The sequence below is a fragment of the Callorhinus ursinus genome, unplaced genomic scaffold (genome assembly GCF_003265705.2).
Source record: "Callorhinus ursinus isolate GAN/ISIS: 27379988/994484 unplaced genomic scaffold, GSC_fseal_2.0 scaffold44, whole genome shotgun sequence".
NCBI lineage: Eukaryota > Metazoa > Chordata > Mammalia > Carnivora > Otariidae > Callorhinus > Callorhinus ursinus.
This window is the reverse complement of record NW_027397106.1, coordinates 7,508,638-7,652,816: the sequence shown is the minus strand read 5'-3', so window position 1 is coordinate 7,652,816 and position 144,179 is coordinate 7,508,638. Positions and strand designations below refer to the sequence as shown.

General features: G+C 39.7%; 1 protein-coding gene and 1 long non-coding RNA gene across 6 annotated transcripts; one reads left to right on the top strand and one right to left on the bottom strand.

Annotated features, from left to right (window-relative positions):
- Positions 1-29,709: 29,709 nt before the first annotated feature.
- SLC38A4 (solute carrier family 38 member 4) lies at positions 29,710-98,952 on the bottom strand. Of its 4 annotated transcripts, none has more exons than XM_073882083.1 (16): positions 98,850-98,952; positions 59,212-59,441; positions 55,240-55,330; positions 54,622-54,737; positions 51,810-51,883; positions 51,242-51,334; positions 46,728-46,809; positions 46,364-46,446; positions 46,210-46,268; positions 45,080-45,355; positions 44,888-44,967; positions 43,188-43,288; positions 41,314-41,438; positions 35,890-36,034; positions 34,159-34,256; positions 29,710-32,629 (listed from the first exon to the last, which is right to left on the bottom strand). In XM_073882083.1, the coding sequence occupies exons 2-16, from the start codon at positions 59,328-59,330 to the stop codon at positions 32,528-32,530; spliced, it is 1,644 nt and encodes a 547-aa protein (XP_073738184.1). In that variant the 5' UTR covers positions 59,331-59,441; positions 98,850-98,952; the 3' UTR covers positions 29,710-32,527. The 4 variants fall into 4 exon arrangements, with proteins under 4 accessions (XP_073738184.1, XP_073738186.1, XP_025738903.1 ...); XM_073882085.1 differs by lacking the exon at positions 98,850-98,952 and adding an exon at positions 92,288-92,534; XM_025883118.2 differs by lacking the exon at positions 98,850-98,952 and adding an exon at positions 69,894-69,958.
- A 118-nt stretch (positions 98,953-99,070) lies between these two features.
- On the top strand, positions 99,071-123,962 carry LOC141370770 (uncharacterized). 2 transcript variants are annotated; one of them, XR_012375099.1, is made up of 4 exons: positions 99,071-99,175; positions 103,777-103,920; positions 121,874-122,092; positions 123,493-123,962. It is a non-coding gene; the product is annotated as an uncharacterized lncRNA (long non-coding RNA). The 2 variants fall into 2 exon arrangements; XR_012375100.1 differs by lacking the exons at positions 99,071-99,175; positions 103,777-103,920 and adding an exon at positions 113,418-113,580.
- Positions 123,963-144,179: the final 20,217 nt, after the last annotated feature.

Here is a 144,179-nt window from a genome sequence, read left to right as displayed (position 1 = left end):
TGGGTTCATAGGATTTTAAAATTATGTGATTTGATATCTTGGTCAGTTTTAGAAAATTCTCAAATATTTCTTCTGCCCCATTCTTTTTCTGGGTTCCAATTATATGTATGGTAGGCCCTTCCATCATATCCCATCTCTTATATATATATTTGTTTTGTTTTGTTTGTTTTCTGTTTGTTTAAACTTCTCTCTCTCTCTGTTTTAAATGCTGTGCTTCATCACTCACATTCCCCAGTTAGGATTGAGAGGCTTATTTTTCCAGCTGCTGGGTGCATTGGTGCTGAAAACTCTCAAGTGTTGGTCCTTTCCAGGAATTTAATTCAGCTGAAGCTAGCCACCTTCCTGAAGTTCATGCCCTCTTCCTGGGAATGGCCTGCATCAAATGGCTAATCAATGCAGAGGCATAAAAGCTGGGCCCTGGTGCCCCCCTCACCCCCCACCCTTGGTAAAAATCTAAAGGGCTCTTGCAGCTTGAGCATTTCCTGTGATGTTGGCTGAATGTATTGAGACCTGATTTTTCCTTCTGCCCAATTCTACTTCCTTCACTTTCTTTACTTCCCTCCAGATGTTTAACCCAAGAGCTCTCCTGCCCAAAATTCCTGAATTCTAATCTCTATCTTAGAGTCTGTTTCCTAAGGAATCTGACCTGTAATACTATCCTTCACTTTGTAATTTTTCTATTAACCTAGCTTACAGTTCAGTAATCCTGTCTATGGCTATGACTGGCTGTGGTTAACAAATTCTTGAGTTTTTAAGTTTAGTCATCTAATTTATAGTTCTATTTCCTTTAGGTTTTTGTTTAAAAACAAATTTCACTTATTTGGAGAAACTCTTCATCTTGTTAAAATCTAACTTGATAACCATAATATCTAGATCATCTGTGGGTTTGTTTCTGGATTTTTTTTTCTTGTTCCTTTCTGCTAACATTCTTGATAATTTTTTAGATTGAATCTTGAACAATATGAAAAACCATGAAGATTTGGGATGAGGTCTTTTTCCTCCCAAGAGAATTTAATTTTTTTCTGGCAGACAGAAGGTAGATTACCTCAGTGCAGTTAAGCATAGATCTAACTTGAAGGTGGATTTAAGCATTTGTAGAAACCTGTTTATTTCTGGCTCACCCTTACTCCTATGCTTAGCCCCGTAGGAGTCCTACCTAGAAACATGAGGTTTGTAACAGGCTCCTCTTACTTTTGTGAATCCAGAATTCTGTTTTTTCCCAGCAAGTAAGACTTCTGAAAGTTCTGTTTATCTTCTGAGGCTGTTATCTGATGCTTTCTGCTCAGTTCACGCTGCTTATATGAAACAAATGCTCCAAAGGAAAAAGTATAGACCTACTGGGCTCACATCAATGATGTTGTCTTTTCTCTGATATCTTGGTCTTCAAGCCTCAGCCTCCTAGATAGTTCTGCAATGCTTCAAAAGAAATCTAAAAAAGCTTTCAATTCTACTTTGCTTGTTTTTCTTGGTGAGATGATTGGTCCCCAACAACCTGCTTGCATTAACTTTTAATGTTTAGGTAATCAAGATAAGTTTCTTTCACATTTTGTTCTAATGTACAAAGGTAAATTTTTAAGGGAGAATTTTCTTTTTAAAGAGTTTTTGAGTAGAACTCTTGTACATGTATGCCAACATAATAAGCCAACTTATTGATAGTGTTTATATATGCATTTATTTCCAGTGCCTATTTTCCTTCCAAAAACTGACCACAGTTGGAAATATACTAACGTATAACAAAGAATTTTAAATCTCGAATGTAGAGGCCAATTTGACTCACTTCAGTAGAAAGTCATAACCTCTCCTGTAATTTCCAGATCTAGCTTTATGGTAGGGAAGGTCAAGTAAAATCTCCTGGAGCTCTTTGACCATAACAAATAGTAAAAATGAGGCCATTTAACTCACCTGTGTGACTATGAAGACCTAGATGTTGGAGAGTGACAGTAGAGTATCATAAGCTTAATCAAATGGTTGCTTTAATTGTAGTTGCTATTCCTGGCCTGTGGGTTGTGATTCTTCATCTGGTTTTCATCCCTTTTCCATTACTTTATGCTCTGTGCTATACTGATTCATTTTCACATCTCAAAGTATAGCCAGTAATTCACATTTAAGATAATCAACCAAGCAAAAAATTAAAATCACTTCTAGCTGTTCTAGCTAGTATATCAAACCTCAAATCTCTAAGTGTACCCATATCCTTACATTCAGCTGACATAATGATATCCCCACCCCCACCCCAACTTGGTCTACTCTAGTACCATCAGAATCCATTTCCTTATTTTTTTTTGCCAGCTTAGTTTTATTTATCATTACAAATATGTGGTAGGTTGAAAAAAGGGCTAAAATTATTTGCTCCATTTCCATTAAAAAGTGGAATCTATTTCTCTACTTCTTGGAAATGAGCAACCAACAGAACGTGGAGAAAGTGATGTTGCTCAAGTTCTGAATTTAGGCTTCAAGAGGTTTTGCAGCTTCTGCTCTCACAGTGGGAACCATTCCACTACCTTGTGAACAAACCCAAGCTAGCCTGTTGGTGAATTCGAGATCCTATGAATAGTCTGCTGCCATCCACTTAAGATCCTAGACGTGTGAGTGAACTCAGATGTGAATAATTGATCCCGACCCAGACCAGAAGGACCACCCAGGCTTTCTCAGCCCAAGTTGACAACCAGACTCATGAACTAGATAAAACTGTTATTGCTTTAAGCTGCTAAGTTTTGGGTTGATGTGTTATGTAGCAATATGGAAAATTAATTAGCAAAGTTTTGTAATTTTTTTGGCATGTGAGCATTTTCCTCCTGGATTTGACTTTCTAACTGGTCTCCTGGGGAGTGCTGGGATATAATTGAAAGTCTGAAGGCAATGAGAGGTGGGATGTGTGGAACCTGAGAACATTTTGAGGAAAAAGTGTCAGGCAGGCTGATTTGGTTCTCAAAAGATGATTAGTAGAGGGGCACCTGGGTGGCTCGGTTAAGCGACTGCCTTCAGCTCAGATCATGATCCTGGAGTCCTGCATCGGGCTCCCTGCTTGGCAGGGAGTCTGCTTCTCCCTCTGACCCTCCTCCCTACTCTCATGTGCTCTCTCTCTCAAATAAATAAATAAAATCTTTAAAAAAAAAAGATGATTAGTAGAGTTTGGGGAATTCAGAATCCTCTTATTCCTCCCAAATGTTACCTTTCTAATTCTCATGGTTCCACTCTTTCTCAGTCAGTGCTGTTTCACATAAAATACATTGTAAGACTTAATGCCCCAACCCACATGATGAAACTTTGCATCTGATTTTTATCTATTTTATCTATCTATCCATTTTATCTATCTCTGTTTTATGTCTCTGGCTAGCTATATCATTCTTAAGAGATTTTTTTTTTAGGGTAACCTGAGAAACGCCTGTGTCTTTGTCTAAACATTTACAACACTAAGCCTGAAATTTTCTTTAAGTTCTGAAGTGTAGTTAAAAGCCTTTAACACTCAGCACTCACATTTCATACTGTACTATGGAAGAGGCCCCCATATGCCCAAATCATTTCTTCAACAGGAACTTTCCCTATATGGCTGTAAATGATAGTTTAAGTAGCTCTTTTGCCACTGCTGGTTGTGAATTATAAGTATTCCTTTCTTCAGTGGCAAACAGATCCTCACTCCCTTGCCACTCAACCAAGTCAGATAACCAGTCCCAGTTAGTCAAGGTACCTCAGTGAAAGGTCAGGGGTAGATAACAGAATCCATTCAAGCTAGTTCAAGGAGAGACTGAGTTAGGGAAGTAGGTGCTTATAAAACTTTGAAAGGTGAAGACAGTCTTTTAGTTGAGCTTCTAGGAATGGCTCCCAAAATGTTACTGGACAACTGGTCTACCAAGTGAGGAAGCTTGTGCCTTTGCCACTACTAGGAAGCTGGGGAAATAGGAAGCTGCCTCCATAACTGCTTGTTCTAGAAACCCTCTCACTCCCCGACCTCTGCCATGATATGGACCAGGTAAACAGATCTTCTGCTCCTTACCTCTCAACACCCATAAACCTAGGGGTGGTGCAGAGAACCAGCTTCTTCTATGTCTGACACAGAAATGCCCTTACGGCACTGTTTCCCAGAGCAATAGAGTTGTGCTCTATTTTTCTAGATACCCTGGAATTTGAATCTTCCAAATTTCATGCAGGTGTATCTGCTTAGCCTAAGCTATGTGACTGGCTGAACTATAAAGGAATCTGGGAAATACAGTTTTTCACTTTTCATCCTGTCTCCTGACTATGCAGAGGGTATCTGTTGCCTGATGACATCAGCATCTTCTGGAAAGGAATAGAGATGAGTGGGCTTATCTGTAGCCTGTGACACAAGGGCTAAAATGCACACGATATGCTTTGTGCGAGTGCCAGTAACATGGGTAATGCTCAATTCATGCTGTTTTTTTTTTTTTTTTTTTTTAAGATTTCATTTATTAGAGAGCATGAGCTGGGGAGGGGAGCAGAGGGAGAGGGAGAAGCAAGCTTCCCACTGAGCAGGCAGCCCAACACAGAGCTCGATCCCCAGGATCCTGAGATCATGACCTAAGCATCAGGATCAGATGCTTAGGATTAAGCAGATTAAGGCAGATGTTTAACTGACTGAGCCATGCAGGTGCCCCCATGCTGTTTTTGTTGTTGCTGGCCTGGCATTGCTCAACAAGAGGGGAAAGACGGACTCCAAGGTAGGGGCAATCTGAAGAATCAGGCCAGAGTAGAAAAACGCCTTTTATATTTTCTTTTTGCCACCAGTGTTGTGCTCTTATGAAAGGCTTTCCCAAAATACCAATGCTGGAAGGGGATTCATTTTCAATGAGCAGCTTTTCACACTATCTCTCTCATCATTAACTCCCTTCAGCAATTACCTCAATTTCCCACTGAAAACAGTTCCACTTTCAGCCCTCATCTTTGTTTCTCGATTCCCTGGTTTCCTCTCTTTTCTCTTCCCTCTATCTCCATTCCTTCCTTAAAAATAAGGTTTTTACATTATTAGAAACACTTTGTATTCTTTTTTTTTAGAGTCTTTGACTTCACTATTAATGAGTTAATATTTGTAAAGCATTTAAAAACAATTCCAGTCACATAGTAAGCATTATTTGAAATATTCACTTTAATTTACTAACTTAACTAAGAAAGGACCTACCTTAGGCATACTCCAGGGCCCACCATGCTTCATAGTGACGTTCTTTTAAAACTTCAGGAATTAAACCACTTTGGCTGTGATCCAAGATGGGCCAATTGAAACCAAACCTTGCTCTTGAGAGAGGAACACTGGAGGGTGATTCAGTGTTAGTACAGCAAAGATCCTATCCCCCATAAATGCTGTTGAGAATAAGCTGATGCTGAACATCAGGTCTAACTGCATGTGGCTAAGCCAAACTATTATAAATAAAAACAATCCAGTTGTTGTAGATGCTCAGTTTTGCATTTCTTTTAACACCTGATTTCACACTATCTTGTACTTCTGCTTAACTAGACTGGATACCAGTTTTCCAGAAGAACCCAGGAATAATTGAAAGGGAACTACATGCCTATTCATCACACACATGTTTATATTTGGGACAATTTTAATTATATCCTAAATTTTTTAAATTAAAACATGCATTTATTTAGCTAATGAAAGATATGGTTGTATTCATCTGGGCAGCAATGTGAAAGGAGGGGTGTTCTACATGAGTTTCAGAAGGAGGCACATTCTGTTGTTAGATGAAATACTTTATAGATGTCAGTTAGATCTAGTTGACAATGTTGTTGAGTTCAATTATATTCTATAGATCTTCCGTCTGCTACATCTGTTCATTCCTGGTAGATGGAGGTTCAAGTCTCCACCTATAATAGTGCATCCATCTATTTCTCCTTGCAGTTCTATCAGTTTTTGCCTTAGGTATATTAATGCTCTTTTGTTAGGTGCATGCAGATTAAGGATTGTTATGTATTCTTGGAGAATTAACCCCTTTACCATTATATACTGCCCCCCTTTATCCCTGATAACTTTCCTTGCATTCAAGTTTGCTGTCTGAAATTAATATAGTAATTCCAGCTTTCTTTCAATTAGTGTTAATGTGGTACATCTTTCTCCATTCCTTTACTGTTAATCTATATATGTCTTTACATTTATTTTTTTAAATTAAATTTAATTTTATCATATTATGTTAGTCATCATATAATACATCATTAGTTTTTGATGTGGTGATCCACAATCCATTGTTTTCATATAACACCCAGTGCTCCATGCAGTACGTGCCCTCCTTAATACCCATCACCGGGCTAACCCATCCCCCCCACCCCCTCCCCTCTAGAACCCTCAATTTGTTTCTTGGAGTCCATAATCTCTCATTGTTCGTCTTCCCCTCCGATTTCCCCCCCTTCATTTTTCCCTTCCTTCTCCTACTGTCCTCCATGCCATTCCTTATGTTCCACAAATAAGTGAAACCCTATGATAATTGACTTTCTCTGCTTGACTTATTTCACTTAGCATAATCTCCTCCAGTCCCATCCATGTTGGTGTAAAAGTTGGGTATTCATCCTTTCTGATGGCTGAGTAATATTTCCACATCTTCTTTATCCATTCATCTGTTGAAGGGCGTCTCAGCTCTTTCCACAGTTTGGCTATTGTGGACATTGCTGCTATGAACATTGGGGTGCATATGGCTCTTTTCACTACGTCTGTGTCTTTGGGATAAATACCCAGGAGTGCAATGGCTGGGAACCTCCACACTGTTTTCCAAAGTGGCTGTACCAACTTGCATTCCCAACAACAGTGTAAGAGGGTTCCCCTTTCTCCACAACCTCTCCAACATTTATCGTTTCTTGCCTTGTCAATTTTTGCCATTCTAACTGGTGTAAGGTGGTATCTCAATGTGGTTTTGATTTGAATTTCCCTGATGGCTAATGACGATGAACATTTTTTCATGTGTTTGTTAGCCATTTGTATGTCGTCTTCGGAGAAGTGTCTGTTCATGTCTTCTGCCCATTTTTTGACTTGATTATTTGTTTTTTGGGTGTTGAGTTTGAGAAGTTCTTTATAGATCTTGGATACCAGCCCTTTGTCTGTAGTGTCATTTGCAAATACCTTCTCCCATTCTGTGGGTTCCCTCTTTGTTTTGTTGATTGTTTCCTTTGCTGTGCAGAAGCTTTTTATTTTGACAAACTCCCAAAAGTTCATTTTTGCTTTTTTTCCCCCTTGCCTTTGGAGACCTGTCTTGAGAGGTTGCTGTGACTGATGTCAAAGAGGTTACTGCCTATGTTATCCTCTAGGATTTTGATGGATTCCTGTCTCACATTGAGGTCTTTCATCCATTTTGAATTTATCTTTGTGTATGGTGTTAGAGAATGGTCGAGTTTCATTCTTCTGTATATAGCTGTCCTATTTTCCCAGCACCATTTATTGAAGAGACTGTCTTTTTTCCATTGCATATTTTTTCCTGCTTTGTCAAAGATTATTTGACCATAGAGTTGAGGGTCCATATCTGGGCTCTCTATTCGGTTCCATTGGTCTATCTGTCTGTTTTTGTGCCAGTACCATGCTGTGTTGGTGATCACTGCTTTGTAATATAGCTTGAAATTGGGCAACGTGATGCCCCCAGCTTTTTCTTTTTCAACATTTCCTTGGTGATTCGGGGTCTTTTCTGATTCCATACAAATTTTAGGATTGTTCCAGCACTTTGAAAAATGTCATTGGAATTTTGATCGGGATGGCATTGAAGGTATAGATTGCTCTGGGTAGCACAGATATTTTAACAACACTTATTCTTCCAATCCATGAGCATGGAATGTTTTTCCATCCTTTTGTGTCTTCTTCAATTTCTTTCATGACTGTTCTATAGTTCCTAGAGTATAGATCCTTCGCCTCTTTGGTTAGGTTTATTCTGAGGTATCTTATGGTTTTTGGTGGATAGTAAAGGGAATCGTTTCTCTAATTTCTCTTTCTACAGTTGCATTGTTAATGTATAAGAAAGCAACCGATTTCTGTGCATTGATTTTCTATCCTGCCACATTACTGAATTGCTGTATGAGATCTAGTAATTTGGGGGTGGAGTCTTTTGGGTTTTCCACATAAAGTATCATGTCATCTGCAGAAAGGGAGAGTTTGACTTCTTCTTTGCCAATTTGAATACCTTTTATTTCTTTTTGTTGTCTTATTTCTGTTGCTAGGACTTCTAGTACTATGTTGAACAACTGTGGCAAGAGTGGGCATCCTTGACATGTTCCTGATCTTAAGGGAAAGGCTCTCAGCTTTTCCCCATTGAGGATGATGTTTGCTGTGGGTTTTTCATAGATGGATTTTATGAACGTGAGGAATGTTCCCTCTATCCCTATACTCTGAAGAGTTTTAATCAGGAAAGGATGCTGTATTTTGTCAAATGCTTTTTCTGCATCCATTGAGAGGACCATATGGTTCTTCTCTCTCCTCTCACTAATGTGTTCTATCACACTGATTGATTTGCGAATGTTGAACCACCCTTGCATCGTGGGGATAAGTCCCACTTGGTCGTGGTGGATGACCCTTTTAATGTATTGTTGGATCCTATTAGCTAGGATTTTGGAATCCATATTCATCAGGGATATTGGTCTGAAATTCTCCTTTTTGATGGGGTCTTTGCTTGGTTTGAGGATTACGGTAATGCTGGCCTCATAGAATGAGTCTGGAAGCTTTCCTTCTGTTTCTAATTTTTGAAACAGCTTCAGGAGAATAGGTATTATTTCTTCTTTGAACGTTGGGTAGAATTCCCCGGGGAATCCATCAGGCCCTGGACTCTTGTTTTGGGGGATGTTTTTGATCACTGCTTCAATCTCGTTACTGGTTATTGGCCTATTCAGGTTGTCAGTTTCTTCCTGTTTCAGTCTTGGCAGTTTATAGGTTTCCAGGAAGGCACCTGTTTCTTCCAGGTTGCTTAATTTATTGGCATATAGTTTATAATAATTTTAGTATTTTTTCTGTTTCCTTGGTATTAGTTGTGATCTCTCCCCTTTCATTCATAATTTTATTAATCTGGGTCCTTTCTCTTTTCTTTTGGTTAAGTCTGGCCAGTGGTATTTCGGTCTTACTAATTCTTTCAAAGAACCAGCTTCTAGTTTCATTGATCTGATCTACTGTGTTTCTGGTTCTTAATTCATTGATCTCTGCTCTAATCTTAATTATTTCTCTTCTAATGTGTGGCTTAGGCATCGTTTCTTGCTTTTTCTCGAGTTCTTTACGGTGTAGAGTTAGTTGATGAATTCGGGATTTTTCTATTTGAGTGAGGCTTGGATGGCTATGTATTTCCCCCTTAGGACCACCTTTGCAGTATCCCATAGATTTTGGACTGATGTATTTTCGTTCTCATTGGTTTCCATGAATTGTTTAAGTTCTTCTTTGACTTGCTGATTGACCCAAACATTCTTGATCAGAGTGTTCTTTAGCTTCCAAGTGTTTGAATTTCTTCCAAGTTTTTTCTTGTGATTAAGTTTCAGGTTTAAAGCTTTATGGTCTGAGAATATGCAGGGAATAATCTCCATCCCTTCACTTTCAGTCTGGATGTATCTTTAGGTTCAAAATGAGTCTCTTGTAGACAGCATATGGATGGGTTCTGTCTTTTTATCCAATCTGCAACTCTGTGCCGTTTTATGGGAGCATTTAGGCCATTCACGTTGAGAGTGATTATTGAAAGATATGAATTAATTGTCATCATGTTGCCTGTGAAGACCTTGTTTCTATAGATTATCTTTGTAAATTTCTGTTCTATATCACTCTTAGGGTCTTTCTCCTTTTATAGAACCTCCCTCCCTTAATATTTCTTGCAGGGCCAGCTTAGTGGTCACATATTCTTTCAGTTTCTGCCGGTCTTGGAAGCTCTGCATCTCTCTATCCATTCTAAATGACAGCCTTGCTGGATAAAGTATTCTTGGCTGCATGTTCTTCTTTAGTACCCTGAATATGTCTTGCCAGGCCTTTCTGGCTTGCCAGGTCTCTGTGGATAGGTCTGGCGTTACTCTGATGTTCCTCCCTCTGTACATAAGGAATCTCCTCCCCCTAACTGCCCTTAAGATGGTTTCCTCGGTTCTAAGATTTGTGAGTTTTACTATTACATGCCGGGATGTGGGCCTATTTTCCTTGATCTTGGGAGGGGTCCTCTCTACCTCTAGGACACAAATGTTTGTTTCATTCCCCAGATTAGGGAAGTTCTCAGCTACGATTTGCTCAAATATATCTTCTAATCCTCTCTCTCTCTCCACCCACTCTGGGATTCCAATAATTCTAACACTGGAACGTTTCATGGTGTCACTTATTTCTGTTTCTATTTTCATGGATTCTGGGTTGTTTTTCCCTGGCCTCCTCTTTTCCCTTTTCAGCTATTACATGGTCTTCCAGGTCACTAATTCATTCTTCTGCCTCCCTTACCCTAGCTGTTAGATTATCTAGACTAGATTGGACCTCATTGATAGCATTTTTACATTCTGCCAATTCAGTTTTCATTTCTGCCCTTAGAGACTCTATGTTGCCATTAATTGATTTCTCCATTCTAACCATTGTCTTCACAATTGCTAGCCTGAATTCCATCTCCGACATCTTGGTTATATCTGCATCCATTTGTAAATCTGTGGCATAAGTCATAATCTCTGAGTGTTTCCTATTTTGGGAGTTCCTCCTCCTAGTCGTTCTGTTGAGGGGTGGTTGAGGGAATGTATAGAGTCCAAATTATTGACCACAACCCAAGCCAGATGCACCTGTTTTCTAGGCACCTTAGGGTTGCTGGCCTCTTGTTCTCCCAGCCTGTCTTCTGGGGGAGGGGCCTGCCGTGCTGTTACTCAGGCACCCCTGTTTGGGCAGAGTTGCCCTGCTCCCTGCGGCAGGGGATGGGCTCAGTGAAAACTGTTTTTGGGGGGCTTTTTTCCTCTGGAGACTTTCCCTGGTGGCTTTCCGTGTCTCTTCCAAGAGTCAGAGCAGAAGAGACCGTTTCCAACCCTCATAGCAGAGAGATCGCAGTCTGTTCTTCAGTGAGCTCTCCAGGCCACACTCTCCATTTCTGTCTGTGCTGCTATAAACTGCAGCATCCTGGGTTGTGTGCCCCCCCACAGTGCTCCCAGTCCTCGCCTCCAGGTCGGGGCATGTCTCTGCCCTTTATGCTTTTAAAACCACCAGCCACCCCCAGTTCTCATGCACAGCCCCGCCGCTCCATGTTTCTGACTGGGGGGCTGCCCTAAAGTCCTTTCCCTCCCGCTGCTACCGGTCTGCGAGTCTGTGCCCCGTCCCCAGTGCAGGAGGCTATTGCTCACCAGCGGTGTAGGATCCCCACGGCCGGGCTCCATCCCACTGCTGTTTATCCTCTGATATCTGCCTGTGGAATCACAGCTCCCTGCTTTGTACCTCGAAACCAACCGCCTGCGATACTGTTTGTTGAGATCCAGATCTATCTTCTTACATCTCAGGCTGATATCATGGGTGTTCAGAGTGGTCTGGTAGATATCCAGCTCAATTCTGGGGACTGGTTGGAATAGGGTCCCCTACTCCTCCACCATCTTTTTCTCCCAATGATATATCCTACATTTTTTTTTAAAGATTTTATTTATTTATTTGACAGAGAGAGAGACATAGCGAGAGAGGAAACACAAGCGGGGGGAGGTGGGAGACGGAGAAGCAGACTTCCCACAGAGCGGGGAGCCCGATGTGGGGCTCGATCCCATGACCCTGGGATCATGACCTGAGCCGAAGGCAGACACTTAATGACTGAGCCACCCAGGCGCCCCTATCCTACATTTTTTTAAAGGCCTTGAAGACAGTAAGAAAATAGGAATACACTGACACACAATAAACACTTTCAAGTCTGAGAGGATGTACTAGAACCTACATTCAGAGCCTGCATCCTGGGAAGCCCATATCTGGGAAAACCTTGCTGGTAAGGATGTCATTTAAGACTTACAGGATGCAGAGACAAGGGTCGTGGGTGGGAAAGCCAGACTCTGGCTCACCTGGGGCCCTTACAGCTACTAGCAGCTTTGTTTTCCTGCACTTCAAGCACAGTTGGATTTAATAAGGCTGTTTGATGGTCTTTTTGTCTACACCTGCTTCCTTATGTTTTCCTTAGCTGTGACCAGTGCATATGGAAACAGCTTGTGGAGCTCTCCACTTCTGAGATAGCAATATTATCTCTTAAGTCCCTTCAAAGGAGCGTTTTACAATCTCTGCCTCTCAGCTTTTGAATGTGAGGAAATGATCATTTTAAACAAGGGTTGCTACAGACCACAAATTTGGCACCTTCTTTGTTAGATGTACCAAGCGGTAAACAGGATGGCAGAGTGGGAGGCTCTCAACCAGAATAGCCATTAGCAGAGCTTGCTTCAAGAACAGATCCTGATGTTTGCAAACTGTCCCTTACATGGAAGTATGCACATTGGAATGAAAGTTCTTCAATAATGCTGATGAAAACCCATAAATGATTTATAGCTGAGCAAGGATCCAGCTGTTTTCTCCAACTCAAGTGTACAGTACCCAGCATCGTCAGTGTAACTGACTGATGACTACTTTATAGGCAGGATGACCACATATCTCCATTTTCCAGGACAGTCCTAGGTTTATGTATATTGTCCTGCATTCACCCAGTGAATTGTCCCTTTAGTCTCAAGCATGTCTAGATTTGGATGATAAACTTTATGGACAACTTATTTTTAAATAAGGGGTCAGGAAAAAGTTACACAGGGTAACAGAGCATCTGCTTTTGCCTTCTAGGGTTTCTGGAGTCCTGATAAATTGTTGGGATTCATGCTAGTTGAGTTGGGTCCTTAATGGAAACTTCAATGATGATGGGGGCCCCTCCTTCCCACAGATCCATACCCTTTTGACTGCTGTGCCCTCCCTCTGCCCTTCCCTTAAAACTGTACAAGAGCCTTGGCATCCATTAGCTCCTCTCCACCCTCCCTACTTCCTCTCCATCTCCTAGCTGCTGCGACAATTATTTTTAAATTACATTTTCTACTTTGGGATTCTTTGCTCAACAGCTTCAATACATATTACAGTTGTCCTATAGGAATTTTCTTGTCTTAATTATATGCTCTATTGGTGATTTGTTCATTTCTTCTATTCTTGTTCTATTTCTTGTGCCCTATCTCTTTCCCTTTCTTGGATTACATTTTTATGTTGAGTAATATTTTCAGAAGGTTATGTGGGTGGCAAAATTTCTAAATTGCTTGCATGTTCAAAATTATCTTCATTTTGCCTTCATACTTGAATGCTAATTTGGCTGGAAAAAGTTTCCAGATCCTTTTTCCTCGGAATATTTTGGCTATTCCTTTATGCCTTCCTAGCTTCTCCACTTGTTAGTCAGAAGTTTGGCAGCAGGTTCATTCTAACTCTTGGTAACTTTTCCTTTCCTTCCACCCTCTTTCTGTTTTTGAAAGTTTGTAACACTTTTTTAATCCTTTGAATTCATAAAAATCACAAAGGTGTTGTTTTTTAATATTTGCATAAAGCACATAGTGGGCCATTTCCATCTGAACACACAGGTCCCTATTTAGCATATGGAAATTTCTTCCATTATTTGATTTTTATTTTTCCCTCCATGCTCTGTTCGCACATCTTATTGGGTAAATATTAGATCTCTGGATATAGCTCCATGTTTATTAACTCCTTTCATAGTTTCATTCTTCTTTCTTTTTGAATTGTGTTCTTGGAAAAGTCCTTAGCTCAAGCTTCAGTTGCCCAGAACGCCTCTCATCCTCTCTTGTCTTCTGTTCAGTCCTTCTACTGAGTTCTCATTTCAGTAACCAGAATTTTAGCTTCCAAGAGTTATTTAGTATTCTCATGCTTAAATTTCATACTATTCCTTTCTCATTTAATGACTATGATTTTTCTTGAATTATCAGACCTTTCTGTAAGTTTTAAGATTTTAGTTTTTTTTCATTAATTGTGCTTTCCTTGAGCTTTCCTCTACTTATTCCATTTGTTGCCTTTTTTCTCCTCAAATACTGGGGCCCAGCTCTCTATTGGGTGGGTTTGTGTGATGGGTAGGCTTCTTCTGAAGGCCAGAGAAGCCCATCTTCGGGATATAGGGCTCCATGTCCACAGTGAGGCTGGAAGTGACCTGAAACCTTACCCTACTCCTCTCTCCACCTCCAGGTCTTGTGCTGGGCATTCCCTAGAAGTGAACTCAATTATTTTAAGAAGTATTCTTAGGATGGTAGAGTGGGGGTAAATGCTATTGGCAATGGCTTAGAAAGTGGATTCCTGCACAGTTAGGTTTTGCCAATATCCAAGTCCATTGGCTTTATACCATTCATACAGAAATTCCTTAATATTTTGGTATGCTGACAACTTAGCCTTTGGTTTTCTAGTGCTTCTATGGATTTTTGTTGCTGTTATTCCAGTGTTTTAGAGAGAGCATTAATTAGTCCATCCATTTTGAGCTTTAAGGAATACCAACTCACCAACTATTCTAATCCCATGGAAGGTTTGCCCAGTCTGAACTGTATGGACTTTATGATTGGTAAATTGACCATAAAGCACCTCTTATGTGCTTCCATGTATCACTTTCTAATGCTGTCTCTGATTTTATAATTTTTCTAATTTCTGATTCATATTGAAGGAAATCCTATCATATGCTATGACATGAATGAACCTTGAGGACCTTATGATAAGTGAAATAAGCCAGTCATAAAAAGACACATACTGCATAATTCGTCTTATATCTAAAGTAGCATCTTAAGTATGAAATGTTTAAAAACAAAGTAGAATGGCTGTTGCCAGGGACTGTGGGGAGGGGGGAAATAATTGTTCAATGGGTCCATCAGTTTTGCAAGATGAAGTTCTAGAGATCTATTTTACAACAAGGTGTTTATAGTTAAGGCTATCATTTTAAAAACTGGTTAAGATGGTAAATTTTATGTTACGTGTTTTTTACCATAATAATAAAAAAAATCAGAGCTTTAAGTCTGTTTGAGAGAAGAGTTGCATATAACTACTCCAGGAAGAAGGAAGCAATTGGCTGAAATATGGTCACAGCTGCAAGTGACTGGTATCAGACCTGCTCTAACAGCAGCTTTTACAGCAGGAAGGAGGGTGGAGAACTTGGATCTTTGGGGCTTCTGGAGGGGCAGGGTGGGCACGTGTGATGCCAAAAGGTCAGACAAATGCCAACTGTTACGCAGTAAAGTCCATGTTCTGATAGGGAGGGGGCACATTTAGAGATGCAGCAATACAAGTTTAATTGGTAGATCATAGGTGTCCCAAACTTTTGGGGAGTCAAAGAACACTGGGAAGATAAATTTCTTATGGAATCCTATATGTAGTTCATGAAGTGATGAGCGTGTTTTGAAGGTTATGTTGTATATGTGAATGTGCTGTGAAAAGCTAAAAATATACAAGGTAGGTATTAATCATAATGAAATCAGCAACAAGAAATTGTTTTGAATAGGTGTTGGTGAGAATGTGGAGAAAACAGAACCCTCCTGCACTGTTGGTGGGAATGCAAACTGGTGCAACTACTGTGGAAAACAGTATGGAGTTTCCTCAAGAAGTTAAGAATAGAACTACCCTACGATCCAGCAATTGCACTACTAGGTATCTACCCAAAGGATACAAAAATACTAATTAAAAGACATACATGCACCCCTATGTTTATCGCAGCATTATTTACAATAACTAAATTATGGAAGCAGCCCAAGTGTCTGTCGATTGATGAATGGATAATGACGAGGTGGTGTATATATACACAATGGAATATTCAGCCATAAAAATGAAATCTTGTCATTTGCAACAACATGGATGGAACTAGAGAGAATAATGCTAAGTGAAATAAGTCAGAGAAAGACAAATACCATAGGGTTTCACTCATATGTGGAATTTAAGAAATGAATGAGCAAAGGAAAAGAGAGAGACAAACCAAGGAACAGACTCTTAACCATAGAGAACAAACAGATGGAGGGTGGGGGGAGGAGGGGATGGCTGAAATGGGTGATGGGGAGGAAGGAGTGCACTTGTGATGAGCGCTGGGTGATGTATGAAAGTGTTGAATTACTATATTGTATGCCTGAAACTAATGCAACCCTGTATATTAACTAACTGGAATTAAAATTAAAACTTAAGCATAATAAAAATGAGTAGATGATTTGATCTTGCTATTTTTACACCTCCATTTTGACCCTGCTATCTTGACTCAGATACTTTACCTTGGAGAACTTGGATCACACACACACACAAAATTGTTTTGATTCTGTGCTTAATAAACACTGAAATCAGAAAAAAAAAAAAGAAATTGTTTTGACCTGCTTTTCTTTATATCCCCAGTTGCCTAATTTGCTAAAAGCTAAACTTAGAAAAGCTCCATACTGCAGGATAACTCTTCATGCTGCTGTTCTCTGTGCGTGCTTCCCATTTCATGGTAATAACACCACACTAAGCATTAAGGAGAAGTTATAAAATATCAAAATTCCAAATGAACTACTAATGGAGAAAAAAATTAGGAGATACTAAGTTATCACTTGATGGAAGATCATGAAAACAAAAATAATACACACATTTTTAAACTGTAACTTTATTTGGAGTGGGAGATTTTCCTTACATGATGGCTATTAAAACCTGTGGACAAACTATTTAAAAAGTAACCTTTTATTTCAGAAGGGTGTTGCTGACATGGTTTTCTGCCCTCCTATCTTCTCACGATGAATATTTTCTTTATAACTTATCCCCTGTAATCAAATCTGGTGACTAAATTACTACCTGTACTAAGATATCTGAGACTTTGTTCAGGTCATTTCTTTTAATTGTCAAAAAACACTCATTTTAGTTACAACAAAGAAAATAAAGATAGAATTGATGAAGCATTTTTAAATTAACAAAATCCTAGACTATATACATCATAATACAGATTCATTGCTCTGGGCTTCAGGAAATGTTTGTTATGCAGGTCTTTTTTTTTTTTTTTTTTCCTTTTCTCCCCATCCTCCATTCCAGCCATCTTCCTCCTTCCCTCCCCTCTGTAACCATCAGTTTGTTCTCTACAGTTAAGGGTCTGTTTCTTGGTTTGCCTCTTTCTCTTTGCTTATTTTGTCTCTTAAATCCCACATATGAGTGAAATCATATTGTATTTGTCTTTCTCTGATTTATTTCACTTAGCCTAATACTCTCTAGCTATACCCATGTCATTGCAAATGGCAATATTTCATTCTTTTTTATGGCTGAATAACATTCCATTGTATATAAACACCACCTCTTCTTTATCCATTCATCAGTCGATGGACGTTCGGGCTGTTTCCACAGTTTGGCAATTGTAGATAATGCTGCTATAAACATAGGGGTGCATGTAGCCCTTTGAATTAGTGTTTTTATATTCTTTGGGTAAATACCCAGTAGTGCGAATCCTGGATTGTAGGGTACTTCTATTTTTGCTTTTTTGAGGAAACTCCATACTGTTGTCCAGAGTGGCTGCACCAGTTTGCTTCCCCACCAACAGGGCAAGAGGGTTCCTTTTCTCCATATGCTTTTCAACACTTGTTGCTTGTGTTTTTTATCTTATAATTTCACACCTGTCAGAATGGCTATCCCACTGTGGCTTTGATTTGCATTTCTCTGATGAATGATGTTGAGCATCTTTTGATGTGTCTGTTGCTCATCTGTATGTCTTCTTCGGGTACATGCCTATTCATGTCTTCTGCCCATTTTTTACTTGGATTAATAGTTTCTCGGGTATTGAAATGATTCAGTTCATTATATATTTTGGATACCAACCCTTTATCAGATAAGGCATTTGCAAATACCTCTTCCCATTCGATAGGTTGCCTTTTAGTTTTGTTGATTGTTTCCTTTGCTGTGCAGAAGCTTTTTATTTTGATGTAGTCCCAATATTTTATTTTTGCTTTTATTTCTCTTGACTCAGACATATCTAGAAAAATGTTGCTAAAGTGGATGTCAGACAGATTACTGCCTGTGCTCTCTTCAAGGAGTTTTATGGTTTCAGGTCTCACATTTAGGTCTTTAATCCATTTTGAGCTTACTTTTGTGTATGGTGTAAGAAAGTGTCCAGTCTCATTCTTTTACATGTAGCTGTCCAGTTTTCCCAACACCAGTTGTTGAGGAGACTGTCTTTTGTCCACTGGATATTTATTCCTCCTTTGTCAAAGATTAATTGACCTTATAATTGTAGGTTTATTTCTGGGTTTTCTGTTCTATTCCATTGATCTGTGTGGTTTTATTTTTATGCCAGTCCCACATTGTTTTAAGTACTACCACTTTGTAATAAACTTGAAATCTGGAATTGTGACACATCCAGTTTTGTTTTTCTCTTTCAAGTTTGCTTTGACTATTTGAGGTCTTTTGCGGTTCCCTACGAATTTTAGGATTGTTTGTTCTAGTTCTGTATTGGTATCTTGATAGGGATTGCACTAAATCTGGAGATTGCTTTGGGTAGTATGGATATTTTAACAATATTTGTTCTTCATGAGCATGGAATATCTTTCCATTTCTTTGTTTTCTTCAATTTTTTTCATCAATGTTTTATAGTTTTCAAAATACAGGTCTTTCACTTCTTTGGTTAAATTTATTCCTAGATATTTTATTGTTTTTGGTGCATTTGTAAATGGGATTATTTTCTTAACTTCACTTTCTTCTGCTTCATTATTCAAATCCAACAGATTTCTGTACATTCGTTTTGTATCTTGTGACCATACTGAATTCATTGATCACTTCTAGTAGTTTTTTGGTGGAGTCTTTTAGGTCTTCTGTATATAGTATCAGGGTTTTACTACTGAGAGTTTTACTACTTCCTTGCCAGTCTGGTTGCCTTTTATTTCTTTATTTTGTCCAACTGCTGTACCTAGGACTTCCTGTAATATGTTGAATAAAAGTGGTAAGAATGGACATCCTTTTCTTGTTTCTGACCTTAGGGGATGAGTTCTCAGTTTTTCTCCATTGAGTAGGATGTTGGCTGTAGGTTTTTCATATAAGGCCTTTACTATGCTGAGGTATGTTCCCTCTAGAAGTACTTTGTAGGGGGTTTTCATCATGAATGGATGTTGTACTTTGTCAAATGCTTTTGCTGCATCTATTGAAATGATCATGTGATTTTTATCCTTTCTCATAGTGATGTGACTTATTATGTTGATTGTTTTGCAAATATTGAGCCATCTTTGCATCCTGGGAATAAATCCCACTTGATCATATGTCTGACTTATAATGAATTGTTGGATTTGGTTTGCTAATATTTTGTTGCAGATTTTTGCATCTATGTTCATCAGAGAGATTGGCCTGTAGTTCTCCTTTATTGTGATGTCTTTATCTGGTTTTGTTATCAGGGTGATACTGGCTTCATAGAATGAATTTGGAAATTTTCCTTCCTCTTGTATTTTTTGGAATGGTTTGAGAATAGGTATTAACTCTTTAAATGTTTGATAGAATCGCCTACGAAGCCATCTGGTCCTGAAATTTTGTTTTTTGGGAGTTTTTTTTTATTACTGATTTAATTTCATTGCTGGTAATTAGTCTGTTCAAATCTCCTATTCCTGTCTCAGTTTTGGTAGGTTATGTTCAAGTCATTTTAAATTCACATTAGCACAGTGTGTATAAAAAACTGTTAACACAGATTAATAGAAAAAAACAATTCTAATAGGAAAAAAATGGGTAAAGGATATAAACAAGCAACTTTCCAGTGATGGAACAGTGGTTATAGACATATTTCTAAAATGTATAAAATTTATGTAAATTAAAACAAAATGCTGTATTTCCCCCCTCATAAAGGCAACTATTAAATAATGACAATATTAAGGAGTTATCAAATTATAAGGAGATGAGTACTGTCTATATTATTACTACCATTGGGAGAATAAATTGATAGTTATTTTGGAGAATATTTGACAGTTTCTATTAAGGTTGCATGTGCTATTTGGCTCAGTTAGAAAAATACCTGCTTGGGGCACCTGGGTGGCTCAGTCATTAAGCGTCTGCCTTCGGCTCAGGTCATGATCCCTGGGTCCTGGGATCGAGCCCCGCATCGGGCTCCCTGCTCCGTGGGATGCCTGTTTCTCCCTCTCCCACTCACCCTGCTTGTGTTCCCTCTCTCGCTGCGTCTCTCTCTGTCAAATAAATAAATAAAATCTTTAAAAAAAAAAAAGAAAAATACCTGCTTATATATATAGGTAGATGTGAATTATGATCTGCAGGATTTTTGTAATAATGAAAAAATGACAACAAATAAGTGTGACTTGAGCAATAGTTAAAATGTGCTCTATTAAACAATGGAGTTATCAGAATTAAGGCAATAGACTCAATCTGCATGAATCAACAGAAATTTCAAAAAAATATAGTTATAAAAAGTTATAGAATAAAAATAGCATATAAACTTATGTTTAAAAATGATACAAAACAATTTCACATTTTTATCTATGACAAAGGTCTGGAAAGATACACAGCAAACTCTTAATACCAACTCCCCCCGAGAGTGTGAAAGTAGAAGCTTCCAGAACTCTTAAAGAACTGGCATAGGATCATTTCAACTACATGCTCTTGGTCAGAGCAAGTCTCAGGACCAGCCCAGATTCAAAGGCACTTCATTTCTTGATGGGACAAATGGCAAGCATATGGGCAGAGTTGGTGGTTGTGGGATTGATGGCCACCATCTTTGTAGACTGAACGCCATTTTCCTTCCCTTATTTCAGACAATTAACATCATCCAGCTTTTGGCTTCTTCGCCTGCTTCTATATCAAAGCTGGCTTTTAAGGGAAGATTTTATAGGATTCTTTTACTTTAATTGAGAATTTAAAACAGATACACCATTTTAACAGGACATTTATATTTTATATCTCTCTCTGATCATGGCAAGAAATAATTTATCTCTTAAGGCAAGTTCAGTCATTAATAAGTGGGAGAAGTGTTTTTCAGAGCCTTGCTTTTGAGTCACACTTTATAGTTTTCTAAGTGCTTCAGCTCTTCCACCCTCTTAAAAGCTGGCTGGGAATAAAAGGGTAATGTCACCCTGGAGGGACTGAGGTCTCCATTCACAGATACTGCCCAGAGCTTGGCTCGGAGCTTCTGAAGAGGTATTCATTGCCCGGAACAGAGGTGTCTTTAACCATGTTTTTCCTGGGCCACAGTTAGTTACTGGCCATGTCAGATACCAAATAGGAGGAGGGGGACAACAAGAAGCTATCCATTCAAAAATACTTGGTGAGGACAGTGTAGCTGGATACGACACAAGGTACTGGATGTACCAATAGTGAACAAGATGGGCTGAGTCTGCCCTTATAGAGCCTCTAGTCTAGTGGGTTCTATAGATAAGGAACCAGCAAATATAATATGTGTTAAGTATGATAGAGGGAAATGCTACTGGAAGACTGCAGAGGGATCTAAAAAGTGGGGTGCTCCTGTTTTCAACAACGGGCTTTACCAACAAAACAAAACTAAACCAAAAGGAAACCCCCTGATTTGCAGTATTTGTCAGTTTTCATGGTGTAAAGATTCCCCATTAATTTCATGCCACCAACATGATCTCACCGAATGGAGTTATAAAGAGATGCAGCTTTTGCAAGCCAGCACAAGCCAACTGTAGCACACCACTGGATCTAAACAAGTCGCCAAAATACTGTCATAAAGCTCTACTAAACAGTACTTCATTCCATAAGAGGATTTAAATAGAAAATGAACCATGTGATGAACTTCCTTCACAGGTAAATTATTTGATGAAACAGTCCATTTTCTTTTCATTTTTCTGTACAACAAGATACTGCCATGTTAGCAGTAGCTATACCCTTCTAGCAATGGCTGGCCAAGATGTACACCTTTAGGGAAAGAGCTAAATGCAAAATGGCAACTGGTTTTCGTCCTCCTTAAATTGCCGAGTTTGCAGAGGTTGAAAAAATGCTGATTACCCACCTGGGGAAAAAATTGGGGCTGCAGACCAGGTTTAGACAATCTCTTACCTAGTAAAACTTGGTGGTTTTCCAAAATTTTAAGTTCCAACGCTGGCAGTAATACAACAAGTATGTCCATCACTTTCTGGAGAGCAGACAACTTTTCCTTTGAGAAGAGAATACCAAGGACTGGATCATGAAATAGTCCATCTTGAGTAGCTTATTCACCAATGACCCCGGGAAAATGTTCTATGACCCAGCGCCAGGGAGGCTGTGCCATGATGAACAGGGAAGAATTGGGTTTCTGTCCTGCTCCCTGCACCTCCCAGGGCTGGTGGAAAAGCTTCAGCTTAGGGACACTTAAACTGAATGTCAAACTAAGTGTAAAGATTGTTGTCTAGGAGCCTTATTGCTAGAGCTACACACTGCCTGAGTCAGGCTTAGGACGTAGAGACCAGGAAGGCCAAGTGCAATGTGGAGGCCATTTTACTATTACCCTGTCGTTCCTGGAGCCTCAGTTTCCCTTTGGCAAAATAGATATATTTTCTTGTGAGTCCACTAAACTAGCCAGTTTGACCAAAATTACACTGATTTGGAATAATTCAGATTGCAGCGAGTTCATGTTTTCTTTGGTCATCTTTCGTAACCCTCCTTTGGTCTGGCCTGGACCTATCCAGACCACATGCATGCATGCATGCGTACACAAGCAACCATTCTAGAATTCAAGTGGCACACGGTGATGGTAACCATAACATTTTGTACTATGAACAGAAACTCTAAAAACAAAAACAAAAACAAAAAAACCCATATCCTTTGCACCAAAGTATGTTAATAAGGTTGTTTTTGTTTTTGTTTTTTGTTTTACAAAAAGTATATTTTATTAAATTTAAGAGTTCTTACATTTTTAAGATGCACCATTATTTCATGTATGACTAGAAGAGGAAAACTGCCAATTGAGACATAATGCATTCTTCTTTTTTTTTTTATTTTTCATCAGTCTTGCCAGAGGTTTATCAATTTGGGGTTTTCCAAAGAACCAGCTTTTGTTTCACTGATTTTTCTCTATTTTCCTGTTTTTGGTTTCACTGATACATGCTCTTATCTTTATTAACTTCCTTCTGCTTCCTTTTGGTTTATTTTGCTCTTTTTCTAGTTTTTTACTCTAGGAACTTAAATTATTGATTTGAGACCTTTCTTCATTTCTAATGTAATCACTGAGTGCTACAAATTTCTCTCAGCACCACATTAGATGCATCCTTTATATTCTGATATGTTGGTTTTTCATTTTTATTCAGTTCTAGGTACTTAATTTTCCTTTGATACCTTTTCTTTGACCCAAAAATTATGTAGAAGTGTATTACTTCATTTCCATACCTTTCTGCTCTTGGTTTCTAGTTGATTCCATCATGGCCAGCAAACACACTCTGTTTGATTTCAGTTCTCTAATTTGTTGAGGGTCATGCCACCCAAGGCATGATTTATCTTGGTAACTGTTCCCTGCATGCTTGAAAAATAAAAAACAAAACAAAACAAAACTGTACTGTGCCCCTGGTGGTGGAACATTCTCTATATATTAGTTAGAACCTTTTGGTTGATTGTATTGTTCAGATCTTCTGTATCTTTGCTGATTTTCTGTCTAATAATTCTATCAACTTCTGAGAGATGGGTGTAGAAGTCTGCAACTATAATTGTGGATTCATCTTTCTCCGCTTAGTTTTCGTTTCAAAAGACAAAAGGACTGGAGAAGGTAATGTCTTTTGAGGCTCTGCTATTTGGTGTGTGTGCAAATTTAGGATTAGTATGTCTTCCTGCTGGATCACCCCTGTCAGATACGTAATAAAAGGAACAAAGGAACACCTTTAGTCTCTAATAGTTTTCTTTTATCTGAAATCTACTTTATCCAATGTGGATATAGCAACGCCTGCTTTTCTTTTCTTTTCTTTTTTTTTTTTTTTGCATGTATATCTTTTTATATCGTTTTACTTCCAACCTACTTGTGTCAATGAATTTGAAGTGAGTTTCTTATCAGCATATATTTGGGTCATTTTTATTTATTCTTTTAATCTGTTTTTTTTATTGGTGTACTCAGATCATTTACATTTGAGTAATTATTGATGTTATTGCTTAAGTCTGCCATTTTATGATTGTCTTTGTTTTTTCTCGTTTTCATTCCTCTGTTTCTCTTTCTTTGGTTTCCCATAGGTTACTTAAACATTTTTGAGAAATTCATCTTTAGTTATAGCATTTCTCAGTGTATCTCTTTGTATAGTTTTTGTAGTGGTTGCTCTGGGTATTGTGGGATACACATAAGACTCATCACTGTACTGGTATCAACATTTTACCACCTAGAGCAAATTGTGAAAACCTCATTTCTAGAAGTCCCTTTTACCTTCTCCACTTAAAAAAATCATTGCCTTGAGTATTAGGTGATGATAATTTTGTTTCAATCAGAAAATGTATTTATGAAGCTCATGAAGAAAAGGGTAGTCTATTGTATGTACCCATATTTCTGGTCTTTCCTTTGTTCTTTCCTGATTTTTCTAACATTTGTGTTTTTTGTTTTATCATTTTCTGTTTGAAGAACATTCTTTAGTGCATCTTTACGGGTAGGCCTGCAACCATTCACTTAGTTTTCCTTTTTCTAAGAATGTTATTTCCCCTTTATTCCTGAAAGATAGTTTTGCTGGATATAGAGTTTATTGTTGAAACTTTTCTCCCAGCACTTGAAAAATGGTGTGCTGGTTCTTTGTGATATCCATGTGTTAAGAAATCCTTAGACATTGAAATGAGTGTTCCCTTACAGGTAATGTGTTTCTCACAGGATGCTCTCAAGATTTTTTTTCTTTATCTTTAGTTTTCAGAAATTTTGATGATTATCTGTGTGTATTTCTTTGGGTTTTCCTTTTGAGAATTCACTGAGCTTTTTAAGTAAGTAGCTTGGTATCTCTCAGCAAATTTGGGAAGTTCTCAGCCATTATTTCTTCAAATTGTCTTTTAGCTTTAATCCATCTCTTTTCTTTCTGGGACTCTGATAATACAAATGTTAACTTTGTTTTTGTCACACAGGTCTATAGCCCTGTTCTGTTCTATTTTTTTCCCCTAGTTTCTTTCCTCTTTTTTGTTCAAATTGGATGAATGCTATTGATACTTACTCAGGTATGCTGATTCTAATTCTCCATCTCCATTCTGAGCACAGCCAATGAATTTTTCTTTAAATTTCTGTTATTATATTTTTCAGTTTATAATTTCCAGTTGGTTCTCTTCTTATAAACTTCAGTCTTTTTGTGGGATGTTCTGGTTTTTCATTTGTTTCAAGAGAATTTATAATTTGATTATTGAAGCAATTTTAGGATGGCTACTTTAAAATTCTTGCTAGCTGATTTGAATATCTGATTCAACCCAGTGTTCACATCAGTTTATCTTATTCAAGTTGTAATTTTCTTGGTTCTTGGTATGGTGGATGATTTTTAATTGTGTATCAGACATTCTATTAAAATCTCTTATTGTAGCAAGCAGTCACTCTGTTTAGATTTGGCACACACGTCTTGGCTTACTTTGTGGCTGTAGTACTAATCGGTTTAATTTTAAGAATCTTTGGTGTTTTACTTGGTCTACTTGGTTTATATGGTTTTGCTGGGGCTTCTACTGATCCCTGCTGGAGCTGCCTGTAAGATAATAAAATGTGTTCTTTTAAGTTACTAAGTGTGTGGTGATTTGTTATAGCAGCAAAAGGAATCTAATACAGAGTATGTGGGAGGTGGTGTATGCATATATGTGTCTGTGTATGTGTGGAGTGGGGAGTCATGGGAGGAATCATGTTTTTGTGCATGCCGCTCTGCTTCTCCATCGTCTTGCCTTACAACTTCAGTGTGTCCTTTAGGATTCAACTTAATGGGCATCTGCTGCCTGAAATCTGACTACTCTTCTTTCCCCAAGCTTGATTTGGGCATTCTCCTTAGAGGCTCCATGGAATCCTGGGTATATAGTAGAACATTTACCATTTGATATTATAAGTATTTGATACATGTGACCCCTCCTCTATAGAATAAGCTCCTTAAAGACAAGGACTACTCTATTCTTGTGTCTAGGACAGTATCTGATGCATGGTTTACACTGAATGTCCTTTAAAATTATTCTGCCTGAGTGGCAAGGCAGAGTATTCCCCAGAAGCATTTGACTTAATCTAACTTACTTTCAGGACCGAGCTGCCGAAGTCATTGCTGCAAGGTACTTTGGAGCTCTCCGATGATCCTTGACTTATGACTATCAAGCATTTGTACTAGAGATATGACTGCTATAAAGGCTTTCTAATTTCCAATGAATTCCAAGCTAAATCATCTTGGGAATTGCATCACACAGAAATTATATCAACAGAAAGGAAAAAAACTGAAGCTCAATAATATTAAATGACTTGCCCAAGGGATGGATCTGAAATTCTGGTCTACTGGCTATGCTACCCCATTCTTCTTTAAGTCCTTCACATGCCCCACCTCTGGGGAGGTGCTGCCCCATCCTTTCAACTTCTGCTCAGTCATCAATGACTGTTCCCTAATTGTGAATCATACTCTCATCCAATTCTGCCTTTGGACTCAGCTGAAAATATAAAAATATATAGAAATTGGCAGCATGTTTTAGTTTTTTCCAGAAAATATAAACTGATAGAAAAATATCTCTCTACATTTTTTTATAACTATAAAAGAATATATAGTCTGTAAAAAATTTAGAAAATAACAGAAATATTGGAGGATGAAGACTGACATCACTTACTATCTTGCTACCTAGGATATCTACTTTTATCATTTATGTCTATTTCCTTTCTTCCTATTTCTATGTTTCTATTCCATACATTTTTAATATGTAAAACTGGTATAATGAAGCATTTATTCTTGTTTTTTCCACTTTTTTTTAAAGATTTTATTTATTTATTTGACAGAGACACAGCGAGAGAGGGAACACAAGCAGGGGGAGTAGGAGAGGGAGAAGCAGGCTTCCCGCTGAGCAGGGAGCCCGATATGGGGCTCAATCCCTGGGATCATGACTTGAGCCGAAGGCAGACACTTAACGACTGAGCCACCCAGGCGCCCCGTTTTTTTTCCACTTTAATGTTATACCATAGTTTTTCCTTTTATTGGTGATTATTCAAAAAAATTTTTTTAAAGATTTTTATTTATTTATCAGAAAGAGAGCACAAAAGCAGGGGGAGCGGGAGACAGAGGGAGAAGCAGGCTCCCTGCTGAGCAAGGAGCTCAATGTAGGACTAAACCCCAGGACTGAACCCCAGGACCCAGAGATCATGACCTGAGTCAAAGGCAAACGTTTAACTGACTGAGCCACCCAGGCGTCCCTACTCAAAAACATTTTTAATGGCTATGTCCTATTCCAGCCTATGAAGGTCCTAGAATTTATTCAGTCATTCCACAGTTTTGGACATTTGGAATGCTTCAAAAATGTAGCTCATTATATGGTGAAAGAATACATTAGTAGACAGAAGTGAATTCACTTCTCTGATTTCTTCCTAAGAATAGATTCTTAGAAGAGAAGTTAGGGGATCAAAAGCCATGAACATTGTATTTCCTAGTTTCCTGTTGCGGTAACAAACTGTCACAAATTTAGGAGCTTAAAACAGCACTCCTTTATTACTTCTCAGATCTGGAGGTCAGAAGTCTGGCTGGCTTAGCAGAGTACTCTGTTTAAGGTCTCTCAAGCTTCAGATCGAAGTGGTGGTGCCTTGGGCTCGTAGCTGGAGGCTTAGGAGGAGAACCATTTTCTTGGCTCATTTAAGTTGTTGGCAGAACTCCTTTCCTTCTGTTTCCACATGGTCTCTTCTATCTTTAAGCCCAGCAGTGGCAGTTTGAGTCCCTCTTATGCTTCAACTCTTTCTGACTTCAGGTGAAGAAAGTTCTCTGATTTTGAGGGCTCATGTGATTAGATCTTTGGGGGGCTGTTCTGCTTACTACAAACATCCTTAGGGATCTTCAAGTGTTGCCAGCATGCTTTCCAGGGACGCGGAGCCAAAATTTCTGCCACCAGCGTCGAATAAGTGTTCAGCTCCACACACTCACCAGCACAAAGGATTAACTTTTCTTATTTTAGTAATACGGCAGACAAAACAATTGTACTTGTGTTTTTACTTGCATGTCTTTGACTCCTAGTGAGATCAAACAATTTATTTTTCTTCAGTGATCTCATATCCATTGCCCATTCATCTATTAGATTCTTAATAGTTCCCTTCTTGGTTTTTATCTCTTCCCACAATAAGGATATGTTGGCCTGTATTTTATAGGAGCTGGTGTTTTTTAATTGCTTTTTAATGTACTGCTGTATAGTCCCATGATCGATTGTTGGCCTTGTAATTTCCTCCACTGTGTCTCACTCCCTCAGGCAGCTGTCACGTCGTTCTTCCTAAAATGCTGTCGTTTATGTGTTGCCTTTCTTATTTCGTTTTTCCACTTTGCTGTGTGGTGTGAAGAAAGGCTCTAAACTGATTTTTTTTCCCCACTTTCTTCAATACAATCTATTGAATAATTAGTACCCAATATTTTCTTGGGAAAAGATAGTCACGAGAGTACATGCCATAGAAGCAAAGGCCCTGGGAACAGCTTCCCACATGGATGAAAACAGAGTCGAGAGGAAATGATACAACTTCCAAGCTGGTGCGTAAGAGCCACATGGAGTATTTCTTCTGTTTCATCTGGATGTGCCTTTAACAAGGGCTGAGGAAACTGATGAAGTTGATTACAAGTAGCCACAAAGGGTTTTTGAGGTCCTGGGCCTATCTAAGTAGGACTGGGTCTCCTAACCAAGAGTCAAAGTGACTTAGCAAAGGCGATTTTTAGTCCATTACCTGTAACCTATAAAACAAGAACTATATTCACATGTATTTGATAAAGCTGACTATAAGGCAAGAACACATACTACTCACCCCCACCCAAAAAAAGAGAAAAAGAAGACTTACTCTTCATATTTGAAAATCTAAACATTAATTTTAACAATACCATCCTAATTAATTTTATCTCAGTAAGACAGGAATTACAGAGCTTTAAGCTATAAAGACCTGGCCCCAGAAGAAAGATAGAATTAAGATACCATTCAGCAAATGAGTAGGCATGTCCTAGCCTGAGAAAATATATTTGCCATCTGACAAAGGACATGTGTCAGGAATATATAAAGAGCTGACACATCTACAATACAAAGGCAAACAACCTCATTCTTAAAATGGGTGAAATATTGGAACAGACACTTCACAAAAGGAAACGCGAATGGCCATGAAACACATGGGAAATTTCCAACACTAGGCACCAGGGAAATGGAATGAAAATCACAGAGATACCATTTCCCATCCATGGGAAAGGCTATAAAGTACAATGCCCAGTGTTGGCAAAGCTGTGAAACAACTGGAGCTCGTATATATTCTTGGTGAAAATGAAAATGGTGGAAACACTTTGGAGAACTACTTGGAAGTTTCCTAGAAAGTCAGGCACATAACTTAGCACAGGTACTGTCAGTCCCACCACCTGTCAGTCTCGACCCAATCCTCTGCACTCCCACGTTGCTTTCCTTCTTCCACATCTTCCATGTCTTTATTTGACTACTTTCGTATTTCTTCTATTCTTTTTCCATCCCAAGTGAATTCTCCCTAATTAACCATAAAGAGACGCATTTTCCCACATCCATTCTAGGAGGTATGTATGTGATGACATAAATGAAAATGAGGATTAGCTGTGTATTTTGCCAAAAGAAGACGGCAACTATTTTTCTTTGACAGCTATCAAGGTTATTTACATGTCAAGAGTAACAATGAAAATGGAACATATGCCAATAGACAGAAGACCATATTTAGACTTAAGATGTTTTTCATGTACAAATAACTTATAGCCTTCAACAATAGAAAAAAAATCAAATCATAGTCATTTGAAAAGTTCATTTATTATATACCAATATACACTTTCTGTAATAAAAAAAAGCCTCCCCGTACATTGAACCATCTTATAAATGAAATAAGAAAATAAAATTTTTATCTGTTCATAAATGGGATTAAATTAACCGGTACAAGATACCATATATGTAAGTCTGCCCTGCAGTTTGTGTGAGCTCTAATCCTGAAAATGGCCATGAGAAGAAAAATGGTGCTTCATTATTTGGCATGGTAGTATTGCTCTTGAATATCTGTATAATTACAGAGGTCGATATTTTCAAGTTAGTCATTTCAAAGATGTAAAGCATTCAAAATACATACAGATTTTATACTTTCCCAATTCTTTTGAATTAATCTTTGATATTTACATTTTAATACATTCAGATTAAACCTTTTTTTCTTTTTGTTTTAATACTCAGAAGGTACCTTTTTCCACATTCTATTTTGATACTCTCTTTTGGTGAACATAAATGGAAACCTATCTTGAAGATGCTCTTTGGCAAGTTATAATAATGACTCAAAAGTTATGATAGTTTCTAGTAATGCTCAATTTCCATAACAAAGTGCACCATTTGACAGTATTATGCCTTTAGAAAATGATACATAAAACAAATGTATATTAAGGCACATTCCAAAGCAACTATTGAAATATGATTTAATATTATGCTGATATGATACTTGTATTTCATACTTGGCTTTACTAAAATAAAAAAATATAAAATAAATGTTCTTGCTACTGACTTGGGGGGAAAAAGGTGGCAAACTCCAGAAATTCTAGGCAGTGAGTGCTAGTTTTTAAATCCATTCCATGTAAGTGTGTTGCAGAAGTGAGCAAGAATAATAGTTTTCATCTGTCTGTAGTGTTAGCACTTCTATTTTTATGGAGAGCCATTTAACATTGTGTTAAATGACAAATGAATGTCAGCAAACTCCTGTGCAAACCAAAATGAACTAAATCCTATTGTAGACATGCTAAATTAAAAGAACAACATTGGTACTGATAATTATTTGCAAACAAGGAACTTATTTTCCTGTGGATGATTGTGTTATTATTGTAAACATTGGAGAGCATTACTGAACTATATATAACTTAGTTTCAAATTTAAAATATCCCCAATAGACAGATACGTACAAATGGATTTCTGAGTCCATCAACTTAATTCCCTGCCCCCACCCTCAATAGTATAAACATTTTGACTGTGAAGAGAGAAAACTACACATGTAAAAAATAAAAATCAAATGTACCATACATTAAAGTTCAGAGGACTACAGAATAAGATTATATACATAAACATATAGCAATCACAGTTTCCTGCACTGAATGTTTATCAAATAAAAATGTATCAAACAATACTGGGTAGTGTAGCTCCACACGAATTGTGGTCTATCTAAAAATTCTGGATGACAATGGAAGACGAGAGGGAGAGCATTGTTCAATGACAAAAGCATGACAAGAGGACTAGGAATAATATTGAAAAGCAAATGCTTCCAGAACAGGCAGTTTAGCAATAAGCATTATTTTTGTTGTTGCTCTATCATTTCAATAAAGCCCCTCTCTCTGTTTAGCAAGATGTTTTAACGTTTATAAAAAAAAATATTGAACAAAGAAGGCACTCATTTAATGTCACAAACAGAATGGGCAAGACATTCCTTTACTGTTGACAATAAGGTGTTCTAGCCTGGTGTCTGATCATTCATGTATGTACTTTACAGGGACAGATCCTAAGCCATGCAGGCATACCTCAGAGATTGCAGGTTCGGTTCCGGACCACCGCAATAAAGCAAATATTACAAGAAAGCAAGTCAAATGGATTTTTTGGTTTCCCAGTGCATACAAAAGTTATGTTTACACTATAATCTATGAAGTGCGCAATCCTATGTCTAAAAAAAAAAGTACATACCTTAATTAAAATACTTTATTGCGAAAAAATGCTAACCAGATCTGAGCTTTCAGCAAGTCTTAATCACTGATCACAGATCACCATCACAAATATAATAATGAAAAAGTTTGAAATACTGTGAGAATTACCAAAATGTGACAGACACACAGGGAGCAGATGCCGTTGGAAAAATGGTGCTCCGTGCAAGGTTGCTGCGAAACAATTTGTAAAAACAAAACAAAACAAAACAAAAAACCCCCAAAACCCTCAATATCTTCTAAGCACAATAAAATGAGGTATGCCTGTGTTTAGTCAGATGTTTTAACATTTACCAAAAAATCTATTGAATGAAGAAGTCACTAATTCAATGTCACAAACAAAATGGGCAAGATACTCCTTTACTGGTGAGAGTGAGATGTTCTAGCCTGCTATCTGATCATTTATGTACCTTACAGGGGCAGTTCATAAGACCTGCCTTTTGCTTCTGTTATTCAGTTAACCCAGAGTATTGGGTGCTGGATGGGGGGAAGGCATTAAGCAGTTAGATAGCTTTGCCACCAGGGCATTTTTGTTTGATGTTCCAAGAATACAAGTATTTGGTAATTTGGGGGTAAGGGGGAAGGGTCTTATCTGATGACCATTACCTGCAGCTACCGTTATTCTGTTTGCACAACAGCAAAAATACATCCTCTTATACTGCTCTGGGAAAACATGGGTAGCAATGCACACCACAGGTTTTAAACATATAAACAGCCGTTCTTGACACAAATGATGCTTTTTCTCTTCCGTAGGTGCCTGGTGATGTTACCATAAACATCTTTGGAATCTTCCTGTTATTTCCTATGAATAACATTCCAATCAATAGAACTCAAACGTCTTTTGCAGCATAATTTGCAACCATTTCCAATAGAAAAAGTATTTTTCCTTGGGTTAGTGATGCTTGGAATTTGGGGGATTGTAAATCCAGTCAATTATAATGAGTGCCATGCTTCCAATCATGAAGATGATTCCAACCACAAGGAAAATTAAAGCCTGTCAATCAGAGAGAACTTGTTAGGGCACACAGAAACCATGTTTCGCACAGTTTGCTCTTATAAGTTGTTTACCTAGGGTAGCAATCTGATTGACATATTGAATTGTATTATTCTTATAGCTCAGATGTCCGTGCCTAGCAGTTCAGTGAATTTAGAACCCAAGTTGGCAAAAAAGGATAAATCCAGTGGAGTGATTTAACCCAAATCCTCAAAATAAAGGAATAGTTGATTTGGTACATTGAAATGATAGAATACCCTGTAATCATTAAAAATCAAGAGACAGAAAAAGATTTAATGACATTGGGTGTGCTCACAATCTTCTAGGTGAAAAAGGGCAAGCCCTAGAAGGGCGTATCATAGTATATATGATAGGATTAAATTTTATAAAACGAAAACAAAAGCCTAATCTATATCACACATTCCTTAAAATAAAAAAGGCAATGGACCTAGGAGACACTTTTACTCATTTTTACATCTGGTCAAACTTGTCTGTTTTACAAACAGGACAAGTAATCTGCCAAGGTCACACTGCTTAAAAGTCCAAGCAGGATGGACTAAAGAGGGTAGGTATTCAGGGGTGAGATGATGGGAGGAACTTTTGATACCAAACTGTCGTGAAGTCCCTGACAGTCCTGAGGGGTGAAGGACTCTCAGGCAAATTTCAGTGTCACTCACTAAGGGGCATTGTTTTTCAGCCTTAAATGGAAGACTTTATAAAATAGTCATTGATCATTGACAGGGCGCCTGGGTGGCTCAGTTGGTTAAGCAACTGCCTTCGGCTCAGGTCATGATCCTGGAGTCCCGGGATCGAGTCCCACATCGGGCTCCGAGTCTGCTTCTCCCTCTGACCCTCCTCTCTCTCATGCTGTCTCTCATTCTCTCTCTCGCAAATGAATAAAATCTTAAAAAAATAATAAAAAAATAAAAATAATAAAATAGTCATTGATAATATTTAATTATTGGGAAAACAATTAGTTCTGGCATATTTTTCTATAGTAGCACTTTGGAAAAGAAACATGCTCTAGTTTAATAAGATTATATTTTATATCTCAAGAGATTAACTGGAAAAGAAATGGTTCTGTTCTGGATCTCTGTCTACACCAAGGTACTATGGAGGGGGAAACAAAGCAATATCTTTTGGCCTGACAAACCTAACAGATATGACTAAAGATGTTTAAATTATGTCATAACACTGCCAGGGAGCCCAATTCCTTCCCACGTAATTTCCCGTAGATAGTGCTGCAGTCTTGGTAGTGGAAACTGGTAGACATGTATGCCTGTAGGAAAACTCCGTTAGTGTTTGACAGGTAGGAAGGATTCAACACAAGATACTTGATAATAAGAAGGGAAGAACTCCTGGAATCATCTCAGTACCAGAAATCCACCCCGCTTTCTCTCCACTAGAGTTCCAGCCCATCTCTGATTTTTGGTTCTCCTTCACCAATTTTTTTGAATCGTGTATTTTCGGTTTTGCTCTAAGTAGTCGAAGAGCAACTTAAAATGGTGGAAATTGCAAGCCTTACTTACCCCAACCTTTTGTGGCGACCTAAGTGGTTCTTTCTTGACAAGTTTAAGATAAAACACTGCTGGAAGAATGAAGATCAACATAGTGGCCGAAGAAGCCCCTGAGGAGAGAAGCAAAGGACAGGTTAATGTCTTATTCAGCAAGGCAGAGACCCAAGGTCATGCACTTTAAAGAAACAAAATCTAACGTTACCCTAATCTTAGCACTAAAAGTACCATCAACTCGTCTTGGTTGCTTATTCACATATCTGTTTATCAAGAAAATTTAAAATATACCTAACATCACAGTTGCATCCTAGGTGCACATAACATACAATTAACCATAAGAGGCCGCCTGTTAAAAATTCAAAGGAAATTGACAATATAAACACCTACTAAGGAAGCTGAGCTCATCACATACCCTTCCTATCCACTTCTAGCTTTTTAAGTGGCTCACACCGAATTTTTTAAAAATTTTATATTGGAGGGGCGCCTGGGTGGCTCAGTCGTTAAGCGTCTGCCTTCGGCTCAGGTCATGATCCCAGGGTCCTGGGATCGAGCCCCGCATAGGGCTCCCTGCTCCGCGGGTAGCCTGCTTCTCCCTCTCCCACTCCCCCTGCTGTGTGTTCCCTCTCTCGCCGTGTCTCTCTCTGTCAAATAAATAAATAAAATCTTTAAAAAAATTTTATATTTAAAATTTGAGTAGTCCCTCCAATCAGGAGATGAAAACTGAATTAATAGGCTACAGCGTTAAAAGAGAATATGCTTTATAAGACCAACCTCCTCCACCTCCAAAGACAACCGTCAATGCTCAGCTGATGCGGACAGAGCTGAGAAAGCATCCTGTAGATAAAAATCTGTCTTCCTTACTGTTTGATGCAGCTTTAAGACCTAAAGCCAAAGCTTGGATCTATTCCAAGTCACAGGTATTCCCCAATTTTGAAAGGTCATGTTATGCCACTTCGCTTTTAAGAAAGACCTACGTTAGTACCCATTTTCACTAACTGAAAGAAATCTGAAGAGGATTTTTGCCTTTCAGAAAAAAAGGCAAAAAAGGGAACAGAGCTTTCAGACTTTGTTCTGCCGTGAATGTGAATAGAGGCAGCGCACCCTGAGCAGCGAGAGTGGTGTCACCAAGTTCTCTCCCTGAGAGCTATGCTCCATCTCGGCATTCAGCTCTCATAGCTTTTGAACTATGTCTGAATATCTGTTTTGTTGTTGTTGTTGTTGTTGTTTTGATTGGTTCGGTTTGGTTTTATCTCCGTTTACTTTCTGCATTTGTTACCAATATGTATCCTAAGGTATTAGAAAAGCCCAAAGAGGTTATTTTTTGTGTCTGGGATGCTCAAAAATTTTCCCATATAAATGAATGGTAATTGCTTCTTTGCTTTATGCCTTTGAGGCTTACAAAAGATTTCATAGGAACACTCGACTTTTGGGTGGGGGTGGGTGGAGAAGCTGTATATGACTTGACTTCTACGAGGCTCAATTTCCTATCCGTCAGAAGACGCAGCTGGATTAGATGGCCTCTAAGGTTTTTTGTTTTTTGTTTTTTGTTTTCCTGATCCTATGAATAATTCCAGAGTCACCTGTGAGGGAGGGGAGGTGACAAGCTGGAGCCTGGCTGGGCTAATAGGAATCCCATGAGCCTAAGATGGACGAGGGATCCTTGACCTCCCATCCACCAGCTCCCTGTCTGCCCTTTAGGAAGGTATCAGCTCGAGCTGACTAAATAAAATCTTTTCTCAAACTTACCTATGAATCCAAAGATGTATTTTATAGTTGGCACAAGGATGACCAAAACATTATTCAGTGCAAGAAGTATGGCTGCAATCAAGAAATGTCTTATCCAACTGAAGGGTCTTTTGGGAAATAAGAGCGTGGTCACTGATGTACGAATCTGCAACAACAAAGTTCAAAGTTGATTTTTATCTACAATTTCAAATATTCTCATCCCTCTAAAGCATCTTCTGCATTTTTCCTTTTTCTCCCAAGAAAGATCTCGATGCTTATTTACCTTTCAAGATTTCATTATTGTGGTAAAATATACATAACATTTACCATCTTACCCATTTTTAAGCGTGCAGGTCAATTATTAAGTACATTGATATTACTGTGCAACCTTGATGCTGACATGTGTTTGAAAGAGTATTTGCCTTGTGCTCACTTTCTCAGCTTTCAGATTTTTTTCTCAAAGATCTCAGAAAGAGATAAAATAACAGGTAAGACATAGAATTTAAGGACATGGTAAAACCCTTGTTGATTTCTAAACATGTCTCGTTAGACTGGATTAAGTATTAAGGGAAAGCACTGAATTGATTTATATACTGCTCGTGAACAGAATTTTTACTGGATTTTTTTTAAAATTTAGTATTGTATTTAGCATTTTTGCCACATGATGTTTTAAAAATATGATACTCTTTGTGTTTGCTCCTTTTCCCCCTCTTTTATCTCTCCCCTTCCTAATTATAGATTATAAATGCACAAAAGTCAAAGAACAGGACCTAATAATTTTAACATTCTTCAAAGTTTCTAGTTTGGTGTCTTGCACACAGCAGGCACTAAATAAATGTTGAATTAAATTGAACAGACAAATCCCTGCCCTCCCTTCAGGAGCCTTGACAGACATCAGCCCTATTTGGGCAGCTACAATAAGTAGGTGAAGGGTCAAGAGAGGCTCCATTTGTAGCAGCCTTTCAAGTTACTGTGCTGTAACCAGATAAAAAGAGCCTGTGGGCAGAGGGACTGCCCTGCCTGCTTGAACAGCTTAACAAAGTAGAAAATACTCTTATCTTTGGAATCTTTTAGAGGACATTTTTTGACTTATTGAAAAGCCAGTAGACTAATTCCACTGAGTGAACACTTCAGTTAAGCTAGGATTTCCCATTTTTAGAAATGCTGGGGTTGATTTTTCTTCTGAAAATTTTACTTCCGAAGTCTCTTACTGGTGGAGAGATGGGAACTCATTTGAGAGAGAAAATGTAAAATGCATTTAGAAACACATGTATGCATGACAAAAATTTGTAGTGTCTAATGGGACATTCCTTTCATACCACTGCACCAAAAATTAAAGCCATCTGTTTAGGTTTCAAAAGCAATTTCATTTCCAGAATGGCAAGCCAGATAGTCTCTGGAAATGGTTTAAGAGTGACTTTGTGAAGGATTTTAAAAATTGGATTAGTTAAAATTATGAAACTTGCTCTGAAAAGTAGGCTGAAGAAAGCAAATGGCTTGAGAACATTTCCCTCTGCTGCCCATAAATTCTACATTATGATCCACAATTTGTGCTTAATCAATCTTGTCCAAACTGGTCTCATTAGGCTTAAAAATGAGCTTTCTACGGTACATCCACATGGCTGAAGGATTTGTCTGAAAGTGCTAAGTGTATAGAATAAACAAGTAGCATGCAGGTTATTTTCAGGCAGAGGTCATTTGTATGTTTTTTTTTTTTGTCTTTTGTTAAAATAATATTGTATATTCAAGAGACTGAGTTAAGAGGTAAACCTATATGTACAGGGTCCCTGAATGTGAATGTAGTTTCCTATGGTCTCATCGCTCCTGGAAAGACTAGGGCCTGATGATGGAAGAGTACAGAAGGTTTACAGGAATCATGGTCAGAACACATGGGGAAAGCTGGCTCCTCACAGCAAAGAAAGAAGAACAAAATCCCCAACAGAACTGAAGGCATTTGGAGCTGCCAGTGCATTCCTAGGAAGGATAAGAGGGCAAACTGGGAGACAGCAGGCTGTGGCTGGTGGGAGGTGGTGGTGGAAAAGGAAAAGAAAACCTGTTGGTCATTCTATGTTAAAATGCTGCCTTGAGAGGTGAGCTTGGATCAATAGGTCCTCCGCAGTTCTGTTTACCTATGTCAGGAGCGAGGTAAGTCTGGCCTGTTACCCACAGTGCACTGCCTGCTGTTCCACTTATCTAAGCGCCTTTTCTCTACTGACACAAACTGATAAGAACCTGGAAATGTGGGTCAGATGCCATGGGAGGTGGGGGGAATGTCCATAGCAACGGCCATGGCCTCTGACCCAGAATGATTCCAGAAAGGTCCTTGGCAGCTCTAGAAAAAAACATCTGCTATTTCCAGAGAGTGTATTCGGAATAGGAGTCTGTGAGGGGGTGCTATGTTTGAATCCGGGGACCCAATGTGAGGCTGAGTAGAAAGTGGGAACCTTCGTTAGGTCTGAACTCGTAAAAATAAATCAATCCTATGGTTTAGAAGTGAATCACAGTTTCACTTTGTAACATTGCTTAGGACAAGTGTGTTGGAAATATCTGTGGATCACTAGTCTATTCCAGTTCATGGCAATATTTGCAATATTTCTATGCCTATATCTAATGGGGGATCTGAAGGCAACATCAATGAAAAGAATGACGTCACTATTGTAAAATATAAATAGCTAGAAAATCTGAGATGTGATTATTATTTTTTTAAGGTATGGCAAACAGAATGTGAGTCTGTGTTCTTAATAAACTCATTAGGATTATCTGATTTTCTGTTTTTCATGGTGATGTGTGAACTTTACTGCATAAAGAGAAGTATAATCTGAAAATGGTGTTCATAGTCTTTGGGAAGGAAGTGCAGTTCCATAATGGACAACCTTGCCTATACCACCACCACCCCAAAACTAGAAACAGAAATATTGGGACACTAGTGAAAAAGCAGTTCACTTCATTTATTCATTTGCTCGATAATCATTTTTGTGCTCAATATGTGTCTTTAATTAAGAAGGAAAAAAACTGACCTAACTGGAGAAAATAAAGATAATAAATGGAATAATCAAAGGAAAATCCATCCAACCACCCAACAACAGCAACACCTTTGTCTCTTCTTGGATTCCTAAGAAAAAGAGCCCACTTATCATTTGTTGAAAGAAGTAGAATATAAATTTATACCTAAAATTGAGAGGTTTTAATCCTAATAGATTAGGTTTTGTTTGTTTTTATTATTTGTATGTGGGGATATCAAAGCAAAGTAAATAAATTTCTTACTGGTCAAGAGTTTCTTAATTCAAAGAAACCCTCAGGAGAACCCTGGCATGCATGACTCAGTGTTTGCCACGTTGAAAGTCATGGCTGCAAGTCGTAAGGAACAAACACACCATCAACTTCTCATGCTTTAGGGGTAAAGTGTCTGAACGTAGCCTTGTGGGTTTGACTGGGACAAGGAGGCTTTTTTTGCCCTCCATCAGACCCATGGAGGCTTGGTTCATTTAGCCCAGATCCTCACCCAAACTGAAGTTCATGGCAAATGTCAGTAAGGGGAACAGCCTCTGCTTTTGCCAGAAAAGACAGTTTATACATCACCAGAAAAGGCAAGATTCTTTTGGAGACCATTTTTTCCTGGCAACCATTGCTGAGCTCCTGAGCCAGTCACTGTGCACATCCTTAACCTCCAGGACTTTTAACCCAGGGGAGAAGGTGGGCACTTACACAGATGATCTCAATGTAACAGTGTAAGGTCAGAGACAGAATGAGGTGCAAAATGTTTCATAAATGTCAGTGTTGGGTGAAAACTCTTACTTAAGGAGAACAGTTGTTTTTCTGAAATTTGGTTCTCCTAGTCAGTCTTGATTCTAAGGTTCATCTCATGGAGAGGTTTCCTACCTACTACTGTTCTTGATGGTCTGACTTCTACCAGTGCCTTATCTGTGATGAGAGAAAGAGCTTCTGTGGGGAGATCTAGATTTCAAATGTTGAGGTGAAATGACCACCAGTAGATGAAAGGCTGACTTCCACTTCCCATTATCTTGACACCAGCCATCAGGGTCCTGCTAGGAGCACTGCATTAGTCAACTGTGACTGACTAGCTTCATGACCACGGCCAAGTCCGTTAATCTCCCGAGACCACAACATGAAAGCACTATATTTAGGGCTTATGAAGAAAACAATACAGAAGCACATAACAGATTTCTTTTGTACATTACTTTGATTCGATAATGATGGGAGTGCCTACTGTGTGCCAAAAATTAGTCGGTGATATCTTTACACACAAAAAGAAGGGCTTCAACATTCTTTCCTCAGAGACAGTGTTTGCTTGGAAATTTTACCCTATGGTACACTTTCTGTCTACAGCTGTCTTCTGCCTTGTACCCATGATGGAGCTGATTTTAGGCTTAAGCTGTGTGCATGTCATTTGAAATACTTTCAGACACATGAGAGGCAAGATATTATTTAAGAGTAAAATATTAGCCCTCCTGGTAATAAGGATCTGATTTCATGCACTCATGAAAAAGGAATGTGTCAAAAAATATTTCGGCACACAAGCTGCATTTAAAGTGACCACAGTGTCATTATAGGAGTAGTCCTCATATGCTGGGCCCCGTATGGAACATTCTGTACAGGATGGCGCTGGTTACTAGGTTGCTTATTTTTCCCCCTAAAATGAATGAGTAAATTCAGTATTTATGAAAGGAGAACAGTTGGCAGGAGAATGCAGACCCGTGTTTATCCATAGGTGGTGGTTTTAACTCATGCAGCCCAAATCTCTTCAACCAGCCCTGCCCTGTGATCTCAGAATGAGTGATGCCAAAGGCAAATGCCAAGAAGGGGAATCCCAGTAGGAGTCTGACAGTTTTGGGGATTGTAAAAGAGATATATGAGGGGTAATATGACATTTTTCAAGAAATTTAGTTCTAGCATGTAATTTACATAAGAGGATTCCCCTTCTCATTGGTCTTCAAGGAGTCAGATGAAGGCGACTTTCTAATGTTACCGCAGCACAACACACTGGGGGGTGGGAGGGAATTAAATACCTTCAGAACTGGTGAAAACGCAATGAACTGCAAAGAAATGTGGTTTTGGCTTTCAAGTTTCAGAAGTTCTGTGAACTCCTACTCATTTCTACTAACCCACAAGATAGAAACTCAGGATCTGCTTTTTGAATTTGAGCCTAACAATAAATTTTGACTTCAATAAACCTGGAAAATAAATATAGAAATACAGTTGGTGATTTTTTTTCCTCCTATATTTTAAAAGTGTTTAACATCTAAAAATATTTGTTATAACTTACATATTAAATTGTCCATTTTAAATGGCTCCAAAGTGCTATATAAAAATGTCTTCAGGCATTGCAATTGCAAACTCGCATCACAAGGAAAGCCACATCAAATGGGAACATATATACTAGCTGAGGTTAAGCAGGATTCTTCCATCAAAACTTCATGTACTTACTGGAAACAGGACAATGGGTACCGTTAGTGTCACAGCCACAAGGACCGCCAGGCGTACCATGAGGAGAGGGGTGTCGAATGTGTAGACTTTGCTGTAAGCGTGTAGTAATTCGTCTTCAACTTCTCCTACAAAGACGAAGAAGAGAATGCATTCACTTGGTGCTGTCAGGGCCATACCAACTGTAACATTTTACAAAGGGAACACAGTTCAATGGGGAGAAAAACAAACAAACCCCCAGGTGTGGGAATCTAGATACCTCTGTTTTAATCCTGTCTCTGAGCTTATTAGTTGTGTGACTTTTCTTCAAATGAACAAGGGAACCCTGAAGCTCATAAAGTTGCTGAAGCTAGAATCAAATTATGCAGGTGCCTCTCTAGCTCATTTACTTCGTGGTAAGTCTATCTCTGCTGTATGGGAAGCCTTGCAAAAGAGGTGACAGGCTGAGGTGCTCTGTTGAAGGGGATCAAAGAGCCAAACCCCACCAGCCTGTCCCTTGCATCCGCCAACCCCCCTCCACTCCCACCTTCCCAGTTAGCTTTGATGCAGCTTCTCTGAACCTAGTATGGAAACCTTAGGACAAATGAACTCTAACATTTTTCTTCAAGTTCAACAATTATGACGACTTCATCATGACACTGATACAGACTTTTGGGGATTTTTCAAGCTTTTGCTTGTCTTAAGAGACTCATTAGGGTCAGTATAAGGACATGCAAGGATGAATTAGCATGATTTTTACAGGGTCTCTTAATGGATGTTGATCTAAGATTAAGATGCCACCCACCTAGAAAACGTATTCATTCAGAATTCCAGACACAAATGACATGGAGATGCTTATAGAATCAGATGTAGTTTGATTTTTTTTTCCTCCTTACCCCCCCCTCCAAACCAGACAGAGAGGGGTAAAAATACCTTCCATAGTTTTGATCTGAGTTTTATTAATTCACGGTACAACAAAGAGTTCGTGCCCAATCTAAAGTGAGTGCTTGGTTAATAGTCAAATATTAGTCAAATGGAAAAAAACCCAAGTAAATGGTGCCTCCTCCCTAGTCTTTTCCTCCACAATTTGTCTTGAATCAATTTAACTTAGTGAATCGGGAAAAAGAAAACTAAACGGAAAAGTTAAAGAGGTTTATATAAAAGATAGGTTTACGTTGCTAACATTGATTTGTGACAACAGGTCAATGTTAGAATCCCTGAAATATGTCTATAGGGGCTGTAACAATCCTATTTCTTTTGTGTCCATTAAGATGCCATAGGCAAATTGTTTTAGGCATAATCTAATGTGTCCATAAGTTGCTTTTCTTTGTTTTTGGTAGTACATTCCCATATTGGAGGGAATTCTGTCATGTCTTCTTTTCTCGGGAAACCATTCACCATAACAGAATAGAACGGGATGAGGCAAAAAACTTGCCTAACGCTCCAAGCCCCCAGATTCCACTTGCCTGGTAAACAAAAAGCAGGTTCCAACTCTAGGACTTTGTACTTTTCCTACCACTTGTTTGGTAGTTAGTTATTCTACGAAAAAACTTTACAATATACAACTGGACTCACTGTCATTGCTTCTAGCTTGAGATGGCCTAGGGACTCAAGCCAAAGAAATATAATCTACCTCTTAGGGAAAATAATTTAAATAAGAGGGCTGGTTTTCATAAAATATGTGTGAATTCACAAATGGTTGTAACTTGTTGGCCAGGCTGGTTCAGGTCCCATTTTCTTAGGTCAAGTGACAAGGCTAACATAGCATGTTAATTGATTATGTGTACTAGAGATCATGCTGCTTAGAGAGGGCGATTAAAAGAATTATACCCAACCAGGTTAATGATCAGTCCAACTAGGATGTGCATGAAGAGAATGACTTTGACAGAGTGACCTACCATAGAAGGTTAGGTAGCCAAAGAGGGCAGCAAGCAGGTACATGACGAGCATCCCCGTGATGGAAATATTGGACACTGTCTGCATCTTCCTCCGGGACCGACTGAAAAGAAAACACCAAGCTTTGTGGGTTGTTGTTTTTTTTTTTTAACTTGTGAAAGTACCACTTATTATCATTAAAATTTTTAAAAAATAGTGAAAGAATGTATGCCTGTGTTTGCTTTTATAAAACCATGTTTCTAGTGCAGAAACATAGCTTATTTAGACTTGTCTTTGAGAGCCATGGAGGATTTGTTTCCATTTTTCTCTTCTCTCTCTTTTTTTTTTTTTTAAGATGTATTTATTTGAGAGAGAGAGAGAATGAGAGAGAGAGAAAGAGAAAACACGAGCAGGGGAGGGGGAGAGGGAGAGAGAGAATCTCCAGCAGATTCCCCGCCGAGGGCAGAGCCCGATGTGTGGCTCCGTCTCACGACCCTGAGATCATAACCTGAGCTGAAATCAAGAGTCAGATATTTAACTGACTGAGCCACCCAGGTGCCCCTGTTTCCATTTTTCTTAAGCACTACTCCTTCAGTCTAAGGGACAACCGTTTTCCTAGAAGACTAATTTATTTTGTGTTGATAAATATACTTGTCTACTGAGTGTTCAAGAATATAATTAACATAGAGATCAAACTGGCTCCTAATGTGGAAACCGTTAATATTTCACAGTGAGATGGGTTTAATGAGGACACAAACCTACTAGAATCAGCATAGCACAGCTTTCATGAGTCCAGACTACCAGGAAGCCTGGACAGCTTCTGAAAACCATTCTGGAGAGCAGCCAGCTGCTAAAGGTCAACTGTCAGGCCTCCGAAGTAACTGCTATCACTTCTTGATCTTTGGCTAAAGTCAAGTGTAGGGTAACTGCTACATGTGATTTTCCAAGTAAACCAAAGACATCAAAATAATTGAAAGTATTCCAAAAATTTCTTACAAGGTAAATCAGATTTTGTGAGGCAAGTTATTGCTATTTACAGAGAGTAAAGAGTGAGGTTATTGATACCTGGATTAAATAAATTTAGAATTATTATAGGACACCCTTCTCTAAAGGTAAAGGGGAAAACTGTGCTAGTAGGCTCAGGCATACTTCATACCTAAGTAGATAGAGGTCAACAACTTCAAAGGGAAAAGACTATTAATGAATCACAGAATTTCAGCTACAAGAAACAAGATTGGTTAGCCAGTGTCTCCACATAAGACAATGAAGGCCAGGTTTTGGCACATCCTTGTGGTGAATGTCTTCTAGACGAGGGTTAGGGACTGATCACAAGTGAACTCAATGGCTTAGCAAGGCAACCCTAACCATAACTTTTGGTCTTCATGGCTATGGTCATTTCCAGTTGAGGTGACGACATTCCCAGCAAAATTCAAATTCAGATTCCTCATGCCTGCCAAAATTCTTCTAGCCATTGGCTCCTCCTCCCCCTGCCCTAAGCAGGATCATAGTATGGAGAAATGGGAGGGAAGGAAGCAAATAAGGTAGTGCAGTGAGGGGGCTGATTCACACCTTTTTTGGTTAAAGTACATCCCTGATGAGTGGAATGTACCACAAACTTTCTCTGGAGAAAAAGCCATTAACCATGTTTCCATATAAAGCACCTTTGAACATACGAAGCACATTTTCAAAACAAATTAGAATGCAAACATGAAGGCTGCCTTACTCTTTAAGTTCACTGTAGATGGGAAGGACCTCTGGATGGCACACAAAAGCAAATGCTAGGATAGGAATCGCGTAGGCCGTCTGAAAAACAAAGATAACAATGCTGGTGTAGCATTCCAACACAGACGACGACCCCAAACCATCTCCATTTATAAAATAGAGATTCAGCTGTAGTGTTAGGCTGATCACTTACCCGGGAGTTGAATACAAAGTATTTGGGTTGACACTTGTCATCACTGTGTGCTTCGTACTCTACTCCGCTGCCATGAAGAGAGCCCTTGGCCTGGTTCTCATCTAGCCCTGCAGGATTCTGGTGGGTGTAATCCATCATGAAGTTCACCCCACTACTCTCGGAGTTGTTAGGCAGCATTACCATGTGCACTGGAAGTGTATTGTTGAATGTCAGATTTCCAACATTGTGATCCAGAACAGGCAGAGGGCAGGGTATTTGGAATTTCTTGTAAATCACCTAGGCCCAGCCAAAAAAAAAAAAAAAAAAAAAATCAGCCTTTTGAGGAAAACAATGAAACAAAAATCCATATATGTGGCTTATGGGGTAGAGGTGAAGAGCGTCTGCTGAGGATTCCTTCTAGGCTAATGGACAACGGAGACTCCCTCTAGCCTCTGCTCTAAGGAAACAGTTGGAACGAGGGTCGCCCCTGAGAGTCAACAGGACGGTATTTTGCATGAATCCATCCTAAGTATTCTTCTGTGAGAAAGGTGATCATTGCCTTGCTACACTTCATATCTTTTAATTCTTCAAACTAATATAAATAAATATAAAAAATTCTCCTTTGCCTTTTTAGAGAAATGCATATACGTTTTGGCATCCATGATATTACAAAAAAAAAATCTCTCCCTTTTGGTGGGGAGTGGGGGCAGTGGGGAGAAGAATTTCTTTTTTAATTCCACTGGGGTCGCCCTCTTTTCATTGGTGGAATACGCAGGAGAAAATGACAGATTGATGTAGATGTGGGTAATTCTACAGCCTACTCATTTCTCTTCTGGGACTCTTCACTTCTTCCTCCACCTTTCTAAATGGAAGGTCGTTGTCATATCACTGCTTGAAGGATTCCTTTTGTCCAAATATACATCCTGTGTGCTTTGAACATAGTATTAGCCATGGCCTTGACATTCTAACTCAACTATTTTTAAACTCATGACTGTCCTTTCCTCATTCCAAATTAGAATACAAGAAAATGGTTTGTGATGCAAGAAGTATTTCATGCTAGTGAAATGCTTGAACAAAAATGAGGACACTAAGTCAGGGACTAATGTCTCATGCTCACCAACCTGCAGGGATCATGTCAATAAATCACTTACCACACTGACAAAAAACACCATGCAGGTAAGAGAAAATCCACTGGTATAACCAAGGTAACCTAAAAGTTAGCAGAGAAATTCTGGAAGGTGAATATGGTTTCTACAATTGGCCCACCTATTAGAATATGAAAATAAAAATTAAAAATGACTTTACCTAAATTTTTAAGAAGAGAAAGTGGAAGAATGATTCCAAGAGACACAAATATGACGAGGTAGTTGCCATTGAGGTACCATTCTCTGAAAGAGAAAGAGTGGCAAGAATATTAGGATGCGCCTGGGTGGCTCAGTTGGTTAAATGTGCAACACTTGATTCATTATCTCAGCGTCATGAGATCGAACCCTGCTTTGGGCTCCATGCTGGCCATAGAGTCTGCTTAAGATTCTCTCTCCTTCTGTCTCTCCCCACCCCACTCTCTCGCTCAAAAAAAAAAAGGGGGGGGGAAGAAAGAAAAAATCAGGATCAGAAAAGACCAATTAGAATGAGTCAACGGATGTTACAGAGAGAACATAAGACATACCCAGTATTTTCTTCAAGTCCCATGAAAGCTCTGATTACTTCAGGTAGTTCATATTTAATGATAAAGAGGTAGCTGGACATTGCTAAAATGGAAAACGTGACAGCTTAGTGGTGTACATAGCACTAAAGTCGCAGGCAAGTTGTGAGAAGTCCCGGCATTTGGGACATTCAGTCTTCTGGTAAGATGAGCATCTAATCCCCCAAACGGAAAGAAAAGCCACCCAGTGTGTTTTGTACGGCTTCCAAGTTCTTTTCAAAAATAGATATTTGGCCCTCTGGCTCTTGCACATGGATCTTTGCTAACAGTATCAATGCTGATTCTGTTTTTAATCCAGCTCTGAGGTTTTCAATGATGTTGCTTTTTCAAAGTTTCCCCCTAATTAGTTATAAGTCATCATGGCCTGTACGGAGGGCCTGTTTTAGTGTCCATCACTTGGGCAGGGGTCTGGCCACAAAAGGAGAGAGGGTAGTTCCCCAGGTGGGCACTGGTCTAGTCCTCTGTAACCTCCCCAGGGGGCACCCAACGCCTCAGAGCACGGATCGTCGCAACTAGAGGCTGATTGGATTGATAAAAGAATGTAAGAGATGACAGCTTCTCCCACCTTGGTCAGTGAATTTTTTTCTCTATATCCCAGTCTCCTTTTGGCCAAATAAGAAATTATACAACATGGCAAAATTCTTGAGCTTCTACATAAGTGATATGATATGTGATAAGTGATATGTTATCATGTACTCTTCTGAAAAATCTGTTGATATAATCTATAAACCCTCTCCCTGGAAAAACGTGTATGTATACATATTCATAACGTATAACGTTGCCTAAAGTTGTAGGGATTGATGGAACTTCTCTTTCCCAAGTCCGTCCATGCCGTGAAGTATAATGTTAATTTGACACAGGATCCAGGAAGTTAAAAATAAAATTCATTTTATTAATTTAAATTAAAAATAAGACTGACAAGTTTTGCAATGCAATGTGTAAGTGTGTGCTACATCTTTCTGGTGAATTTTTGCTCATAGACTTGTGAAAGCAGATATCTAAGTTGCAAATTGTACTATTAATAGTTTCAAAGGATTTTTTTAACCTCCAACAAAAGTAGTAATTGGCATCCATGATATTACAAAAAAAAAAAATCTCTCCCTTTTGGTGGGGAGTGGGGGTGATATGGTGATAATGATTCCCTACACTGTTTACTCCTGCAGATTACTCCATTCAATCAGCTAAAAAGCCACGTAAAACAGCAAGGTATAGGTTATTTTCATTCCACTGCTGAGGATAGATATGTTTGAAAGCTTTCTTGACATGTTCAGGATCTCGCAGATTGAAAACAACAGACCACATCCAAAATATAAGATCCCTGACTTCAGGCCAGTGTTTCTTCTCTATTGTGAAGTGAAATGATTTTTACAATACCTGACGTGTCTTCTGTAAATATTATTTGGTTAATCTTTACAAAGACCTTGGCTAACACTAAATCTTACAGAGCGCAAACAGAGGAGATATTTCTGATTAACTGGCTCAGTGAGGTACCATTCAATTTTAGAGCTATTAATTGCTGACTTTCAGTGATGTCACCACTGTTAATGTGTTTGGTCTTCGAAAATTTAGAATGATCCAGACCTGTCTGGGTAATGTCAACATTATTCTGCTAATGTTGAAACATCTGTGGTAAATGTTAATTTTTCAGGGGATTGAGAAAATTAAACTTTCTAAATGTGGAGTTGCTAAATACAGAAATACAAGTGATTTCCCTTAGGCTAATATAACTACTAATCACATAGAGTAACCAAAGTGAGAGCATTTTCAGGAACGGTATATGAAATTTTGTTTTACTCCCTTAAAGCCACACTTCCTTCATGCGTATGCATCTTGATTGAGAGACCATTTTATAGTTTACTCTATTATTTAGAAGGATAATGGTAGTTGTACTTTGAGCAAAAGACAGTGCTGTTTCTCCTCAGCTCGTTGGGTTTAGGGCTAAATATGTGTATATCCAGTTATTTCAGTTATCCAAACAAGTAAATTAGATCAACTATGAGGTGATCCTATGAAATGCCTGACAGTTTAAGTCTTGAAAGGGCTGAAAATTTGAACCAAATGTAAAGCAGTCTATTCGATGGGGGATAGGGAGCTTATATCCTTGTGGCCTGAAACCAGTAAAATGTAGGAAACAATCCTGGTATTACTGCCAAATTCTACCCAGGTCTATAGTCTTAATATATACAAATATGAAAAGAAATAAATACAAATCATTAAGATATGCCTGGATTTTATTAATCTGCTTACCAACCATCCATTAGCAGGAGGAGGTATAGTTGGATAAAAGTTATTAAAAGAATTGCTGCATTCCAGAAATCCTAGGTAACTCCAATGATTTTGTTTAAAAAGAGTTACCTCCTTGCAAGATCTCTGTGCAAATTTATTTATTGCAGCAATTGTTTGTCATAGTGAAAAACTAGAAACAATCCAATATCAATAAGGGATTCAGTAAACCCATTATGGTACATTTGCACAATGGAAAATTCAAAAGCCATTTAAAAGAATAATATGCAAATACATTCAAGGCGTATTGTCAAGTAAAAAAAGGAAGCTGCAAATCAGTATTATAAGATGATCCAATTTTATCAGTAACAATATATTTATTAAATTTTGCATAGAGGAAAACCTTGGAGTAGCTATTTTTAAGGGTGACTTATATAAATATTTCTTTATAATTAATATATTTATGTAATGTTTTAGTTTTTCACAATTAGCATATATTTGTCTTATAATTATAAAAACGCCCATTTAAAAAATAACCAGGAGGGCTCCAGAGACACTAAATCTGAGAACTAGGGAGGAAAGGATGTGCTGAACCCTTCTTATGTGCCATATGTTGTCTGATTTCACCCTCACAATGACCTTGTGAGATGGAATATAATTCTCATTTTCATAGATGGAAAAATTAGACTCAGACGAGTAAGGTCACAGACAATGACAGAAACAGACTCAAATTTAGGTGCATCAGACTCCAGAAGTCTATTCTCTACTCAGGGCTTTAAAATATTTTTTAAAAGCAGTAACATGTCAGATACATACAAACAGGACCAAGGGAACCTGGAGGGACTAGTACCTACTAGTCTAGAGAAGCGATGGGTCATGGGAGCAAACAGAAAGAATGTGTGTCTTGTGGGGGGGGGTGTTGGGGGCCTCCAAGAGTAGGGGAACTGAGTATGTTTGTTACGGTATGACAGGACATATAAAAGCTAGCTAGCTAGCTAGGTCTTGAGGTAGTAGGAAAGGTATCAGAAAGGTAGGCAGAAGAAAGATGAAGATCCTCACATAACAAGCCAAGGAGTTTAAGTTTTAAACTGAAAATAATGAGGGCATGCTGAAGAATTTTATGCATGTGAGAAGCGAGACTAGATTTGCATTTGAGAAAGTGAATTTGGAGGATAAATCGGAGATAGGAGCAGGAGAAACTCAAGGCAGGAAGCCCAGTTAGAAGGCTCCTGCAAGAGTCTGAGCAGAAACAGTGACCACCTGAACTGTGATAGAGAGACTAGAGGAAAGGAGAACTTCTCAAGGCAGGTAAGAAACAGAATGGACAAGAGTAGGTATTTGATTGAATGATCAGGATTAAGGGGGGAGGGAGAAGTTTAGGATGACACCTATCATGTTTGGCTCAAGAAACTGGAGGCTCCTGGTATTATTCATCGAGAGAAGAAAGAAAGAACAGAATAGCAGGTTTGGGGACTGGAGAGGAGGTGAAGAAGTAGGCACCACTGTGTGATGATAGACTCCAGACCGTGCAAGAGGACACAGGCAGTAGGACATAGGAATTAGGGGTCTGGATGCCTTCTGAGGGTCAAAGACTCCATAGGACCTGTGAAGCTGGTGGGCAAACATCACCTGGAACACTATTAAAAATACACATTCCTAGGTTCCACTCTAGAAATTATCATTTAGTAGGAATTATAAGAATCTGTAGAACCAAGGAATTGGTGGTTTTATTATAATGCTCCCAATATCTACCTAGTCAGATTTTTGCTTTAGCCCAACTTCTCAGGACATACTCCAATAGGCTGGCTCTGTGAAGGCTGTCTCAAGGAACCACCCCCCGCCCCCATATTTGGCTATGCCTTTCAGATACTTAATTTTCAGTTTTATGAAATAAACTCAGTCATACATATGAAACATCAACTGTTCTGACAAAGACAGAAATAAGCACTAACGATTTCATTTTTAAAATTTAAATGAAAGCCACAATAGCATTTGATATCAAGAAAGCTTTTATTTTCTATTTTACTTCTAGAATTCATTTGGTGGGATCCTATATAATATTCTCTTAGATGTTGTTATTTTTTTCATTAAAGAAAGACAGCAAATCTACTTAAGAATCCTTATTTTTAAAATTTCTGAAAATAAAGCAGCTGTTTTTCTGTATTTAAAGTACTTGTTCATTGCCGTAAGAGTTTTCTGGTTTATTGAACATTCTTTAGAAAGTTCAAGTGGTAGTGAATATTATATGCCCTTACCTCCAATGTTCTGCATTGTAATGGAAACAAAAGCTCCGATTTTCCCAGGCCATCCAAATGCCTTTTCCCCTAGTTTTTCATAAATTAAAGATCCTGTAATAAGAAGTAAAAACAAAAAAAACGAAAAGAACAACCTTTTAAAAGGATTGTTTTAATGACTAGAATATTTCTATAATTGTGCACTGGAGTCTCAAATGTGTACATAAACACCACATAGAAATTATAAACCCCAAAGATGCAATCTCAGAAGCCAGTACAAAATCTGTTAAATGTTCTCCAGACAAGAAGCAATGGCTTCATTCATCTTAGCTCTGTGCAGCAAGTCAGAACTGTTATTTCTGTCATCCATCAAGACTCCTTTTTCCTATTTGGCTTGAACCTCAGCCAGTTGCCTTTCACTTCTCTTAGCTACCTAATTACTAAAAACATTGAGAGGCCATGTCGTTGGGGTCAGAAGAAAATGAAATGTGAAATTGACTAAAATCCTCCGACGGTTAGAGAGCAATAGACTGAACTACCCTTTAACAAGAATCGAAACGGAACATCTTGGACTTGAGGGGTAGCATACCTCCTTCCTTGGCGGTCTTTAATAAAAGGTGAACTGAGTAGAGGGATAATATTGCCACGGCAAGCAGCAGGGTTCTGGGAAGGGAACAGAGAGTAGACCGTAAATTTCTATAATAAATAAGACATCCTCACATTCGATATTATAAATTATCGCACTGGTCCTTTCAACCATTAACTTTCCGAAAGTATGTGGGTTTTTGAGAAGCTGAGAAATTCTTTTCTGAACTCCACGCATACCCTGTGCTGTCACACAACTGGAATTTGCTGTATTTTATGTGCTAAAACATACCACCAGAAGTTCCCCTCTAGCCGAGGTTGGTTCATAACTTAGATGCTAAATGTATAGCAAAATTAGCAAATACTCTCTCTACTTATTCAGCATATGGCTATATGTCCATCATATTTGGGTGTTATTCTCAGGAACATTTATAACTGAAGGACTATTTGACAAGCTGGCTAAGCCTTAATGTAAAAATCTAGAAATACCGAGGCCGGAGCATGCAGTCTAACCTGCATTACTACTGACCCTGCACATGAGATAACAAGATACCGTGTGAGCCGGAGGGTCAGGCCGTTGCCCGTATAATAGAACAGAGAAGGGGAAGGATAGGGTGCAGAAAAATGCCTTTTTGTGTTGGGGTCAGAAAGAATCATTTCTGGCTCTGGACCCGCTACAATGTCCACAGGCATGTACGGATTCTCTACGCAGAGAGTGATCAGTGTTTCTCCAAAAACAAGAATTGGAAAGCAAAAATAAAAGCATCTATATAACAAATAAAGGAATAATACTAAACTTTACCTGACATCTAAAGCAAAAACAAAAACAAAAATAAAACCCTTATTCTTTGTTTTACATGACCAGAACACATTAAACATTTTCCCCACAATCGATCTAATTCTTCTTCGGTAATTCCTGACGAAGTCAATGTTGCGAATGTATATTTGGGCCATGAGTTACAAATTTTTATAACTACTCTAGCTATCTTGTGCTCTTGTTTTCCACAAAATGTTTACCAGAACTGTCTAATCAATGACTTATTCATATATGTTTCCATATGCCTTGTGAACTTACCTGTTTTTAAAGATGAGATTCAGATTACAGAATTTTATCTCTTGCAAAAATAATGAGCATTCCCTGTATTCTAAACACATACTTTCTTTGGCAGAAAATACTAAAAGTAAAACCAATGAAATCCTGTGTCAGTCGCTGTGAGTTAAGGGGGTTAGCCGAATTCAATCTGTGCTTCTTGGATACACAGAACATACCTCACGATGTCCAACAATGTAATTGCTCTGGACAGTTTAATCTGTTAAATGTTTAGGTCTGAAATGAAGCCCTCGGTTTTAAAAGTGGAATATTCTACTCCCTTGAAAATGATCTTGTGACCCTAGGCCTAGGATCGGGGGAAGAGTCTCTTATTTCTATTCATCAGTGATTGATGATAACTTCCTAATTGGAGAAGGCAGTCTGCCTTAGAGATAGTGCCTATTACAAAAGTATACAACTGTGTGTATGAATACATCTCTAAGCCATTAAGATTCAGAGAATTAAAAAAAAAAAACTACTTCGTTTCAAACATGACGTTGATATAAAAATCCGTTCAGCTAAAAAATATTATACCCAAAACAGATCAGAGCAGTAACACAATATAAATATTTATAGTCCTGCCTGCTCCTTAGCCCTCAAATAGCTGTGTGATTATCTAATCATAAATGATGCTCAAGACATAAATAGCATATATTTATAACATAAGCATTGCATTCATAGACAGCTATTTAACACTCTAGCATTGCACTAGGGATGGCGATCTGTATTCACGCTGATGCCTGCCTAATATTAGACTATTCCTGTGAAGAATTCCACTGCTGCCAACTGTGTCTTAGAAAATACCAGGCTGTACGTGATGCACACAAACGTCTGTGGCTGTTTGTCACAGACGATGTGGTGTCCATCCTCCAGGTCGGCCATGTGACCCTGCTACCCTTAAGCAGCATTTGACCAAGTACATAGGTTTAGGAATAAACTCTGGCCACTCTGCAAATATTTCTGTGCCAAGTACTGTACTAGGTCTTGGGGATACAGACATGTGGTGAGTGAAAACAGATGTGGGCTCAATCCCCTGGAGATTATAGTCTAGCAAGGGAGAGAGATACTAACCAAATAAATTGGACTACTGCACTAAAATATTAAAATTATGGGGAGTGTACAGTAAGGTGTTTGTCCTGGGCATGGAGGCCAACAAAGGCATAACTCAGGTGAGGATGAGCTGTGCTATGAGGAGTCAACTAGATGAAGAAGAAAGGGAAAGGAATTCCAGGACCCTGTGCAAAGGTCCTTTGGTGAGAGGGGAACATGGCACCTTCTGGGGTGGAGAGAAGGCCAGTGTGCTCATTGCATCAGGCATCTAGGGGGTGTAGGGGATGGGGCACAAGATGGGACCGGAGCATACAGGACTCTAGGCCTGGTTTGGGATGGCATTCTTTTCCTCACAGTGTGATACAGTCGGATCTGCTTCGGGGAAAGATCTTTTTACGGTGAATCACTTTGTAAAATGCTTTCTTTGAACTGGTAGGGCTGTTCCAGTACTTTGGGTGGTTGAGCACATATAGTTTCTGCCGGTTGGTTAGGGGCAGCTGGTTGAAAAAACACCATGATTAGTCTGCTCTGATTAGTCCTCAGGTTGCTGTTTTATCTAGATGCCCGAGAATATGCTAGTAATTTCTCAGATCATTCCTGTTCACAAAGATCAAACTTGAGATTGTTAATTGAAAGAACACCAGGTGTGCATGGGCTTTGAACCAGATGTACTTACATAAAAAGTATGATCCCCGTGTTGGCCATGGCATAGGACAGCCCCAAGATTCCACTGCCCATGATGGCATTACTCAGGTTGAATGAAGACATTCCAAAGGAGGTGGTTCCAGGATGCTTCAAGAAAAAAGGGCATATTTTAAGCAAATATTTGCCAAAGGAGGAACCCTTTTCAAATTATTCTTATTCTCACATTATCTTTTATTGGAGAAGCTTACAGTTCAAAATTGAAGAGTGAGATAAAATCACAAGTGAGTAAAAAGCTGTTATTTCAATAAAAGCATATAATTTTCAAAGGAATGCTTGGTTTCAGCAGGGGTCTCAGGGAAAAAATAGAAAATACAAGTTGGGTAATGTAAAGAAGGGAAAGCATGTCTGATTGCAGATTACATTTGGGTTAGAATGATTTCTCCAAAAAACAAATGAATTTCATAAATGATTTATGTAGCCATATGGCGAACAGGAAAAACAAGTCCTTATTCCAGTAAGGGCCTGAATAAACAGAGAATGTGCTGATCAAGCCTTGGAAAATTTCAGTCACATTGTTTTCCCACAGAGACCTAGGTAGATCAGGCACCCTTGAGTCCTGTTTACTGCCCAAAAGCAGAAATTCACTTACATGTTCATCATCATAATCTGCCAGCTTCTTTTCCCCTAAAAATCCATTTGTCAGGAATTTCTGACTTTCAGCATCTTCATTAGTAAATTGACTGGATGCACATACAAAAAAGAAAATGAAGGAAAAACAGCTAAGTAAATGCTCTGAATTATATTTATGTTTCTGGTGATCTAAGTCACTGAATCGGGGAGGAAAAACAAGGCACTTAAAACTTTTTTTTTTTCTCTCTTTTGTTCCTTCATACTAGTGTTCCTTCCAGACCAACAACTGAGCTCTATTCGTGAATATACTTTGGGAAGGAGAAAAGTTATGAAGGAAGAAAATAATTTTTTAAGCCATATTTCTTCTTTCCACAAGAATTGTGCCCAAAAAAATGAATAATTACAGCTAATTTTTGTTTTCACTTTGGGCCCTCCCAAAGAGAAGGTATAGAGCGGTGACTGAGTTTTCTCCGTTACTACCACACCATAATCAGACGATTGTATTAATTCAATAAATATTAAGTGCCTAAGCATGTGATCTTCATCTCATTCGATGTTCAAATATCCCTATGAGAGGAACTTTCAAGCCCCTGCCCTACAGATGAGGTGACCCTGGCTCAGAAAAGGGAAGTAACATGCCCACACCCACCCAACTCCAAGTCTAGGGTCTTCCATGGTGCCCTGCAGTCCCAGGCAGGACCCCATAGCTAGTGTTTTCCTTTTTTCTTGGCTCCACCTGTGTATTCACATATCCCTTGCTGGAATGTAGTTCAGTGGTAGCTCTGTGTTGTGTTTGGTTGTTTTTGTGTGTGAGTGTACAGATTTTCATGACTGAAGATATACTTGAGCCATTTAGACAATGAGAAACTGAGAAAAATGTTAAGGAAAACCATGACTTGGTAGAAGAGCTGGGAAGAAATAGGGCTTTCTACCTTTGCCATCAGCAAACACTGTGACTGTGGTCTACTTGGGCAGAGGTTGGACACCGCCCATGGCTATTCTGTACAGGTCCTGCGGTTATATGCCAGGGGTTTGAGGAAACGGGTCTAGTATAACCAAGTGTCCAGAAGGCTTGACTAGTAATCACAGGAGATCTGTACAAATTATCCTTTATAACAAGCTAATCTTGAAAATATCTTGTGAGAAAGCGATAACAAGGTTACTTTGGGAGACTATAGAACAATGTCAAGTGTAGGTAGAACCAGCAGATGAAGTTACTAAGTTTGATGGGCTTTTCTAGATATCCACTGTGGACAAATTAGGAACATTTCCCGGCATTCTCCTCTTTCTCCTAGGAAGCATAATGCCCGCCGATGCTTTCTTCCATCCCTGCACGAAACCCCGCGCCCCCTGCTCCCTTTCTGTGCTTTACTTTAATAGTCTGTAGTTAATAGACTTGCTATGTGGAGACTGGGACATAATGTTCATAGTTGGAAACAGACAAAATCAGATAAAATGGAGCCTAAAACAGGCCTAAGGATTAGCAAACAAAAGTGTCATCTGGATTTAAACTCTGGAATGCCAACATTCTATTACTTTACCTCAATCAATAACTTAGAATCCTTTAGTCCATGAGTAGATTTTAAAATTTAAAATGTGAAAGTAAATAGATTTTTCTCTCTCAAGGCATCCGCATGTTTTTATTTTGGCATGAGATGAATTATAATCATAAAACATGACAAGACTGGATAAACTATATGAGAAATGTTTTGAATGTCTTAAATGTTTTGATACTGAACCCAGCATGTATTGAAAACATAAGTATAATGATTCCAAATAAATGAACTATGTTCAATTTCCCAACAATTTACATTGAAGGGATCAATCCAACCAAACATAAGCAAACCCCATCTTTTTAAAGTGATTATAAAATTGCAAAATGATGACTGGGTTTGAGTCAGGAGTTAAAAGCTAAGTCACTGTAAGCAGTCCTGAACACATTGTATGAAGCTTAACAGAAGCATTCCTCTTTCCACTGTGGCTTTTAGAGGACCAAATCGAATGACCCTGTAGGACTGTTCTTGGGATGGTGTCCCCCTCCACTCAGCCACCTCTGCCGAGTTCATATCTACGTGCCTCCTTCTCAGAAACAAGAGCTCTCAGAATTGGTCAATTTACTAAAGGTGACAAGTGAAGGGGAAAGAACCAAAGTTTATTGGGGATCAGCTATCTTTCAGGCATTCATGGAATTAATCCTTAGAAAAGTAGGTGCTAGTTGCTCGTGCTGCATTTTTCACTGAAGCTCACGAGAAGATAAATATCTTCTCCAAACTTAGGCAACCACTCTGCAGATCCCAAAGCCCTGTGTTCTGCCACACTGTGCCTTGTCAAGAGTTGCTCAACCTAGAAAATGCCACGAGTTACATCTCCATCATCTCTCTAGTCCGTCGGCACGCAAGGTGACCGCACAGGCTCTATGGAGGGAGAACAGGGCTTCCTCCTGATGGTCTTTCCTCGATGTCATGAAATGAAATGAGATGTCCTTGTTTGAGGGTCATATTCTCTACATCAGGCCTAGATTTGGTCAAACATTTCCTTCTAAGTGTCTGAAATCATGCATCATTTGTGTTCTATACCATTTTGTGAGAAATGAATTTCCTTTATCAAAAGTCTATGATGCAGCTCCTACATTCCAGGCAGTATGCTATGGTGCTGGGTCCACAGAAGCCCGGAGCCTGTTGTGGTGGAATGATGGAGGAGAGCAGGCACACAAAGGAGGGGTGGTCACTCTCACCCGAGGGAGGGCTTCATCGGAGTTCTGACTTTGCGCTGTGTCTTGGAGGATGAATGGCATCAGTGGAGGAAGGGGAAGGCGGATGAGTGACAGGAAAACAGGGCATCCCAGGCTGATGGAGCAGAATGAGTGAAGGCACAGGGGGCTGGGGATGGCTCAACAAGGCTTTCCTACAAAAAGGGAGCAGAGCAAGATACGGACAGGAGAGCCAGATCAGGGACAAATCCAGAAGGGCCTTACATGCCAAACAATGTATGGCCCAATCTTTGTCTTATAGCTAATGGGAAGCCACTGAAAGGCTTTACCAAGGGATGGAAGCTGAGTTACCCTCAACTGTAAAAGGTTACTTTTGCAGGGATGTGAAGAGCTAGTTGGATGGAAGTGAGCAAAATGTAGGACAGGGAGACCAAGGGACAGGAAAGGCTGTTCTAACAGGTGACAGATGATGAGGTCCTAGAGTAAGATGGCAGTAGAATGGGTACAGAGAAGAGGGTGGATTTGAGACCTTAAAGAGGTAGAACCAATCAGATATAATCAAACACTCGATGTGTGGCTGGGAAAAGGGACGATTCGAGGTTGACAGTCGGGGTCTTTTGACTGCGTTGCTACAAGACAGTGGTGATTTTCACCATGATGGCAATTACTGGACGAAAAGGAGATTTTGAAGAGAAATATAGGAGTTCAATATTAGACATCACAAGTTTGACTTTTCAATGAGGCAATTCAGACACATGAGGCACCCTATAGAGAGACGTGTGGCAGATAGTTGGATAGAGTGACCTGAAACGAAGTGAGAAGTAGTCTAACAGGCTGAAGACATGGCACACATTCGGTAAGTGGAACTGTGAGAGTTGTCAATGAGCTTGCTCACAGGTCATTTTTAGTGACCAAAGAATCGCTACCGAATTCTGGAGATGCGGCAACATTGAAGGGGCAGTCAAAGGGAGAGGAATCTCAGGGGAAAATAGTCCAAAAGGTGAAAGAAGTGATAGGTTATATAACTTTGAATGTTCTGTATTAATGGGGACTAGAACACTGTAACCTCAATTCTAAATTAGTCACACACAGTCTAAATCAGACTGACATATAATGATGATATAATAATGAACTTCAGGATCAGAGTTGATGTGTGAACATCAATGTCATGGTTATCTTGCAAATAGATAATGAGTCCAATTCTTCCTGACAAAAACCTTGTTTTTCACATCCATAAACCTGTCATTTTTCCATGGAACCTGGTCATTTTTAATCCCATACCTGCTCATTGCTGCCTTTTCTAAATTACCCATCCCCGTGTAGCTATCTTGAGCACTTTCTCCACTGACGCTCTCGTCATCAGGTCCAATGTTGACATTTCTCAGCTCCATGGGATCCATCTGAGCTGCCAGCACCTCTTGTCCACACACAAGGTCCTTCAGTGTAAACAGTATACTGCACCTTCAGCCTCAGGCTCTTCCACTTTAGGCTGGTATTCAGATCACTCTTTCCTGCAAGAAGAACATGAAATAAATCATAATTTTCTTTAAATTAGATAAATGAATATGAATCACCTACTTTGTGTATGGTCTCTATAGAAACATGGAAAGAAAGTACACTCCTGAAAAATGTCCTATAAATTTATTTCTGGCAAGTTCCTTTACCCAATACAAAAACAGAAAATCAAAGAGAAGAAGGAAAGTCCTTTAATAAATCGCTAAATCATCGGATATTTATAGAGTGCCTATGTAGATGAACATGGCAGGTGCTCTGCTAGTCACTGTGGGAAGAAAAAAAAAAATACGACCTGGCAGCCATCTTCAAGAGGCTTTCCAATTTGTAAGCAAATTGCCTGATTTTAAAAGAAAAGAAGATGAAAGTAAATTGTTGACAAAGACCTGACAAGGCAGAATCTAACAGTGTCTCTACCAGCAGTAAGATAGGAATATTACTGCTTGAATTTGCTAATTGGGTATAAAAGAATTCACATCACCAGAATGCCTGATGACAAGCAACACAGGGTAGGATCATGCCAAGGGAGATGCTTTCCAGGCACTTGGATCATGAAGCCAAAGCTAAGAATGTAACAAAAGGAAGTACAGGTTTAGCTTTGAATCAGCATCTGTTACCATCCATATAAAATTAAAATGCATTTTAACAGCAAAGAGACTCAGCTTTTAGGTTCTGCTCTGCCTTTAATTCATTGGATCCCAGCACAAGTTAACTTTTTTTAAAGATTTTATTTATTTTTGAGAGAGCACGAGAGAAAGAGTGCATGTGCGCAGGAGCAGGAGGAGGAGCAGAGGGAGAAGGAGACTCCCTACTGAGCAGGGAGCCCAATGTGGGGATTGATCCCAGGACCCTGGGATCATGACCTGAGCCGAAGGCAGATGCGTAACCGACTGAGCCACCCAGGCACCTTTATTTTTTAACCTCATTTTCCTCAATTATAACGTGAAAAGGGGTGGACTGGCATTGGGTTTAAAAAAAAAAAAAAAAGCTATGAATCCATCATATGCTGTTGATAAAATTCTTGTTGAACTGTTATAGTGGGAGAAGTACTATCAGTTTTGGAAGGTGTGGTTCTGAATATGCACTACCCATTTGGTAAGAATATCCCAAGCACAGAAACTAACATAACAATTGCTCCAGAACTCAGGAAATCCAAAAGTACCCTGACAAATATAAAACCACATGGGAATGCCTTCGCAATCCGGCACCTGGGCAGCACATCTGTGGAAGGCAACTCACACTCGCTGAGTTCACAACCCCAAAGTACAAAAGCCACAGAACACACATGGAAACTCAGGATGAGTGTCAGTAAGCATGAGAAAGAAGATTCATACCTGAGTAACTAGAGCTAGCAAAGCAATCTAAAAGGGACTTTAAAACTATATAATAAAAACTAATAGGAAGATTCAAAATAAGAGCTAACATCCATAAAATAAGAACATTATAAAAGATGATCAGGCTGGTTTGGAAAAGAGCCAAAAAAGGAATTTTAAAAATTAAAAAAAAAATAGTCATTGAAATAAAGAGAACTCAGCTGAAGGGAGAGTCATGAAACTGAAAGACAGATCCATGGAAATCACTCAATTATATCACAAATACGTAAAGAAAGACAAATATGAAGTTAAGAGACATGGTGGGGAAGCAAGAATAAGTCTAACATACTCCACTGGCCCTCTTATTATGAGAAAAGTATGAGGCCAGGGGGAAGCAAAATAGAAAAGACATAATGGCAGAGAATTGTCCAGAACCAAAAAAAAGAGAGTAGCTCTCAAGATTTTTAAAAAAGCACATAGTATTTCAAGCAGAAGGGATAAAAATGAATATATTCATTGATATGATAAAGATAAAGAGAAAAATTATAAAAGCCAACGGAGAGGATAGAAGATATGCCTACTGTTAAAGAAGAAATAGAAACTTGTATTAAATGAGTAAAAAAGTTTCCTCCATCCATCACACAGACCAGTTTCACCGAAGAGCAGGACCTATGAATGACCGTCTCTATTTTTAGTTCTTGTTAGTTATTCTGAATTTAAATTATTCACTAAGACCTCTCTGACATGGTTTATCAATTCTAGACTTAGACAAATGACAAGTGAGGAAATTAGCATACTTCCTTCTACCCGTCCTTCTCACAAGCTCCTAATTGTTTTAGTTAATGAAATACTTTTACAATGTTGAGATTCGTAATACTTCCATACTATTCTGTAAAACAATGAAGTCTCTCCTAATTTTCTGTAGGTTGTTTTTGAACACTAAAAACCAACCAACAATCAGCATTGGCAACATTATGATTGTGTAAATGGTATGCTCTAAAGAATCAAGTGGTAAATTTGATTACATAATACATGATCTAGAGGTCCTCTGTTAGTAAAACTTTGCAAGTGAATTTTCCATCCTTTTACTTTCCACCCTCTGAATCTCACTCAGCTGCCAATGTCTTCTGAACACCATTCCATCTCCTTTCTTCAAATCATTTTGCATGGTGCCGGAATCCACCTTGAATAACTCTTTTCACACAATGTATCCAGGTTTATAAACAGTTTCTGAGTTGTTTCATGTTGGAAAAAAAAAAAAGCTTTACTTTGCCCTTAAACTTTGTTTGAAGAAGTATTGAGTAGAGTAGAAAAACAGTTTACTTTAAGTTTTCATTTAACTTCCAGTGAGGTAACATACAGTATATTGGTTTCAGGTGTGCAATATAGTGATTCAGCACTTCCATATGTCACCCGGTGCTCATCAGGACAAGTGCCCTCCTTCATCCCCGCCCCCTCTTTCCCCCCTCCCCTCTGGTAACCACCGGCTTGTTCTCTATAGTTGAGAGTCTGTTTCTTGGTTTGCCTCTCCTTCTTGATATCCTCCTTTGCTCGTTTGTTTTGTTTCTTAAATGCCAAACATGAGTGAAACACATATGATATGTGTCCTTCTCAGACCTATTTCATTTAGCAGAATACTCTCTAGCTCCATCCATGTTGCTGCCAATGGCAAGATTTCCTTCTTCTTTAGGGCTGAATAATATTCCATTGCATAACACAGTTCCTTTTTAAGCTATATCCATCTTATTTTCCAACATGTCCACTAATTATTTTTCACAATCATGTTTTTAATTTGTAATAATTTGGTCTTCATCTTCTCCCTCCTTTTTCATCCTACCCTTTTCGTTTGTTTTTACAGAGGCAGTATTTTCTCAAATCTTTCTAAAGACATTGACTGGAAGTTTTCAAAAGCTCCTTTTGTCCCCTGAATTATGTATTTTTTCTGGAGTTAATTCTGTTTGTTCATCTTGGTCCCTCTCTCGCTTGCTGGTTTTCCTTAAGTTCTTAGTGATCCTAGGTTGTCTGTTCTTCTTTATGAATGAAGAGTATGGTGGTTAACTTAGGTAGTACTTGGGGTTTCTCTTAAATTTTGCAGGCCCATTTCATTAACGGGTTGCTCCCTTGTAGGTCCCATAAGTGGCTTCTCTGCAGATATCTATGTGGCGCATCCTGGAGAACGCCACTCCCGGATGCAGCAGGCACTCTTGGAGAGGTTTCTATGGGAGCAAAATGCTCTCATGTGTTTTCCTCTTGGTTGGAGCTTCTGTTCCTACTTGTAATCCCTCTTTGTATGCTGTGGAGGCCCCGGTGCCATTTGTAAAGTCGGGTTTTCTTTTTTAAATACACACACACACACACACACACACACACACACACACACATATGTATATGTATATATATATATATGATTTTGTTTATTTGAGAGAGAGAGAAAGAGAGAGAAAACAAGCAGGGGGAGGGGCAGGGGCTGAGAGAGAAGCAGGCTTACGCTGAGCAGGGAGCCTGATGCGGGGCTCGATCCCAGGACCCTGAGATCATGACCTGAGCCGAAGGCAGGCGCTTAATGACTGAGCCACCCAGGCGCCCCAAGTCAGGCTTTCTTTCCAGACTAGATCACAGGCTTAAACTTTGAGCAAAGGTGGTGGCCCAAACAGATGAAAATGTCCAAACTGAGGTTCCTTGGCGAAAACCTGGTCATCGCTTGCCCATGAGACACACCTTCTCCTCGTATACATTCATTTCACTTGGAGTTGTTGCCAGGCTCATTCTGAAGAAAAGCCCACTTACCCCGTGAACTTTTTACCCTGGTTTTACCCAGTTCCTTTTCTCTTTCACAGATTTTCCAGTGCTATCTGCTTTCTGGCTTCCAGAAATTCTTCCAAACTTGTGTTTATTATGAACACTGCTATTATTTTTTAGAACTTTTGTGGGTTTTTTTTCTTTTAAAAGGTATTATTTTGTTTAAAGCTTCATTGCTTGAATTCCTCAATGCAAGGTCCCAATCCTCCATTCTTACCATCGACTCCCAAGTCTTCATATCCCAAGGTCGATCTTTGGGCCAGGCCTCTCCTCTGAGCTCCAGCCGCCTATGTCCAGCCTCCTAACTGATGTATATACTTGCATATCTCAGAGGCAGTTTAAATTCAATGTGTCCAGAATCTAACTTGCAACAGTTTCCTCTTCTTCCAATGTTTCCTATCCAAAGAATATTGTTACCATTTATCCAGGTACTGAAACCAGAAGCCCGAATCTTCTATTATAAATTTTCCTCTCTTACCCCACCCTCCACATCCAGTCCTTTACAAAGTCTGTTTGATTTTACAACTCGTCAACGTATATTCTCAAGTTAATCTACTACTTTCCATTTCTCCCACCATCACTCTTGTCCAACTACTATGGTTTCTTTTACTCTATCAACTGCAGCAAACCTAATCCATGTTCTTGAATCCTCTCTTGTCTTCCCTCCCCCAAAATTTACTTTCTGCACAACAGCCAGAATGATCCTTTTTTATTTTTATTTATTTTATTTTTCAGAATGTTCCTTTGAAAACTAAACTTAGGTCATATTTATTTGCTTAAAACTCTTTCATGTGTTCTCCTTGTTTTTAGGAGAAAGTTTAAGTTCTCAACATGCCCACGAGGCTCTGTGTGGCTCACCCTCTTCTCTGGTCTCCTCTCCTCCCCAGCTCAATGTTCTAGCTACAGTAGCCCTCTTGCAATTTCGGGAACTTCCCAGGTTCTCTACTACCTCAGGCCATTTGCACATCTGAGCCACAGTGCGTGGAATGCTCTGCGTTCCATGCTTTACTCAGTCAACCCCTTTAGGGGGCTATAGGAATATACATGGCAGTAGACCTGGGGGCTTCAAATTCCATTTCACTTCGTACTTATTCAAAGGAACCTCACCAATTTCATTCATATTAAGCCATGCTAACCTGGTATATATCCTGGATATATATAAAAAAATATATCCAACACAGTGGCACTTACTACATGCCAGGCACTGTTACAGAGCTTTACATCTATCAACTCATTTAATCCTCACAGCAGCCCTCTGAGATAGGTACTATTTTGGATCTTATTCCCATTTTACAGATGAAGTCATGGAGGCACAGAGAGGTAATGTAGCCTCCCTACTATGCCACCTCTGTTCTGCTGTCTCTACCACAGAGAACTAATGCGCAGACACGGAACAGAAACTCTGGCTCTGGTGATACATATAACAGGGTATAAATCTTGGCCAAATTAACTAACTTCTGACTTTTCTGTCTTACCATATGTAAGATGAGGGTAATATCATTTACCATAAAGCAGCATTGTGAGGATTTAAATGATATATTTTAAAAAATAAATAAATTTATTTGTTTGAGAGAGAGCACCAGCAGGGGTAGGAGCAGAAGGAGAAGCAGGCTGCCGGCTGAGCGGGGAGCCCGATGTGGGGCTGGATCCCAGGACCCTGAGATCATGACCTGAGCCAAAGTCAGATGCTTAACTGACTGAGCCACACAGGCACCCCCTTCTTTGTTTTAATAATCAGAATTTAATTACTGTCTTTATCTGCATGCAAACATATATAGTATTTTATATACATATCTACAATTTTTATAAAAGAGGACTTTACAATTCTCAAAATTCACAAAAAAATGTAAGCAAGGTAGATATGCTTCCCAAATAAGGAAATTGAGACCTAATCTCATGTTATTTATACCAGATATAAAACACTACATTCTCTTCTGACTATGACATGATATAGCCCATGAAGTATTAAACAGTGATTTAAGATCTCAGCCCCAAATCCTAATTTTGGCCCTGGCCAAGGAAAAGCTGGAACACATTTTCATAACTTATATCTTTAGCTCTGAAGATTCTATTATTGACCTATTTTGAGGAAACAACAGCTAAAACAAAATTTAAACAGAATTAGAACATTATGAGCAACTAGATATTCTGCATCATTTGCCTGCAGCACAAAGTACATACCTTGAGACATTCAGACCATATGATAATCATTAAAATTTATTAACATGATTATACCTCAGTGTGGAGGTATTTTACAGATGGTATTTATTCATTCAACAAATATTGAAAATGAAATATGAGCCAGAAACTATGAAAGAGAAAGCAGGAATAAAAAGAATCCCACGGGGCACCTGGGTGGCTCAGTCAGTTTCGGCTCAGGTCATGATCTCAGGATTGTGAGATTAAGCCCCATGTTGTGCTCCGTGCTCAGCGTGGAGTTTGCTTGAGGTTCTCTCTCCCCCTCTCCCTCCGCCCCTCCCCCTGCTCATTGCTCTCTCTCTGATAAATAAATAAAAAATAATAATAATAAAATAAAATAAAATCTTTTAAAAAAGAAAGACAGGATCCCTGCACCTGACGAACTACTTAGTAGAAAAAACAGATTTTGAACAAACTATTACAACATAATTTACATTTTTACTTTTTTTCTCTAAATTACTTAATAATCAGTGAATCTTTGCATGGGTAGGCTAGGAAAGAATGATGTTGGCATACACCTTTATTGAAAAATATATTACGTGTAATATATGTGATATGTAACATTATAATAGAATAAAATTTTCATAGGCAGAGATTCTTCTACTGCTCCCTGTCTCAGTACACGGCACCTTCGTTAACCCAATTGCTCACGGGAGGAATCTGGCTATAGGTATTGACACCTCTCATTCTCCATCCTGAATCCCCTACCCACATCCAATCTATCACCAAGTCCTAGCAATCCTTCTTTCAACATTTAAAAATAATTCATTTACTTCTCTCCACGACCAATATGTTGTTCCAAATGACTACCTGCTAAAGGCCCTGGAATGGCTTTTTTCCATCACTTTTTAGAATAAAGTCAAATTTCCTAATATGCTCTAAGGCTCTACATACTTTAACCCACACATAGCTCTTTATTAGGCCCATATGGAACCATACCTCCTCTCACTCACTGGATACACTGGGCTGTTTTCATTTCTCCTTGCCGCCTCGGGAACTTTTAACATGCTGTTCTCTCTGCCTGGAATGTTCTTCTTCACATTCTTAAACCCGGGTGTCTCCCAAAGTAAAAAGAACCTGAAAATCTTTAAATGCCAAGTGGTCAGAGAGGCCCCCCATCTAAACTAGATCCCCTGTCATATGCTCTGGTACGATATTCTCCTCTCCTTCACATCCTTATCACACTTTGTGCTTCCGTTTTAAATTATGTGATTATTTGATAAATAGCTGTCTCTTCTAGTAGGCAGAGAGCTTCATGAAGGTGGGAAGAGTGCTGGGTTTGTAGGCCCTCCATATTCCCAGCAAGTGACACAGTGCCTGGTGTTATATTCTACTAAGACCATTGCATCTTATACATTCTCCTTTATAGATACAAGTACGTATTCTTGTTACACCTTTAAAGGTTAATATTTCAAAGTGAAATGGAAGTGTTTCCCTCTGGCTACCAGGAGAAAGAACAGTTTTGCTCCACAAAGAACGTTCAAAATTATTCTAAAAGAAAAAGCAAATTTGGTTTGTCAGAACTGTCTGTAGTCTAGCTTTTCTCTTCAATGCAGTGAAGTTTCTCTGCCATACAAAGAGATCTTCAGTGCATAGGTCATCTGCACTGTTGTTTCAATTCACTTATTCATGAAGATAAAAAAAAATCAGAACTTGAAACAAATGTATTTAGAATACTATCATTGTCAGAAGGCTTTGTTTCTTCATATTTATTAAGAGCTATCTAAATGTCCTAATGGATAGCCAAATTCTAGTTATTAAACATTATGTCTTGTTCTTCGAATAGGTACTCAGGAAACGTAGGGTGGGGGGCTTCTCAGAAAAGCAGACTTCTATTTTACTTAGGTAGTTCAACTTCAAAGAAAGACCTCAAATCTGGAAAGCAAAACTGTCCTTGAGTCAAGAAGCAAAAGTTCCGACCTTCCCTAGTGACTGCAAACATTTATTTTACCTGATAAGCAAATGTGAAGAGGAAGCTGACATTGGCAGAGCATTTCCCACCATCTCCTTTCATGCCTACCTATTTCTGACAAATCTACTCTGAAATCTAGGCTTAGTTAGCAGATCGCTTCCCATGTCGTTTACCTTTTGGTTGAACAAGTGGGAAGTAGCTGGTCATACAACCTCTAAAAGCCAAATGATCTTTGCACCCAAGGAACTGACTTAACTCCACATCCCAAAAGTACCTTAGGTAAATGAATGCAGCTTTAACAATGAAGTCAATCTAATATTACCTTTATATTAAATTCTTTTGAACAATTTCCCCAACAATGGCAGTCTAGTCACACATCAAGAATTAGATGGTTGTTAGTCTGAGGCATGATTTTTCACAGAAATTAACTTCCATAAAAACACTCAGTATCATTCAGTCTGAGGTACATCTTAGAAAAGAAACTACTAATGACAGCAAAACTGCATTTACTTGACTACTTCCTATTGCTGGTGCTAATATTCTAGCATTTCCATTCCTTTCCCCTACTCAGACATAGCTTAGAAATAATATCTTGGGAGAACTAGAAGAGTTAAAAGAAATAACCCTATGTTGAGGTCTTTTCCTTTTGCTAAGAAGAATAAATACTTGCTAATATGAGAGTTACAGCAGCCATCTGATGGGGTATAAAGGCTAAAATATAATATAATAAACTATAATATAAAGGCTAAAATAAAATATAAACAAAATAACATTTCTTGCTCTGTTCTTAGAAGGTGACCTAGATTCTCTAGTCATCTTAAACGCCGAGAAACATCTTAAATTTGTGCACAAATTTCAGTTCCCATGTTCCCAAACAGTAGTTTCCAGAAATGCAGAAAGATATGTACCATGTATGATATTATCATAGTGAACTCTTCATGATTCATGTATCAAAGCATGATATTTAAGAACCTGAATTGTGGATGCAGTAAATTCTAAAATGTCTACATTCTGTCTAATAGATATGGGACTACCTCCAGAGGTACTTCTTTTTTTTTTTTGAAAATAAATTATTTCACTTTCTCTAAAGTAACTCCCATATTAAAAATAGGAACTTTAGTAACCTACAAAGTATCCTGTATAACATAGTTACAGAAAACTCGAGAGTCTAGTCCTCAAAACTACACCTCTCAGGACTTGCTGATCTACTTCTTAGGAGTAGGAAAATAAAGACTTTCAAGAAAACCCTAAAACATGATCTAAATATAAATCTGAAGAACTGGAGGATCTTGGCCTGTAGAATAAATGGTAGTCTTTTCTAGAAAACACACCTACATTTCTTGAGTGTGTCAAAAATCAAACTTTCAGCCAACTGTCCATGAATGCAAAATATATCGTCAGTCTAGATATTTTTTTCACTGAGTTAGGAAACACTCTTTGCTATCAGCTGGGCACTTAGTTAAACCATGACTATGTGCTCTGTAAGATACCCAAAATATGGGGGTGCTCAAATCCACCAAGAATTCTCCCCTATCTAATTGATAAATTTGAGGAATACAGCTCTATTTTTAGATAACTGGTTCTAGTCCTTCCAAATCTAAAGCTATGTTTATATTCTACTCAACTTCCCAGTTTCTTCTCATAAATTTACCCTAAAAATACTCCTTCATTAAAATGGACACATAAGAAGACAAAGTAAGTCACAACTCTGTTTTCTATTTCATGTGATCATGGTGCAGCACAAACTCTTTGCCATTCATATCTGCTGCAGTCATGGGATAGCCTTCCTTTGGTTAATTTTTGTGGGAATTTTTGTTTTCAAGATAAAGAAAATCTTTAATGTTATGGCACTGAGAATGTACTTCTAAAACCTTATATTTTTTTCTAAGACAAATTACGTCCACTCTTTACTCGGTGATTAACCAGGAGATATAAATATGTAAATAACTAAACACTTGTTACCTACCAATTTCTTTTTGCTATATTTCCCTTTTCTATTATCCACTGTCCTAATTTTATGCTCAGACCTAAAATTATCTGCAAAAGAAAGCTGCAATCAAGACCTCGGTAAATCATTTCAATGTCTGACATTATACTGAATTTATCTTTTTTAAAATGAGAAAAAATTTCAAACATTTAACTTGTAATAAATAAACACTCTACACCATAAAAAGAAGAAAGGAAGCATTATTTTAACTCTGCAACTATTCATGTAAAGAGAGCTTTACCTTAATTATTTATCCAGTCCTGTGCAATCTTTCTGGAATTGTTTGGAATGGCAGACCCCTGTAACAGTGTGGACTTATATGAACCTTTGGGGATCTAGACAATGATTTAAAGACCAGTGGGCGTGAATGAGACAAGCCAATCATACCACCACCACCTTGCCCCAATACCTCCCTCTGTCCAACTTGCGTCAGCTCTTAAAAAAAAAAAAGAGAGAAGCTAACTCAGTTTACTGTTGTACATTTGGATTAAACATCGGTTACACCAATTTCTATTTGTTTTTAGAATTTTGGCTTTTATACAGCAAAATACTCACTGAAATTTTTATCTTGATTGGTATCATTCTGCATTAAGATGCTATAGGTTGGTTGATAAAGCTTTTAGAAAATTAACATTTCTAGATTTACAAACTGAAGGCAAAGTATAATAATACAATAACAATAAGAGTTATGGAGTCAGATTGTTTAATGAAACATTATAATCAGAATGCATAGAAAATATTAATTATAGAGGAGAAGAGTTATTTTCCTTTGAATTGCTGGCTTATTCAGAGGAAACTTTATGGAATGACAGACTCTTACAAATGGCACCAACTCTTCAAGGCACCACAAGATTGAAAATTGTCAGTTCTATCCACCACTGTTACCATTTCAAAGGCAATGTGCTGAGTAAGCAAAAACACTGTTTGGAGTTTTTAAAGAATTTCTAAATAAACATTTCGTCCTTTTCAAAAAATCTATGTGGCTTTCTGAACATCAGAGAAGGCGTTAAAATGTGTTGGCATATAATTTATTCTGTTATGAAAATGTATCAGTGAGGTGAGAAAAAGATTAAAAATCAATCCAGAATTAAGGGTTCTTTGCCTTTTAAATATTTATGACATGAGTGAACAATCTGATGACCAATCAGAAGAAATGCTGGATTACAACAGGTGAGTCAACTCCCGATTTCCATAAAAACACAAGTAAACATTGTTCTTTGAGTAAGAAATTCTTAAGCTGATGCAAGGCATTAAATATTAAGTAAAAGGTCCAGTTACCTATTTCTTATTTTCTTTTCAAATGTGCCCATTTGGTCTACTAACTTTTATATGGTATATTTGCTTGTATATTTCTCTTAACTTGTTCTTTTTCTTTTTTTTAAAGATTTTTTTAAAAATTATTCATCTGAGACACAGAGATACAGAGAGAGAGAGAGAGAGAGCATGAGCAGGGGGAGAAGCAGAGGGAGAGGGAGAAGCAGGCTCCCCACTGAGCCAGGAGCCCAACGTGGGGCTCCATCCCAGGACCCTGGGATCATGACCCAAGCTGAAGGCAGACGCTTAACCATCTGAGCCACCCAGGTGCCCCAGCTTGTTCTTTATTTTTCAAAATTACTCTGTAGATTTGTCTTTTATTGGATGAAAATTATTATGGTCTAAGAAAAAAATATAATGAATGTATTAATCTTAATTTCAGGAAAATTTAAAGAATATTCCTTTTCAAATTACTTCCATCATTTAATTGTGAGCTTTCCTACTTAAGATTTCTTTCTTTTTGCAAAGTTAACGATGAAGCAAACAAAAACCTGCACTAATTGTTAGAAGATTAAATACCTGTCTTCTAGTAAAATTCCATTTCATAGTGGGTCAACTGAAAAAAAAAGGATTCTAATATGTGAATTTCATGCTATGATATCTTCATATAAAAAAGAATAGAGATAAATGTCTAAGTACCTAAAGTTTTACCTCTCTTAAAATTTTGAGTTTAGATTTCATTTATAATTTAGATCTTCAAGTATGCTAAATTATAGTAAATTAGCATATTAGATGAAAATAAAGAGCACACTTAAGAGAGTTCTATGAAGGGTCTTATATTTCTTTTGAACCTATTCTAATTGCAAAATTCTTATCACAAACTTTCCTAATATTCACTTAAAAATCAAATACATACCTTGAAAATTAATTTGACAAAAGTAGCTGAATTAAAATAGCTTAGGAATTTTGTTGTCTATTTTCTTCCCTCAGTTTTTGAAATGTTTATCTGTGTTAATTAATGAATAAATGCATAGTCTGGTCTTGACAGAACTCATTTTAAGTTTCCATTCATAAGGAAAACAGACTTAACAGTCTAGTTTAATGTTCTGCCTATTTCTTAAAATCATACATGATGTAATTTCATATACAGTTGGTAATAGGTCTATGCTCTTTTGATTTTTAAAGCATGGCAAATGCAACATAGTAATTTCGTCTCTGATTTGGTTCCAGGACCACTGTAGAAAGAAGTAATGAACCAGAATAGGTACCAACTTACAAAAATGAATAAAACGAAAAATATGTGGGTAGTGAATAATGAAGCAAGTCTGAACAAGAAGACGACAAACCCTTTAACTGATCCTTCATATAAGGAATTCATATAAGTACCACCAGGAACAGATGCGTGGGTGGGTAGGCGGGGAGGGAAAGGGGGCCCAAGGGTAAGATATGTCCAAATAAAGGGATACCTGGTGTCCCAGACTACAGCACAGTTAATGTCAGCAGATTTGCCCGGTATTCTCCAGGACTCCAGAAGATGAAGAGTCCCCTGGGGAGGTCATCCGAGAAGGCATGAGGGTGCCCGCGGACACTGAGAGGGGCCTTAAAAGTCCACATGAGATCCCAGTAGGTACAGAGAAAAGGGACAGGCATCCTGGGTGAAAATTGTAGATGGGCAAAAGCATATTCTGGCGAGAGTGAGAACCAGTCTGGCTGCAACAGAGACTTTCGGGGGGAAAAAGGAACAGAGTAGAATAGAATAGTCCAGACTGCAAAAGCCACGAAGTCTAGGGAGCGCAGGATTTTAGTGACAGGGATCTCTTGAAAGCTTCTGAAAAAAAGAATCATAACATCAGCAGGGAAGGAAGGGATGCAGGTAGGAGGATGTGATGGAGATGGAGATAGGGACGTGGAAGACAGTGAGGAGGCTGAGCGCCAGTACGGCTCTGGTTATGTCCGCTGTTCTTCTCAGATAGGCAAAGGAAAAGGCAGATGGAAAGGATTTAGACTGAGGTCAGTGGTAGTTTGATTCTTTCCTGTACTGTTTCCATTTATCACTTTCACTGGCTCATAATACAGGCCACCAATTGTATGTGACTCTTCTATGGAAAACAAGAAACTTGCAATAAAATCTTCATTTTCCTTTAGGTACTGAAAGAGACTATATGGTGATTACTCATCCTCTTCAGCACCCCTTCCACCCATCTGGGGTATCATTTTCAAATAGTACAGAGAAGGTCTTAAACGAGTGTATATCCCAATATGTTATCTATTGAAAGTACAAAACTGGTGGCTCAAAATGAATTCAGATCAGACATGTGCACTGATTTAATATTTTTCTTGCTCATCTTTAAAATCATTGATCATCTTGTTTAAAATTTCTACCTTTAATGATGTCCTCAAAGAGAAAGTTCCAGCTGGATCAAGGCAAAATGAGTCAACAATTAAAAAAAAAAAATGCCTTAGCCAGACCATCATGGCATTTTGCAATGACCCTGGGAAAGATAACCTCTTGTTCTCATCGGGACTGCACCCAAATTTCTAATATTAGTCATGGGACAAAACAGCACTTGGAAATAGGACCTGGTTATAGCCAAACTGGAAGATGATGGGTAGAAACAATAATGACTAAGAAACCAAATTACCTAATTTTTAGTAATTTTGTATTGTGTCTGTATCTGCATTTACTTCCTTTTCTTTACTCCTACTTCAACTTCTCTTTAAGTCCCCTACCTTTTTCTTCTCTTTCTCTTTAACTTTCCTATACTGCATTCTTTTTGTGATGTCTTATTTTCTAAGAAGAGTTACTTAAAAATTTATTTATTTATTTATTTACTTATTTATTTATTTATTTGAGAGAGAGAGAGAGAGAGAGAGAGAGAGAGAGAGAGAGAGTGCTCATGCACGCAGGGTCGGGTGGCCAGGGAAAAGGGAGAGGAAGAGAGAGAATTTCAAGCAGACTCCCCGTCTGGCATGGACCCCAATGCGGGGCTCGATCTCACGACCCTGAGATCATGACCTGAGCCGGAATCAAAAGTTGGACACTTAACTGACTGAGCCACAAAGGTGCCCCAAGAAGAGTTACTTTTTATCATTTTCAGCCTTTAGCTTCGAAAACTCAAAATCTAAGAAAATAGATCAAGTCCCAAGACTATCTGTCTGTCATCCTACAGTCAATATTAGTGCTTCCAAATATGGACGCTTACATTAATCCAACTGTTTATCATATTGTAGGTAAATGTCTATCGGATCTACCAAGTCATTCCCCCAAGTGAAAGATACTAGCACAACTGCAGTTAGAAACAAGATCTTGATTACTTCTTTTTGACATAGGATTTACCGTCTGGATATTGATTTTCAAACTTACAGTGTTGAAGAGAATTTGTGATCTTTTTTTGATGTCATGCTTTGACACTCCAAATTCTTTATCTTTTTTAATATGGATACAGGTAAAAAGGGGGGGAAATGCCATTCTGAAATGGTACAGAAATCTTCCTAAATTATTCAAATAGCAGGAGTTCACGTTATCCTGCAGGTGAGTTGAGTACTTATATCCTTGTGCTACTGCAGTCTTTGTATCATTTGCAGAGTGACGAAAGCTTAGATATTGCTACAGGTATCTCTTTTCATGGTTACATAATTATTAACCTCAACTTACAGAATAAAAAATATGGAATAAAAGAAGATAAAACTGGATATTACTCCAAAGAGCCACCTGCCTAATTAATTGTAGACACAGAAGGAAAGGTTAATACCTTTCTAATTCTCCTTCAGCACAGCCTCTCAGATATCCGTGGACTCTTAGGCCACTTCCATTTTTTTGAGTCTCCAAATATATTTAAAAATCTACTTAAATCCAATACAGTGTCACTAAATTGTACTACATTGTCAACATGTCCATTTAGCAAACTAACACCTAAACGCACATACAATACAAGTGACTTTCAACAGCCTCATTTGAGGATACCTTCAAAAAGTCTAAATTCAGGACACTCTCAAATATGAGGCTCCAAAAGTCTTCCCAGCCCAGGCCCCTAGGAGAGGCCTTGCTTTTCTGCTCTATAAACCTCCCTGGCCAAGAAATATGCAATGACCCCTGCATTCTGAGGAAATTGCTTAGTCGATGGCATGCCCCTTTCTTCACCCCAGCTGAAAGTGCCTTTACAGTTATACAATGGAGCGTTTTGGAAATGTTTGAATAGTCAACTACTATGTTGCAAAATTAGCAAACAAGTTTGGTGCAGGTGGACAAACTGACTTTGTCACCGATCTAAAGAGAAAATTCCTTTTAGCTTCAGCTGATGGAAAAAAAAAAAAACTAGTTAGAAGACAGCTCATGTCGTTGATATTTTGTTCTCTGCCATTTGCCTTTGAAGCAACTCGAATGCTTGTCCAATTTTATGTCTTGATTGTGCGTTGATACGATGCAGAGAAAAACGTATCAAAAGTTCATTCCAGGCTTCTGCCTAAGCAGGTCTATCAGGGTAAAGAGTAACGAGGACTGTGAGCCTTATGACTGATTACAACTCAAATAATACACCGAAATTCTAAATGTTAAATTAGAGCTTTTAAAAGTTTGTTCTAAAGAATGATTCCTACCCTTTAGGATGCCTGCTTGAATAAACAGCACTGGGAAGGAAGGAGACGTGTAAGTAACTATAATGATAACAACACTTCCAGTTAATGACCTTGTTAATTTAAGTTCTTTGTACGGAATGCAGTATTAACACAATGGTAGCTTGAGTTGATTGCCTTTCTAATGAATAGCAAGTGATGGTTTAAAAATTATATTCTTTGGGGGCCAAAACACGTTAATTTCCATTGCTCTCTTTCATATTCCTATCGATCCCCTCCCTGTAAAAGCAAATTCTCTAGCAGAACAAATTCTATACATTTTGATTTTGTAATTTCATCAGTGATTGGGGATTGCAAGCCTGGTGCCCTCTTGCTTGCATTGGGACTCCCAACGGTACCTCGAGCTGTGACTCTGTGACAGTTTTCAGTGAACACAGAGGATTTCCTGAGTCAGGTCTGTGTGGTAAATGAGAGGGACAGGTTTCTGCCAGGCACGCGTATCTCTTCTGCCGGCTGTAAGCAACTCTAGGGCAGGGCTATCATGGTCAGAACTCTTCACAGGGCACCTTGCTACAGGGGTTAGCGGTGCCCAGCGCAGCAAGACGACCCGAGCTTTTTGTACTTTATGGGTCACTTGAGTGAGGATTTATAAATCCTGGAGGGCTGGGTATAAAGTTGGTAGCATCAGTCTTTCCCTAAATGTAGGAAAATTGACTCTGTTAAAGTAAATGTCTTGACCTTACTTAGCAGGACAGCAGCAAACTGGAGACATTGGGTCAGGTGGTTTAGGAGGTTTGGGGATGGGTTCACGTATGTCTTAGAGGGCCAATTTAGATTAGTTGTAAACAAACTCTTTTGCTTGTTTACCTTGATGAATTTTAGCCTCTGCCTGGGTTATAACAGGTACTGTATAAATACTGAATTAATGAAAATCTCTACCAAGGACACTGATTCAATCTGTGCATCCAAAACCTTTCTTTGGAACTTGTATATGAGGTTGCAACAAGCAACATTGTAATAATTATTTCAACTGACCCATCCTGCAGTAGTTCCTTCTGCTCAGAGCCAATGGCGAGATGGTAAAATGACTGGTCATACTATACGCATGAGTTCCTTTATATCGAGCTGCCTGCCCAGAATATAAGCAATAATTACCAATAATGTGCTCAAAGAATATTCAAGGAATAAGGGCACGGGAAAATTATATAAGTTTTAAAAGCGAGATACAAGATCTAACAGTAATATGAGCCCTATGTTTTTAAAATTGTGGATATATAACATATACAAACAGGGGAAGGAAAAAATGCCTGAAAGTATACCTATCAAAATATAAATAAGCAGTTATTTCCCAATTGTGGAAATGTGGGTAATCTTTTATTTTTCCCTCATCTATATTTGCAACTAAACTTTAAAAATTATATATTACTGGGCGCCTGGGTGGCTCAGTCGTTAGCCGAGCGTCTGCCTTCGACTCAGGACATGATCCCAGGGTCCTGGGATCCAGCCCTGAGTCGGGCTCCCTGCTCAGCGGGGAGCCCACTTCTCCCTCTCCCACTCCCCCTGCTTGTGTTCCCTCTTTCGCTATAGCTCTCTCTGTCAAATAAATAAATAAAATCTTTTTAAAAAATTATGGATTACTTTCCCTATAAGAGAAATGGTAAACATTTATTAAAAACAAAGGCAACAGAAACAAAGAGCTCCTCTCCTAGGTTTTACAACAACTGCTAATCAATCCTAGATATTAACCACTAGCTGAATGTCTATTTTTAGTGAGAATATTTTGGGTGCTTGACCAGCAGCAATCAACCTCTCTTAAAAAAAAAAAAAAAATCTTTGATTCTGAATGGTCACTTAGGAGTTATTTAGAGTCCAGACAAAAATATACATGTCCAGTTTGTTCTGAAAGGAGGGATTGTTTTTCTTCTCCACCAGCAGGGGGTACACTAATAGATCTCAAAGTGATGTTGAGAAAAACGGACATCGATTGTTTTTTCATAATGCTGTGAGATAGTCAATTTCTATTATAGTGGAAGGAGTCATCTTCATTTATTCACTCAATAAATAGTATCGAACACTTATGTACCAGACTTTGTGGTAGGGGCTAAGGCAATAGAGACAGTAAGAAAAGAACACCCACTCTCTGAAGCCCTGGTCTCCCAAGGGAATCCATTGCTTACGTAGGTCCTGACACTGTAAGGTAGCGGGTGAGATGCTACCTTATAGTGTATATGTAGAGATGCTAGGAATTGCGGGGTAGGAAAAGTGTGGCACCCAACTCTGTTTGAAAGGGATGGGCAAGACGCCCTAGAGGGGACAGCTGGGCTCAGACTAAAAGAATAAACAGGAGCTGGCCAGGAGCAGAAGAATGGGGAGCAGACCCCCAGCAGGGGGACAGCGGGTGCAAATGCAAAGGAAGCGAGAAGGAGCTCCTGGCTGCCCGCCCCCCACCCCCCACCCCATTCCTGGAATGCTGAGGCAGGTGATGGGAGAGGTTGGGGGAGGGGTGTGGAGGGTGAGGAGGTGATTACAGGGGGCATTGGGTGCCACGTCTATTTGTTGTTGTTCTGTTTCAAATGAGCTCATAAGGAAGAGCAGCCAAGCAGTGTCAAAATTTCAGACACGGGAAGAAAATGTGTTAGAAATTGTGATAATAAAGATTACTGCAAACAGGAAAAAAAAAACCCCACCAGAGTATAGCCCAGGGTAATTCTTGCCTGCATTACATTCTTGGAGAGAGTGTTCAGGTGGGTTGGGGTCTCCGCTTTGTGATTGGACCGTCAGGATTGTTGTAGCATAATTTGGCTAAGAACAGAAAAGTTTAGGTTTGTGAGGTGTTTTGCTTCAAATAGTATAAAATACATGAGAAAGGAGCTAATTACACGTCTTAAGAGGAATTGAATTTTTAAGTATAGAAATCTTGACTCTTTCTGTTCTGTCCTAGGTACTTGAAAATTATATTTAAATTTAGAATCTAAGGTTCAATATATTTAAACTTTATTATTTTAAAATACATTTAAGATTGATGCTTAAGTAAATTATGAGTAATTTATCCAGTAATATTAACACCTTAATTTGTAAGCATCTATAGTCAAATTCCTTTTTTATAGTGTCTAGTGTAGTGTGATAAGTAACAACTTGAAGACTGATACTTTTTAATTACGGGTGGTCTGATATTTACGTGTGTAAGACAATCACATTAACTCAATTTTGCTTGTGCTCTCAGGTTTAAAAGGCTGCTGGCATTTCCTTTGAATCTTACATAAGACCTTAACATTAGTTTTTTCAGAGGAGGCCTGAAAGGAGCTTCAGTTTTTTGTCTTGAAACTGTCCCTATTCATCCCTTCCAATCTACACCAGAAGGCTTTTGACCCTCAAAGGATCTGAATGGCTGAACAAGTTCTTGTTCTTTTGTTATGCTAACACCTGACATTGGCTGACCTTTCAGGAGATTTGGGCTCAGGTTCTAACTCCCTCACTCACTAGCTATGGGCAGTATCAACAAGTTGGTAAACTCTCTGGGTTTTCATTTTCTCAGTTATAAAAAGTATATAATTCCTGGGGCACCTGGGTGGCTCAGTCAGTTAAGCAGCTGCTTTTCGGCTCAGGTCATGATCTCGGGTCCTGAGATTGAGTCCCGCATCGCGATTGGGCTCCCTGCTCAGCGGGGAGCCTGCTTCTCCCTCTCCCTCTGCTTGCCTCTCTGCCTACTTGTGCTCTCTCTCTGGCAAATAAGTAAAGAAAATCTTTAAAAATATATATATATATAATTCCTGGGATAATAACAGGACCATTGTAAGGACCAAATGAAATTCACCCATTCACTTATTGGGGACCTACTATGTGCCAAGAACACACTTACAAAAACAACTATGGTTCAAACTGACCAAATATTTATTTCTTCCTGTGGAGCTCCTTTGGCCACTGCTTGGATTACAAAACTTAGAAATATAAGTAGTTGGTAGCCGCACTTATATAGTAGTCAAACACCAAAATGGTTATCCAGGAGAGACCTGTTGGACATAAAATTGATATGTTTACATAAAATCCTGATTCTACATGTTTCAATTTAATTAATTCTCCTCACCAAAATTTTCACCAAACTTTAAAGGTGAACAATAGAGACTGCCTCATCTCAGGTCTTTTTCTTCTCCCTGTTTTCAGTAAGTCAATCAAGCAGTCATTCAATCAGCCATCTATTATATGCCCAGAATGATGCTCATTATTGTTTCCATGTCTTTAGGCTTTCCTTTTACTTTTGAGCAGAACGTCGGACTCTTTTTTTTTTTCTGATTGACCATGAGCCTTAGAATAATTGGAGCTTTACAGTTGACTTGATATACATTAAGAGTTCTGCTGGTATCTACATATATATTATGTGTTACATGGATTACGCATGTATGCTTTCTATGTTATATAGAAGAGAGGGAGATCTGTAGACCTATATCTGGTCTACATTTTTTTTTAAAGATTTTATTTATTTATTTGAGAGAGAGAGAGAATGAGAGATAGAGAGCACGAGAGGGAAGAGAGTCAGAGGGAGAAGCAGACTACCTGCTGAGCAGGGAACCCGATGCGGGACTCGATCCCGGGACTCCGGGATCATGACCTGAGCCAAAGGCAGTGGCTTAACCAGCTGAGCCACCCAGGCGCCCCTCTGGTCTACATTTTTATCCGTTAGGAACCACAGTGCTTTTTTCTTCCTATTCAAAGAAGCTGAGCCTTTATCCTTTGGTTCATAGGCTGTGTTCCCATAAGTGCATTGTTTTCTCACTGTCGTTCCAAACTCTTATCAAATATGGGCCTGCCCTAGGAAATGGAAGAACACATTGACTCTGAGTCCAACGTCACAGATTCGAATCTGATTCTCGTTCCTCTGCCTGCCAGCTGAGAGCCTTTTCACAAGTTAGAGTGAATCCTTCCTTCTCCGCACTCTGTGCTTCCTAGGAGCTGCACGGATACATTTGTCTACACATTTGCCCTGTTAGACTTTGAAGTCCTTGGGAGCAGGTGTGGTGCCTTATTCAGCATAGCACAAGGTTAACTAGTATAGATTGTGGGGCTTGAATGCCTAGACTTACATCGATTCCTGTCCTTTATTAGCTGTCTGACTTGGGGCGAGCTGTTTGCCATTTCTGTGTCTCAGGCTCCTCATCTGTAAAGAGGAGGTAATAATTGTACCCACCTCACACTGCTGTTCTGAGGAATAACGAAGTTAATATTTGTAGAGAATTTAGAAGAATGGCATGGAGTAAACATTATGTAAGTATTTGTGTATTTAAAGGATTGTCTCTAACTTCAAAACCTAGCATGGTAGCTACTTCATATATCTTTGTTGAATAAGTAAAGTCATGTAAATATTCTGGAACTCAATTTTCTCTTTAAAACTGGTCTGACAAAGGCCATTATACCAGGTTACTATGAGGTGTAACTGAGATAATGGATATTCAATCATTGTAAACGTAAAAGGTATATGTGGGGGGTTTTTGTTTTTTGGTTGTTTTTTTTTTTTTTTTGCTGTTCGTTTATAAGGGCGATATGACACTAGCAAAATTGATCGTGAAATAATTTCAGCACAGTTGCTTTAGAAGCGTATTGTCACTGTTTAATTAGACCGTTATTCCATTTGTTAAGCTATTGATTAGCACTGTAGAAAAGCTAGAAAACGGCAGGTTTTGACCCTGACCCATGGAATCTCAGAAAACAACCTCGTAAGAAGACACGATTTGCAATGTGTTTGTTTAACATTAACCAACCTGTGAAGCTGAACAGCACCACCGTACATATTTATCCCTGAACCTGTCCTCAGAAGCAGTGTTTAAACATGTAAACTTAGTTGTAGATTTCAGGGGTGGTGGTGGGCGGGGTGTGGGGGGAGTTGGTTTGGCTTTGCTTTGGGTTATTTTTTCTTTTTGGTGAGACTGAGAAAACATGAAGACCCAAAGATATACCAAGAACACATTTTCCGAATGCCAAAGTAAGTGATCTACATTTTGCTTACACTCTAGGATTTGAGATTGCCGGGCATTTTAGTACTAATTCTCAACTTGGCCAGTCCCAGTTTTTGTCTAATCATCATCACTTAATTCAGTTGCAAGACCCTTTTCATCATTATCAATCTGTGCATGGATGAGAGGGCAACATGAATGGATGACTGGCTCTCTGAGGCAGCTTCTTAATCAAACAAAACCCCGTAACTTCCATCTTTACATTTCTTACATCCAAAGAAGTTTTACAAGCATGCATAGATGCTACTTCTCATTAATTCAAGCTTAACCTGGATACAACTGCTTAGAATTTGAATTGAAGTCTAAAAGACTGTGCTGTCAAATCCTTTATTAGTTCCAGTTCGATTCATTCTTTGCGATTTAGACATGAGGAAACATACATGCAGATGTTTTCCAACAGAATGCTTTATAGAAATTAAAAAGAACCTTGATTAAAATCTTCAGAGTTCTTCTAAGATATTCTTACACTAGCTGGGAAACATGCCAGTTTTTTTAGCCATCAGGTGGAATGGGTATAAATGTGAATAAGCGTAACACTGATGGAAGCTGGAGATGTGCACTCTCGTATTTTCTTTTCTTTCTACCTCTTCCCCTTTTAAACAGTTGGTCTTCCGGTTGCTGACATACTGAGCTGTCCTCACACGAGTGTGCATATGCTTACGTGCACAAGTCCCTGTTGTCCTCCAAAACAGAGTAATACTGAAGTATATTTATTACAGAAATATAGATGTCTTTAGGCTTGGTACCTACCCAGACTACTAAGATTCATGGTCTCAACAGCCCACTTTATAAATTTGATAAGGTAAATTTAGTTAAAAAAAAAAAAATCAGTCCTGCTATTTGGTGGTAGGATAACCATAGCTAGTCTGCTGAATTCATCACTGTCCAATGTAGAGACTGGTTTTCCTGGGGCAATTGATAAGTAAACAATGTTTCTATCACTCCTCTGCCCCACTGTCCCTACCAAAGCCAGATTAAGAAAAGAAACAATAGGAGCAAGAGCTACAGTATGAAAGAGGAGAGAAAATGAGGCCGCAGTGAATTGCTGGAAGACTCCCTAGGATTTTACTCAGTGCGTTCTGGTCATGTTTTGGATCACAAGAAACATTACTTAAATATTTCTTAAATAGCCAATACAGCTTATTTTTATTACACTAATACAAGGATTGAGAAATATGTGGCAAAAAGATGAAACACATTTTCAAATGTCTTAGAGAAATCTCCTTATGATGACCTCAATTAGCTAAATCATTCCAGCTGGAGTGAAAAACTGGGGGCTCTGTTTATTCTTTTTCCTGGGATTTCAGCAAATAAAAGCACTCAGTTTTTCTTATATACACTACCATAAATGTTTAGATATACCCAAGAAGAATATTTAGGTGTATAAATAGATTCATTTTTAGTATGCAGAGGTAGATGAGATCACCTGGCTTTGTGGCATGTGTTTTCACCTAAAATGTTTAAGTTAGCTCACCTAACCACAGTTATTCTGTCATGGTCACTGAAATCATTTGAGAATTGGCACAATTGATACATAAGATAGTATGCATGTATGGACCAGATTTGGGCAGAAAATAATTTTTCAAGGGCTCTTAGTAGTTAGAGGGTCGGTCTCACTCTCAATAGCTCTATGAATCCTATGAAAGTGGTCCTCACTTTATGTCATAAGTAGATGGGTAAATTAAGACCTCTTTTTATTTTTTAGTTCCTTCCTTCTTTTTGCACAGACCAGTAACTTATTGAAGAAGGCATGTGTATTCTCTTTTTTTTTTTTAGGATTTTTTTTTTAAAGATTTTATTTATTTATTTGAGAGAGAGAGAATGAGAGATAGAGAGCACGAGAGGGAAGAGGGTCAGAGGGAGAAGCAGACTCCCCACTGAGCAGGGAGCCCGATGTGGAGCTGGATCCCAGGACTCCAGGATCATGACCTGAGCCAAAGGCAGATGCTTAACCGACTGAGCCACCCACGGGCTTCTGTGAGAACCTACTCTTAAGCAGTAGATTATTTTTGATTTAGAAGAATAATTCTCATATACCAACCAAACCACAATTCAAAAATTTTAGTCAGCATTCTTGGCTGAAAACCAAATGGCAAGTTTAATTTCTAGGCCTACTGGTAAACAGTGCGGGATGGTCTCCAAACTTTTGTTACTTATAATCCTCACAGATCTCCAGAAGAAATGGCTTCCTTTTATTTCCTGTTTTAGGGCCCCTCAGAACATTCAGCCTCTCGGGCATCAGCATTTGTTGTCTTGTGTGAACCTGTGACGGAGTTAACATTTCACGTGTAGGAAACCCTGAAAAAAATATATATTTATTACAGAAATGCTGACAAAGTCTTGATACCGCCAGCACTACTGATGTCTGTTTACCCTGGTCTGGTAGTTAATGAAATATGCAAACTTGCCATGGCAACCACTGCAACACAAAGCGTATATATGTGTGTTTCTAAGATAAGGAGAACTTTTTTTTTCTTAAAGGAACATTCAAAAATATGTTAGATGTACATAATACATAATAGTGACTCTGGCAGAGAAGACACAACCCTAGCAATGTAAGAATTGGGGTTAATGACTATCATTTTATTCAAAACACAATATGTAAATACGCCTTATTTTTATTTGGTCTGATATTTTCTCTATATGTTTGAAGATTATTTACTAAAAGTGAACGCTGAAGAATCCAAAAAAGAACCCCGAACGCTCTATACCAATTTCTAAGGAGCAAATGTAAAACATTTCTTCCTTATTTATTGTGAGAATATTATTTGTACTTTATATGTCAGATGGGCAGATAACTGGGGCTTCTGTGGCCTCAGTTAGTGTATTTGGTGACCCAAATCCCATGGAATTTGAAGCCATCATCCCTGACTATTTCCTTACTTTTCCTCCTCAAAAGTGTACTGCCCTGTTATTTTTCTCAATTAATTTTGGTGGAGAATAAAAGAGTAAGAAAAATGTACTCACATGGGCTATTGAATTGTTTCTTAAAATTTTTTGCAAAACTTAAAATGTTTACAAATCTACAAGCACAGAAATATATACAGATACAATAGTTTTACTGAAAGAATTACAAAGGGGCACCAATCGGCTTTTTTTTTAATACTGATTAATTTTTTTTTTTTACGAGGCTATGTAGGAAGTAATAGCTCAGAGGAACTGGGAGATCTGGGTATAGAATAACCTCACACCAGTTGAGAGGATCAAATTCTTAAGGGAATTCCAGGTTGGGTAACTTAATATCTTACAGAGCTTACAGAGAAGATATGGTTTATGGTGGGACCAAGTCTGTGTGAATCTGTAAAATATTTTTACTCTCATAAAAGTAAAAATATTACCAATGATGTTATTACATATTTTAAATTGGTAAAAATAAAGACAATTAAATTTAGATTCCTCACCTTTTGCTCACAAAAATGTCTTTAGAGCCTATCCCAGAGTTCCAACAATTGCGAACTCATACTGCTGTGTTGTACATAAATACACATCTACCAGGACCCATTCTTAGTGTATGGCCTTATTCCCATAAAAAGTCTAATGCCTTTTTGAGCTTATGGATTAGAGGCATTGTCTCCTGCTTGCTATCTCCCAGTGTGGGCCCAGAAACAGGATGAACGTCGATGCTCGAGATGGGGAAACTTCTGGAAGTTTTCATTAACCTATTCGGCCTAGATGTGTAGATGTTTCTCAAGCCTATTCCTCTGTCTCTCAAAGCAGGTGTTTCTAACCTGGGACATGAAAACTACATCGAGGGCACAAACTGCTTGGAGCTCCCTCCCTTCGAAGCGAGAACCCAACAGACCTGACCCCAAGCCCTATGTTCCACATAGGTGTTCCAAGCCTTCACACAAAAGCATTTCTTCTTACTGTGTATCCATTTATCTCTCCTTTCCACTTTCAGCCTCAGTTCTTACTCTTTTCCCTTTAATTATCCTCAGCTGGACTGTCTGGGACTCGTATGTACTGCATGGTATCAAATTCACGTGACTTTGGAAAAGATGTCATGAAGCAGGTCCATTTATGTGATGAGTTTTGCAGTTGCATGGCTGGTTACAGTTAAAAATTACCCTTATAAATCATTTAAATATGATACTAATGAAACAATAGAAAACTATTAATAAAGGCTGTATGTCCGTTAAAAAGCACCCCCTAGTATATATGGCTAATGTAAGCATAAGGTGTTAAATTCGCTTATCTTTTCAACAGGTGAACAAAACAAAGAGCAATCAGACTAAAGTTAAAAGCTGATAGGTCTCTGAAAAGCTCTGTGTTTGACTTTCACCTTGGGAGTTAGGACCTGCACATTCTTCTGGCATAGTAGCAGGGAGAACTAGTAAGTGTGACCTTCTAGACTATTCTAGAACCTTTTTCTTATGGGATAATCAAGTAGTCTGGGTCACTCCTCTTCTGGGCGTCTTTTGTCAGCCGTAGAGAATAGGGGCATGTCTATGAATTCTGCCACGCCAGCATCTTAAGAAGGGCAGCTTAGATGAATAACAAACGTACGGAGCACCTCTCTCTGTGTCCTATTTTCAGTCATTCCAAACCATGTCCCCCTTTTATTTAAATATTATTTAATGATTATTTTATTTTACTTTACAACTGACTTGTTTTTAGGCAAACCAGACTTATGGAATGGGAAAAGTGAGTGCGTTGTTCCTTAGGAACGATTTTCTTATGATCTTTAGCAAAGGTGTTACAACATAGGCCCCTAAAATGAAATGTTTCATTGTGTAGCTTAGGTGATACATGATATTTCATTTCTATTTCTTATTATGGAAAATTTCAAATGTATACAAATGGAGATAGAATAAAATAGTGAAACCTCACAGATGCATTATCTAGCTTGAACAAATATGGATCATGGCCAGTCTTATTACTTCCAAACCACCCCTCCCCCTCCTCCGTTATTTTAAAGCAAATCCCAAGTATATAATTTCCTAGTAAATATATTGTGTATGTCAGTAATCAGAAAGTACTTTTTAGAAAGTAGTCATGTAGCACAATTTTTAAAATCAAAACAACCTACTGTTTACTGGTGTTGTCTTGAGACAATTTAGAGAAAGCTGAGTAAGCACCTGGGGGAGGCGGCTGGTACACATTTTGAAACCTGACCGAAGGGCATTTCAGGTTGGCCAGGTTCTACCAGGAAGGAATGTTAGGGGGCGCCTGGGAGGCTCAGTCGTTAAGCGTCCGCCTTCAGCTCAGGTCATGACCCCGAGGTCCTGGGATCGAGCCCCACATCGGGCTCCCTGCTCCTCGGGAAGCCTGCTTCTCCCTCTCCCACTCCCCCTGCTTGTGTTCCCTCTCTCGCTGTGTCTCTCTCTGTCAAATAAATAAATAAAATCTTAAAAAAAAAAAAAAAGGAAGGAGTGTTAGGTAAGCCATAGGTATTAATAGGGAGGATATTTGGACAAAATTGAGCAAAATGTAGGCTGGAAGACCCTCAAGGAAACAGGCAAAGGAATGGCAAGGTATAATTTTTCTTTAAAAGAGAAGCAGTTTTATAAGGGTTAGATTTTAAGAAGGCAGGCTACTGAAGCTTGAGGATGACATTTTAAAAGTCTTGGAAATCAACAAAATTCAGAATATGGAAAATTTTATAGGACAAATGACTTGGTTTCACCATCCAATGAATTGCAAGAGAGAAGAAGAGAGATGAGGCTTGGCTGAACTTATGTCTCTTAAGTCTCTTTGAATCCATATCCACCAGTGAGTATGTGAAGCCTGTTTGGATTCTGATTCAAACAAACTAGGGGTAAAATAAAGAGAGACAATCTGACACATTTGAACACTACCTGGATACCTGATAATATTAAGAAAATGGTTCATTTAAGGTGTGATAATTTGGTTATTCTTAAAGACTTATCTTTGTGAGATACATATTGAGTCATGTATGGATCAAATGAAATGACTTGGATTTGCTTGGAAATAATGAGGTAATGGTTGGGGTAAGGGTAGCAAGGAAGAAAGGTATGGATATGGATGAAATATAACAGACAAGTATCAATAGTTGTTGAAGTTTGTGAAGACAGAGTGTCATTGTACTATATGCAACTTTGGAATACTTTAGAAATTTTCCATATTAAGAAGGTTTAAGCTTCCTAGTTTAGAACCTCTACATATATTTTTCTTGATATCCCTCCCAAAAGTTTGAAAGCAGAAGGAAGATACTATAAATTCTTTCAACCAATCAGAAATTTCTATTACCTAGCATTTTTGAGTGTTGCCATGATAGATGAAGTTAACAATAGGGTAAGCCTAAGGCATGTTAAAACATTGTATCATGTTCAGTAAAATTCTGATTTTAAAATGGATCTTTCTGTATTCTAATTCTTTGAAAATTGACAATCCATGGCAGGTATAAGTTCCTCTTAGCCAGAACACTGCACTCTCTATGTAACAGAGTTTTTCTATATCCTTAGCTAGACAAATGAGACTTTTGAGCAGAATTTTTCTCTTCTGTGTCTATAAAATTTATGAATATCCATGTGTACATGTGTACCTCAGTGAATTTTTGAGGACCTCTTCGAGGTTGGGGGGGCTGCTATTTTATAATACTTATACACATAGAGTTCCAATCACTTGACAAATTATTTAAGGTATGGCCCCAAGAACAGGATAAAATCAGAATCTATATGTGACTGCCTGGCTCCCTCCAACCCAATTCCAATCTACTTTTTAATTTATTTAAAGCACTGCTGTTCTGTTTGTAATCGCATGCTATGGCCTAAACATATCATTTTTAGATCTGTAATTCAAAACACAAAAAGGGGTTGTTTAGACATCAGTATAAGCAAGAGGGTACTTATGGTTATGCCCTTGATTGGATTGAAGCTACGCTTCAGTGAAATATCGACCAACTTGTAGGGGAATATCAGAAAATCTACTAATTTGGTATGACACAGATCAAACAACCAGTTAATTTATTGAACTTTTCACTTTTCTGAGGCTACAGATTGTATTGGTAATAGCTTCAAGGATAGATGACTCATCATGAGACTATTTTAATTACTCTTTGAAGCCAATATCTAGGATTTGCTCCCCTCTTCATAGAAATTTATTCATCATTTGATTACTTCTTACCACAAATAAAATATGTGCCAAGCCACACATATTTTTGTTAGATCTAAGAAGGAAAGAATCCTTCTGCTTCAATCTGTTTGTGTCCCATCTTAGTGGGTAGGATTAGAGATTGTCTCCTGGGTTGATAGGCATAGAGGGACCCTGTCCCTTCTTATGACAGCAGTTATGGTTGAGAGACACAGAGAAGCTTGAACAGTCAAGTTTTCTAGTCTACCTCCTCCACTCAGATCATAGCCTGTTAATTTTTGTAAAGTCTGAAATCTCATTTTTTATGTTTTCATTAGTAATAATCATATTCATGACAGCCAGCCCTATGCTAAGCACATCACATGTATCAAATCAGTAATCCCCTCACCTTTGGGGTAGGTAATATTATTATCCCCATTTTACAAGTGAGGCAACTGGTGCTCAAGAGGATTGAGTAATTTACCCAAAGATCAAAGCTGGTGAACAAGTTAGTGAGCCAGGACTCACAGCCCCACATTTAACTACAGAGCCCAGCTCCTAACAACATTCCATCACCACTGGGTACCTACTTTTCATTGGACACTATTCATAACAGGATCCCTGTCTTCAAGACATGGAACTGAGCTGGAGAGCTCAGTGTGGGAGCTGGGGCAAACAGAACAGGTTTCATGGAGGAAGAATGGTATGACTCCAGAGAGGAGGGTGGTTCCAGGCAAGAGAAATGGGATCAGAAGTTTGGCCCCAGGATTACCAAAACAACTAGAGTCTACTTTAGCTCACACAGGATGTTTGTGTAGAGTCTGGCTAAGGTTGACCTTGACTGCCAGGTTAGGGAGTTTGAACTTTATGGGATTCTGGTATAAAGAATAATGTAAGGCATTATATTTGGTGTCATTCTTCAAAGTACAGATGCTGCCACAGTATTACAAAATTGTTTGAAAGTAATTGTACAGCTGTTTGGTTTTTGTCTACATTGATAGAGTACACGAAGCATTTCTATTTTATTTTTCTTTCAGAAAAACTCTATTTTTTTCTTTTTAAAGAAAAAGTTTAAGGGGCACCTGGATGGCTCAGTTGCTTAAGTGTCTGCCTTCAGCTCAGGTCATGATCTCAGGATCCTGGGATCAAGCCTTCATCAGGCTCCCTGCTCAGTGGGGAGTCTGCTTCCCCCTCTCCCTCTGCCTCTGCCCATGACTCATGCTCTATCTCTCAAATAAAATAAATAAAATCTTAAAAAAAAAAAGAAAAAGTTTAAGAAACAAACAACTCCCCCCAGTCACCCCTTAAAAAAATACAAAGCCTGTGATGTTGGGAACCTGTGTCTGCAGTTCACATCACACCCTTGGAATGGCAGTCATCATTAGTTAAATAAGTAAATAACATAATATGAGAGAGGTAAACAGAATTCAACAGGTCTTTTGTTCAGTCTCCTGACCTACAGCAAGGTGTTCACTCCCTCAGATTGCATTATCTGTCCTACCACATGCTGTGGGACCTTAGGGCCCACATACAGGGGATATAATCCACAAGAATAGCCTGCAAAACTATGTGAGGTATCTAACATTTACACAAAATAAAATAAATTACACAGACAGTACAAAGATTGTCTTCCATTTCGAAAGATTGAGGAAAGCAGATTTGCCTATAAAAAAGAGTTATAAATGATTTCAGTTATGACAGTTCTATATATGTTTAAGCTTTGCAACCAGCATCCCTCCCTACCCTCCATCTACTGGTAGGGTTTGGAAAAAGGAATATTTTTCTGATAACAGAAATCATTAAAATGACTTAAGCACAATGCCTTCAGTTAGTCTCGGATCTAGTCAGGGCTCTAGGCTGATAATTCTGTTATTTTGTGAATTGATAATATGTCTCTGAAAGCCCGAAGTGTGGAATTCTAAAAACGCAAAGGGGTGTTTATACTTTCAGATAGTAGTGGCTATTTTGTTCTCTCCTCTGTCTGGGGAAGACAGGGTCAAGTCAGGGCAAGAACTCTCCCATAGGTACTGGCTGAAGAGAGGGATTGAGCCAAACCCTTCCAGGTACTATTCAGAAGTGTGGTATTTCCCTTAGCTAGTTACAGCCTTTGGAGAGTCCAGGTTCCCCTTGCTTGTGGGTGTACAGGTGAAGAGTCCCATCCTCCTTTTAAAACCTGACTTAAGTGAACTCTGGGAGATGCTCCTCCCACTAGTGTGTGGGGCAAATGGCCAGAATAGTAGAACACTGACAGTCTCAGGACCCTTGATAGTTGCCCTGAGACTAAAGATGCCATTTTGACTCTGGTGATCCCTTGTCAAACTGGAGAGCCACTCATGGTCATTTCCAGTCGTGCCCATGAGTTATCAGCTATGTGACTGAGCATAGACTGGCAGGGAATTCCCTCTTGCAGAAGCGTTTTGTAAAATTAGCTTCAAGAAATCTGAGTTGTCCTAACTAGAGCTAAAAATCACAGAATAGATTATCCTATTGGTGTGGAAATCTTAAAAAGTGCCAGGTTTTATATCTTAACTGTCTAACTACATACTTTTCTCTGCTACCTTCTTTTTCTCCGTTTCACTCCTCCAGCGGTCTCCGTTTTAAATTAAAATGTAGTTTATACATCCTTTTTGACCTATCAGACACAAATGCCATTTTGAAGTTGAAAATATTCAAATTTTGTCCTCACACTTTTACCGAGTATCCTTCGTATCCAACTGAAGTTCTAGACAAATATATCAATTGAGAAAAAAATCCCACCACTAAATATGGTGAAACAACGGGAATACTATGCAGCAATAAAAAGGACCCAACTCTTGATTCAACCACTTGAATGGATCTCAAGAATGTTATGCTGAATGAAAAAAAAAATCAACCTCAAAAAGATCACAGATAGTATGATTCTGCTTATGTAACATTCACAAAACAATTAAAATATAGAGACGGAAAATATCTCGTTGTCCATGGAAGGGAGAAGGAGGCGAGTGTGGCTCTAAAGGAATCACACAAGGGGGAACTTCTGGGTGATGGAAGTTTGGTATCTCAGTTATGGTGGTGGCTGCACAAATCTATGTTTGTGATAAAATGACATGGAAACTATACATCCATTTTGTACACACATATTGTACCAACATCAACTTCCTGGTTTTGATGTTGTACGAAAACTACGTCCGATGTAACCATTGGAGGCAACTGGGTCAAATGTATGGGGCCTCTCTGTACTACCTTTACAACTTCCTGTGACTCTATAATTACTTCAAAATAAAAAGTTTAAATACATGTAAGTCCACCATAGCATGGACCCCTCTGTACGGCAAGTATAATTAGATATAGCATAGTGACACGTGCCAAAAAAGTGTCAGGTATTTTTTTTTTTTAAAGTGTGCTGTTTCTAAAAAATTGCCTCAGAAACCAAAAGGAATAATATAGGGATGAAATGTATTCTCAGGACTATAATAAAATCCCTCCATTTATGTAGTGCTATGAACCATTTGATTGCTTTTCAGGCATTCACAAAGCCAGGTTGGAAACACAAATGCTTTTAGTTAGATCACTTTAACAATCAAGATCAGCGGGATCATACAGTTTATAAGAACATTCTGTATCTATGGACCACATTCCTTTCCATTTGGAGAAATTCCAGAAAATAAGACCATAGCATGTGTAGCCCCACGTCGAATGCAGGAAACCCTTCTTCAAACAGAACGGGCTGCCCTCCCTCTCCCCTCCTTTTTCGGTTCCTCTCTACTTCTCTTTCCGAGTTCATCTCACTCACTTGCCTGGTTTCTCTAGCGAAGTCGCAGCAAAAAGCAAGCAAACTTGGGAGCGGTGCCTGTCCCCAAGGCGGCGGCCGCCCACGGTCCTCCCTGGCGCGGCGACCCAGCTCCAGTTCCCAGCGCCGGGCGCACACAGGGCGGCGGAGCGGGATGCGCGGCGCCCCCCGGGTGAGGCCCCAGCCACCGCCAGAGATGCTGCTGGAAGGCTGGCGGGGGGAGTACCGACACTGCAAACACAGCCGCGGCCCGACCAGCTGTTGGCCAAAGTTGCCTCTTGGGGGATTACATCTTTTTTTTTTTTCTTCTTTAACATTTTTATAGTACCGTGGGTGTACCCAGTGTTATAAAATTATGCCAAAACAAAGAGCAAAGTCCTTGTCCTGAGGAGTATGCGGTGTAAAAAGGCGCGAATGACGCAAGGCAAAATGACAGGACAAACAGAGGGTGGGTAGGGAGGAAGTTACACTGAAATGTAAGGTAGAATCAATAAGACTTTCAATGGACCAAAAAAATGGAAATGCCAAGTCAGGGCCCCAACTCCTCTGCAGAAAAACAGAAGTAAGGAGTTGGAATAGGAATAGGAACAATTTTGAGGGTTTATTATGTGCCATGCAGTACCATCACACTAATTCTATAAGGTAGGTATTAGTATTACATCTACTTGGAAGGGTTTCTAACCCTCACCATGTGCCATACAAAATTCTGTTTTACCCTCATAAAATCTTTATGAAGTAGGAAATATTTCCCTCATTTTATAGATGAAGAGAAGGAAGCAGGTTAAGTAACTAGCTCTATCGGGGTCACTCAGGTAGAAAGTGGGAGAACCAGAATAGGAGGTAGCCAAGATCTGAATCCAGGAAGCCCAACTGTATGATGGCACAGGCATTCATATCCACACGCCCGGATTCCCCAGCCTGCATGCTTAATTGTCTGCAATAATGCACACAATTTAATTAAATAAACAATTTAATTAAAATATTTACATTGGCTGTCAGTAATGCATAAATTCACTTTGCAAAGGCCTTTCAGATTTCAGTGAAAACATGCTTCCTTGAAGAATACATACTATTGTAAAAAACACAAGATGTTCTCCTTCCTTCCTTCCTTCCTTCCTTCCTTCCTTCCTTCCTTCCTTCCTTCCTTCAGCAAACATGCATGAGTATCTGTTTGTGCCAGGCACTGTGTGGGGCACCATGGAGACAAGAGTGACCAAAAGAGGCAAAAAGGAGAGAAAACAAGGGAACTGGAGATGATGTTCATTTTAATGATAGATACACACTAGATTTATCAGGAGAAATAGGGGCGAATAGCCAACAGGAAATAAGGGAACATTTCAATCTTATTACACAGGGCATGACGTTATTCTGGGCTGGACTGTCCTGCATGAGTATTATTTATCCCTTTTTTCATTTCCTCTCTTCCGTTTCCTTCATTTTAGTTATGACAGAGGAAAACACACTGTCAAAGAACATCTAGTATAGACATTTGTTAACATTTCAAACAATGCTTTGGGTGGCAGAGTAACACCATTAACAGTAATGGCTGTCCCATATTTGACAGCTCACTATGAATCAGGCATTAGTTTAAGCATTTGACATGTGTTAACTCATTTAATCCTCCTAACAATCCCATGAGGTAGGTGCTATTATGATCTCAATTTTGTAGCTGAAGAGATGGAAGCTTACAAAGATTAAAAATCTTGTCCAAGGATATAATGCTAAAAAGTGGAGGATTTAATATATTAACTGAAACTAGGTTTTGGATTATTTGTGGATTCCATTCACCCTTTGAATTCCCTTCCAAATAACAGTTTGACTGTGAGTATTTCACAAGCGTGGAGATGGTGAAGAGCTATGCAGACCTCTGAGCCTGGGATGAAAGATTGGTATAAAAGATCCCTAAAGAAACAAGAGACCCTGGAAATTGTGTTTTCCAAGTCTGCTATCAAAAGCCAGAATCTTAACTGGCATAAACATCTACTTTGGAGGTTGGAGGTTGACATCATTACTGTCACTCCATGCCCTATCTCACTTTATTTTTTTAATACATTTTTTCCTTCCAGAATCTTCTGTAGCACACTAAAATAAATCAAGCCATTAAAAACTAAAATAAAGAGAGAAATCCTCCCCAGCTCCCCCTCCCCCACCAGAAAAATACAGAAAAGCATTTTTTGGTAATATTTTTTATGATTGTGTAAATTGTATCTTTGTTAAAATAGAATATCCCCTTGAGAACCAGAAAAATTATTTGATTTTTCCCATACGGAGGACAACAAATTCTAGTCTTTGCATTTGAGTGCAGGGTTTAAAACCCTAACATTATAAGGAGTCTAGAAAAACCATAGTTCTCTATTATAGGAGCATAATAGAATGATAAAATAATAAAATGTGTTGCTAATTTCTGTATTCAGTCATTTTGTCCCTTGTTAGCACAGTTCACTTCAGAAATTCAAGGGCGGGGCTGAGCTTTGGGACCCTTGCAAAGAGGATGAGCGAGGACCTCACAGACCACACCTCCCTCCCAACCTCCTCCCTGGTGAGTTCCACTTCCCAATACTGAACTCCTAAGTTCCCAGAATGGCTCCCACTTTCTCCTTTCTCCCTTTAGGCCTGTCTCTGTTGGGAATTTTCTCCTATTTCCTTTTATTTCTACCTCATTACCTAGTCTTGCAATGTTCTCTGACCCTTTTCCTAAGCCAACTTCAGTGGCTGCATGCTCAACTCTGAATTTTTCCTGGCCCTCAACATGCTGTTAGTGCAACTGTTTGCTTGCTTATCCTTTCCTCCCCCTAGACTAATTCATTTATTCAAGAAACATTTCTTGGGCACCTAGTATTTGCCCAAGACTGTGGTAGGTGTTAGGGAAACAGGGTTAAAAGAAACTCCCTAACAGGGTTCCTGGAAGCTAATGATACTCGGTGATTGTTTGTGGAATGAATGAATGGAATTAGGTCATTACAAAAATAGTAGAAGGAAGACCAGAGGAAGATTAGCAGTCACACGAAAGACATTTGGCAGTTCCATTTCTCCCATCGTGCACATCCTACCCTGTAGGGTAACATCTCTGTAAGCCTCTTTTCTCCTTAAGTTTTTGTTTTCCTGGTCGACTTTCTTTCTGCTGGCTCCATTGGAAGCAGGAACTCTGGCATAGAAGGGACTTGGTTCTGAAGCCAGCACTGTCATTTACTAGCTGGTTGACCCTTGGTTCTTTCCTTAATTTCTACAGGCTTCAATTTCCTCCTTTGTAAAATTGAGATAGCAAACACCTCTAACCTGGAGGATTGTGTGAAGATTGAATGGAATTCACATTTGTAAAGGGCTTGGCTAAAAGTCTGGCTCTTGGAGAGTTCTCCTTTCCTTTCTTTTGTCTCTTCCCAAATCCCACCCCTTACCCTTCCAACGAGATGTGGCTTGCAAGATAACTTCAGGGGATACATGAAGCACATCTTAAAAACCTATATTATTTTGATAAATATCAAAAATATCTAAGTGGCCATAAATCCCATTAACCTTTGTTGTTTTTTTTTCCATAGAAATCATTGCTTTGGATATGTAAAGTTTAAAAAAAAAAACAAAGAAGGGATTAAGTTTAAAAAAAAATAGAAAACATCAGCAAGTCAGTACAAAGGAGAAGGGGAAAGAGGAATTGACACCTGAGAAACACTGAGGAAATAGATAATGACAATGACATGAGAGAAGAAAAACATTTAACACAGAAGTCCACAGCTGCTATATTTATTATGCTTGGCCTCAGCACTGGACAAACTGAGAGGTAACCATAACCATATTATGCATTTCTCAAATGTCACTCGTTGAAAAATTCTAGTTCTGGGGCTGCAAGGATTCAGTCTATAACTATATGATCATGTCTTGGCTTTCTTAGTCTAGGATTAGTCTGTAACAGGCCAAATGGTTAGCTTTGGGTCCCTAAAAGTCACCTGTCCAGTTCTGTCCCTGATAAAGTACAAAGTGAAAGAGAATTGTTCATTTAGATTTAAGAATAATTAATGACCGCATAGGATTTCCAAAGAGGGTCTATGTTCCCCCCACTGTATATGTCTCTGTCCTGCTCTGTAAAATGAATATAATAATAGAATCTATATCATAAGGTTGTCATGAGGATTTAACACAGAAGAAATATAATAATTGATATATATGTGTGAGCCATTGTTCTCATTAATCTAGAACAGACTAGCCTCCTTGGAGCACCTCGCACTACATACTCTGGCAGAAGAACTCATCCATCCCTGCAGCCTTGAAAATTATCTATCCCCTTACACCAATCTCCCTGCTTTTTAATGTTTTGTGATAGAATCAGCCCAGTAAAAGCTTTCTGTCTCTGAACATGTGGTATTTAATAATTTGGAAAGTTCACATATCCTCTTCAGTTTCTCCGTCCTTACAAACTTCTACCCAGACCATAGATGTTCTGTAGATTCATTTGTTAACATTTGAGAAGCATGCACACACTTCTTGCGTTCCATGTGAGAGAGTCCACCGATCTCCATGACTCTTGAGGGACTCATTTGCAGTAAGGCTAATTTCCCCACCCCACCTCTACCAAAAGTTAAGGTCTATAAAAGGCTCTAACCAAACAAACCCAAACCCAGGCCCTGGCAATCGTGATCAAGGTGTAGCAAGTTCTTTTTACAACGTAAGACAAGTCAGCATAAGGACTCTTGTCTGCGCTGCCCGGAAGCAAATAAATATAAATATAAGAAACCAGGAAGTTGGGAGACAGGCCCTCAAGACTCCCTACCCCCCCACCCAAGGGTGAGAAGCTGCACCAGTTTGAAGTGCATAACAAAGAAAGCAGGTCCTGGAACCTGGGGGGGGGGGGGGGGGGGACGGGCGGTAAGGGGTGGGGGGAGCGAAAAGGTGTCTGTAGGACCTGCGCCAGGAGGGGGTCCGCTTACACCTCCAGGGCCGCAGCTACCCCTACGCCTCTTTTCTCAGGATCTAAGATGCTCCTGAGACCGATAGAGATTCACTTTTGTACTGAGAAATTGACATCAAGAGCCACCCCATCCTCCAGTGCAACCAGGCTCAGGTATCTAAACACCTGTGCTTAGAACTGTGGCTCGGGATCTCCAGGTCCTCACCAAGCCTCTCAAGGTCCCAACTACTGCGCCCTCACTGCGGGGCACACACCCTGGCACACCAGTGACCAAGCCTCCCAGGTTGGGCTTCCCAGTTTAATTCATCCCTTTCCTCTAACCAAGTCAGAAGGCGGGGGCGCATCTCCTGGGCTGTCCCGGCGCACACCGCACAGGCGAGGCACTCCCCCACTCTCCCTGCTGGATCACTAAGAGAGGATGGGAGCCCGCGGGGCGCACTCCGCGCCCCGGCGCCACCACCCCAGGCCCGGCGCCTCCATCCCAGCCCGTGGCCGGGGCGCAGCGCCCACCCACCCTTGCCACGGCCTGTGAAGAGCCACTCCCTGTGCAGCTCCCAGCGCCCTGCGGGCTGGTTCCCGCGCTCACCTCTCACCGGACACCGGCGTGCTCCCAGCTCACCCCCAAGGGCTCCCTGTGTCCGGGCTCCCTTCTCTCTTCCCTTCATTCATTCTCCTTTCTCCATTTCCCTCCAACCCTCACACTCTCCACTCTCTGGCTCTGGCCTCTTACCCCTTCTCTCCTTCTTCCCTACTCCCTGGGCTTCTCCCCTCTCTCCATGTCCCCTCCCCGCCCCCTCAACTCCACTTGCCTTTCCCGCTCGGCGTTTCTGCGCTTCCCCTGCCTTCTCTCCAGCGCGCCCCGGGCTTTCCAGTCCCACGGCGCTGGACGCTTCCTCCGTCGGAACTTCGGACTCAGTGTTCCAACCGCCCCCCCCCCCCCCGCCACAGCCCCCAGATCCAGCACAGCTCTCGCCTTCCTACTCTCCTGAAGGAGACTCTCTGGGGACTCCCAGAGCCGCAGCCCCCCACCCGGGGTACCGTGCTGTCCGGGCTCAGGCAGCCCAGCTGTCAGGGACAGCGGGTCTATTTTAGGTCCAGCACCCAATGTCCCTGCCCTGAGGACATGGGCCCGCAACTTGGGTAGCACTTGCCAACCCTGATCCCAAGCTTACTCGAGCTAGGCTGGTGGTGCGGTCACGGCTGTGGAAGGCAGTCCCAGGACACCGAACTGAAAATCCAAGTGCCAAGGGAATCTGGGGCCGGGGACGGGGGTTGCCCTCCCGGGAATGCGCTACCTTGGCATAGCCATCTCTTGCAAAGGAAGTCACACGAGAGACTTCCCAGTCAGTCCCCTTAACTCCGTATGCTCTGGTTTACTTAATTTCTAGTCAATCGGGTCATTAGCCTGCAGTAACCCACCCAAAGCCTGATCCTTAGGAAAATCATAAGTAGAATTAGGGTCAATCCACAAACAAGTTACAAAGAGCCACAATGCCTAACCTAAGCCCCAGACGGTTGGGAGACCAGACTGCACACGTGTGCGTGTCCCTGTGTGCGCACGCACGCACACACGCGCACAAACACCAATCCGGGCTGGGATCCAGCCACAAGTTTGCACACTGACAAGTCTGTAAGCCTAGCAGAAAATAGAAAAGTTTCACTCACCTGTGTCTTTTTCTACCTCTGCCGATTGGGATCCAGGGGAAGTATCGGAAAAGGGTGGATTGAGAGACCCTCCTTTCTTTTCTTTTCGCCTTCCCAAAGAGTGGAAATTTCCATCATGTGATAGGGGGCAGCATCCCCAGTGTTGCGTTTCCTGCGGACCCTCCCTTCCAGCCCAGCCACCAATCGTCAGGCGGCAACCTGAGATGTAAACAAAAGCATCCTCGCAGGTGGGCTGAGTTGTCCAGCTGTCCCGCCAGAGTGAAGCCTGGGAGCCACCAGCCCTGCTTCCTCTTTTCTGGGTCCCCGACAACAGAGAAAATCGTGGTGTGAGTTGGGGTTTTTGTTGTTGTTTGGTTGGTTGTGGTTTTATAATTAAGTCTCTTCATCAGTCAAGGTTCCATTTGTTGAATCTACCCTATACGCAGGAATAGGTGTTGATCTTCACTTTGAAGTCAGTAAAAAAGCCTTTCAGGTAGGTGACTCCAAACTGCCTCCAGGTTTAGGGTTATCAAACACGAATTTGACATAAAGGAAAAAAAATGAGGAAGGGGTACAAATGAAAAACCTGTGATTCACAGTTAAAAGTCACTTTAGGATGAGTGAAGTTGGGACTAACTTGGTAGAATTTAACCATGAGTGGGGGATCTCTGGTAATTTTTTTTTCTGGGACTTCAATTTAAACATAATTCCCAGTATATATGGAGAAAGAATTAGGATATAATAAATAACACTGCAATTTTAATTCTGTTTATTAAAAGCATTAACCTACCACTTTAAGGAAAACTGTTTACATTAAAACTATTTTCTGATGTTAAGCAAAATTCTTGTTTCAAAGAAGGTCTGTGTAACAAATATGTTCACAACCCTCTGTTTATTTTAGTACTCATTTGTCATTCTTTGGGGAAAAAATAATCTCCAGTGGAGAACTGACGCCACAGTTCAGCAAAATTACCAGGCAACACAAATTGCTTTCTGAACTCTGGCATGGCCAATATCACTGTATTCAGAATGGTAAGTCTCACTGTTTGATCATACCATGAAAGCCTAGAACCATCTTCTCTTACTTAGAGTTTCCATTGACTAAAACACCAGCAGCACCTTAGCACGTCAAAAAACAGGATAACAACAAAAATTACCCAGATAATGTATAATGATCAGGAACACTTAAAAAACAACATTAATACACACACATGCATGTGCACATACATACTCATCAAATTGTGCTAAAACCATCCAACAATGCAAATTCAACAGAAGGATGATGCAATAAATACCTTCGCTGGAGTTACCATTTTGGAGCCTAAATATAAATAAAAATCACTATCCAAAAAGTACTTGTTTTGGGGCACCTGGGTGGCTCAGCCAGTTGAGCAGCTGGCCCTTGGTTTCAGCTCAGGTCCTGGGATGAGCCCCACATAGGGCTCCCTGCTCAGCGGGGAGTCTGCTTGAGAATTCTCTCTCTGCCACTTCCCCTGCTTGTGCACCTGTGCTCTTGCTCTCTCTCTCTTTAAAATACATGAATCCATAAAAAATAAACACTCGTTTTATGAAAGCTGATTATCCCCCTCCTGACCAATTATGGTTTACCTCCTTAGTTTGTCATAACAAGAAGTTTCCATTCCGAGAAATCAGAATATATCAGAATAATCTTCAAGTCCCTTTAAACTTGCTGAAACTAGATTATGTTTACACTATCACACCTCCCATTGATTCTTATTTGATAAACATAAGCATATTTTATAAAGCTACTAAAGTGTCAAAATTGGTAGGATTGAGGGAGGATTAGTGACAGATCAAGGCAGATGTGTATTTCTCTCTGCCTAACCTAACATTAAAGACAAAAACCCAGATTTCTAAAATGAAAAGTCATTCTAGAGAAAACCAAATGAAGATGACATCATGCAATTCAAGACAGATACTTGTTAACTGTGCAACTGCTCAACTTTTTAATGAACTGTTTAATCAATTCTTGGCATCTATATCTTAGTATAGAAAAGATAAAAAATAGTGTTTCATTGTCTAATTTGCTGGAGTCCAATGGCTTACCCATCTATATAAACTGTTAATATCAGGTGTGTGTTGAGGTAAAATGAGATGCATTCATCTGTGAATCAGTGAAGAGCTGGACAAAGTTCAAGTGTATCATCTTTTGTAGCTACTGTCCATTAGAGTTTAAGAAGAGCTCAAAGCCATGTCTGGATGGTATGAGACAACTGACAGCCCTTTATCTTCCCTGCTACAACCCAAACCTTGAGCCATTGACAGCTCTGTTGAACCTACCCAACAATCTTCAAAGGTCTGTTCTAAACCAGTCTTTGAAACGATGAGAAGCAGCCCTAACCAGCAACATGAATACACCTGCAGGACCACAGTGTAAAACACATTTGATTTATCATCAGATCATTCACTGACTCTGGAGAAGTTAGCTTATTTGAATCGCAGAGCTACCACCTATAAGCTATGGGACCTTGGCCAAATCACTAAGTTCTTAGTGACTCATTTTCTCCTTCTGAAAAACGGAGCACATTTCTTGATACGTTGTTTTCCTGACTTAAGTTATTTTCAGACAGTACTAAAAACTCACCTAATGATGGAGGAAAATGAAATGTTTGCAGTTGAGAAAAAAGCTTACAGAGCAGATAGCATTTACTACCATCTTGACAAAGCTGGCTTGAGCAAAGCTCTCTGCTCTAAAATTATATTAACACATTAACACATATATTAACACAAAATTATATTAACACATCAAAAGTCTCTGCACTAAAATCATATTAACCTAGGAATGGTTATTAGTTTTGTCATTAATACTTTTCTTTTCAAGAAAATTCTGTATGGAAAAATAATCCCCAAATATAGTCTTTTGAACCAAACCTAATACTTGAAAACAGAATTCTGTGCTCCAATAAGTTTGGAAAACACTGTGTTGAAAGTTATTGTGGGATTCCTCAGAAGTTTTAATCAATCTCTCTAAGGAGCATGCAGTATTTCTCCATGACTGTGAGCCCTTTCTGGAAGAACATCTCCCAGGGCTGATGATCCACAGTATACCCATTACCAAATTTTAGCATAAATGAATGCTTGATGAAGGAAATAGAACACAATTATTATTTAATGACATAGGACAATGCTATAAAGTTCCTTGGCTTACGGACTATTGTTAAGAAGTTTGATGGCAGTGATTTTAGCAGACTTTGTATAAATATTTTTCTTTGATAGTAGACTTTTAACATGGATTATTTTTCCAATTTACAATTATTATAATTAGTAAAATGGCTTTAGGATACAAAGCACCTTAACATATATTTTGGCACTTGATACTAAAATAAGCTAACCATAATACTATTATTTTCCCCATTCAGTGAGAAAGGAAACTGAGGTTCAGGGAGGTTAGGTGATTTGTCCAAAGACACAGAACCAATAATTGGCAGACTGGAGCATGAACCACTGGCTTCAAGTTCAGTATCTCCCACAGCTCACCTCCCTTTTCTTCTGAGCGTTTTCTTTTCTAAGACTGATAACGGTTTTCCTGCCTACAATGTAGCCAACCCTAACGGGCATGCTTAGCCTTAAAATTATGATTTTTTAAAATAATAACTATAAAAGCAATTATCTCTTTATCATAATTGCATGAATTCTAATGTCAGTGTAATGACTTTATTTTATATGAATTTGAACTTGATTTATGTGAGAAACTGAGTAATACCAGGAACTGTATTTATGGTTGAGTTTTAGTGTTATGTTCTCTAAATGGGCTACTATTTCTTACTGGTACTAGGAAAGAGATAGCTGAATAGATCACTCACCATCTCAGTTTCACACATGATGAAACAACTAGCAACTGGATCACAAAACAAAATATCAAACTAGATCTAGGACCTCAGAAGACCCAAGTCTCATGTCCAATATTGGGATGCCAGGAGCCAGACTCTGGGGTCCCCTCCAGGAGGTGAAAGGGAAAGCAGAGCCCACATGTCACACACAGATACCTCAGAGAGGAGAATGCGCATTGTGTGGTCAGCATTCAACACCAGCCCCAAGGATGTCAATTTCTGTCTTTCTGGTCTGGAAATGGCATTTACATGCAGGTACCTACCCAGTCATAGTCACCAAACACATGACCTTCCTTTTCCAACTTGACCTTCACGGCACCAATCAACTATAACCATCTATACAACCCATATTCTAAACTGCTCACTTCCCCCCAGCTTCCCAACACCATGGTCTTCCGTGCCTTAGTGCTTTTGAATGTATTCTGTCCACTTTCTGGAAGCCCTTGCCACTGACGCTGCCTGTCAACTTCACCTTTTACTCATCTTTCAAGACCCAGCTCACATATCACCACTTAAGTGAATGAAACCTTTCCCGACTCCAGTTATCTTTTTTCTTGGTAGGTTGGGGACATGGGGTGGGGTGGGTGGGGGGAGTTCAAAGAAGCCTGGAAGAAGAGAATCGGCATGTTTTGGACACGGAACTTAGTACTTATAATCATCCCGTGAGGTGGATGCTTTTGTCCCCGCTTTTCAGATGAGAAAACAGAGACTGAGTTAGGGGGCTTGCAAGAGGGAGAATTTGAATTGAGACTCAGCTGGACAGGATTCCAAAGCTCTCCTCACTCTGCCCCTGATTAAACTTGCCCTTGTTTGGGTTCCAGAAATATATCATACTACACAATTTGGCCCCCATGAGACTTCGGGCCCCTCAGCAGTCAGTCTCTGTTATTCTTATCTGTGTTCCCGGCATTTGCCATAGCATCTGACACTAGGTACTGAGTACATCTATATCCAACGAGTGAGTGACTGAATGAAGACTGCCCTATGATTTGCATATTGCAACAAAGGCTATCTACTTCTGAGTTATTAAATAAAATTACCTGTGATTTATCCCTAATGATAATTTGTATCTTTTCTCTATTTTTTTCCCTCTTCAGTCAAGAGGCACCATGATCAGGTGTCCAGCTCTAGTTTCGGTGCCCAGAGAGAAAATGATGAAATCTGCCAGGCTACCAGCCACTCTGACGTGCTTTGCACAACTGGTGTTTGAACAGGGACTGACATTAATTTGACACGGCCAGGTAACACAATAGCATGACAGCTTTCGGAAAATGGTATCAAGGTACTCTAAAAGCAAATGTTACCCCTTGTGACATTGCTCCAAGAGTTAGAAACTTATTCATGTCAGTCTTAACTTCATATTTTCTTTATCTGGAAAAATCAAATGAAAAGACTTGTCACCCCAAACCAGACATGTTTAATGAGAATTACTACATTAAATACACTTATAGGTACAACTATATGTACAACAATACATGCATGAACTCCAAATGTACAAGAGACAGACATGTGAAGTGAGAAATCAGAAACACTTGGTTTCTGATTTCTAGAACCAGATATCCTAGGTTTGAATTCCAGCTCTGACACATTAGTTATACAGTAATTAGGCAAATGATTAGCCTCTCTATGCTTCAGTTTCCTCATCTGTTATTTGGGGATAACAGTTGTACCTATTCATAGAGTTGTTTTTAAAAGTTTAATTAAGGGGCCCCTGGGTGGCTCAGTCGGTTAAGCGGCTGCCTTCGGCTCAGGTCATGATCCCAGGGTCCTGGGATCGAGCCCCATGTCCGGCTCCCTGCTCAGCAGAGAGCCTGCTTCTCCCTCTCCCTCTGCCTGCCACTCTGCCTACTTGTGCTCTCTATCTCTCTGTCAAATAAATAAATAAAATCTTTAAAAAAAAAAATAAAAGTTTAATTAAGTAATTTACACCACATCCTCTTTTCAAATGGAAAATGCTGATAATAGTCGCATCATTTGTTAGTGAAAAATTCTTATAATTACCCCAGAACTTTATCCAGGTCCCCTGGGCCTGTTTCCTCATCCCTAGTACAAGAGGGCAGACTATTTGATCCTTGCGTCCTCTGCGATCTACACTTACGAATGAGTAGCTTCTGGGTGTTCTTTTATTCCCTTGCTACCGCAACAAAACCCCAGTTTCCTATTTGCCTTGTGAGGAGATGGAAGACAGGAAACGATTATTAATCCACTTCCTAATTTTCAGAAGACTAAATCTGAAATAAAACAAACCAAGACTTGCCAAGTTCCATGAAAGCACTTAACTTTTAGTCTGCAAATGTAGGAGAGAGATGGACAGAAATACATGCTCACTTCTGCATTGTCCTCTAGCATCTGGCTGGCCCAATGCTGTAGTATTGCTTCATTCGTTCTCATTGTATAATAGCTTGTTTGCATGGTTCCCCTTGAGACTGTAAGTTCTGTTGCTATTTTGTCAAGGTGTATTTGCTGAATAAATAGATGAATGGATGGGTAAATCAACTGATGCTTCTCTGTTTTTCAAGAAGTTGAAAAGTTGAATAATAAAAAATGGACTTTTATCAAACAAAAGCATTTCAGATTAAAATCCTACTGTGAAGATAACTTTGGCACTTATTGGTCTTAAAATTATAACCTGGTGTTACGGGTGGCCTATCTTACTTCATTCTGGAAGGGGGGATATTCCTAACCTATGTGGGACATTGGAGAAATTGAGTCTTACTGAGATCATCTTCTGTGTCATTCCATCTACTGATCAGGGCGGAGTCCACCTTCTACCCTTGCCAGTGGGGAAGTATTCTTCCAGCCCCTTCTCTGATGAGACTCTCAGCAAAGTAGGAGGTCTGGGCCCTTCTCTCCTGTAGCAATCCTTCCTGGTCAGCCCTCAACAACCCACAAACGCAGGACTCTGTAGAGATGGTAAATTCTGAAGAGTGAGGCACATCTCAGAGGGATATTCCAAAGTGGAAGGTTGAAGGTTGAAACTATGACTAATTTGATTGTACAGAGGAAGGCTCTGACACAAAACCTCTTGAACTCTGCCTTCACTTGAGACATTCCTCTGCTCTGGACTCCGCTTACCCATAGGTAGCCCTCCATTCAAATCTGGTGACCCCATCTCCTCCCTCAGAAAAACCCTGTCCTTTCCATAGCTGCTCATCTTATCTAATAATCCACTTGTTGGGTACCCCCTTAGTGCTAGGTGCTCGGGACAGACCTGTGAGAAACAGACATAATCCCTGTTCTTGTGGAGTTTATAATTTGGTAAGAGAAAATATTTTAATCAACGTATGACACAAATAAATAGAAAATGACAAAGACTACAGTGAAGGAAGGATGTACTGGGCCCAGGGAAGGATTTCCTTGAGAAAATGACTCTTGAGGATGAGCGTGAGGAAAGTTTTTGTTTCTGAAGACGGTAGTGGCTTTAGCATGTTCCTGTGCCCACAGGCAGCCCATGCCAGTGTTTGAGCTGGTGCTCCTGAGACAGTGGAAGGGCAGATCTGTCTCAGGTAGCAAGAAGGACTCCTCTCCTGAGGAGGACAAGCTCCTATGTCCAAAATGAGATAAATGTGGGATTGTGATTCTAGGTCTGTCTCCCTGCCAGTAAGAGCCATGGGCTGGCTGGTCTGTTACTTGGTCCCCTGTGAATCAACACATCTCACAGAGACGTGCTTTACTCACCTAGAGATAACTGGAGTTACTTTTGCTTTTGCTTGATGCTTTAAGAATAATAGAGCTTCTCATCCCACCCTAATACTGTGCTTTTGATTCATTTTCTGTCCTGCCTTAGACCGGCCACATTGCAGTAAATGTCATAGCATCTTAGTTGTCAGCAGCTGCCCCCTTTGCTGTCTGGAAGGAATGATCCAGCTTACTGGAATCTTTTTGATCCTGGATCCTCTGCTAATGATCGAGGTGGGAGAGGGAGGAATCCTTTAGTTCAACTTGCCATAGAGAGTTCAGGAGCAAAAAAAGGTTCTGGTTCTTGTAAAAAAACCTAACTGTAAACTGGAGGGGGTGTCTGAGTGAGTCAGTAAGGAATTAGCCTCAGATAAGGGACATTGAGTACCTCCATTTAGAGAAAGATATGGTACATGAAACAGAGGTCCCTTTAAACCTTAAAAACAAAAATGGTAGAGTCAGTTTGGAAGTGAGATTTACAGTCAGTCCCTGCATTTTCTCTTAAACTTATGTTGACATATTGCAGCATGTAGTACATTAGGAAAGATGTGTTGCAATATTCTGCAATGTTTAATGTGTAAAGGACAAAGTCACACCTCAATCCCATGTTCTGAGTTTTGTGGGGCTTGTTTTGTTTTGTTTTGTTTTGTTTTTTACTCCTTAATCCCCACCACCTGTTTAACTCATCCTCCTACCTACCTCCCCTCGGGTAACCATCAGTTTATTCTCTATAATTAAGGGTCTGTTTCTTGACCTGTCTTTCTGTCTCTTATTTTTTCCCCTTTGCTTATTTGCTTTTTCTTCAATTCTACATATTAGTGAAATCATATGGTATTTGTCTTTCTCTGACTTATTTTGCTTAGTATTATACTCTCTAGCTCCACCTGTATTATTGAAAATGGCAAGATTTCATTCTTTTTTATGGATGACTAATATTCCATTACACGCATACACACACACCCCACTTCTTTATCCATTCATCAACTGATGGACACCTGGGCTGCTTCCATATCTTGGCTATTATAAACAATGCTGCTATAAACATAGGAGTACATGTATCCCTTTGAATTAATGTTCTTATATTCATTGGGCAAATATCCAGTAGTGCAATTACTGGATTGTAGGATACTTCTATTTTTAACTTTTTTAGGAGCCTCCATACTGTTGTCCAGAGTGACTGCACCAGTTTGCATTCCCATGAATAGTGTAAGAGGGTTCCCATTTCTCTGTATCCTTGCCAACATTTGTAACTTTATTTATTTGAATCCTTTCTCTTTTTTTCTTGACAGGCCTGGTTAGAGGTTTATCAATTGTTTTGATTCTTTTTTCTTTTTTTTCAAAGAACCACCTCCTGGTTTCATTGATCTGTTCTATTGTTTTTTTAGTTTCTGTATTATTTCTTTCTGCTCTAATCTTTATCATTTCCTTCCTTCTGCTGGTTTTACATTTTGTTTGTTCTTTTTCTAGCTCTTTTAGGTGCAAGGTTAGGTTGTTCATTTTAGATTTTTCTTGCTTCTTGAGGTAGGCCTGCATTTCTGTGAGCTTCCCTCTTAGAACCCCTTTTACTGCATCCCAGAGGTTTTAGACCACTGTGTTTTCATTTTCATTTGTTTCTATGTATTTATTTTTTATTTCTTCTTTTATTTCCTGGTTGACCCACTCATTGTTTAGTAGCTTGTTATTTAACCTCCATGTATTTATGGTCTTTCCTGATTTTCTCTTATGATCAACTTCTAGATTCATATGAGTTTTGTGTTTTTTTAATGCAACCAATTTTTATGCTAACAATTTAACTTAAAACATAAAGGGAGAATCCTACCAAAGGAATGAGCTACTATATAAGTCTGTCACTGTGATCCTGACATTTGCTTTCCAAATATAAATCCCAAATATCCTCATCAAACCAAATCTTCTGCTCATAAGCCTGTTCTTATTTAAATATCAGCAACTGAATGTTTAGGGCAAGTAGGCCTTTAGGTACCACCCAAACCAAAACTACAGAGTAGCCCCCTCTGCTTGCTTGCAAAGCAAGCCCTGGAAAGAGCTGTTAGGGCAGCCTAAGAGGGATCCTGATATGCGAGAGGCATCACCCTTTCTGGAACTGACCTTGGCTCCAAAGACGAATGTTTGGCGTCTAATGTATCTTCCACTTTCTCTTGCCCCTTGGAGTGTGGTGTGTGTCTGTGGGGGGGGTGGGGGGGTGAGAGGGCAGTGCCCTCACATTTTCATCCTTCTCCATATCAAAGCCTGCTCAACTACTGGGTATTTACCCCAAAGATACAAATACAAATGTAGGGATCCGAAGGGGTACATGCACCCCAATGTTTATAGCAGCAATGTCCACAATGGCCAAACTGTGGAAAGAGCCAAGATGTCCAACGACAGATGAATGGATAAAGAAGATGTGGTATACACACACACACACACACACACACACACACACACACACACACACACAATGGAATATTATGCAGCCATCAAAAGGAATGAAATCTTGCCATTTGCAACAACATGGATGGAACTGGAGGGTGTTATGCTGAGCGAAATAAGTCAATCAGAGAAAGACATGTATCATGTGACCTCACTGGTATGAGGAATTCTTAATCTCAGGAACAAACTGAGGGTTGCTGGAGTGGTGGGGGGTGGGAGGGATGGGGTGGCTGGGTGATAGACACTGGGGAGGGTATGTGCTATGGTGAGCGCTGTGAATTGTGCAAGACTGTTGAATCACAGACCTGTACCTCTGAAACAAATAATATATTATATGTTAAAGAAAAAAAAAAGAAGAAGAAGAAGATAGCAGGAGGGGAAGAATGAAGGGGGCGGAATCGGAGGGGGAGACGAACCATGAGAGACTATGGACTCTGAGAAACAAACTGACGGTTCTAGAGGGGAGGGGCATGGGAGGATGGGTTAGCCTGCTGATGGGTATTAAAGAGGGCATGTTCTGCATGGAGCACTGGGTGTTATATGCAAACAATGAATCATGGAACACTGCATCAAAAACTAATGATGTAATGTATGGTGATTAATATAACATAAAAAAAAAAGCCTGCTCAGAGGACAGGCCTGATAAACCCCCTAGCTTTGAGGTGTGAGGATTTAAAGTACTATCTTCTGTGTAGTAAGCAACCATTTACTGAACACTTTTATGCTGGATAATGCCTAAGATACAGAGAGACAAATTAGACATTCTCAATTTTTGAAAATGTGCAATCTAGTGGAGGGGGCCATGCACGCAAAAATAATTATTGTAAAATAGAGTCATTCTTGCCACAGGGTGGAGAACAGTGCTCAGAAGCACATCTGGAGGAATGCAGAAGTAAGCAGCCTCATGGTTCCAGTTGGGACATGGTAGGAACACATCTCTGTACCTTCCCAAAAGCAGCATGGTAGTGTTTAATGTTAATTATTTTCTCCGGCACGCAAAGCAGGCTTCCTTCTTAATGATGTTTAATATTAAGAGAATAATAAAACAATCTTTAAGCCAAAGGGCCTAGAACCTCTAAATTGGAATTTCAGATACCAGGAAGGAACATGCTGCATCCCTATAATCCCAAATCACTGACAGGTCTGTGCAGAGGTTTGTACCAGATTTATCTAGAGCACAGGGTAAAATAGAAACTCTCAGACTCCATTCTGGAGAAGTTGATTCAGTAATGTTGGGCTGTGGCCTTTGCCTCTATGGTTTAATCACATACCCCAGGTCACTTTAATATATAGCCAAGTTTGAAAATTGCATGTCCTGAAATGCCTGAATTTATACCAGGTTGGGGCATGTCTATTTGGAAGGCCAGCTCCCGCCCTTTCCTGGGACCATAGCTTAGTGTCCGAGAGTGACTTAAGCCCCAAACAGATGGGGTTCGTTGTGCTTCAGTGTCCATATGTGTTATATGCTGCTTGCTCCAGAATCCTGGTCCATGAACTTCAGCAGGATGGGGCCTGGGACCAGATCAATAGTTTGCAAAGCAGGGTCCCTGGATGGCTACCAGAATGAGGTAGGGTACTTGTGAAAAATTCCTTAATCCTACCCCAGGCCTGTTGAATCAGAATCTCAGGAATGAGCAGGAATCTAATTTTAACAAGTTCAGTCCGTATTTAACAGATTCCTCAAGTGGTTCTTGCTCCTACTGAGAACATCTAGACCAGGCTTACCCACTGAGGAGACAGATTGAAGGGCTGTGTCAGGAAGGTGACAGGTTCAGCGGGCCAAATACAGTACCTACAGGGTCTGGTGATAACTCACCATAGCGTGGAGGAGTGAGGGGTCCATGCAAGGGGAGTAGCTGAGGAGGAAATCCCAGGTGGTGTTGTGGGGAGGGTGGGGGGAGGCCCTGACGTAGGAGATTCAGGAAATACTTTGGTCATGGATTCTCTCAGCAGAAGGACGCTGGTTACAGCCCTGGGAATTGGGAGCAGGGCACCAGTCTCTCCAAGAAGACCAGGGTCCAAGGCTGATTCCCAAAGAAGAATTAGATGGAAGAAAAATGTAGCAACTTGATGTGAATTCTGGGTACAGCCGTGACTCCAGGTGGAGTCTCTGAATATAAGATTCCTCTGAACGGAGTTGAAATGGCTTCTGCAGGTGGAAGTCAAAGGGCCACCATGAATAAAGGGAGACGTAAGGCCGAGGAAGGGCAGCGCTCGACAGCCCGGCATTGCTGGGAAGGCTGAGATGCAGAGGAGGATGCCCACAGCATCCTAACTGCCGGAAGAAAGTCATGTCCCTGAATTCTGGGGTGATCATTCTAGAGTACCATCTTTTCATGGTCCAGTCCTACAGAAAATGATTGTAAGAAAACAGAACCCTGAGTAGTTGTAAAAAACCTGTCATTTCTATTTTCACTTATGAACAGCAGCTACTTTATATAGCCAATAACATTAACTAACTTGCAAAACTTTTGTCCATTTTAATAACGAAAAGGAATGAACAAAAGAATATAAAGGACCATGCGTAACTAAATACACAAGTAGATTTTAGTTAAAACAATGCCATTCTGGAGGTGCTTTTTTAAAGTTTTTTTTTTAAGATTTTATTTATTTATTTGAGAGTGAGTGACAGAGTGAGAGAAAGCATGAGCAGGGGGTAAAGGCAGAGGGAGAGGGAGAAGCAGGCTCCCCGCTGAGCAGGGAGCCCGATGCGGGGCTCGATCCCAGGACCCTGGGGTCTTGACCTGAGCCAAAGGCAGATGCTTAACGACTGAGCCACCCAGGCGCCCTACAGGTGCTTTTTAAAAAAATTATTTTATCAGTAATTTGTGTTATGAGAATTAGAGTAAATAACAAATTTTTTAAATGTGAAGTTAAGAAAAAGGATAAACTCATCCATTATCTCTTTGTGCATGTCTAATGTATAAAGGCATTAGCATCCTAAAAATTATGCTTTTTCATTCGTAGATATTTATTGCCTATTTATCTTAAGATACAGTGTTGTATGTACCACCATATAAACCTAAGTTTAATAGTGGTTAAATAATACTATATTACATACAATGTACAATATGTAAAATGTGATATAACATGTTATAACACTTGTTACATGATATATGTTATGCTAACTACATGATATATTACATATATACATATGCATACACATATACATTTATACATATATATTATTACATATTAAATGCATGTATACATGTATATAATATATACATATATATGAAATCTCCAATCAAAGTAACAGAAGGAGCTGGTTCTTCTCCTTTCAAAGTGCCTCAGTTACTTCCAAGTATTTCCAAAGGGGACCACTCACACATTTCCACAGACCGATCACTGTGGTCTGCCATAGTCAACACCCTGTTCCTCCTTTCCTCCTCTGGCACCCATTCTACCACAGCTGTCCAAGCAGCCACTTGGAAAAGCTCAGACGACATCCTGGCCCACACTCACAGTGTGGTCTCCAGAATGCCCATGCATCAGTCCCTTCTCTAGCTCAGCCTCTAGCCCTCCAGCCATAAAAGCCTTCTCCACACATGTTAATGGCAGGAGATGAGTAGAGGGGGCTGGGGGTGGGCGGGGGGAGAAGGACCTGGGACCTGGCAGCTTCTAGAGTGATAGCAACCAAGCCCAAAGTGTGACTTTATCAACTGCTGAACCCACGCTTGGAGTATGCTTTAGCACTGGAGAAAATAATCATGTCATGTTTTTAATAAGCTTTTTGGACAACCAGCAAGGAGTATTGCCTCTCATTCCTATGGTCTTTGAGGCAAAAATTGCTTGTAGGCAAGTATTGTTTTTCCTCTACATGAGATAGGAAAAGAGGGAAGTATATTGGAAGTGCTTATAATGCTAACTAATATTTTGTTCACTAAATTTGTCCTTTTGGCCAATCATCTGTTTTTACTGCTGTGGAAAACACATACAAAGACCCGATATTAAAATTTCATTTAAAGTCATAGGAAATGTGGCTTCCCATCCTGCATATTACCACCTCACACATAAGTACAGTAACGAATAAATGACAAAGTAATTGGGACACTTGTGGGGCTATGATGTGTTTCAAGTTGAGAGAGAAAGGCCTTCACTTTAGGAAGCTGAGGCCCCCAGGTCCTATGTCTGGGAGAGAGAGTTGCCCTCCCTTCCTCTCTGGGACCCTAGTATTAGAGGCTGGGCCAGGGGTGCCTCAGGGGTAAGACCAAGGAGGGAGGATGGGAGGAGCTGGTTCCACTCTCCTGGCCTCACGCTGGGTGACTTTGGGGTCTCCTTGGCCACCTGGTACCTGAGACCTCACTTTCTGGTTCTGTGCCGATCAGGGACAGACCTCCTGCTGCATCTCCAGGAATATTCACTGTTCTCCACACCTAGGAACCTATCCTCCCGCACTAAAGGTAAGGCACAGCTGTGCCCGGAAGTGAAAAAAAGATAAGATTCATGACCACCGGAAAAGAGTGATGTGAATATAGTCCCGTCTGACATTGAAAACAGAGCACTCTAGGCTCTCCTGACAAAACACACCAGAATCCCATGGTTTACACGATTTCTCCCATTTCTCCATTCTTCTCATGCAGCCTCTGACAAGAAATTTGGAAATCAGCTCTCTCAGTAACATCTTCACCCAAGTGCCTGGCCCTTGGGGTGAACGATGCTTCAAAAATGCTGGGATGGAATTTCCAAGCAGTCACCTCAAATTCCTGCATAACTGCATTCATGGAGATATTAATGTTGACACTAACACATGTGCGGGGAAAGGAAGAATCTGGGCAACTCAACTCAATGAGGTAGTTCCCTTTGACTTCATCTTTTTTTTTTTTTTTTGCAAAGGGAAAAGTTGAAGTTTTTTATTCACTCAATGACTATTCTTTCAACGTCTACTATGACACAGTACAAACATGAGGAAGAAGCTCACAATTTCATGGGGGTGACAGACAGAAGCGGGTTTTCAAGATGGTAGTGGAGGGACAGAGGTGTGCTAAGCATAAGGCGCCCACCCAGAGCCAGACATTGAACTTGGCACCTGGGGGCGGAGGGAGTCCTAACCTGGGAGAAGAGGCGTCCTAACCTGGTGCATTAATGAGGGCTTCTCTATGGAAGTGCCACAGACCGGGTGGCTTGTTAACAACGGAGATTTATTTCTGCGATTGATAGTCTGAGATCAAGGTGCCAGCGTGGTGGGCTTCTGGGGAGGTCCCTCTTCCAGTTGCAGATGCTAACATCTCTTATGGCAGAAAGAGGGCTGGTGAACTCTCTGGGGTTCCCTTTATAAGGGCACTCATCCCATTTATGAGGTCTCCACTATCATAACCTAATCACCTCCCAAAGGTAATTATCTTCACATCGTGGGTTAGGACTTCAACAGATGAATTCTGGGGAGACACTTTCAGTCTATAACACCTGAGTCTCAAAGAATCATGAAGGATGGGGGCTAAGAGCAGCATGGTCTTGCTGACAGAGGAAGGTAGACATGGACTCCAGAGGAAGCGCTCCCGTTAGACCAGAGTTCTACAGAATGAATATTTCTCTGCAAAAACATAGAGTTTGGGTTTCAATTCAGAGGAATACTTTTTCCTTACTTCTTGAGGGGCACTTACCAAATGTGTCTTCGTTGGGCCAATTTATTTAAAGTAGTTCAGGTGTAATTAGTTGGTTTCTTAGTGATTTGGCAATGGAATTACTTCTGAGAAAACTTTGTCACTACAATTAGTGATTGCCAAGTTAGAATGTGAAAGATAATATGACGGCAAAAAAGAGACTTGGGGGTGCCTGGGTGGCTCAGTTGGTTAGTGTCCGACTCTTGGTTTTGACTCAGGTCATGGTCACACTTAACATGGAGTCTGCTTGGAAATCTCTTTCCCTCTGCCCCTCCCCACTCATGCTCTCCCACTCTCTGTCTCTCCCTCTCAAAATAAAATGGAATAAACTCTTAAAAAGAGAGGGAGACTTGGTTCTGTTGATGAATAACGTGAATGAACACCTGTGGGAAACAAGTTTTCTAGTTTGTAAATGCCGCATAATCAGTTGTAGTTAAGAAGCTGTCTCTGGAGAGCACTGTGTCCTTCCCCAAAGTGCTTTTCCTGTACATCTTTTCATTAAATCTGCTGATTTTACTGAATAGCTTCCCGAAACAAGAACTTACGTATACTTATAGTTGTTTATCGGCTGTTTACTATGAGCTGGGCACCAGGACCAGCACTTCCCATGCTGTTTGCCTTATTGATGCTGCCCCGTGAGATAAGAACTCTACTGTCCTATATTACAAAACTCACACGGCAGACTCCACCAGGACTCCTCACTGCCTCTCTCATCCCATGACTATGCTTTTGATATTATCCTTGTAAAATTATGTATCCTATCACATTCCAACTATTTTTAAATATTTTATATACCGACTCTTCCTTCATTGGTTGGTAGATCAGGTACACCTTACTTGGTTTAAAAAGATTCTTCCAGTACAGTGTCTCACTGGATTCTGAGAATCATAGAATTCTCAGAAGCATGAGCAGCTGTCTATTGCCGTGGCTCTGGGGAGCTCACCTGGGCTGGGAGCCTGGTTCCACTGCTTACTACTGGAACGAGCCATTTTACTTCTCTGTGCGGCCCTTAGCAAAATTGGGAGAGCAATGCTGTACCTCATGAGGCTGTGTGAGGGTGGAAAGACCGTACCTAAAAGGGAATAAAATAGTGCCAGATGTAGTAAATACTCAGTAAACACTAGATTTTAATATTATTGTTCTTACTGCTGTCATTGATTACCATTACTTTCTCACATTTGCAACTAATACTCTCTAAATCTATTCTCTTACCTGTAATTATATGAGATATGTTCATGTAATATATTCATATTATATATATTATTTACTCATATAAAAATAACTTGCTCTCTTTCCCACCATCCGCCTCTAAACTTGTTACTCATCTGTAGTCCTCAGCTCACGTGGATTTTCCCCTTTGAAACCCTTCCTGACCCACACTCCCTTTGGAGTCACCACTACACTTTGTGACATACATCTTCGGTATCACTCATGACACTTGTTACAGTTAGTTGCTTACATATCTAACTCCCTAATAACTCTGGGCTCATTAGGATCAGGGAGAATGCTTTTATTTATCCTTTTGATCTCAGTCCATTGCAGATTTCCAATTTTTTTCAGTTAATGAATGGACGACTGAATTAACAGTGCTAGAGGGATGATATTACTCATTTTAAAAATAAAGTCTACACATCAGAGCAGGAAGAGGCTTAGAAATAACTCAGTCGATTCCCTCTATTCCCATTATCCCTTCCTTTAGAGATGAGGAAGCGGAGGTACAAAGGGGTAAGACTTACCTAACATCCCACTGATAGTAAGTGGCCGGTGTATACCCATGGGAGTGCATGGCCCTTGGCAGACAATCAGAAAGAGCTGCCAAACAAGAAACCAAAATCCAAATCGTAGGTCTTTTTTACTGTTTTGTCCCTTTGTGTCATGAGTCGTTGTATCAGTGAAGATGCTTTTAGCCACAATTAAGAGAAAATGCCACTCAGGTTGGCTTAAATAATATTGGCTCCTATTGGCTCATATGATTCAAAAATCTAGAGGGTAGGGTCGACTTCAGGGCTGGTGTGATTCAGCAGCTTAGTGATAGCATGGTTTTCTCTCTCTGTCTCCATCTTGCCTCCTGCAGGATGAGTTTTATACTAAAGCTGCCTTCTTAGAGGTGGCTGCCAAGTACTCTCGGGGCTAGGTGCCTGACATCCACATCCAGAAAAGAGAGAAGGTGAGGGAAGAGTTGTGGATGGGGGTGGGGGTTAAGGATGTAGGGGAAAGTGAGTCACTGCTAATGGGTATAAGGTGTCTTTTTAGGGTGATGAAAACGTTCTCCAGTTGATTGTGGTAATTGCTGTACAAGTGTGAGTATACTTAAAAACCATTAAATGGTACACTTGAAGTGAATTGCATGGTATGTGAATTATATCTCAATAAAGCTGTTTTATGGTTGTAAGTGAGGAAAACAGCGCTTTACCTGATAGCTCATTCTCTGCCAATACCCAAGAAGTTTTGTCTGACCTTTATTGAAATTTAAGCTTGCTTTATCCCAAGTTATGTACAATCTTCAGAACAGCATGAATGTGGACACAAGTGAGATGTATGGCTCTGCTGCTCTGAAGTGTGAAGGTCGTTAGAAGAAGACCAGAAGAGAAGGGGACGTGGACATCGGGGACACTCCTGTACCTGAAGGGGAATTCTAATGGAACTCAAGCATCCGTTTTCCCTTCTTCCTTTGGATTACCTCCTCTAGCATTACTGGGGGAAGTGGGAGGACTAAACTTATGTCAATTTCTTTTGTTTTTAGAAAATTTTATTGCTCTCTTCAAAGGGCATGGGAGGGGAGGGGCAGAGAGAGAGAGAATCCTAAGCAGATTCCCTGCTGAGCCTGGAGCCAGACGTGGGGCTCAACCCCACGACCCTGACATCATGACCTGAGCCAAAATCAAGAGGCGGAAGCTCAACCAACTGAGCCACTCAGGCGCCCCAGCTTATGTGGATTTCTAAGCAGTCTACTTGACCTGCTCATGGTCTACTCTGTTCCTCAGCTCTCAGTAGCAGGCCACTGTCTACTCTACCGCTCTTCTCAGCCCCAAATTCAAGGATTCCAGTCACTCTCAAAGAAATGTTGCCAACCTCACAAGGGCGTTTGTGGAGATGTGTTAGTTTGCTGGGGCTGTTGTAACAAATTATCTCAAACCGGGCAGCTTAAAACAACAGAAATCCATTCTTTCACAGTTCCGGAAGCTGGAGGTCTGACATCAAGGTTTTGGCAGGGTTGATTCCTTCTGGAATGAATTCCATGCCCCTCTCCTAGCTTCTGACGACTGCAGGCAGTCCTTAATGTTCCTCGGCCAATGGGTCTCTCGCTCAGTCTTCACATGGTCTTTTCATCTCTAGGCTTGCTTCCTTTCTGCATTTTAGAAAGGACACTAGTCACTGGATTTAGGGCACACCCTATCCAGGATAATCTAATCTAGAGATCTCTGCCTTAATTATGTCTGCAAAGGTTTATTCCAAATGAGATCACATTCTGAAGTTCCAGGTGGGGCATGAATTATTGGAGGACACTATTCAACCCACTCTAAAAAGTGAAGGAATCCTTCCATTGGGCTTTTCCTTTTTCCCTGTCTATAATATCATTACACACAGTTACGTGGGTTCATCAGATTTTGCTGAAATTTGGCAAAGATCAAAAGGAACTATTAGCCTATAAGGGAAAAACAACTATAATCTAACCATGATGTTTTTGGAACCCAATAAAAGATTCCTCAAGGAATTAAACCTTTCATAGCCATCATGCCATGAATTACAGACCTTCTACCTCAGGCCCATGAACCATGGAGGAGGGCTCCCTTCTTCAAGCCTCCACGGTACAGCTGTCCTTTCAGTCCTCCAGGGATTGCCCTCACCCTAGAGCCCTTCCCTTTCCCCAACACATAATCCAGGGGACCCGGTCATCATTAACCATTTCCCTAAGTCGGAGTTATTTACTACTAGAGGAACACCATAGGGATGAGTCCAACAGAATGGTCCAAGGTGGGGCTGGCAACCCTGCAGTTTGGTAGGAAAATCAGGGCTGGGTGTAGCACTCCATACAGCACCCTTGTGAGCTACAACTATGCCCCTTTCCTTTTCTAATTGTCTCCACATCTCTCCAGCATAGTTTCTCAAAGCAGTGGAGTTTGTATTCTTCTAGGTACTGTGGGAAAAGGTCCATCATTGGGCCATACATCCCTTAATATAAGGGCCAGAGTAGGTTTTTAGAGGTGATACTCTTCTACAGTCCTCCCTTACCCATTCTTGGGGGTAGTGGAGAGGAAGGGACAGTGGTGGTGGTGGTAGGAGGTGGTACTGGGGAGGCAGACAGTGGTTTCATTGTCCTGTTACACTACCAAAGTCATTTCCGAGTAGACATCACTTGTAGATCACTAGTCTTGTTTCAGACACAGTTTGCTTCCAAATTTTAAGTATATTCTTGCGTATAGAGGGCTATTCATCTATTCATTAAACCAGACAAATGACTTTTATGCGCAGCCAAAACAAATAATATTGGCCAACTTCTTGCTTCTCATTATCCTGAAATATACATAAAGCCAAGATTTTGTTTGTTACAGTCTCTATAATGTTGGAAATTCCTGCAAACATATCAGCAGAATCTTTCAGGGCACATCTTCCTAGGTTGGGCCGAAACCTTTCCTTTTGGGACCAAGCGACTCCTTGGCCATATCTCTAATCATTTATTTTTCCCTTAACGTCTTCTGGTATTTGATTCTCTGGCCTGAATTTTTATTGACTTAGTCTTTATTTCCTAGAACATTTATTGTTACTGTTTGTTCAATTATGAAATATTTCATTCATACAGAAATTACAGAGACATATAACAAGCACCTATGTATCCACCCCTAGGCTTAAATAAATGTCAATACCTTGCACACTTTGGAATTTTTTTAAAAAAATAAGTAAAACATCACAGATTCATTTGGGGCCAGAGAGGTGCAGGGGTTTTTGTTCTGTTTTTTAACCTTCTTACTGATGTTAATATTTCAAAATTTGGTTAAGAGAAATTTTATTTTAAGAAGTTGCTAAATTTCTTCAGAAAATGTTTTTCTTTTAAATGATTGGAAAGTGAGTCCTTTCAATGATGGCTTTCTGGATGTCTCTATCCTAGGCCTCTTCTCACTATCCAGTTCTTCCAGACTTGTCTCATTCATGCCCATGGCTTGATTCCTACTCTGCTGATGACTCCCTAGTTCCTATCAACACAGGTCTCTCTTTGGAATTCTAGACTGGTACAGCCAGAGATCACCTTGTTGTGCCACGAGCCCTTCCATCTTAACATAACCCACCAAACCTATAATTTCCTCCAACCGCTTTTCCCTATCTTGGCAAATGGCACCATCATTCATGCAGTTAGGCATCTCCGACCCCTGAGACTGTAGTATTTCTTTAAATCTGTCAGCATGTCCTACTAATTCTACCTCCTCAAATAGGTATCAAACTGATTGACTTCTGTCTTCCTCTGTGACCACCACACTAGTCCAAGGCACCATCACCTGCTCTCATGATAGCAATAGCTTCCTGACTCTTCTCTATTATTCCTGGGGCCCTCCAGCAGGTTCTCTACATGGTAGTAGATTTTCAGAACACAAATCTGATAAGACTCCATCCTGCTGGACTCTGATTCATAAGATAAAAAAGAGTGGTGCATGGTCAGCATCGTTGGGCCCAGGCTACTCCTCTTGGACCCTTCTGTCACCCTCACTGTATGCCCCAACTGCTAGGTTTCGAAAGCAATATGCCTCTTCTTCTAGCCATAGCCTTTGCGTGTGCTCTTACCTCCTTATGAAGTACACACCCATTTGTGGGCTTCACTTCTATTCATCACTTAGATCTCAACTCCCATGTTATTTCTTTGGGGAAGCTTCCCTGACCCCGCAATTTGGGTCAGGTTTCTTTACTATCAGTTTATATTCAACTGTACTCTTTTTTTGTCCCGGGACTTTTCTCAAGTGTAATAATATACTCTTTTATTTATTTGATTAAAATTGGTCTTCCCACCTCCTCATCCCTTATGAATATATTGTAAGATCTAGGAGACCATGAATAAATAAGTGAATCTCAAGCTACACGGTTTATAGGGAGCCTCACGTGGATCATGTGGAAACAAGTGGGGTAGTGCCGATAACAAAGCCATGGCATTTGGGGTTTCCATTGCTATGATCTCTCCCTCCTCTGTTTGAAAAATAACACCAGGCCATAAGCTAATGATACCACTTGTGTAATAAGGTAAGGGAGCGGAAAGCTCCTGGCGTAAGACGTTTGATGAAAGATAGACTTTAGACTTATTTTTTGGTATCTTAGGGAAATGTGAAGAGCTGTGAATCCAAATTCTTGGTGTACCTCTTAAGTGTTCTTAGAGTGTCAGCCTCAGTTTCAGCCTCTAAAGTGACAATATGCTATCTTCTAAGTGAGTTGTAATAACTAAAAATTATATATCCACAGCACTGTACCATAGTAAGGGTGGGTAAATATTTGCAGCCTAAAGAAATAACTGAACGCATAAATGAGTGAAAGAGAAACACCCAAATAGCAAATGCTCCATGGATTGTAACCGTAGTAATATTATAAAATGACGGGAAGGAATGCTTTCTTGTAAGGAAAAGGAAGCAGTGAGCTGGTGTGGTAATAAAAGATTGAAAGTCAGTGGAGAGCAATCCTGGACAGTAATCCAGAGCAGGCTTTGTGTCCACGCATGGTGCCTGGGCAGCTTCACTGTGTTAACTGCTCAAGAATGGGAAGACACCTCCAGCCGGTTGCCTACCGGTACGTGAGGTCCCTAGGCAGCTGTAGGTAACAATGAGTGGAGACATGGGGCCTCACAAAGGAAAGGAAACGATGAGCCACAGACAGAGGGGCAGAGCCAGCAGAGGGGTGGGTATGTTGGAGAGGCCAAATGAGGAGGCAGTAGTCAGAGCTCCAAAGAGTCAGCTCAGATGGAAACAAAACCATGTCCTCTGGATCTAATGACCAATATGGAGGTTGAGGATGACTTTGGTAAACACCATTTTCAGCAAAGTGGTGGGGCGGAAGGCAGAATCAACTGAGCCAGTCAGTGAGTAGGGGGCGAGGAATACAGACAGGGAGCTTGGATTCATCTTTCAAGAAGTGTGTCTGGGATTGGCAGCAGAGAGACTGGGTGGGGTACACTGAAGGGGAGATGGGGTTGAGAGAGAGGTTTTTTGTTGGGTTAGTTTTTAGGTGAAGAGGCTTAGCATATTTATAGTCTGAGAAAGGAACTGGAATTAGTGTGCTGGGGAAAGAGAGGATAATTAATAGCTGGAAGTTCTGAGGAGGCATCAGAGGGCCAGTCCAGCCCTCATCAGCCCCTGGAACACCCCCAAATTTAAAAAAAAATTGCATTCTCAATATCCCTTCTCCATTCCATATGGCCCTGGATCCTCTCTCTTGGTCTGGGCTTGCATGTGTATGCTTGACCTCCTGCTAGATTCCCCGGACCTTTTACTCTCCCTCTTATTTTCTTTAGCCTGCTCTCACCCTGAGGATCTGATGACGGAGTTAGCTTGTCAGGCACACAGCCACCGTTCCCCTTGGCTGCTCTCTGCCTTCACCCTCAGCTGTTGCAACTCTTGGCCACCCTGAGCAAAGGCCCTGCCAAGCCCCTCCTCCCTGACTCATCCACGCGGAGAAGTGCTTCCAGGAGGAGCTCCCAGCAAGAGGATGGAATCTGGGTGCAGGGGAGAAGGTGAGCTGGGAGGCCGGCAAGAAGGCGAGGTAGAGGAGAGCCAGTGGGATCTCCCGGGGAGGGTGACTTGAACAGTTCTCTTCAATCTGATTCTGTACTATTCTGTGTTTTTTGTTTTTTGTTTTCCATGACAATATATTCTGTTGAAAACACAAAACTTTTGTTTTTAAAGCAAAAACTTATCAGTGAGGGGAAGGAAGTGTGTTCATGCATTCATTCAACGGGTGCTTAGGGAGCCCCGGGGACACCACGTGCCAGGTGCTGGGGACACTGGTGAACAGGCTCCATCCCCCATCTCGGGGAGCTTTCCACTATGCAGGAGAGATGCACAGACATTAAGCAAATAATCACACACTTATTTAGGTCAGTGCAGAAGTTGGGACTCTGGGAGAGTTCTGCTGTCACTGAAAGGTAGGAGGCAAGGTCATTGCTCAGAAAGGGGCTGGAGCTGGGTAGGGGCCTTGAAAGCCAGGATAACGATTAGGAAGAAGAGTTGCAGGAAAGGAGACAGCATGTAAACAAGAACAGAGCTATGCGTACTTTTTGCTTGAAGGTCTCCAAACTCAAGTCCCCCGAGCGCGATCTTGAGCTGGCCACATGTGTCACGTATTTGCTTTAAAAAAGCAAATCCCTTTTCTTGAGACTCTGATAATCACCGTTCTCCTTTTAACGTTGCCGGCAAGGATCTCCTTTTGCTGAACTATCTTCAATTCACAGTGCTTGTACTGGTAATAGCCAGTCCGTGTCTTCAGGACTGTTAAGTGACAGGATAGATCTTTAGAGTAAAAGCAATACACTATGTCCTTATTAGGTTCTTAATTAATTGAGTTTCATGTGCTACTCTAAAGAGTCACTCAGCCCTCCTCCCCTGGGCTTTGGCAAGCTCAGAACCATTGCCTTCCCAGGGCATTGGCACCATAGCCCTGGTTAAGCTTCAAGGGTGTATTACCAATAAAATGACTTGAGTTTTATCTAGCATATTTGAACAATAACACCCTAGTCACAGTCTTGTAAATTTTAAGTGCCTAGGAACTTTTTGTTACTCTTACATACACATTTCTTAATATCATTCACTATTTTATGAGCATATATTTCTGGAATACTGGAAAAGAGAATTTAAAAAAAGGCAGGCATCTCCTAACATTTCTCCTCTTGCAGAAAGCGGTGCTTTATTTCATTGATCCCCAGGTTTTATCTTCCGTGTAGTGAATTTCCAAATGTATTTAGAGTTTGCTATTGAGTTCTGTACTAAAGTCCGGGTGTCTTCAGATATTAAAGAATAACAAAACAAGAGGCTGTGACAAAGAGAAGGGTTTCACTAACATTTTCTAGATAATGGATTCATTTGTTTTGTGCATATCTTGCCTAAATCCCTCCATTCATTTTATTTGCTTTTACAGGAGATACCTATCTGGGGCCGCTCCATCTGTTATGAGCTGTGAGGAGGGAGACAAGGAGACACAAGATCTGCTGCTGAATTTTTTAAAAAATCTGCATATGTTTCACATAATAGGCAAATAATAATGTTTGTTAAACTGACTTAAATGGAACCGGGATTGAGGACGTGTGGCTTAGGGTTGAAATGCGTGTTGCTATGGTATGCCGTTGAATCAATAGTACTGGGGTTGGGTGGGGACGGAGAGAAAGGAAGGTGGTGACATCTGAAACAAAGTGAGGACACAGAAGCAAAGTGAACAGAGCACGATTAGGAAGATGGAGACTGGTACGTATATACCCGTTATAGGTACGGTTAAATATGTGTGTATGCGTGTATGTATCCATGCCGTTACACATACGTGCTTACACGTAGCAGTCTCTTCACGTGTGTAGCAATGATAACATGACACGGTCAAATCTGAATAAATAAGAAGTTGAGTTAAACTTCATCGTACCTACTTCTTTCATTTTAAACTAACACGTCGTTTTCCACGGCTCCTCACATCCAGGGTCCTCCCTGGGAAGGAAAGGCACGTCAGTAGCCCCGAAGCACAGGACAATGGCTGCAGAAGGGCTTTCCCCTTTCAGTTAAGGCCTCAGTTATCCGCGGGCTTATGGTCTTTCAACTTGGCACTGATCTCCAGAGCCTCCTACTGCATTTAGGCACCAGTCCCCTGTGTTTTAGAACACCAGGGTGAAGTCCAAATAAAGGAAACAGTAACAAGCAAGTGCTGGGGCGTTCCTCTCCATTGCCCAGTGTCAGACCCCCTTCCAGCCTCTGGGGAAGTCCTCACCTTGGCGTCTGGGTCGGGCGGCTCCGACACTGCTTATTCTTAAGCTGAATATATCAGTGACTGGCTTTCCTCACCTCCTTTGCAGTGGGGGCCTGAAAGTAACTCAGGAGTCTCCGAAACCCCCCTCGCCCCCACCCGGGGTCCGGGGAGACTCCGAGGACATGGTCTCGGGCCGCAGCTGCAGGCGGGTGGGTGGTGAGGACAGAGCCCATGCTTGCCTGGTCACCCCACAGGCTGCAGTGCTCCACGAGGTGGCAGCCCTCTGGTGGAATGGGGGCATTTTCCAGATCTGTCACCCTACCCTGACTTCTCCACCCAAGGCCTCAGCGAGCTTGTGGGGGCCTTTCTGTGCAGAAGAAAAAGCTGCCCCCTCCTGGCAGGTGCGGGTCTCTGCCAGTCTGTAGAGGGTGGTTCTGCTCCGGTCCTTCGGTGGGTCTCCAAGCTATCTGTGCTCCTTTTCCTAAGTTTCTGTTCTGTCGGAAGCCACCAAAGTTTGCCTTGTGGCTGACAATGACAAACCCCTGCTGGTATAATAAGGTCACCACACTTGTCCAGTTATGTCCATCAGCCTTTACATAGTATTATGCACTTCTGAAAATAGAGAATTCTTTTATGAAGACATACAGTTATATTATCTGGCATTACCACAAGACCTATTATATCCCCCCCAAACAACAGCACTAGCAAATGTTTCTACTTAGTTAGCCCCGGGCTATTAACCCAGAGGAAATCATTAGCTTGCATATACTTTTAAATGTTCAGATTCAACATTAAAGGGCTCAACTGCCGATATCTGAATAAGATATTTCGAAAGTTAAGTTTATCTCCCCCTGGGAAGGAGGAAAAGGAAAAGACAGTAGTTATCAGCTTGTACATGGGGGACCCTTGAATTACACACAACACAAACCTATTCCTGGGAAGAATAAACCGGATCACCAGTGACACCCTCCTTCTGCCACTGAGAGACTCCAGCTTCACCCCTTGCGGTGTGTCTTTTCCAAGCATTCTCTGGTCACAGGGGCTGCCACCAGCGAGGGCACGTGTGGCTCCCACTACAGTCCCTGGGCTTACTTCAAGGACACAGCCACATCCTACGAAATCTTGGTGCTCCCCTCTTCCTTTACACTTCCTAATTGAGTTTATGTGGGTCGCATGAAAGGTAGGCAGGCATCTCTGGTCACCTACCATCTACTGAGGGCTCCTCCCCATGTTACTGTTTTCTCTGTCCTATCTGTTAAACCGAACCCTGAGCCTCTCCCCATCCTCCTACCCAACTCCTGTGACCTCTGGAATTCCTGCACCGTAATCATTAATCTTCCTTACCTTCGACTTCTTTCCTGGACATTGGCTCCACTTCCTTGACATCACTGAAATCATCCCCAGGTGACATTATATCTCCTGCAGCCTTTTCACCTGGGGGCTGTTTCTTTTTGTGCTCGCCAGTGTCCTTTCTGCATTAACAGAAAGTGTCGTGGACAAGTGTTGCCATAGTTATCCAAAACACGTATCTCCTTGAGTGCTCACGTCTCATCTTCCCATAGACCTTGAGCTACTAATGATTACATCTCCTTTTATGTAGGTCCTTCTCAAGAGGAAACTCTAGCCTCTCCCGTCTTATTGATGTGTCATCGATATCATCTCCCAGTGTGTGCATTGTCATCCCACTCTTTGCAGTGTCTTTTGAGGGACACAAGCTCTTAACTTTAATGTAACTAAATCCATCAATCTTTTATAGTTAATGAACTTTATATAATATTTGCAACATGATTTTTATTTACAATTTACAGTTTACCTTTATTTACTTAGGACTAATATTCATAATTTATGACCTTGAAGTCCTAAAGATAGTCTATTATATTACCTTCATAATGTTTAGTAATTTTTGGCTTTCTCATTTAGATATTTGGTCCACCTGATTATTTTTTATTTTATTTATGGCGTGAGAAAGGCGTTCGACCTTGTTTTTGTCTGAAAGGATGGTCAACTTCCCAGGATGATTTATTGAAAAAAATCATCTCCCTATTGACCTGCAGTTCTACCCCAATCTTATTTCAGCAGCCCATTTATTAATGCATCTGTTTGGGAAGTCTAATCTGTTCTACTGGTCTATTTTTCTCTGCCTGCACCAACAACTCATGGCTTTAATTACTGTAGCTTGGTAATACCTTATGTAAACGATGTCTACCTGCAACATCACCTATTTTTTTCTTCAAAGGTGTCTTAATTATTCTTGACTCTTTGCGATATGCAAAATTTATAATCAGCTTATTAATTTTCCAAAAAAGAAAAACCTGTTGGGTACATAATTAGTATTTCACTGAATCAACTTAGAGAGAGTCGACTTTTTTAAATATTGTGTTTTCCAGTCAATGAACATGGTCTATCTTCCCATTTACTTAGGCCTCCTCAAACATTATTCAGTAAAGTTTTATACATTTATCCAGAAAGTTTTTGCTTTCTGGATAAATCCTGTTAAATCTTGATAAATCTTGTCAGTTTTATTGTTATGTACTTCTTTTTCTATTACTTTAAATAGTACCTTTAATATTATTTTTCAGCTACTGCTGGCATGCCAAGATTTATTTGATTTCATTTCCAACAACTTTGCTGAATAAATTCTCTTGTTAGTTCTACTAATTTTCTGAAGCATTTTTGCAGTGTTTCTGCACAAAATCACATCATTTGCTAGTAGTCTCAATTTTTTTTCTTCCTTTCTAAGCTTTGCAGTTTCACTTTCTTCTCCTTGTCTCCTTTGCATATAGGCATGCTACACTGAAGGAACTATGTGGTGTTGTAAGCAGATGTGTTACACAAATTCCACCTTTACATGTGTTTATTTGCAATAGTTCATTGTTAGTAAGTGGAGAGGTAAGCAAATAATGATGAATGTTCAACAAAACTATTAAATGTCATGTTAATGAAAATTTCTAAGATGTTACAGATATTACAATGTTATCTCATCTTGATGCCAGTCTGTAAACTTTACAGAACTATCCAATTGTGCCTCATTAGAAATGCCATTTGAAGATCGTTCATTGGCAAATGTTGACCACCACGACATTTGATAATCTTGAACTAGCAAGCAAAACTTTGATGTTAGTAACATCATTTTTTACAACAGATTAGAGGGCAGGCATTTGCATTTGTATTGTTGCTAAAAAAAAAAAAAAGGACACAGACTGCATCTTTCAACTATTAAGTCAAGCCCTGGCAATTTAGTTTCTGCAAAACAGTATCTTCCACAATAGTATATTAATGTTCTAAATTTGAGATATATTTTTCTCAGTGTTTAATTTGTAAATTTATTTGGTTTTATAGTGGTATAAGAACAATGATTATACAGTGTTTATGTTTAGTTTTATTATATATTTTAGTAACATTGTAATTAAAATAGTTTAAGTCAATCCTGGTTGCCTGGTTAAAATTGTCTCTCATTTCATTACTTACATTGGACAAATTCTGTTCTAATGAGCTAGAAGACTCTCCTTGGTCTCACTGTGGAGGACCCTGGCTTTGCTGGTCTTCCTAAATGTGTAAATTACCTACTTACATTGGGTGGATGTACCTGACCACATCTGTTTCTCCACTGTGAGGGCTCCTGAGTGCTCTTTTTAAAATCCAGATCTGATTTAGCCTGTGTCTACTTAAAAGTATTGAAGAGGGCACATATTGAATGGAGCACTGGGTGTCATATGCAATCAATGAATCATGGAACACTACATCAAAAACTAATTATGTAATGTATGGTGATTAACATAACATAATAAAAATTTTTTAAAAGTATTCAATAACTTTATTTTTAAGATAATGTTAAAAATTCTTTTTTTTAGTTTTATTGAAATATAATTGACTGTTTAACTGTATCAGTGTATATACACTGTATAAATGTAAATACACAACATAATGACTTGACATACATATATTGCAAAATGATTACCACAGTAAGTTTAGTTAACACCCATCAACTCATACAGTTACAAAATTTTTTTTCCCTTGTGATGAGAACTTTGAGATCTACTCTCTTTTCAAAATTCTTAACGTAACTCAGAAAGCTCTGTATAATGTAGTTCCTATCTACCTCTCTAAATTCACCTTTACAAACTGCTCCATTCACAGTTGCCTCTAGGTGGAAACTTCAGCCTTCCTCAGCCTTTGCTCAGACAAAGCCCCCAGAGTCACCCTAGGCTGCTCCCAATTATACACCACGTCAACATATCACTCAGGCTCCACTTTCAAAATATGTAGAAACTGACCATTTCTTATCACTTTCATACTGTTGTGTGGTCCATGCCACCAACATATAGTTATAATTCTGCAATAATTTCTTGATTAGTGTCCATGCCCTTACTCCTTTATTAGTTTTCTGTTGCTGTAACAAATGATCACAAACTCAGCATCTTAAGACAACACTAATTATTATCTCACAGTTCCGTAGCAATCCAATAGGTTTGGCTGGTTTTCTGATCTGGGAACTACAAAGGTGTCTGGAAGCTCTGGGGAGGAATCCACTTTCAAGCTCATTCAAGTTGTTGGCAGAATTCAGCTCCATGTGGATGTAGGCAGCCCAGTGTTTCTGCTCAGAAACTCATACAGGCTGAGGGTCTTTACAGCATGGTGGGGGATGCTCCAATGGTTGAGCGTGGGGGAAATACACACAGCCACAATGCATTGCTATAGAGTGTTTTATATAAAATGTGCTGTGTGTGCGTACCTTTGAAGGAGAGTGTTTCAGATATAAATGGTGTTACAACAAATAAATGCTGCATACATAGGCTGGCTTTAAAGGATGTATGTGTATTCTTGTATGACTGTTTAATATTAGGCTCTTCCCTGCTAGACTGTAAGCTTCGAGAGGGCAGAGGCTGTGCTTATGCTACTCCATCCTCAGTGCTAACCACAGTGCCTGGCACAGAGGAAGTACTCAGTTAAGTATATGTGGAGTAAATATGTGAACAACAGTTTTATATTGGTCAGTAAAACCAGACTACAAAAATGTTTGGAATCTCAGCATCAGTTAATGTTATCTTCATAATCAAGATAAAATCACTGAGCCTATAATACTTCTAAGTGGATTTAGGAGAAAAGATGTCTATCAGAAGTAAATTTCCGCTCCTGATGCAATGGTCCTGGAGCGGATCAACCGGAGAGGAGCAGGTCTTGCTCCAACAGATAGATGTGGGCTGAGACCTGAGTCCACGGCAGGCTAGGGCAGCTGGTATACCTAGCTCACTGGTCGGCTGATACTTTGAGACAGACCTGTTCTTTATGTCTTGTCCCTCTGGCAAAAATGCAGGGGTGGAGATCCCGTGGCCATCAAGCCTTGGTCTGACAAGGAGGCCTAATGCATTCAGCCCAAACACAGCCATCTCAAGGGAGACTATGTAGGCTCTCAAAATATATTACTTTAAAGAACTTACAGAGGAGGCCTCATGGGGAATGGGCTAGTCAGCCTTCTTCCTGAATTTTCTTTATTGATTACTATTCCCTTTGAGTAGGCCCTTCTTCCTTTTTGTGAGGACCTGGTATTGAGGGCTCAAGTCCATCAAGAATGTGGGTGGGTTACGATGGCTATCTTTTTTTTTTTTTTAAAGATTTTATTTATTTATTCATGAGAGACAGAGGGAGAGAGAGAGAGAGAAGCAGAGGGAGAAGCAGGCTCCCAAGGAGCAGGGAGCCCGATGCGGGACTCGATCCCAGAGTCCTGGGATCATGACCTGAGCCGAAGGCAGATGCTTAACCATCTGAGCCACCCAGGCGCCCACGATGGCTATCTTTAAATCCACTCAACTAGTAGAGAAAATATCCAGATTAAATTGTGTAAAATAAAGAGAATTAACTCCTGCCGTTTGTGAAGATTTTTCTCTACTTCCAATATGATGGAAGCTATAAGGAAGGGTTATACTAATCTATGGAACCTAGTCCATAAGCCAGAAAATATTCAGTAAGCTAGCGATGAGCAGGACTCATAATAATCCTACCTCTTTAAACAGGAATACTAGCTCTACATTTTAAAAAGTAAGCTTGTATTTGTTCAATTCATACATTCAACAGACGTTTAAAATAATCATCATTCAATTTTTGTTAATGGTCCAAAAAAGAAAGTTGTACTGGACAACCCCCTCTGGGTGTTCCCTGGGTTTTGTAATTTCCCCAATACATATCAGGGTCAAAGCCAAGTAGACAAAACCACTATCATATGGCTAATGATTTGCCATATGATTTTAGATGCAGTTTTCTGATCTCTCTGGGCTCAGTTCCCTGATCTCTGACAGGAGGTGAACATTTCCCCTTCAGGGTTTTGAGAAACAATCAATAAGCTAATTATAAAATACTTCGCCAAAACACCATGCCACACACAAGTGCTTAATAATAAAGACTGCTTTGTAATTTCAGAATGTTTTGAAAGTTGATCAGAGATGACGAGGGTGATGTTCATTTTGGAGCCAATGTTTTGGTTAGGTTTTGTTTTCTTTTCCTGAGGGGTGGTCCTGTGAGCAGCGCTGCAGGTCGCGGGGAGTTAGTGACTTAGGTCTGGCCACACAGTGTGGCAAGCATTTCAACAAGCCAAGGAAAGACAGCAATGACTAAGTAGTTCTTGTTCTCAAGGAGTTTCACAAATGGGGAAAGCAGAGAAAGGTGCACTATAAGTCTGTGTGACGAGTGCTTTGAGAGCATAGATGCTAGTGCTGTGGAATGGAAGGGGAACCACCGGAGAGCAGCTAGAACCTGAAAGAATTTGTAGAAGGGGAACCACCGGAGAGCCCCTAGAACCTGAAAGAATTTGTAAAAGGGAGAAGAAGATAGGAGAATATGGTCCCAGAGGAGTGAAGAAAGAGGAAGCCAGAGATCTTAGAGGAACTAAAAGTAGTTCTTTCTGTCTGGCTGAAATGCAGAGAAGAGTGGCCTCATGGTGAGGTTGTGAGGGCTTTACTCCACATTAGAGATTTTACACCTTATCCTAAGGGCTAGAAGCAGTCATTAAATGGTATTAAATGGGGAAGCAACATCATCTGATCTGTCTTTTAAAAGGTCACTCTAGAAAGGTGTTCTGAAAGGTCACCATTTTACCTAAATATAAAAAAAACCTCATGGGGCGCCTGGCTGGCTCAGTCAGTGGAGCATGCAACACTTGGTCCTGCAGTGATGAGTTCGAGCCCCTCGTTGGGTGTAGAGATTACTTTTTAAAAAATCTTAAATAAAATAAAATTTAAAAACTCACTATGGACAATTTTTCCATAAAAGCAAAAAATTAGACTTCATCAAAATTAAACACTTTTGCTCTGTGAAAGTCTATGTGAAGAGGATGAAAAGACAAGTTATAGGCAGGAGGAAAATGTCTGCAAACCACACATCCAACACAGGATTCTCATCTAGAAATAATAAAGAATTCTAGAAAAAATAAAGACTTCTTAAAACTGGACGGTAAAACAGCAACAACAAAAAAATAATGCAATTAACAAACAGACAAAAGACAAGAGCAGTCATTTTACTGGGGAGGATATACAGATAGCAAATAAGCATGTGGAAGAGGTTCGATATCATGAGCCATTAGGGAAATGTATATTAAAACTCCGCTGAGCTATTACTACACTCCTAACAGAATAGCTAAAGCAAAAGATAGTGAGAACACCAAATGCTAGTGAGGATGCAGAGAAACTGGATCATTCACACTTTGCTGTGGGGAACATAACTGGTAGAACCACTCTGAAAAATAGTTTGGGAGTTTTTCATAAAACCAAACATGAAACTACATACCACCTAGCAATTATATTCTCGGGTATTTACCCCAAGAGAAATAAAAACTTACACTCATACAAAAACCTCTATGTGAATGTTCATAGCCACTTTATTGGTCATAGCCAAAAAACTGGAATCAATCTAGATGTCCTTCAACAGGAATGATTGCACAGACTGTGGTACATACTTACTCTAGAAACTACTCAGCAATAAAAAAGAACAAACTATTGATACACACAACTTGGATGAATCTCCAGCTAATTAAGTTGAGTGAAAAAAGCCAATCCCAAAAGGTTACGTACCTTATGATTTCAGTTATCTAACATTTTTGAAATGACAAACGTTTAGGAATAAAGACCAGATTAGAGGTTGCCCAGGGTGAGGGACAAGCAAGGTGTAGGCTGTGCTAGAGGGAAGCGGGTGCAGTTAGAAAGGACAAACTGAAGGGTCTTTATGGTATTGGAACTTGTCTGTGGTGACTGATGCATGAATAGACACAGGTAATAAAACTGTATGGAGCTTAATATGCACATGCATGCCCACACACCACACACACACTAATGCAAGTACAAGTGCCGAAATCTGAGTAAAATAGGTGCATTAGATCAATGTTAAAATTCTGGTTATGACATTATCCTATATTTTTGCAAAATGTTACTATCGAGGGAGCTGGACAAAGCCTACAAAACATCTCCCCATATTATTTCTGACAACTGCATGGGAATCTACAGTTATCACAATAAAAAAATTCAATTAAAAAAAAAGTCACTCTGACTGCCTTGTAGAGAATGGATTTGAAGCAGAAGCTGTCCCACTTCAATGTCTGGGGGGCTTATCAAACAGATTGCTGGGCTTCACCCCCAGAATTTCTGAGATAGGCGGTCTGGGGTGGGACCTGAGAATTTGCATTCCTCACAAGTTCCCAGGTGGTCCTGACACTTCCAGCTGGTGAACTGCACTTTGAGAACCATTGAATTAGAGGGTCATTGTGGCTTTCCCCCACTTAAAGGGAAAAACAGATTTTGGCTTTTCCTCAGTGTTGCTTTTTACGAAGACTTGAGTCTCATGATTGACTTTTGGATGGAAGGCCAGGTCTTTGTGTTCCAGGGTAGCCGTGAAGTGTCTGGTTAGGGCAGTAGTGCTCAGAGGATGGCCCCCAACCTGGTAGCATTAGCATCACCTGGGAACTTACTAGAACTGCACAATTTGGGGTTTCCCCCTAGGTTTAGTGACTAGGAAGCCCCCAGGGTGGGGCCCAGCAGTCTGTGTCATAACAAGCCCAGCAGGTGATTCTGATGCGTGCCAAAGTTTGAGGACTCCTGGATTAGAGAGAGGCAAGAGAGGATGCTGGGAAGCTACTTAGGCCCTCTTGAGTTAATATTAACAGGTACGAAGGGCTTTCCAGGTGTATCTAATTCCAAAACAAGATGTGGTACAGGAAAAATCAAGGTGTGGTCTCTGGAGGGTAGTGGTCATTGGACTTCTAGTCTCTTATGGGTAGACACAGAAGACACCACTAACTTACTGCCTTCACAGCCAATGCTGGGCTAATTAACCAATTAAGGGATCCTAAAGCACACGGAAAGAATAAGCCTAAGATTGACACTAAGTGGCAATTATTTATATTAGGCAGTGCCCATTATACGCTCATAAACATATCAACATGTTGATCTTAAAAGGGAATACAACCAGTGTTCACGAGCTGCCAGGCTTTCAAGGGCCTCTTATTTACTGTGAGTCACAGGATCAACTGCCCCTTGAACAATTACATTTCAGGTTGGTTAATTCCACCATCCCGCAAAACTTAATCTTTCAGCTACCTATTGAAGGCCTACTCTGGTTTTTCCATTATGTGCCGCGAGGGTTCTGGAAGTAGAGAGCAGTATCTGATTTCTCAGTCCTATTCCTAGCTGTGATTTTAGATGTGGCTGACTGTCCACATTCAGAGACCCATTAAATCCCTGGGGACCACAGCCCAGGGTGCGTGCGTGAGCCAGTGGGTTTATTACCGACTCTGTGCACATGAGTCACGCTGCTCTATTTGTGGAACGGGGCAAAGATTGCCGGGTCATCATCCATGCCTGACCTGGCTCAACAGCTATCTAAGTGGATATTAATTTGGAATAAGTTTACTCATTTATTGCTTGGCTTGCAAATTAACCAGTAATATGTCTAAAATCTGTAACACTTTTTCAATACGTTGTTAGCAGAAAACTAGCAGCTTTCAAAAACGCTCCTTGCTGAGAACTTCCCCATGGTTTTCTGAAATTTCTTGCTAACATCTGACTTCCTAAAGAGATAATATGGTGTAGAAGAAAGAACCTGAGTGTTGAACTAAAACAGATTTGTGTTTGAATAGCAGAACCGTCACCTAATAGCTGTTTGGTCGAGTGCTTACGTTCTCTAAGCCTCAAGTTTCCATCCATAACATGGGCTGAAACGTCTGCCTTGTGTGGTTGATTTGAGAAAAACAAATGACAATGTACAGAGCGTGGCATGCATTTGGCACAATGCTAATTTCTCCTAGTGTTGGAGAGAATCCCTTGGTCTTAGTGTGAGTCTTTCCCCCATAAACTTAATAATCTATGGAAAAAATTCCAATGACTGTATGACGACAGGTCCACTTTTCTTTTCCTTGTTTTCTTTTCTCCACTGTTTCAGTCGGTATAAAGTCAGTCCTTCTGAGGCTCAGTCAGTTCTAGTCCATTTGCCAAGGGTCCTGTCACTCCTTTTACGGTTTGAAAAGTGATATTCATATCTGGAAGGCATCCAAAACATAATGATACTCCAGCTCATGTTTGTCAGACAGGGCTGCAAAAAGCAGATTATAAAATATTAAAAAGAACAGAATTGTTTTCCTATACCCTCAAAAGAGCTGAACAAAAAAACAGCAGAATGTTTTGACCAGTACAACCCAAATCACACTATGATATAGGATTCTAACAAAATGATGTAGTAGGATACAAGTTGCTAACATTCAGCTCCACAGATAATAGTAAACTCACTCTCTGTGGCATGCATCAGGGCTTTGGTAAATCTAAAAATAAGTTTTCCTTTAGAGTAAATATTTTGGGGGAGTGAAAACCAACAGACATAGAATCTAGCTGAAATCTAGTTTTACTAGATAGCATAATATTCTGTAAAATTTACTGCAAATGCCTTTGGGCTGGGTGTGCATTCTCTAGCCAGCTACAGTCCCTACCACTCTTGCTGTTCCGTGCCCACTAGCCCAGCGGCTTCATATATTACAGGGCTTGCCATGCCCCTGGAGGCATTAAGTTTGCAGACCCCAGTCCCAATCATTTAGATCAGATAACTGGGTTCCTGATCAGGCAGCTGGGCTCCAACAGCAGGACCCTCAGCCGTACATTGGAGCTGGCCTTTGGGTAAAGTTTTGTCTCAGAGATGGTCACAGTTTCCTATAGTTACTAATCTTTAAGTAACTTGATGCTGCTGTCTTTTGCTCCTTCAGAATTTCCAACAATCTTATAAAAAATTTCTGTATTAAATTTGATCTATATTAATATTTAAAACAGCTAATGGGGTTTTTGTTCTCCTGTTTGGACTTTGACCGATGTGGAGCCAAATTGAACACAATTACAAAGGAAACCCAAGCTCAGTATGTGGACTTACCTGTATTCATAAACCTAAAAAGGAAATCTGTAGTCACTGAGCGTTTAAAGAACATCAACACCATGAAGGAGAAAAACCAAGAGGAACAGAGGAAATACTAAACCTAGAGAAGAGGAGATGGCTTGGTGAACAGACAAGAACTTATACTTTAAAGGCAATTACTATTAGAATTAAGAAGTTTTGGGGAGGTTAGTGGGGGGGAGTGTGTGATGGGGATGGAGGAGGGCATTTGTGATGAGCATCAGGTGTTGTATGCAAGTGTTGAATCACTATATCGTACACCCGAAACTAATACTACACTGTATGTTAACTAACTGGAATTTAAAGAAAAACTTTAAAAAAATAAGTTTTTGCCACCAAGAATGAGAACAGGCTGCTAATGAAAATGGAACAATCAGAAATTGGGAAAGATATTATTGCAATTAAAAATATAATTGCTTGGATGAAAAAAACAAATGGTCTGAATAATGCATTGGATGCCTAGAAAAATTGATGATACAGAAGGTAAATTCAAGGAACTCTTAGAGTATAGGAACAAAGAGCCAATCAAATGGGAAATAGTAGTAGTACTTAATATGTGCCAGACTGTTCTAAGTGCTTTAGTTGTTACATATTTAATTTTCATAACAACTCTCTGAGCTGAGAAGTATTATGATTTACAGAGAAGTTAAGTAACATGCCCAAAGTCACACAGCTAGTGGGGAAGCAGAGCTGAATACGAAATCCAGGGTATCTGACCCCAGAGACCTTGCTTTTAAACAAATATTCTCCATTGCTTATTTAAAACATGAGAGAGAAGTTTAGAGATATGGAAGATATATTTATGAAGTCCAATAACCACCTAATTGGAATTCCAAAAGGAGCAAACAGGATGAATAAGAGGAAGGAAATACTTGAGAAACAAGAGTAGAAAATGTACCAAGCTGAAGAAAGACTTGAAAGGCCCTAGTAAGTGTCAAGAATAATGACTTAAAAATTAACATATTGAGGTACATCCTTGTAAAATTTTAGAACTCCAGGACAAAGAAAAAAACTTAAAAGCCTTCAGAGAAGAAAAAAAAATCACTAGCTACAGAGTACTTCGATCATGTTAACATCAGATGTTACGTATATAGCAATTGAATGATGGTTTGTAAATTCTGAAGTTTTGGATTTAGAATTCTGCACCCAGGCAAATATTAATGAAGTGGGCAGGCAAAATAAAGACATTGTTGGATATACAAGAATGAAGAAAGTCTAGCATTCATTGTTATTCAAGCAGACCAAGAAAATATGAAATGTGTCTTTGTCGGTTTGGGTGGCTGTCACAGAATTCCATAGGCTGGGTGGCTTATAAACTACAGACACTCATTTCTCACAGCTCTGTAGGCTGAGAAGTCCAAGATCAAGGGGCTGGAAGACTTAGTGTCTGGTGAGAGCAGACTTCCTGGTTCTTAGCATCTTCTTCCAGCATCCTCATGTGGCAGAAGAGGGTAGGGGGCTCTCTGAGGTCCCTTTATAAGGGCACTCATCCCATGCAAGCAGGCTCCACCCTCATGGCCGAATCACCTTCCACAAAGGCCCCAACTCCAAATACCATCACACTGGGGATTAGGTTTCAACATATGAATTTGGGGAGGATATAAACATTCAATTTATAGCAAAGTCGTTCCAAGAAACAGGAGGACTTGAGATACAAGAAACATCAGCAGGTGAGTATGAATGCAGAAATGAAAGACTCCAAAACAAAATTAAAAGTGAACTCATTGGGCTGGAGCTTGCAAAAGATCCTCTTTAGAAAAATATAAATGACAATAATATATTTCACTTCTCTGTAAGTATCTCGTTCCACTAGCAAAATATTTACATAGCCCTAGTATAAGTAATGTAAATGCCATTTCAAATTATTATGTGAGATTTTTAAAAGTGATGTTCATGTAATTTTTAAATTTCTAATGAATAATGAAGAAAACCAGTAAGTGTCACTAGTTATGAAGAGATTTAAGCCAAAACAAAGAAACAAACCAAAACCCCCAAGAATAAAACAAGATAGTAATTATCAAGGAGAACTTGATTGAGATCAAACAACTTTCCCCCATTTTGGAAAGGAAAACACCTTGTTTCTACATTTTTTTTTTTCAAAATAATGGGAACATACCCTCTTCCTGATCATGTCTCAACTATTCTTGAAAGGACAAGCAACAACATCTTCCAGAAATCCTAGGGAAATTGCTAGGCAGCAGTCCGAGGCATAGTCAATGGGCTGAGACCAACTTAACAGTTTAGATGTGCTGTTTTTTGTTTGTTTGTTTGTTTTTGTTTTTTAAAGATTTCATTTATTTGACAGAGAGAGACACAGCAAGAGAGGGAACACAAGCAGGGGGAGTGGGAGAGGGAGAGGGAGAGGGAGAAGCAGGCTTCCCGCCGAGCAGGGAACCCGTTGTGGGGCTCGATCCCAGGACCCTGGGATCATGACCTGAGCCGAAGGCAGATGCTTAACCATCTGAGCCACCCAGGCGCCCCTAGATGTGCTGTTTTTAAAGTTATCTGAAACTTTCTCAGCAAGCTAAGTGCTTTGAGAAGTCAAATCACCAACACCTCCTATTTTGCATTTTCCATTTCCGCAGTTTACTAAGAGATTAAATTAAGGTGTAGTAAAATATGATGAGTAGAGCCATATAAATGTATAACCACATAGTATTATAGTGTTTTGTTTGTCGATTTTTCTTTTGCTTCCTCAACTTCAAATAACTTACTTTATTTACAACTATCATGGTGTCTTGGTGACCTCATACAAGAAAAGTTAATATATACAAATACTTCTAGGTGGTATGAATCTGAATAGCTTAGGATTTTCACAATAAGACGAAACCAAAGCTCACCCCAAAAAAACAGTCATTTCATCTCATGTATTTCAGTAGGCTTAAAAAGATACATAATTTCAAAACAGCAAGGTAATATACGAATATCCTGTTATAAATTTGATTATCTTTTATAAGCACCAAAATGGATTGAATTTATTCCTTCGATTTGAGTCATATTGGTGAACAATGACACTTTGTTTTCCTGAGTTGATGGGAGGAAGAATGTGGGAAGATTGATTTAAGAGTATGTTTAACTTGCTTTGAAGTCAGATTTCTTTGAACTAGGAGTGAATTCTTATGCCTCATCAGTCTGTGTTGACTCACATATGAGTATAATATAGCTTTGCTTTGGAGCTATATTTGAGAAATTAATGTACTTCATCTACCTCCCCCAAGTCAGGATGTAAAAATTGATCAAAATCGGTGTTATAAGAGCAGAAAAAATTACCGTATAATAGGAGGCTACTCATGGTAATGGGAAACTTTGATCAGTGTCCCATGGCTGCTCATTAGTCCTTTCATTCATTTATAAAACATTTATTGAGAGTTCCCTGTGTATTGAACACTGTGCTAGCCTCTGAGAACTTAATGGGGAAACAGAGACAAGGTGCCTGCCATCAAGGGAGGTTAAATTTGTCAGTGGAATGACATCTAATATGGATGATAGACTCTAATTTCCAAAGATTATTCTCTCTCTCTCTTTAACTGTAAATTTACATTTACAAAATCGGATACTCCTATTGAAATTAGCTCTATTCTGATTTGAAATGAAGTTCTTTCAAAAGCTGTGCACAGTTGTAACTGAAGAGAAATTTCCTGTTAAACATGGCATAGTTATCACATGGTTATCTTCTTTTGCTCCTGAACACCATTAAAATGATAAATGATCAAAACAAGAAAGGAAGATGAGTCATCAGCAGACAAAGTCTTTCAATAGTTTTTCAGAGGATGCCATTAAAAAGAGGCATGGTAAGTGACTTAGAGTGGAAGAAGCTGAAATTCACATGCCCGCTGAAAGGGCCACTGATGAGGAATGAGTCAATTTGCTCCACTGAAACTCATAAAAAGTCTCAAGACTTGAAGGCAGCAAGGTGTGGATATAGCAAAAGGTTAAAATCCAGGAAAAAGTTGGAAATCTTTGAAGTAGTTGAACACTGGCAGATCTTCTCCTCTAGGTCACATTGGACAGGTGTCAACCTTCTGCTACCCACCCACCCATCACCTCTTCCCAAGGGACCATAAGCTATTTTTTTTTTTGAAGAAATTAAGCAAGAGATGTTCTGGACCTGAAAGCAGCAGGTGCAATTGGGAAAGTATTGGGTTGAGAACAGAGTGACACATCTTTGAATACTACCTTTTTAAAGAACTCCAGGAAAAGGCCAGCTCACTGCCAGTAAACCTAGAAGGAAGACTTCCAGTTGATTAGCTCCTCTGAGGCACAGCAGTTCCAATTAGTCTTTTAGTATTTCACTCTTAAAGATGGATAAACAAGTCTTTTCAGCAAATGGTGTTGGGACAACTGAATGCCTACATGCAAAAGAATGAAACTGGGCTTCTTCTAAACACCATATATAAAAAATAACTCAAAATGCATCATAGGCCTAAATATAAGAAGTGAAACTGTCAAATTCATAGAAGAAAATATAGGATTAAATCTTTGTGACCAGGGGTTAGGCAAAGCCTTCCGAGAAAAGACAGCAAGAGCACAAGCCACAAAAGAAAAGAAAAAAAAAAGATACATTGGCCTTCATTAAAATTAAAAACTTTTGTACTTCAAGTAAATGCAAAGATAACCCACAGAATGGGAGAAAAAACTTGCAAGTCATGTATCTGATAAGGGATTTGCATCTGGGATACATAAAAAATAATTTTACAACTCAACAATAAAAAGGCAAATTACCCAATTAAAAATGGACAAAGGATCTGAAGAGACATTTCTTCAAAAATAATATACACATGGGCAGTAAGTACATGAACAGATGCTCAATATCATCAGCTATTAGAGAAATGCAAATCAAAACCATGAGCTACCACTTCGTACTCACTAGAATGGCTATAAGCAATAGGACAGATAATAACTATTGGCAAGGATGTAGGGAAACTGAAACCCATCTACATTGTTGGTAGGAATGTAAAATCGTGCAGCACTTTGGAAATGTTTTGGGCAGTTTCTTAAAAAGTTACACTTAGAGAGGCACCTGGGTGGCTCAGTCAGTTAAGTGTCAGCTCTTGATTTCAGCTGAGGTCATGATCTCAGGGTAGTGAGATTGAGCCCTGAGTTGGGCTCCGCACTCAGCACAGAGTCTGCTTGAAACTCTCTCTCCTCCTCCCTTTGCCCCTCCCCCTGCTCGCACATTGTCTCTCTCTCTCTCTCTCTCAAAAAAATAAATAAAATCTTAAAAAAAAGTTACACTTAGAGTTATCATATGATCCAACAGTTCTACTCCTAGACATAAACCCAAGAGAAATGAAAATATATGTCCACATAAAAACTTCTACATGAATGTTCACGCCAGCCTTATTCATAATAGTCAAAAAGTGGAAACAACCCAAATGTTCACAAACAGATGAATGGATGAAGAAAACATGGTATATCCATAAAATGGAATATTATTTGGCAATTAAAAAAATGAAATACCATACATGCTACAACATGGATGAATCTTGAAAACTTTTTATAAGTGAATGAGGTCAGTCACAGAAGACCACATATTGTATCATTCCATTTATATGAAATGGCCAGAATGGGCAAATACACAGAAATGGAAAGTAAATGAGTGGTTTCCTAGAGCTGGGTTAGGAGAAGCAGGGGAGAGAAGTTTGGTGGAGGGCAAATAGGAAATGACTACTAATGGGTATGGGGTTTCTTTTTGGGGTGATGAAAATGTTCTCAAGTTTAATGTGGTGATGGTTGCAAAACTGTGAATATACTGCAAACCATTGCTGTGTTCACTTTAAATGGGTGAATTGTGTGGTGTGTAAAGTAAATCTCAGTAAAGCTGTTACAATAATGTGAATGGACAACCATAGGTTACCAAACGTCTGTGGAAAGCCTCCAACATGAGAGACACTAATGAAACAAACAAACAAAAAAATGAACTTGGAGGGAAAGGACACAATATAAGAGAAAAAGAAAAGGTAAAATAAAATATTTTTTATTAGTGTCCTCAGAGAGATAAGAGAAAATATTGCATCCCATTATTTTTTTCAAGATTTTATTTATCTATTTTAGAGAAAGACAGAGAGTGGGCAAGTGGGGGAAGTGGCAGAGGGAGGGGAAGAGAAAGAATCTCAAGCAGACTCCATGCTGAGCACAGAGCACAACACAGGGCTCGATCCCAGAACCCTGAGATCATGACCTGAGCCAAAATCAAGAGTCAGATGCTCAACTGACTGAGCCACCCAGGTGCCCCTCTTGCGTCCCATTATTTTGATAGCAGACCAAACTGCTGTGGGGAAATAAAGAGCTCCTGAAAATACAAATATGATTACAACCAAATCAAAGAAACTAACCCAGAAAGTAAGACAAAAGACAAAGAGTTGTAACTCGATAGAGATAAAATAACTAAATTAGAGAGCAACTCAGCAATGTCAACAATAAGATTTCTAGACAAAAAGAGCAGACGATATGGATAGCAAGAAAAATTCCTAAAGGACATGAGCTTCCAGATTTAAAAACAAAATCAAAAAACAAATCAGGGCGCCTGGGTGGCTCAGTCGTTAAGCGTCTGCCTTCGGCTCAGGTCATGATCCCGGGCTCCTGGGATCGAGCTCCTCATCAGGCTCCCTGCTCAGCGGGAAGTCTGCTTCTCCCTCTGCCTCCCTCTCTCTCTGCCTGTGCTCTCTCTCTCTCTGACAGATAAATAAAAAAGACCTTTAAAAAAACAAAACTTCATAGAGCACTCTGACTAATGGATTTTTGAAAAACTTATTTCAAGGCATCTTGAAATTTAAGAACTCCAGAATATATACTTTATTTTATATACATATATATTTTATATACATATATACGTGTGTGTGTATGTGTGCTTAGAGAAGGTTTAAATACCCTGAACATATACATGAATCGATGTCTTCAAAATCTGAGGGGGAGAAAAAGACTTTAGGTCAAAAGTTCTGTACTCAACCCAACTATCAATCATGACAGCAAGACATTTTCACATATGCTCGGACCAAGAAAAATCACCACCCATGCATCCTTCCTGAGGAAGGTACTAGAGAATATGCTTTGGAAAATGAGGAAATAAACCAAGAAGAAAGAAGTTATAAGACCCAGGAACCTGGGGGCCCAGCACAGGAACACAGCAAAGGGAAGGACTGGGGTGAGAGCTCCACTCAGGACTAGAAAGTAATTTGTGTTGGGGAGCCTGGGTGGCTCAGTCTGTTGGGCGTCTGCCTTCGGCTCAGGTGGTGATCTCAGGGCCCTGGGGTCGGGCCCCGCGTTGGGTGGGCTCCCTGCTCAGCGGGGAGTCTGCTTCTCCCTCTGCCTCTTCCCCCCTGGCTTGTGCACTCTCTCTCTCTCTCGCTCACTCTCTTTCTCTCTCAAATAAATAAATAATAAAAAAAAAGGAAAGTAATTTGTGTCAACTGGAACAGAAGGGAAGAAGACGCAGGGATGGAGACCTGGGGGCGGGGGGAGGAATGAAATCAATGAATAGCTGATGTAGTCATTAATTCATTAAATACAGATCTCATGGAGCAGTTGGATAGATACATGAGAAGCTACAAAAAAAGGAAAGAAAACTAAAGAGCTATTTGTATGAGGAAGAAAATATCAAACAACAGTGTTTGACTCAGTAGTGGTCGATGTTTATGTAGCTATGATGGTGCAATCGTGAACTGATGGTGTAATTCTAGAAAGTGTGACATAGCTGTATTAGAAGTGGTAGGGAGTGGCTAAGGGGGTTAAGACTTGCAAGATTGTTTAAATAATCTCAGTGATGAATATTGGCCAGAGTTGAAAAAAATCAAAATAGAGAAGTTACAGTTTTAAAACACAAAGAGAAAAATCCAGAAGAAATAGTTAAATTGAAAGTTATTAGGGGAAGGGAGTTATGAAGAGAGGTGGGTTAACCAGCTGCTAATTTTGACTAGAGAAACTGCTCGGTTTTTCATACCATGTGCATGTATTAATTGGAATAAACTATTTTTAAAACTTTTTTTTAATGACAGCGGTGGGGAAAAGACATGTTACTTTTCTTTCGAAGACCACCATCACACTGAAAACCAAAGTGCAATAGTCTTAAGTTTTCACTCTCAACTCTCTGGGAAACACTTTTCACTCACAGGATGTCTAGATCTTTCACAGACTTCGTTAGCATCCAAGGACAGTCGTTCTACCTTGCTAGAAAGACATCCCACAAGAAATAAGCATTGCCCCAATGCTGACTCTCTGAATATGTTTTATGACCAGGAAAAGGTTTCCCATAAACAGCCAACGCCTTTGGAAGGAAGGCAAGAAAAAAGAAAGGACAGCGCTCACGTGCTAATCTCAAAGCCTGGGGTTGCCAGGTGGAAAGGTGAGCAAGATCGAGTGAGAGTATCCTGGGGCTCTTCCGGGCAATCGACTCAGGGGCTGTGTTAAGGATACCAAGGCCTCAGGACAAGGACTGGCCTCATTCTTCTCCTCTGAACCTTGCAAGG

Bases quoted from the DNA above. Each gene is read 5' to 3' on its own strand.
- SLC38A4 (XM_073882083.1), bottom strand. From the start codon at position 59,330: ATGGATCCCATGGAGCTGAGAAATGTCAACATTGGACCTGATGACGAG. The intron at 46,447-46,727 runs GTATGTCTTATG...TTTCTCTTTCAG, and splicing joins GGACTTGAAGAAAATACTGG to AGAATGGTACCTCAATGGCA. The intron at 41,439-43,187 runs GTAGGTCACTCT...TCGTCTTTGTAG, and splicing joins TGGCTACCTAACCTTCTATG to GAGAAGTTGAAGACGAATTA.